Source organism: Ranitomeya imitator, chromosome 4 (assembly GCF_032444005.1).
Source record: "Ranitomeya imitator isolate aRanImi1 chromosome 4, aRanImi1.pri, whole genome shotgun sequence".
Classification (NCBI taxonomy): domain Eukaryota; kingdom Metazoa; phylum Chordata; class Amphibia; order Anura; family Dendrobatidae; genus Ranitomeya; species Ranitomeya imitator.
The window spans coordinates 367,464,526-367,608,704 of record NC_091285.1 but is presented as its reverse complement, the minus strand read 5'-3'; the positions used below and the strand labels follow the sequence as shown (position 1 = coordinate 367,608,704).

The window sequence follows — 144,179 nt, the reverse complement described above, 5'->3', positions numbered from 1 at the left end:
GACCTTGCTACAAAGCCATAGGCAGCAAGGGACTGATAAAGGAAGGAAGGCGCTAGAAGGAAGGCTTTTAACTCCACATGATAAAGCTGGACTCTGAACTCGCTTACAAGCCGGCCAGACCCTGCCTGTACCTGTAATCTGATGCCCTGTACTGTGGCTACCTGCTACCATCAGTAAACCAGGTAAAAAGACTGCACAACTGTGTCCTTCCTTCTTAACTGCACCACTCACCATCCTCCATCTATTTACCGGGAGCCCTGGGGACCTACTTTACTTGTGGGAAGTTATACATCCGGCTGCCATAACATCACCCCAGAGGATCCCTTTAAGCAGCATTGGTCACCCCTGACCGAATACCATAGGTGGCGTCACGAACATTCATTTATTTCAAAAACCTCTTTAAAGACTATCACTTTAACATGGGCGTCCAGGGCCACGGACCAGGTCATTGCCACCGTGACACATCCTTTTAAGTACCGGGCCCGGTACCGAGAACCCCACGGCCCTGCGGGGCGACTCATCATAGTTAAGTATCATCTGCAAATATCGATATTTTACGGTGTAAGCCTTCTACCAGATTGTTAATAAATATGTTGACAAGAATAGGTCCCAACACTGACCCCTGCGACCCAGTTAGAGAGTATATCATTTATAGCCACCCTCTGCTTTCTATCACTAATCCAGTTACTTACCCATTTACACACATTTTCCCCCAGACCCAGCATTCTCATTTTGTGTACCAACCTCTTTTGTGGCACGGTATCAAACGCTTTGGAAAAATCAAGATATACCACATCCAATGACTCACCTTGGTCCAGTCTATAGCTTTACCTTTTCATAAAAAATGATTAGATTGGTTTGACAGGAGCGATTCCTCATAAACCCATGCTGATATGGAGTTAAACAGTTATTCTCATTTAGATAATCCAGAATAACATCCCCTCAGAAACCCTTCAAATATTTTACCAACAATAGAGGTTAGACTAACTGGCCTATAATTTCCAGGTTCACTTTTAGAGCCCTTTTTGAATATTGGTACCACATTTTCTATGCACCAGTCCTGTGGAACAGAAACCGTCGCTATAGAGTCCCCAAATGTAAGAAATAACGGTTTGCCTATTACATTACTTAGTTCTCTTAGTGCTCGTGGGTGTATTCCATCCGGACCCAGAGATTTATCTATTTTAATCTTATTTAGCCGGTTTCACGCCTTTTCTTGCTTTAGATTGGTGACCTTTAATACAGGGTTTTCTTTGTCTCTCTGCATTTCACCTAGCATTTCATTTTCCACCGTGAATACCGTGGAGAAGAAGGTGTTTAATATATTAGCATTTTCCTCGTCATCTACAACCATTCTTTCATCACAATTTTTTAAGGGGCCTACACTTTCACTTTTGATTCTTTTACTATTGATATAGTTGAAGAACAGTTTGGGATTAGTTTTATTCTCTGTAGCAATGTGCATCTCTGTTTCCTTTTTGGCAGCTTTAATTAGTTTTTTAGTTAAAGTACTTTTCTCCCTATAGTTTCTTAGAGCTTCAACAGTTCCATGCTGCTTTAGTAGTTTAAGGCCATGTTCACACGTTGCGGTTTTTACCGCGGAACCGCAGCGATTTTGCCGCTGCGGGTCAGCTGCAGTTTCCATTGCGTTTACATTTACATGTAAACCAATGGAAACCGCAAACCGCTGTGCACATGCTGCGGGAAAAACCGTGCAGAAACGCAGCGGTTAAAAACCCGCAGCATGTCACTTCTTTGTGCAGAATCGCAGCGATTCTGCACCCATAGAAATGCATTGATCCGCTCACTTCCTGCATGGGGCTGTGCCCACCTTGCAGGAAGTAAGCGGATAATGTGCAGGTTATACCCGGGGTGGAGGAGAGGAGACTCTCCTCCAGGCCCCGGGAACCATATTTGACTAAAAAAAAAAAAGAATTAAAATAAAAAAGAATGCTATACTCACCTCTGAAGTCTCAGCGCTGCACGCGGCCGTCCGGTCTCAGGTTTGCTATGCGACCAGGACCTGCGTTGACGTCGCGGTCACATGACCGTGACGTCACGAAGGTCCTGGTCGCACAGCATCTTTGGAACCGGACCGCCGCCTGCAGTGCCGAGGAGATCGGGACGTCAGAGGGTGAGTATATCATGATTTTATTATTTTTAACATTACTATTGATGCTGCATATTGCTGCATATGCAGCATCAATAGTTGGGGTAAAATCCCACAGCGGAACCCGCAGGACAAACCGTGATAAATCTGCAGGGATAACCGCAGCGGGTTTGCCCTGCAGATTTATCAAATCCGCTGCGGGAAAACTCGCAGGGACAGGACGCAACGTGTGGACTTAATGCTTTATATTTTTTATTGTTAATTGCCCCTCTTACGTCTTTGTTTAGCCACATTGCCTTTTTCCTATTTCTTGTCCTTTTATTCCCACAAGGTATAAACAGCTTACAGCGCCTATTTAGGATGTTCTTAAACATTTCCCATTTATTATCTGTATTCATATTTCTGAGGACATTGTCCAAGTCAACCAGATTAACCCCTTAAGCCCCGAGGGTGGTTTGCACGTTAATGACTGGGCCAATTTTTACAATTCTGACCACTGTCCGTTTATGAGGTTATAACTCTGGAACGCTTCAACGAATCTTGGCGATTCTGACAATGTTTTCTCGTGAGATATTGTACTTCATGTTAGTGGTAAAATTTGTTTGATATATCTTGTGTTTATTTGAGAAAAAAACAGAAATTTGGCAAAAATTTTGAAAATTTTGCAATTTTCCAACTTTGAATTTTTATGCCCTTAAATCACAGAGATATGTCATGCAAAATACTTAATAAGTAACATTTCCCACATGTTTACTTTACATCAGCACAATTTTGGAACCAAAATTTTTTTTTGTTAGGGAGTTATAAGGGTTAAAATTTGACCAGCAATTTCTCATTTTTACAACACCATTTTTTTTAGGGACCACATCTCATTTGAAGTCATTTTGAGGGGTCTACATGATAGAAAATACCTAAGTGTGACACCATTCTAAAAACTGCACCCCTCAAGGTGCTCAAAACCACATTCAAGAAGTTTATTAACCCTTCAGATGTTTTACATGAATTTTTGGAATGTTTAAATAAAAATTTACATTTAACTTTTTTTCACACAAAATTTATTTCAGCTCCAATTTGTTTTAAATTAATAAGGGTAGCAGGAGAAAATGGACCCCGAAAGTTGTTGTGCAATTTGTCCTGAGTACGTTGATACCCCATATGTGGGGGTAAACCACTGTTTGGGCGCATGGCAGAGCTCGGAAGGAAAGGAGCGCCATTTGACTTTTCAATGCAAAATTGACTGGAATTGAGATGGGACACCATGTTGTGTTTGGAGAGCCCCTGATGTGCCTAAAAATTGAAACCCCCCACAAGTGACACCTGTTATGAAAGGCAATTCAGTACCACAATGGACATAGCGGTCAGAGCACATACAGTGATCTGACAATAACCCAAAATCATAGAACGAGCTCTGAGACGTGGGAACTCTGCAGACCGCAATCCCTAATCCTCTCCAAACAACACTAGAGGCAGCCGTGGATTGCGCCTAACTCTGCCTATGCAACTCGGCACAGCCTGAGAAACTAACTAGCCTGAAGATAGAAAATAAGCCTACCTTGCCTCAGAGAAATACCCCAAAGGAAAAGGCAGCCCCCCACATATAATGACTGTGAGTTAAGATGAAAAGACAAACGTAGAGATGAAATAGATTCAGCAAAGTGAGGCCCGACTTTCTTAACAGAGCGAGGATAGAAAAGGTAACTTTGCGGTCTACACAAAACCCTAAAGAAAACCACGCAAAGGGGGCAAAAAGACCCTCCGTACCGAACTAACGGCACGGAGGTACACCCTTTGCGTCCCAGAGCTTCCAGCAACAAAATAGACAAGCTGGACAGAAAAAATAGCAAACAAATAGCAAAGAAGAACTTAGCTATGCAGAGCAGCAGGCCACAGGAATGATCCAGGGAAAAGCAAGTACAACACTGGAACATTGACAGGAAGCCAGGATCAAAGCATTAGGTGGAGTTAAGTAGAGAAGCACCTAACGACCTCACCAGATCACCTGAGGGAGGAAACTCAGAAGCCGCAGTACCACTTCCCTCCACCAACAGAAGCTCACAGAGAGAATCAGCCGAAGTACCACTTGTGACCACAGGAGGGAGCTCTGCCACAGAATTCACAACAGTACCCCCCTCTTGAGGAGGGGTCACCGAACCCTCACCAGAGTCCCCAGGCCGACCAGGATGAGCCACATGAAAGGCACGAACAAGATCGGGAGCATGGACATCAGAGGCAAAAACCCAGGAATTATCTTCCTGAGCATAACCCTTCCATTTAACCAGATACTGGAGTTTCCGTCTAGAAACACGAGAATCCAAAATCTTCACAATATACTCCAATTCCCCCTCCACCAAAACCGGGGCAGGAGGATCAACAGATGGAACCATAGGTGCCACGTATCTCCGCAACAATGACCTATGGAATACGTTATGTATGGAAAAAGAATCTGGAAAGGTCAGACGAAAAGACACAGGATTAAGAACCTCAGAAATCCTATACGGACCAATGAAACGAGGTTTAAACTTAGGAGAGGAAACCTTCATAGGAATATGACGAGAAGATAACCAAACCAGATCCCCAACACGAAGTCGGGGACCCACACGGCGTCTGCGATTAGCGAAACGTTGAGCCTTCTCCTGGGACAAGGTCAAATTGTCCACTACATGAGTCCAAATCTGCTGCAACCTGTCCACCACAGTATCCACACCAGGACAGTCCGAAGACTCAACCTGTCCTGAAGAGAAACGAGGATGGAACCCAGAATTGCAGAAAAATGGCGAAACCAAGGTAGCCGAGCTGGCCCGATTATTAAGGGCGCACTCAGCCAAAGGCAAAAAGGACACCCAGTCATCCTGATCGGCAGAAACAAAGCATCTCAGATATGTTTCCAAGGTCTGATTGGTTCGTTCGGTCTGGCCATTAGTCTGAGGATGGAAAGCCGAGGAAAAAGACAAATCAATGCCCATTATACCACAAAAGGCTCGCCAAAACCTTGAAACAAACTGGGAACCTCTGTCAGAAACGATATTCTCTGGAATGCCATGTAAACGAACCACATGCTGGAAGAACAATGGCACCAAATCAGAGGAGGAAGGCAATTTAGACAAGGGTACCAGATGGACCATCTTAGAAAAGCGATCACAGACCACCCAAATGACTGACATCGTTTGAGAAACGGGAAGATCAGAAATAAAATCCATAGAGATATGTGTCCAAGGCCTCTTCGGGACCGGCAAGGGCAAAAGCAACCCACTGGCACGAGAACAGCAGGGCTTAGCCCGAGCACAAATCCCACAGGACTGCACAAAAGCACGCACATCCCGCGACAGAGACGGCCACCAAAAGGATCTAGCCACTAACTCTCTGGTACCAAAGATTCCAGGATGACCAGCCAACACCGAACAATGAACCTCAGAGATAACTTTATTGGTCCACCTATCAGGGACAAACAGTCTCTCCGCTGGACAACGATCAGGTTTATTAGCCTGAAATTTTTGCAGCACCCGCCGCAAATCAGTGGAGATGGCAGACACAATTACTCCTTCCTTGAGGATACCCGCCGGCTCAGACAAACCCGGAGAGTCGGGCACAAAACTCCTAGACAGAGCATCCGCCTTCACATTTTTAGAGCCCGGAAGGTACAAAATCACAAAGTCAAAACGGGCAAAAAACAGCGACCAACGAGCCTGTCTAGGATTCAATCGCTTAGCAGACTCAAGATAAGTCAAGTTCTTATGATCAGTCAATACCACCACGCGATGCTTAGCTCCTTCAAGCCAATGACGCCACTCCTCGAATGCCCACTTCATGGCCAGCAACTCTCGGTTGCCCACATCATAATTTCGCTCAGCAGGCGAAAACTTCCTGGAAAAAAAAGCGCATGGTTTCATCACTGAGCAATCAGAACCTCTCTGCGACAAAACAGCCCCTGCTCCAATCTCAGAAGCATCAACCTCGACCTGGAACGGAAGAGAAACATCTGGTTGACACAACACAGGGGCAGAAGAAAAACGACGCTTCAACTCTTGAAAAGCTTCCACAGCAGCAGAAGACCAATTGACCAAATCAGCACCCTTCTTTGTCAAATCGGTCAATGGTTTGGCAATACTAGAAAAATTGCAGATGAAGCGACGATAAAAATTAGCAAAGCCCAGGAACTTTTGCAGACTTTTCAGAGATGTTGGCTGAGTCCAATCATGGATGGCTTGGACCTTAACAGGATCCATCTCGATAGTAGAAGGGGAAAAGATGAACCCCAAAAATGAAACCTTCTGCACACCAAAAAGACACTTTGATCCCTTCACAAACAAAAAATTAGCACGCAGGACCTGAAAAACTGTTCTGACCTGCTTCACATGAGACTCCCTATCATCCGAGAAGATCAAAATGTCATCCAAGTACACAATCAGGAATTTATCCAGGTACTCTCGGAAGATGTCATGCATAAAGGACTGAAACACTGATGGAGCATTGGCAAGTCCTAATGGCATCACAAGATACTCAAAATGACCCTCGGGCGTATTAAATGCAGTTTTCCTTTCATCTCCTCGCCTGATTTGCACCAGATTATACGCACCACGAAGATCTATCTTGGTGAACCAACTAGCCCCCTTAATCCGAGCAAACAAATCAGATAACAATGGCAAGGGGTACTGAAATTTAACCGTGATCTTATTTAGAAGGCGGTAATCTATACAAGGTCTCAGCGAACCATCCTTCTTGGCTACAAAAAAGAACCCTGCTCCTAATGGTGACGATGACGGGCGAATATGCCCCTTCTCCAGGGATTCCTTCACATAACTGCGCATAGCGGCGTGCTCAGGCACGGATAAATTAAACAGTCGACCTTTTGGGAATTTACTACCAGGAATCAAATTGATAGCACAATCACAATCCCTATGCGGAGGTAGGGCATCGGACTTGGGCTCATCAAATACATCCCGGTAATCAGACAAGAACTCTGGAACCTCAGAAGGGGTGGATGACGAAATTGACAGAAATGGAACATCACCATGTACCCCCTGACAACCCCAGCTGGACACCGACATGGATTTCCAATCTAATACTGGATTATGGGCTTGTAGCCATGGCAACCCCAACACGACCACATCATGCAGATTATGCAACACCAGAAAGCGAATATCCTCCTGATGTGCAGGAGCCATGCACATGGTCAGCTGGGTCCAGTATTGAGGCTTATTCTTGGCCAAAGGCGTGGCATCAATTCCTCTCAATGGAATAGGACACTGCAAGGGCTCTAAGAGAATCCCACAACGCTTAGCATTCTCCAAGTCCATCAAATTCAGGGCAGCGCCTGAATCCACAAATGCCATGACAGAATACGATGACAAAAAACAGATCAAGGTAACGGACAGAAGAAATTTTGACTGTACCGTACCAATGGTGGCAGACCTAGCGAACCGCTTAGTACGCTTAGGACAATCAGAGATAGCATGAGTGGAATCACCACAGTAGAAACACAGCCCATTCAGACGTCTGTGTTCTTGCCGTTCAACTCTGGTCAAAGTCCTATCGCACTGCATAGGCTCAGGTTTAAGCTCAGGTAATACCGCCAAATGGTGCACAGATTTACGCTCACGCAAGCGTCGACCGATCTGAATGGCCAAAGACATAGACTCATTCAAACCAGCAGGCATAGGAAATCCCACCATGACATCCTTAAGGGCTTCAGAGAGACCCTTTCTGAACATAGCTGCCAGCGCAGATTCATTCCATTGAGTGAGCAGGGACCACTTTCTAAATTTCTGACAATATACCTCTATCTCATCCTGACCCTGACAAAGAGCCAGCAAATTTTTCTCTGCCTGATCCACTGAATTAGGTTCATCGTACAGCAATCCGAGTGCCAGGAAAAATGCATCGATATTACTCAATGCAGGATCTCCTGGCGCAAGAGAAAATGCCCAGTCCTGAGGGTCGCCGCGCAAAAAAGAAATAACAATCAAAACCTGTTGAACTGGATCACCAGAGGAGCGAGGTTTCAAGGCCAGAAATAATTTACAATTATTTTTGAAACTCAGAAACTAAGTTCTATCTCCAAAAAACAAATCAGGAATAGGAATTCTTGGTTCTAACATAGATTTCTGATCAATAGTGTCTTGAATCTTTTGTACTCTTGCCGAGAGCTGATCCACAAATGAAGACAGACTTCTAATGTCCATCGCTACACCTGTGTACTGAACTACCCAAATGTCTAGGGGAAAAAAAAGGCAAATCACAGTGCAAAGAAAAAAAAATGGTCTCAGAACTTCTCCTTTCCCTCTATTGAGAATCATTAGTACTTTTGGCTTCCTGTACTGTTATGAAAGGCAATTCAGTACCACAATGGACATAGCGGTCAGAGCACATACAGTGATCTGACAATAACCCAAAATCATAGAACGAGCTCTGAGACGTGGGAACTCTGCAGACCGCAATCCCTAATCCTCTCCAAACAACACTAGAGGCAGCCGTGGATTGCGCCTAACTCTGCCTATGCAACTCGGCACAGCCTGAGAAACTAACTAGCCTGAAGATAGAAAATAAGCCTACCTTGCCTCAGAGAAATACCCCAAAGGAAAAGGCAGCCCCCCACATATAATGACTGTGAGTTAAGATGAAAAGACAAACGTAGAGATGAAATAGATTCAGCAAAGTGAGGCCCGACTTTCTTAACAGAGCGAGGATAGAAAAGGTAACTTTGCGGTCTACACAAAACCCTAAAGAAAACCATGCAAAGGGGGCAAAAAGACCCTCCGTACCGAACTAACGTCACGGAGGTACACCCTTTGCGTCCCAGAGCTTCCAGCAACAAAATAGACAAGCTGGACAGAAAAAATAGCAAACAAATAGCAAAGAAGAACTTAGCTATGCAGAGCAGCAGGCCACAGGAATGATCCAGGGAAAAGCAAGTACAACACTGGAACATTGACAGGAAGCCAGGATCAAAGCATTAGGTGGAGTTAAGTAGAGAAGCACCTAACGACCTCACCAGATCACCTGAGGGAGGAAACTCAGAAGCCGCAGTACCACTTCCCTCCACCAACAGAAGCTCACAGAGAGAATCAGCCGAAGTACCACTTGTGACCACAGGAGGGAGCTCTGCCACAGAATTCACAACAGACACCATTTTGGAAAGTAGACCCCTTAAGGAACTTATCTAGATGTGTGGTGAGCACTTTGACCCACCAAGTGCTTCATAGAAGTTTATAATACAGAGCCGTACAAAAATAATCTTTTCGCCACCAATTTTTTATTTTCCCAAGGGTAAGAGAAGAAATTAGACCACAAAAGTTGTTGTGCAATTTGTCCTGAGTACGCTGATACCCCATATGTGGGTGTAAACCATTGTTTGGGCGCATGGCAGAGCTCGGAAGGGGAGGAGCGCCGTTTGACTTTTCAATGCAAAATTGACTGGAATTGAGATGGGACGCCATGTTGCGTTTGGAGAGCCCCTGATGTGCCTAAACATTGAAACCCCCCACAAGTGACACCATTTTGGAAAGTAGACCCCTTGAGGAACTTATCTAGATGTGTGGTGAGCACTTTGACCCACCAAGTGCTTCATAGAAGTTTATAATACAGAGCCGTAAAAATATAAAATCATATTTTTTCACAAAAATTATATTTTTGCCCACAATTTTTTATTTTCACAAGGGTAAGAGAAGAAATTAGACCACAAACGTTGTTGTGCAATTTGTCCTGAGTACGCTGATACCCCATATGTGGGTGTAAACCATTGTTTGGGCGCATGGCAGAGCTCGGAAGGGAAGGAGCGCCGTTTGACTTTTCAATGCAAAATTGACTGGAATTGAGATGGGACGCCATGTTGCGTTTGGAGAGCCCCTGATGTGCCAAAACATTGAAACCCCCCACAAGTGACACCATTTTGGAAAGTAGACCCCTTGAGAAACTTATCTAGATGTGTGGTGAGCACTTTGACCCAAAAAGTGCTTCATAGAAGTTTATAATGCAGAGCCGTAAAAATAAAAAATCATATTTTTTCACAAAAATTATATTTTTTGCCCCCAATTTTTTATTTTCCCAAGGGTAAGAGAAGAAATTAGACCACAAACGTTGTTGTGCAATTTGTCCTGAGTACGCTGACATCCCATATGTGGGTGTAAACCATTGTTTGGGCGCATGGCACAGCTCGGAAGGGAAGGAGCGCCATTTGACTTTTCAATGCAAAATTGACTAGAATTGAGATGGGATGCCATGTTGCGTTTGGAGAGCCCCTGATGTGCCTAAACATTGAAACCCCCCACAAGTGACACCATTTTGGAAAGCAGACCCCCTAAGGAACTTATCTAGATGTGTTTTGAGAGCTTTAAACCCCCAAGTGTTTCACAACAGTTTATAACGCAGAGCCGTGAAAATAAAAATTCTTTTTTTCACAAAAATGATTTTTTAGTCCCCAGTTTTGTATTTTCACAAGGGTAACAGGATAAATTGGACCCCAAAAGTTGTTGTCCAATTTGTCCTGAGTACGCTGATACCCCATATGTGGGGGGAACCACTGTTTGGGCGCATGGCAGAGCTCGGAAGGGAAGGAGCACCATTTGGAATACAGACTTAGATGGATTGGTCTGCAGGCGTCACGTTGCATTTGCAGAGCCCCTGATGTACCCAAACAGTACAAACCCCCCACAAGTGACCCCATATTGGAAACTAGACCTCCCAAGGAACTTATCTAGATGTGTTGTGAGAACTTTGAACCCCCAAGTGTTTCACTACAGTTTATAACGCAGAGCCGTGAAAATAAAAATTCTTTTTTTTTCACAATAATGATTTTTTAGCCCCCAGTTTTGTATTTCACAAGGGTAACAGGATAAATTGGACCCCAAAAGTTTTTGTCCAATTTGTCCTAAGTACGCTGATACCCCATATGTGGGAGGGAACCACTGTTTGGGCGCATGGCAGAGCTTGGAAGGGAAGGAGCGCCATTTGGAATACAGACGTAGATGGATTGGTCTGCAGGCATCACATTGCATTTGCAGAGCCCCTGATGTACCCAAACAGTAGAACCCCCCAAGTGACCCCATATTGGAAACTAGACCTCCCAAGGAACTTATCTAGATGTGTTGTGAGAACTTTGAACCCCCAAGTCTTTCACTGCAGTTTACAACGCAGAGCCGTGAAAATAAAAAAATCTTATTTTTCCCACAAAAATGATTTTTAGCCCCCAAAATTTTTATTTTCCCAAGGATAACAAGAGAACTTGGACCCCAAAGGTTGTTGTCCAATTTGTCCCGAGTATGCTGATACCCCATATGTTGGAGTAAACCCCTGTTTGGGCGCACCGGAGAGCTCGGAAGGGAAGGAGCACTGTTTTACTTTTTCAACACAGAATTGGCTGGAATTGAAATCGGACGCCATGTCGCGTTTGGAGAGCCCCTGATGTGCCTGAACATTGGAAACTCCCCAATTCTACCTGAAACCCTAATCCAACAACACCCCTAACCCTAATCCCAACGGTAACCCTAACCACACCCCTAACCCTGACACACCCCTAATTCTAATCCCAACCCTAATCCCAACCGTAAATGTAATCCAAACCCTAACCCTAACTTTAGTCCCAACCCTAGCCCCAACACTATCCCTAGCCCTAACCCTAGCCCCAACCCTAACCCTAGCCCTAACCCTAGCCCTAACCCTAGCCCCAACCCTAGCCCTAACCCTAGCCCTAACCCTAGCCCCAACCCTAGCCCTAACCCTAGCCCTAACCCTAGCCCTAGCCCCAACCCTAGCCCCAACCTTAGCCCTAACCCTAACCCTAGCCATAACCCTAACCCTAGCCTTAACCCTAGCCCTAACCCTAACCCTAATGGGAAAATGGAAATAAATACATTTTTTTAATTTTATTATTTTTCCCTAACTAAGGGGGTGAAGAAGGGGGGGTTTGATTTACTTTTATAGCGGGTTTTTTAGCAGATTTTTATGATTGGCAGCTGTCACACACTAAAAGACGCTTTTTTATAGCAAAAAAGTTTTTGCGTCTCCACATTTTGAGACCTATAATTTTTCCATATTTTGGTCCAAAGAGTCATCTGAGGTCTGTTTTTTGCGGAACGAGTTGACGTTTTTATTGGTAACATTTTTGGACACGTGACAGTTTTTGATCACTTTTTATTACGATTTTTGTGAGGCAGAATGACCAAAAAACAGCTATTCATGAATTTCTTTTGGGGGCGGCGTTTATACCGTTCCGCGTTTGGTAAAATTGATAAAGCAGTTTTATTCGTCGGGTCAGTACGATTACAGTGATACCTCATTTATATCATTTTTTTTATGTTTTGGAGCTTTTATACGATAAAAACTATTTTATAGAAAAAATGATTATTTTGGCATCGCTTTATTCTGAGGACTACAACTTTTTTATTTTTCTGCTTATGATGCTTTGTCGTGGCTCGTTTTTTGCGGGACAAGATGACGTCTTCAGCGGTACCATGGTTATTTATATCCGTCTTTTTGATCTTGTGTTATTCCACTTTTTGTTTGGCGGTATGATAGTAAAGCGTTCTTTTTTGGCTCTTTTTTCTTTTCTTACGGTGTTCACTGAGGGGGTTAACTAGTGGGACAGTTTTATAGGTTGGGTCGCTACGGACGCGGCGATACTAAACATGTGTACTTTTATTGTTTTTTTGTTTTTTTTAAGATAAAGAAATGTATTTATGGGAATAATATTTTTTTTAAATTTATTTATTTAGTAATTTTTTTTTTTTTTACACATGTTGAATGTTTTTTTTTTACTTTTTTACTTTGTCCCAGGGGGGACATCACAGATCGCCGATCTTACAGTTTGCATAGCACTCTGTAAGATCGGCGATCTCACTCACATCGCTGCAGGCTTACCAGCACCTGCAGTCGACCCGGAAGTACTCCCTGCAGGACCCGGATGCAGCCCCGCGGCCATTTTGGATCCGGGGACTGCAGGGAGAAGACGCTCGGTACAAGGTGAGCACATCACCTTGTACCGATCGTCTCAGGGAAGACCGCGGGGAGCCCCCTCCCTGCGCGATGCTTCCCTGTACCGCCGGCACACTGCGATCATGTTTGATTGCGGTGTGCCAGGGGTTAATGTGCCGGGAGCGGTCCGTGACCGCTCCTGGCACATAGTGCCGGATGTCAGCTGCGATAGTCAGCTGACACCCGGCCGCGATTGGCCGCGCTCCCCCGTGAGCGCGGCCGATCGCTATGACGTATTATCCCGTCGGTGGGAATTAAGGCCCACCCCACCTCGACGGGATAATACGTCATATGGGATTAAGGGGTTAAGGACATCTCTAAGCTGGTCAAACTTTGCTTTCCTAAAGTTGAGTGCTTTTGTGACTCCCTGACAAGTCCCCCTACCGAAAGACAAGTGAAACTGTACAATATTGTGGTCACTATTTCCTAGATGTCTGACGACCTGCAGATTTGTTATTCTGTCAGGTCTATTAGATAGTATTAGGTCTAAAAGTGCTGTTCCTCTGGTTGGATTCTGCACCAATTGTGAAAGATAATATTCTTGGTTATTAGCAGAAACCTGTTACCTCTATGGGTTTCGCAGGTCTCTGTTTCCCAGTTTATTTCCGGGTAGTTAAAGTCCCCCTTAACAAGGACCTTATTATGGGTTGCAGCTTCATCTAACTTCATTAGCAGTAGACTTTCCATTATTTATGTTATATTTTGGGGGTTTGTAACAGACCCCAATGAGAATTTTGTTCTTATTTCTCTCTCCATGTATTTCGACCCATATGGACAAGTCACATCAAAGAAATTTTAACACTAATATGAAGTACCATATGTCACAAAAAAAAACCATTCTCAGAATCAGTGGGATCTGTTGAAGAGTTCCAGAATAATTACCTCATAAATTGACAGTGGTCAGAATTGTAAAAATTGGCCTGGTCATTAAGTACAAAATTGGCTCTATAATTAAGGGGTTAAATCCTACCTTTTTTGTGGTACATTTTAATCTGCCCTCCAGAAGTTCACTTTCTTATAACACTCTCAGAAACAATGTTATAAACGTAACTTTGTTTAACTCAACACTAATATCATAGTATATCCTATTAAGTACATTGAAATTCATATCTCCCAAGTCTTTGAGCTTACAGCTGGATATGTGGTTAAAGCGGTGTAATAAAGGAAACTATATGAAATCCAATGTTATACATATTTTCATGCACATATTTTCATGAAAGTAGTTATATAGATTTTTCTGGTTAACATGGTGTTAGGAGTCGAGTTTCCTCTGCTGCACAGGGGGAATCTCGATCCGTGTCTGCTGCGGTCTCCCATTCGGTATCGGCCGCAGTGGGCTCTGCTCAGCGGAGACGTCGCTCCCAGCGTTTCGCTGGGGCCGATTCGGTGCATAGGGTCACTACTGCCTTTTCTGGATTTCCTATGGTACCCTGCAATGATCTGCGGCGAGCGAGCCTCTCTGGGACTAAGTCCTTGTTTACTCACACTGAGCATGCCCAGGGCAGGGTCTCCCATTGGAGGTCGAGGGCCACATGTTCGGTCACATGCTCAGGTGCTGCAGTACATTCCATTGGTCCTTCTGGAAGGTCCTGAAAGGGCAAAACATGCTCAGGTACTGCAGCACTTTCCATTGGTCCTTCTGGAAGGTCCTGAAAGGGCAAAAACTTCAGTAGCAGCTTCCTGTGCTGCAACTATATAAACTGCGCATGACCGCACGGCCATGCGCTAGTATCGTTTCATGTTATATGCTTTGCGCCAATGTGGTCATGTGTTTGAATGTGTTCAGGGACCCGGCTGAAATAAGCCCCTAGAATGCTGGCACCTCCGGCGAGGAGATTGTGTTTAAGTGTGTTCAGGGACCCGGCTGAAATAAGCCCCTAGAATGCTGGCATCTCCGGCGAGGAGTTTTGTATGCATGCATGACCACTCACTGCTCACATTTGGGTAGTTGGCCTGTGCCTCTGTGAAAGTCTAACAGGGCACAGAGCTTTCCTCTCGCGGTTACTCTGTGAAGCTAACAGAGTTTGTATATACCGCCATATAGAGCCGCCATTATTTAGCAGCAGATGCTTTCCTGCACGGTGGATCCCGGGTTGCGAACGCACCAATTCCATTTAATAAATTATATATTTGGTGCGTTCCGCCAACCCTAACAGTATACTAGCTCCAGGATTTGGCTAAGTAATGGCGGATGAACAGCGATTGCAGGGGTACATCCAGCTGCTGGAGGGCCGGTTGGCGTCTGTTGAGCGTGCAACCTCGGCAGTGGATGTTACCTCAATAGCTGTTCAGGCTGCTAGCGTGGCTGCAGCAGCTTTACCCACTGCCACCTCTGTTCCGACCCTATCTCACCTTCCTTTGCCTGAGAGATACTCTGGGGACAGTAAGTCCTGTAGGGGTTTCGTGAGCCAATGTGGTATACACCTCGAGCTTCTGGCTGCACGTTTCCCTACTGAGCGGGCAAAGGTGGGATTCATAATCTCTCTCCTGTCGGACAGAGCATTGGAGTGGGCTACGCCGCTGTGGGAGCGCAACGATCATGTGGTGCGGAGTGTTCCTAGGTTTCTGGACACTCTGAAACAGGTCTTTTTAGGACCTCAAGTCACCCATGATACAGCGCTCCAACTGCTGACTTTGACTCAGGGTTCAACCATGGTCAGCCATTTTGCTGTTCACTTCCGGACATTAGCGTCTGAGTTGGAATGGCCAGATAAAACCCTCATTCCCGTATTTTGGAGGGGGCTGGCTGACCATGTGAAGGACGCTTTGGCCACTAGGGAGATTCCCGCCACACTGGAGGAGCTCATAGCCGTATCTACTCGTATTGACCTCCGTTTTAATGAGCGGAGGTTGGAGCGAGCCCAGTGTAGGCAGAGGTTTCGGCTGGCTCCCACCTTCGCCAAACCATTGGAATCTCCAGTCCAGGCATCCGAGTCACATGAGGCCTTAGAGGTGACACGAGCGGGATCCAAGTCTCAGTCTGCCCGTGCACATAAGGTCCGTCATGTTTGCCAGCAGTCAGGACACCTTGCCTCCAAGGGTCCTCAGCGGTCGGGGAAACGTCAGCGTCTAGTGGCAGTTGGAGGAGGTACACTAGACACGGCGACGTTTGCCTCAAAGTTGTCCTTCAAGGGGACAATTACCATAGGCCCATCGACTCTTATGGTCGAGCTATGCGTGGATTCTGGGGCAGAGGGTAACTTTATGTCTTCCGCTTTTGCCCAGCGTCACGCAATACCCTTGGTGATGCTCGCCAAGCCGGTAACCGTTCGAGTGGTAAATGGGTCAACACTACCTTCACAGATTACCCACCAAACCATTCCTTTCACGCTATCTGTGTCTCCATCACATCAGGAGATAATCTCCCTATTAGTCATTCCTGAGGGAATTGATGAGGTCCTGTTGGGGATACCATGGCTTCCCTACCATTCTCCTCATATTGAGTGGTCCTCTGGGAGAATTTTGGGTTGGAGTTAATCTTGCGAGGGTAGATGTCTGAGGGAGTGCGTTCAGGTTGCTACTACACAGGTACCCGCAGATCTTTCCTCTCTCCCCAAGCACTATTGGCCCTATGCAGACGTGTTCTCCAAAAGAGCTGCGGAGACCCTTCCGCCTCACCGCCCCTATGACTGTCCAATTAACCACTTGCCTGGTGCTGAGCCTCCCCGGGGTCGAGTCTATCCGTTATCTCTCCCGGAGACGGAGGCAATGTCCCAGTACATCCAGGAGAATCTGGCAAGAGGATTCATTAGGAAGTCAGTGTCACCGGCAGGGGCTGGGTTCTTCTTCGTACAGAAGAAGACTGGAGACTTACGTCCATGCATAGACTACAGGGGTCTTAACGCCATCACCGTTAAGAACAAGTACCCACTACCCCTGATATCTGAGCTGTTTGATAGGCTACGGGGAGCGAGGGTATTTACAAAGTTAGATCTGCGGGGTGCTTACAACCTGATTCGCATCCGTGAGGGGGATGAATGGAAGACGGCTTTTAACACCAGGGATGGGCACTATGAATATCTGGTGATGCCCTTCGGGCTCTGTAATGCCCCAGCCGTTTTCCAAGACTTTGTGAACGACATCTTCCGGGATATGCTCACCACCTCGGTCGTAGTCTATCTGGATGATATTCTCATCTTCTCTCCAGATATTGACTCCCATCGGAGAGATGTTCACAAAGTCTTTGACCTCTTACGGGCAAACTCCCTCTACGCCAAGTTGGAGAAGTGTGTGTTTGAGCAGGAGTCCTTGCCTTTCCTTGGTTATATCATCTCTGCCCAGGGTTTGGCTATGGATCCTGCCAAGCTACAGGCTGTAATGGACTGGCAGGAACCCCATTCTCTTAAAGCGGTGCAGCGCTTTATGGGGTTCATTAATTACTATCGCCAGTTCATTCCACACTTCTCAACTTTGGTAGCTCCCTTGGTTGCCCTCACCAAGAAGGGAGCAAATCCCAAGTTGTGGTCAGAGGAGGTCTCCAAAGCCTTCCTCTCGATTAAGTCACACTTCGCTAGAGCTCCCATCCTACATCGCCCCAATGTTGATAAGCCATTTATCTTGGAGGTGGATGCCTCATCCGTTGGTGCTGGAGCAGTCCTTTTCCAAAAGGATGCTCAAGGTCGGAAGCATCCTTGCTTCTTCTTCTCCAAGACCTTCACACCAGCGGAGAGGAATTATTCCATCGGGGACAGGGAGTTGCTGGCCATGAAGTTGGCTTTTTCAGAGTGGAGACATCTCTTGGAGGGAGCTCGCTTTCCCTTCCAAGTCTTCACTGACCACAAGAACTTGGTGTATCTGCAAACGGCCCAGCGGCTGAATTCTCGCCAGGCTAGATGGTCCCTGTTCTTCTCCCGGTTCCATTTTACTCTCCATTTCCTCTCCGGGGAGAAGAACGTTCGTGCTGACGCTCTCTCCCACTCCATGGTGTCATCGGAGGAGGAGGAGGAGGAGCCTCGGCTTATTGTCCCTTCTGAGAGCCTGAGAACTGTAGCTCCGGTTTCGCTAGAGTCTGTGCCCCCGGGCAAGACTTTCGTGCCAGCTAACTTGCGACCGGAGGTTCTCTCTTGGGCTCACTCCTCCAGAGTGGGTGGGCATTTTGGGACCAAGAGGACATCTGAGCTTCTGGCGAGAACATACTGGTGGCCGCATATGGCCCGAGATGTCAAGGACTATATTCAGGCGTGCGTTTCTTGCGCCCAGAATCGGTCTCCTCGGCAACTGCCTGCTGGGTTGCTTTACCCTCTACCGGTGGCAGACAGGCCCTGGGAGATGGTCGGGATGGACTTTGTGGTGGGTCTACCCAAGTCGCGTGGCTGCTCCATTATTTGGGTTGTCACCGACCATTTCTCCAAGATGGTGCATTTGGTGCCGCTTCCTCGGTTACCCTCAGCACGGGCCTTGGCGGTGTTGTTCATTAAACACGTTTTCCGTTTGCATGGTATGCCTGATAAGATTGTCAGCGATCGGGGTCCCCAGTTCGCATCTCGGTTTTGGAGAGAGCTCTGCCGTTTACTCAGCATAGAGTTAAACCTCTCCTCTGCATACCATCCCGAGACGAATGGGTTGGTGGAGAGAACCAACCAGACTCTGGTGACATATTTGCGACATTTCGTCTCTGCTAGGCAGGATGACTGGGCATCTTTGCTACCTTGGGCGGAATTTGCCCTGAACAACGCCGTAGCCGATTCCACTGGTCAAACTCCTTTTCTCCTTAATTATGGCCAGCATCCGCGTGTCCCTGTGCCCATGCCCGTGTCATCCACCGATTCTAGGGTGGCAGACTGGGCGGTGGAGGCACGTGACATCTGGGACCGCACACAGGATGCCATCCGGGCCTCCAAGGAGAGAATGAGGGTTTCGGCTGATACACACCGGCGCCCCGCTCCGGTCTTTGCTCCTGGCGACTTAGTGTGGCTCTCCGCCCGTAACATCAGGCTGCGAGTTGAGTCCACTAAGTCTGCTCCTCGCTACATTGGCCCATTTAAGGTTCTGGAACAGGTCAACCCTGTGGTCTACCGTTTGGCTATTCCTCCACGCCTTGGTATCACCGATACTTTCCACGTTTCCCTCTTAAAGCCCGTTCATTTGTCCCGGTTTTCCGAGTCATCTGCTGGGACATCGGGTTCATCCACGGATGAGTTTGAGGTGAATGCTATTGTGGGGTGCAAGGTGGTACGTGGCAAGAAATTTTATCTGGTGGACTGGAAGGGTCATGGCCCAGAGGATAGAACCTGGGAGCCTGTGGAGCACATTCGGGCTCCGCTGCTTATCGCAGCTTTTGAGCGTAGTGAGGCTCAAGGAGGGGGGGCCCTAGGAGGGGGGTAATGTTAGGAGTCGAGTTTCCTCTGCTGCACAGGGGGAATCTCGATCCATGTCTGCTGCGGTCTCCCATTCGGTATCGGCCGCAGTGGGCTCTGCTCAGTGGAGACGTCACTCCCAGCGTCTCGCTGGGGCTGATTCGGTGCATAGGGTCACTACTGCCTTTTCTGGCTTTCCTATGGTACCCTGCACTGATCTGCGGCGAGCGAGCCTCTCTGGGACTAAGTCCTTGTTTACTCACACTGAGCATGCCCAGGGCAGGGTCTCCCATTGGGGGTCGAGGGCCACATGTTCGGTCACATGCTCAGGTGCTGCAGTACATTCCATTGGTCCTTCTGGAAGGTCCTGAAAGGGCAAAACATGCTCAGGTACTGCAGCACTTTCCATTGGTCCTTCTGGAAGGTCCTGAAAGGGCAAAAACTTCAGTAGCAGCTTCCTGTGCTGCAACTATATAAACTGCGCATGACCGCACGGCCATGCGCTAGTATCGTCTCATGCTATATGCTTTGCGCCAATGTGGTCATGTGTTTGAATGTGTTCAGGGACCCGGCTGAAATAAGCCCCTAGAATGCTGGCACCTCCGGCGAGGAGATTGTGTTTAAGTGTGTTCAGGGACCCGGCTGAAATAAGCCCCTAGAATGCTGGCATCTCCGGCGAGGAGTTTTGTATGCATGCATGACCACTCACTGCTCACATCTGGGTAGTTGGCCTGTGCCTCTGTGAAAGTCTAACAGGGCACAGAGCTTTCCTCTCGCGGTTACTCTGTGAAGCTAACAGAGTTGGTATATACCGCCATATAGAGCCGACATTATTTAGCAGCAGGTGCTTTCCTGCACGGTGGATCCCGGGTTGCGAACGCACCAATTCCATTTAATAAATTATATATTTGGTGCGTTCCGCCAACCCTAACACATGGCAGCCCAATTTTTTTTATGTTGTACGTCATACATTTTTTTTAAAACACAAAGAAAAAAATTTTAAAGCAGTAAATAGGACAATACATTTGTCATTTAAATTCCATATAATTTTTTTTGCAGTGATGACAAACAAAGTCCCTTTGTAGTTTAAAATACAATCACACTAAAATATGGGAAAAAAACCTAAATAACAATACTCAATAAACTCGTTTAAAAAAGAGATTAAAAGCGGAGATAAGAGTGAAAATAATGGGGAAGATGGAAAAGTTGACCTCAGAAGTATCTAAATCTTTGCAAAGGTGGAATTGTAATAGACTAGTAATGGAAAAAAATAAATAATGCTGTCATCTAATAATAATATACAATAATAATTTTATTTCTATTGCACCTACATATTCTGTAGCACATTTTGGATGGATGCCATCTAGAAATGTCTCTATGGTTGTGCATATAAATGTAGCACAAACAGATCTATCATCCTGAGATCAGAGTTTAAGTTTAAAGGCAGAGACAAACGGTCGTATTACTCATGTGAGAATCGTGAACCTCATACTGGCTGTCGGCTTTCCTGACCTGAGCTTGACAGCTGCATAGAAATACATCATACTGTCTTGCTCAGGTCAGGACAGGTGCCGGGCCAGCCCGTGCAGTGCAATGCGATTCTTGCACAAGAAATATGTCAGTCTGACTCTGCCCTAAAGGGGGATATCTGGAACTTTACAAAAAACAAAAAATATACCTAAGCACTAACAGGCAGGTAATTGCTACTTACCTGCCAGTTGTGTCCTGCGCCGTTCTTCCCCAGCACACAGCGGTCAGAGACCGCTCCTGCTGAGGATTCAGAAGCCTCTGCTGATGTAACATCAGTAGTGTAGCATCCATATGTTTCGTCAAACTCAATCTGACAGGTGGACACGCCCCTATCAAAGTGTATCAAAGTGTGTAACCCCTCCCCTCCCCTTGTCTGACAGCTGGTAGCCAGCTGGCCCTCCTTGTTTGATCTCCCCCCTTTTGATATAGTTTGATATAGTTTTATATAGTTTTATATTAGCTTTTATATTAGCTTTTTGCTAATCCCCCTATTAGATTGCTGTGGTATATAATTATATCCTAGGATCTGTACGATTACATACTGCATTCGGTAATCAGGGCAGTGTGTTTTATTCATGTTTTTATAACACACCATGTTTGATATTGCTAATTTGATTCTGGGATAACACATGTTTATAATTATATCCTAGTCGTGTATTTATTTTACACGTGGTTTATAACACCTTTCTCATTATATGGGCACATTATGTATGTGGCCATATTACAACACACGCAAGTAAGAAGCGGTGTGTTTTATACGAATATAAAACCAAAGACACGATATTGTAAAAATTTAAAAAGATTTTATTGTTGCAAAATAAATACATCTCAAAGACATTTCAATACTATAAAAATTCTTACAGAATATAAAAAGTAAAAAACATTAATACATCTCAAAGACATTTCAATACTATAAAAATTCTTACAGATTATAAAAAGTAAAAACATTAAATAGTACAATGAACATACATCATTACACTTCTTACAAAATAATTAATATAGCGTTACAAGGTGAGTACAGCATTTATCCAGTACATTCTTTACATCGTGAGCCACATGGTTTGTAGCATCGGTAGAGACCTTTTTTTAGGTAGCAGAGTTCCGCGTGTGGTACCTAATGATGGGGAATGTAAAGATTGAATTGTACGGGGCGCCGTAGCTAACTTCAGCGGTGTAGATACAGAGCGTGTCTCACTGTTGGTAATTTTTAATTCATCTAAAAGCTTCCTAGTAGCTGTGTTGCCCACAACTGTAGACGGCATATTTAGCTCGGCCATAGCCTGCATAAATGAATCCCAACCCAGCGGTAAATTTCTACTGTTCAGAGCATGGCTCTGCGTTGTACTATGTACCAAATCCAGTAAGTTAGACCCTGGTATTACGGATCCTTTGAAAATAAATTCAGCATTATTATTCCATGCTGTAACATTTTTATTCTGCAGCAGCCTGTTTAGTAAAAATTCAGCATTCTTTTTATATCTTTGGTTTATATGGCTGACAATTTCAGCGATCTCATGATTTTTATCAGAGTCGGTATTTGGCAATTGTTGCTGACCAGGATCAGGAGTGCTAACGAGATTTAAAGCCGTTACTTCTTTTGAGCTGTGTCGTGTATGTACCAAGTAGCGTTGTAGCACAGAGCTATACATTTTAATTTTCACATCATCGGGAATGTCACGACGCTGTAAAATGTCGCTAATTTCACCATCAAGGCGTCGCATAACACTGTCGCGTATGTTATCTGTAGTACCGGGTCTTAGTTTGTCTAGCTCCTGTTTGGGGACTAGATACATTTTCGCTGCATGCTCCATTATCTTCCGGCGATCAGGCTTGTTATTATTGGAATTGCAAAAGCTAAAAGCAGGCCAGGGGTGTCTGTAGAGGTACTGCAGGACACATGCCACCACGTCGCCTCCTAGCGCATAGCGCCCGTCTAGCGCTGACCAGCAATTTTAGAGTCCTTTTTATAACGCTAGCCCTATTATACCTGGGTAGTGTTAGTTTAGGTGGTTTATGCATGCCGTAGCCGACCATATTTAGTCATAATGGGGTCGCTGTAGTTGTTATCTCGCCATCCAGTAGCAGGCTCCGGAGTGCGTATAGTTCGGCCTTATTAGCCTGTGTTGGGCTTTGTGTTGATAATAATTTTTCAAAAGTATCACAAAAAAACATTATTTTGGGGACCCAGAGTTTGTAGCGTAAGTAGCGGGCGAAGTGTTCCTGAAACACAAGCATTTCAGCGGGGCCCCAGCTGCGGGATTCATGCGGCAGATCTGTAGCTGGCGCATGAATCCGTGGCTTTTTACACACCTTAAGCTCTTTACACACCTTAACATCCGCTGGTAGCGACCTCTTTGGCCGTTTCTTAACATTAACAGAGTTAGATACACAGACACGAGATGGGCCGCCCAAATTAGAGGCTCCTGAGGGACCGGACCCAGAGGCATTAGTAGGTACAGTTAGCCATGTCGCTGCCAGTTGCATAGTGTGGGGCATACGTATAATGAGCGGTTCTACGGCTGATTGCTTACCATCAGCGAGCTGATCAATCTCGCGATCTTGCTCTTCACGAGTCATCGTGGCTGTGGCACCCACGGCGCAGGATGTGGTTGGTGGCTCTGTAATATGCTTTGTTTTTCGCTTATGTTTTCGGGGTGCCTCGACCACTTCTGGATATAGTAGCACGGGGTCATTCACACGGTTGGTCGATGGCTGTCCGGTACTTGAATGGAGTATTTCACGATGGTACGACGGTACAGGGTTTCCTGCGCCCTGCACCACGCAGATCGGTGATAGCGGAGATGTTCTAACAGCTCCATTAGCCGTCTGTATTGCCGGCCACACTGGTACTGCGCCATTCTCAGAGAGCTGTAGCAGCTGTAGACGTGCTGGAGGTGTTTTTCTCATGACTTTGCGTTTAGCTGCAGGAAAGATTATACATGTGTCAGATATGTGTGAGACCGCCGCAGGTCGCTGCGCTTAGCTGCAGGAAAGATTCTACATGTGTCAGATATGTGTGAGACCGCCGCAGGTCGCTGCGCTTAGCTGCAGGAAAGATTATACATGTGTTAGATATGTGTGAGACCGCCGCAGGTCGCTGCGCTTAGCTGCAGGAAAGATTATACATGTGTCAGATATGTGTGGGCCCTGGATCTCAATGGTGAAGCACGTGTATCATTGATTGTACAGAGACTGTGCATGTATATCAAAATATACACTTACGGGCTAGCGGTGTGTGCTGAATGATTGCCGTGGCGTCTTCTGTAGCTTCTGTGAGGCTCTCCATTAGCTGCGGTATATTCTCTTTTGTGAAAATTCTTCTAGGCTTCAGTTTACAAGCTATAAATAAAGATATAGGCCTTAGTAGAGGCGTGGTGGATTTTCTCAGAGCGGTTGTGCAAAAACTTTTCATATGATTGTCACCTTTTCCTATCTTGCCCTCCGGGTCGTGCTGTTTTTTAGGGGCTCTAGAAACAGGGCTGTTTCTCGGTGTGGGGGTCGGGTAAAACAGGGCTCAACAGACATCTGATTGTGCTCCGATGTGGTTGGTTCTGGAAACATGTCGACATCTGTAAAGAATTAATATATATATTTACACGTCTAAATACTTAAAAGCTATATACACACACACACACACACACATACACGCAGACACACAACGCACCTATGATGTCCTGAGTCAAATCCCACACAGCAGCGTCACCTGCATTAGTGTTACTATACTCAGCTCCAGGTGTATCACAGCCCAGAGCAGGTACGCTGAAGCTGTTTAAAAAATCATCGCTGATGTTCCTGATAAATTCATCTACAGCATCGGAGGTGTTCCTGGTAAATTCATCTACATTATCGGGGATGTCCCTGATAAATTCATCTTAAACAAGAAAGAATAAACAATATAAAGATAATATATTAAACAGTCCTTACTTAGAATGGGACACTAACAGATACATGTATATAAATCTTGAAACATACCTAATACCGAATCCTCAACTTGACTGGAAAAAGTCGAAAAATTTTGGGATTCGATCTAAAATAAATTATCTGTGTAAATTTTTTGTGCAATCTATATTAACCACACACCACCACTCGTCAAACTCATTTATATACTCCAACAAATAAAACTGCGCCCCGTGTACAAATATGCTTATACTAAGCAAATCATGGGTAATACGGATAAGTCTTTCTATATTAATTATGTACCACAAATATGGTTTATGCAGTAAAACTATATTATACAGCGCCACTAAACATGCCGCTACAGTATAAATATGACTATAAATATGTCTATGTTAAACAAAACATAGGTAGTAAGTAAGCGATGAATACGCTAGTTAGGCTGTATTATCAGTTATTAACTACTGTATTACACAAATTATGTTATAATAGTTGCCCGCGGATAAGTCTCTCTATATTAATTATGTACCACAAATATGGTTTATGCAGTAAAACTATATTATACAGCGCAACTAAATATGCAGCTAGCTTCCAGTATAACACTAACTTATTAAACAAATAACATCCTTAATTATGGTTTTAGAGATGCATAGTTAAATATAATTAAGCATTTGCGAATAATAAGACAACTGTCTTATATACTTACATTTAGAATAGTTCTGCTTTTAGTCTAGTCTGGCTTCTGGTGGCTGTCTGCTGTACTGTAGTGGTACAGCCAGCTGTATTTATCCTGAGTGTCAGAAAACAAGCCAGCTGTTAACACCCAGAAACACACCCAGTTACGCCCCACCACACGCCTTCTGTTAACACCTAGAACACAACCATACATGCAATTAATGCATGTATTAACTCACGCATGATATAGCCGGATTAAAACCGGAATTTTTATACAGCTGAATTTCTGAAAGAAGCAGGCTGTTGATTAACGAGCCACAATCATTTTAATCAATCATGACGTCTAAATCGTATGATGACATATTAGAAAAACAATATTTTACAACAAAGGCTCCCGGATCATTCTACGGAATTGACAAATTATTTAGAGCGACGAGAGAGCGCGGAATAAAGAAATCTGATGTGATTGCTTGGCTGAATAAGCAAGACGCCTACACGCTACACAAGCCTGCTAGAAAACGCTTTTTGACAAATAAAATTTACGTCTCGGACATTGATGCGCAGTGGCAGGCGGATCTCGTAAGTTTAATTGACTATTCAAGGGAAAATGATAATGTCAAATACATCCTGATGGTGATTGATGTTCTATCGAGATACGCATGGTGCGTGGCCTTGACAAACAAGACAGGCGCTAGTGTCGCCAGATCGTTCGAATTAATATTTCAAAATGATAAGCGCATACCGAAGAAACTGCAGACGTATCGCGGCAAAGAATTTATAAATTCACCACTCAAGCAACTATGTAATATGCATAATATTCATCACTTTTTTACAAACAATGATGTAAAAGCCGCTATGGTCGAGTGTTTTAATCGCACATTAAAAACCCGTATGTGGCGCTATCTTACGCAGCATAATACCTTTAGGTATATTGATATTTTACCGGATTTGCTGCATAGCTACAACCATACGTACCACTCAACGATTCGCTGTAGTCCCGCATCTGTGTCAGAGAGAAACGTGATGCAGATCTGGCGCAATATTTACAGTTCTACTATTACTAATAAACCGATTAAACCGTCTTTAAAGGTTGGGTCTCATGTCAGAATATCGCGCTATAAGGGGCCCTTCTGTAAGGGCTATGAGAAAACGTACAGCGAAGAGATTTTTTTAATTACCGCCGTCTCCAATAAATTTCATAAGCCCCTTTATAAAATCAGTGATTTAGCCGGCGAGGCTGTAGAGGGGTCATTTTATAAGGAAGAGCTGCAAAAAATACCTTTGGATGAGGATCGTGTCTACAGAATAGAAAAGATTTTGAGAAAAAAACGTGTCAGGGGTGTGAGTCACTGCTTTGTCAAATGGCTGGGCTACCCCGAAAAATTCAATAGTTGGATCCCGGCCTCGGAGTTGACAGATATATAACCATGGAAGCGGGCTCGTTTTTCGTGACATTACCCAGTAATACTTCAATTAAAATGTACCCCGAAAACACCATATCGGACTACAATACCAAGTTAGCGAGGGCCGTTCATCTTTCAGCAGATTATGAGGTGGCGTTAACGGAAATACAGTACCCCCATACGTGGAACACGTTTGATGCCTTTGAAGGGAGCTTCTACGCGGCTAAACACGACGAGCCGTTAGTACAGTATCACATAAAATCAGGATTTTACTCGACCATTCCTAAGCTAGTTGGCGCGGTCAATGCCCGAATAGAAGCGCTGTATTTATCTACGCCTGCCTACAGAATACGGTATGATGAGCTACGCCGAGAGGTGATCCTGCCCGACCCATCCTCTATACAGTTTGCTCTGGGTACTAAGCTAAAATTTATTTTCGGCCTGCAGACCGTCGACGACTCCCCCGTTGCTTTAATGCCGTGGAATCGCCGCTTTTACCCCGATTCAAAGGCTGGTTTTTATTCGCTTTTTGTATACACTGATATAATTCAACATCAGCTTGTAGGTGACAGTTACGTTCAACTGTTACGAACCGTAGAAGTTAGCGGCGATGATAATGATATTGTCACGGTGCGCTACTCACGGCCCGATTACATACCGCTGTGCAAGCAACACTTTGACTCCATAAACATTACAGTCATGTCGGACCAGGGCACGCCGGTTAAATTCAGATACGGCAAGTGTATAGTGCGATTACATTTTAGACCTCGACAGCATTGACACGATAAAATGGTGTCTCAAAGGGTGTATGGAGATCCTGCTGTTTATGCCCGCTACTATACTGACCAGTCGGGGCACGGGCTAGAGGGGTTCCGCGGGAGCGAGTACATGTATGGTTCTGGCCTGGCCGGGCTATTTAAAGGCTTATTTCGCCGCGCCGTGCCGCTTTTCAGAAAAGGCTTAGAATTGGTAAAACCACACGTTCGGACGGCTGCCCGGAACATCGCGGCAGATGCCGTGACATCAGCATCGACGGCCCTTATGAAAAGGATAAATACACCAACCCAGCAAGACGGCTCTGGGATAATCTATGTCGCTAAAAAAGCCCAAAAAAGAAAGAGGCGCGTTTGCCCGCCTTTACTGCCGATGCTCATAAATAAAACTACATCCATGAGACAACCCCGTCAGAAACTAGTAAGACGCTCTGCGGATGACATATTCTAATCAGTTATCATGGCTATCCTGCATGATGCTTCTGTAGAGTGACCAAAATCTGAACTGGATATTTTTGCCGTACCACCGACTCAAACAAGTATCGAGAAATCTCTATTTGTAGAAGTACAGCCGGTTGCGGCTCTGTCAGACAATGGCCCGTTGGAATTTTACATATCTGGTAGCGGCGATTATTATTATGATCTGAACAACACGCTGCTGTACATAAGCTGTCGCATTGTGAAGCAGGATAATACGGCCATCGCCGATGGTGCGCGTGTGGCGCTCATAAACTACCCTCTAGCCACTCTTTTTAACCAGGTCGATATTACTCTGGGAGACCGGCTTATCTCACAATCGGACAATCTCTACAGCTATAGAGCGTACATAGAGACCCTTTTAAATTACAGTTCACAGACGCTGGCATCACAATTTACAGCCGGTTTGTTCTATAAAGACACTGCGGGGCATCATAATGACAGGCGCCTGGATGGCGCAAATGCGGGATTTATCAAAAGAGCCAGTGCCGCTTCTCGCTCAAAACCCATCGACCTTTTGGGGCCCATTTTTGGGGATATATTTAACCAGCCAAAGTTAATATTGAACGGCCTTGACCTTAAGGTTAAGCTGTCAAGAAATAAGGATACTTTCTGCCTCATGTCCGCAGAAGCCGAGCCGCTGAAGGTGCAAATCTCACAGGCGGCTCTCTATGTGAAAAGAGTGCAGGTATCTCCGGCTGTCCGAATCGGCCACAGCCAGGCCCTCCTAGCCGCAACGGCCAAGTACGCTGTTGACCGAACATGCCTGAAAGTGTACAGCATCGCCGCAGGGACACGGATCACGAACCACGAGAACCTCTTCCTAGGACAGATACCAAAAACTGTTATATTGGGGTTTGTAGATAATGAGGCCTTCAGCGGTTCTTATACAAAAAACCCGCTGGACTTTCACCACTACCACGTCAACCACGCGGCATTATATCTGGATGGTCAGCAGATACCCGCGAGACCTTATAATCCTAATTTTAATGATGATTTAGCCATCAGAGAATATATGGCGCTTGCCCATATATCGGGCAAGCAAAAGGCTGATTGTGCCATGGCGATAGATCGTGAAGAATTTATGGCTGGATTCACGCTATTTGCTTTTGATTTATCGCCTGATCAAGAGCCTGGAGGCCATTTCTCGCTCATTAAAACAGGTAACCTGCGTGCTGAAGTCCGCTTTGCGCTAGCGACACCCCACACGATAAATATGATTGTCTTTGCAGTCAACCACACCATTCTGGAAATTAATAACAGGCGAGAGATCTTGTACGATTTTAATTAAGCAACGATGGACAGTCTGCAGCTTACAGTTGTAGCGCGGGCCGATAATTATACAGACCGCATATTCGCCGGTGTGTTTCCGTGTGATTTGCTTCCGGAAGAAAGAGTGACTCAGAGACCCGCGGCATATATTGTGAATACAGACCCGGCGAATCAAGCTGGACGCCACTGGATATTAATCGTACTCTGCGATGATAAGACGGGCATATTTTTTGACAGTTACGGCTTCCGTGCGGACAATATTATCTTTCCACGCGCTTTTGTGACATTCCTGAACAAGAATTGTTATTCTTATTGTTATCAGAGTGCGCAAATTCAAGATTTGTATAGCCGTGTATGCGGTCATTATTGCATATATGTATTATACCATTTAGCGCGAGGCTTTCCATTTAAGAAGGTTTTACAACATTTCACGTCTGACTTGCAGAATAATGATCGAATCGTATCAGATTTTGTGACATCAAGATTTTCAGGCTCAACCCTTTGTTCAGCGTGTTGTTATCAGATTCCGCAAAGATGCATTTGTCAGCATCATGCTGTTAGCTAACTTAAAGTGTGTGTTAGGAGTCGAGTTTCCTCTGCTGCACAGGGGGAATCTCGATCCGTCTCCGCTGCGGTCTCCCATTCTCCTCCAGCCGCAGTGGAGCCTGCTCAGCAGGGACGTCGATCCCAGCGTCTCGCTCAGTCTGACTCTGTGAGAAGAGTTACTGCTGCTTCTCCAGCTTCTGCCTGTAAAGCCTATACTGGTCAGCAGCGAGTGGACTTCTCTGGGACTAAGTCCTTGTCTGCGCACACTGAGCATGCCCAGGGCAAGATCTCCCGTTGGAGATCGAGGGTCATGTGCTCAGACTCTGCAGCGCATTCTATTGGTCCTCTTGGCAGGTCTTGGAAGGGCAAAGTTTCTGTGGCCGCTTCCTGTCCTGCAGCTATATAAACTGCGCATGACCGCACGGCCATGCGCCAGTGTACAATTTAATACGTGTGTTTGTTGTGAGTGCAAGTCGTTCTTTAAATACCCCTACCCTATTGTATGATTGTTCGCGTATGGAGTATGGCTGCTATCTAGCGCCCGACTTATCACTCAACGTGTCACACACGTGTCAGCGTCTACTGCTGTGACCGCCAGTGCGGTGCCACGCGCCAGTGTGCGCTTCCTGACCCACGTCTGGGTGCTTAGTGGTGCCTGCCAGCACGGCACAGTTCGCACTTCGGTGCCTTAATTATATAATTCCTTTCACACCCAGTAGCGGTGTAGTGCCAGCAAGGGTCTAATCGGACTACAATCCCTGTTGGGGTTTAGTTTGCTGACCACTTGCTCGCGCTCTATGTGCGGTACCGCGGTCCTGTGACGCAACAGGATCGCTTTCTTCACGCTGGGTGAGGTTTAACCCACGCGTGTATACTTTTGAATACCGCCATATTGTCTGTCATTTCCTAGCAGCAGGTTTCACCTGCACGGTGGACCCCGGACTGCGAACGCATCTATATCATCTCTCTTGGTGCGTTCCGCCAGTCCTAAGGGCTTGTTTTCACTTGCGAGGAACACGTCCGTGTCTCGCATGTGGAAACGAAGCTCTGGAGCCGGCACTCCAGAGCGGAGCGTGCAGCCACATAGGAACACATGCAGCCGCACGCTCCGCTCCGGAGTGCCGGCACCAGAGCTTAGTTTCCACATGCGAGACACGGACGTGTTCCTCGCAAGTGAAAACAAGCCCTAACAGTGTGTTTCCTTTTTTTTCTTTTTTCTGATTGTGTAAAATGAGTGCGGCTAGCTTAAAATGTGTTCTTTATTTCTAATTAGTTCTGCCAATAAAACATTTTAAGCTGATCTGTGTGTTTCCTAGGGTTTGCTTCACAGAACATAACACGCTGTACAGAATGCCGTATGTAATCGTACAGATCCTAGGATATAATTATATACCATAACACCTCCGGGCAGCTGACCCTCAGATAACACCTACAGGCACAAAGATCACCAAACAGCATGGATTTGTACAAAAATAAGCCAGTAGCAGTATAGTACTATCAGTAAACCATGTAAATAAATATGCATTATAAGCAAAAACACCCATAACACCTCCGGGCAGATGACCCTCAGATAACACCTACAGGCACAAAGAGAAAGCGAATACAAAAAGGGATCACCAAACATCCTGGATTTGTACAAAAATAAGCCAGTAGCAGTATAGTACTATCAGTAAACCATGTAAATAAATATGCATTATAAGCAAAAAAAACACCCATAACACCTCCGGGCAAATGACCCTCAGATAACATCTACAGGCACAAAGAGAAAGCGAATGTAGAACCAGGGCGCGTCCGGGTTAGTGGTTTAGATCTCTGAGACATTGCTAACTTGAAATGTGTTCTTTATTTCCAAATAACATGCTGCAGATACACTATCATTATGGCCTGTGTGACTGTTGTGGCTGTCAAATAAAATACATTGCTCTGATAACTGCAGTAAACTCATAACAACTTCATATAAAATGAGAATCTAATTGATATGATAGATGTGAGAATCGCTGTATCAAATACTCTGATAATATCAAACTGCAGCAAATTAAAGTATATCAAACTAGCAGTATAGTACTATCAGTAAACCATGTAAATAAATATGCATTATAAGCATAAAAACTATATCAAACTATATCAAACTATATCAAAAGGGGAAATCAAACAAGGAGGGACAGCTGGCTGCCAGCCGTCAGACAAGGGGAGGGGAGGGGTTACACACTTTGATACACTTTGATAGGGGCGGGGCACCTGTCAGATTGAGTTTGATGAAACATATGGATGCTACACTACTAACGTCTACAGAGCGGAGGCTTCTTTTCGACTGTGCTCTGTAGACGGAGCGGCACTTCACAAATCATTCTGATCGACTGCTGGATTCCCGCTGCCTAACTGGGGGATCCTGTTGTCAATCGGAATGACGTCGGAAGTCCTGCACTGTCACGTTAGCAGAGGCATCTGAATCCCTGGCATGAGCGGTCTGTGACGGCTTCGTACTGGGGAAGAATGGCGCCATGCACAACACTTCCTGAGGTAACTTCCAGTTCTAGGCGGCTCAAGCTGCCTGAGGAGGCAGAAACAACTGCTCCCAGCATAGTTTCCATGCCAGTCCACACTGGGGGGACATTTTTCTCATAATCTCCTCCACAAAGGAGTGACGCCTCATCCAGTTAGGAGAGATAAGCTGCATATGTACTCTCCTGCATGCTGGTTATCCTGTTTGCTTCTAGCCAGGACCGGATCCATGTGGTTGTCACACCACCGACTTTGTTTAACCTACCCCCTGCAAAAGTGAATGGTAGGCTCAAAACTGTGAGTACTTCCACATTTTAGTGTGTTTCCACAGAGAGCCAATCTGTGAAGGTCCCTCTATCAGTGTAATATTGCTTGGACTATGCATAGCATTTCCTCTAAGAGCAAGTGAAGAGAACTTGTGTCATGAGGAGAGAACCATTACTTTCATATGCTCAATGAACTTTGCCTTTAAGAGAGAGACTGTATGCCCATACCTCGTTCAGTAAAATTGTTATGTTTACAAGTTCACCTGCGTGTCTGGCTGCTTCAGATTGCACAAACACCAGGAGCGCTCCAAAACCTGCACCCAGACGCCAAAACTACAGGAGTACTCGTGGGGGGGTCCTATACCAACCACAGGTGCCACCTCCCACTATTGACAATTGTGGAAATGAGGGAAGTTTTGAGGGGTCCAGCGACGCACTTCATGTACCGTGACATCATTATCTGCTGCTAGTGGGACTACATGCCCCAGCTGGCCCTTCTGCAACATCTGACACCTCCCCAATGGCCCACCACACATTTTTTGTCCTGGATATACCCTTTCAGTCTACATCTAAGGCTACGTTCACATTAGCGTTTTGCGGGGCTGCGTCGGGCGCAGCAGTGGCGACGCATGCGTCATGCGCCCCTATATTTAACATGGGGGGCGCATGGACATGCGTTGTGCTGCGTTTTGCGACGCATGCGTTTTTTTGCCGCAAGCGTAGGGTGCAGAGGACGCAGCAAGTTACATTTTTTTTGCATCCAAAATTCGGCAAAAAAGGACGCATGCGTCGCAAAACGCTGCGTTTTAGCGTGCGTTTTGTTGCGTTTTTGTTTGCGTTGTGCGTTGCGTCTCCGACGCAACATCGCACAACGCAAATGTGAACGTAGCCTAAATGCAGGAAGAGAAACATAGAATGCAGTTCAGATTTTGTCTCCCATTGTGTAAACTGCAATATTTAGGTATATTTGAACAGACAATCATAAAAAACATTCTTTGGTAAACCTAATGTTCCATCTTATATAAAGAAAACCTGTTGATATTTGCTCTTTAAATGTGCTATCTATGCTGGTTATGTAGAAACTAATTATGTTTTGAACTTTATATCAACTCCTTTTTATCTATAATTACAGTGCAAATCAAGGTTAGTCCAATGTGACTTCAAAATGAGAGATCAGATAACGGATTAGCCTTTGACTTCTTTGATATGAAGCAAACCTGCGACAATACATAAGGTGTACTATAGTAACTCTGTTTAGGGCAGCTGCATTTTCTATAAAAGCATACACATTATATGTATCCATTCCTGACTGTTGAAAATAAAACATATGCCCTTTCAGATAAAGTTTGGCCACGTAGTAAAACAAAAAACAAGGGAGCGCTATGTCCAAAATTAATTAAAAAGATGTAAATTTATTAAACACATTATAAGTACAGTAACCTATATCCATCTACTATATAATTGTCTAAGGGTCACTTCTGTCTTTATGTCCTTCTGACTGTCACGGATATTCATTGGTCGAGGCCTCTGTCTGTCATGGAATCCAAGTCGCTGATTGGTCGTGGCAAAACTTCTTGACCCAGGGTCACCGGCAGACATCAGACAGGAGTCGTTCAGTTCCGGACATCTGACACGACCTACAAGCACCACCAGTCATCAGGCTCCAAGCAGCGGTCATCAGATTCCAGACTGCGGTCGTCAGGCTCCGGGCATCGGACCTAGGAAGGAACTCAAGCGTGATGGTGCAAGCACCACCGTACTGGATGTGGGCCACATGGGGTTAACACCGCAAGGTAGTCAGAGCACAGAGTAGTAGATGCTCAGCAGAAACACCGGTTACAAGAGACTCAAAGTCACAAGGTGTGAGGCTCCAGATGCAGAGGGATTCCAGGAACATAATAACAGCAAACACAGTTCAGACAGGTGCAGGTACAATGGGTACGCCCCCATTGAGGGAGCATTGTGTGAAATAGCGCTGTCGGGATGAGAGGACGCGGGAGCTGGATTACTTTGCACGCTGCACTTTATAGGTATTTCACCTTAACTTCATTTTATGCATACACTCACTTTAACATGCTTTGGATATAATTTGAATCACAGGCTTGTTCAAATTTATTTTGACCGTTCACAGTTGCACCATGCACTTTATGACATACTCATGCATGAATTGATATGAACTGTCCTCTAATAACCTTGGTCGCTCCTCTCTGCACCCGCTCTAGTTCAGGTATATCTTTCTTATACACTGGAAACCAGAACTGTGCACAGTATTCTAAGTGTGGTCGAACTAGTGACTTGTATAGAGGTAAAATTATGTTCTCCTCATGAGCATCTATGCCTCTTTAAATGCATCCCATTATTTTATTTGCCTTTGTAGCAGCTGCCTGACACTGGCCACTAAATGTGAGTTTGTCATCCACCCATACACCCAGGTCTTTTTCATTGACAGTTTTGCCCAGAGTTTTAGAATTAAGCACATAGTTATTCATCTTATTACTTCTACCCAAGTGCATGACCTTACATTTATCCCCATTAAAGCTCATTTGCTATTTATCTGCCCAAGCTTCTGGTTTACATAAATCATCCTGCAATATAAAATTGTCCTCCTCTGTATTGATTACCCTGCAGAGTTTAGTGTCATCTGCAAATATTGAAATTCTGCTCTGTATGCCCCCTACAAGGTCATTAATAAATATGTTAAAAAGAAGAGGGCCCAATATTGATCCTTGTGGTACCCCACTGCTAACCGCTACCCAGCCCGAGTGTGCTCCATCAATAACCACCCTTTGTTTCCTATCCCTGAGCCAGCTCTTAACCCACTTACACATATTTTCCCCTGTCCCCATTATTCTCATTTTATGTATCAACCTTTTGTGTGGCACCGTATCAAAAGCTTTTGAAAAGTCCATATACACTACATCCACTGGGTTCCCTTGGTCCAGTCTGGAACTTACCTCTTCATAGAAATTGATCAGATTAGTCTGACATGAACGGGAACTGTCTAGTTTTACAGGGAAAAAGTCTGTCCCTCTTACTCTGCAACCACCAAGCTCAATGCTTTCTAGAATTATAACCACCAAGCTCTGTGGTCAATATGGAACATGTTGAACAATGAAACAGAGAGTGGGTGTTTAAGTAACACAGTACAACATAAGAAAAAAAAATCGCAAGTCAACAAATTACCTGATACTGTGGTTATAGCTATAAAGTGTTTTTAGCATTAGTATAGTGAGCTTTTCAATGTAAATACAAAATGTGTTCACAAAAGTAGAATTGGAATTTGATTGTAAAGAAAGCAATGAACATGAGAACAATACTGTAAAAATTGTATCTGTATTTTTCCTAGTACTAAAACATATACAGTATGCAGCCGTATTAACTTCAGCTTTTCCTATCTCTTTTACTAATGGAATGTTTTTTTTCCTGTTGATCTAGTTGTAAAAAAAAAAAAAGTTAACACACACTCCAACTGCGCATAACAACAGGAAAGAAACAGAGCCTTATTGAAAATTATGCTCTAGAAACAGACCAGAAATAACAGCTAGTGTGCAGTAGTGTGGCACATTTCGTTCTTGCACCTTTGTTTGCCGCAAACGAGATTTAGAAAGAAGGAGGGGTTTTTTTGCTTCCCTGTTGGATTTGATTACGGTTTTAAGCAATTATGTGGTTATTCTTCCTTTTAAATAACATTATTATGTACCCCCACCCCTTGTGCATGTTTCACCTCCTACAGTATAGTAATTATGATGTATATTCAAGAAAAGATCTGGTTATCTGTTTTTTTTTACCTATTTTTCTCTATAACACCAAATACAATGTGTGACGAAATAAAGTAGATACTACATTAAGATTCTACAATGGTATTTGAATTAGTGAACGCGCTCCAAAGTGTACTTACAGACGAGTTTAGGTTCGGACTGGGCCACAGGAGAAGAGGTGTATTCCCCAGTGGGTCCCAATGCATGAGTTGAGTTGATCTCTTACCCTCTAACATAAGGAGGAGTTGGCACAGTATACTTGATTTACTATGTACAGGCAAAGGCAGCATCTCATCATTTATTCAACACGTGACTCAATTTACTACATAAATGTGTGAATGCAGGTAATGTAATATTTGCATGTATGTGAACAGTGCTCCCCCTTAAAGTCAATGTTACTGCTGGGTCCTTACCGCAATACGTCCCGCACACGTGCACACGGAGAACAGTGTGCACTCTCTTCCGTGTGCACGTACCGCCCGCAGGAGAGACAGCACTACAGTAAGCGCTGTCCCCCTGCGTGTAGTGCTGAAGCCGGCATTCATTCCTTCTCCCCAGCAGCGTTCGCTGGAGAGAAGGAATGAAAAATCAAGCTTTTTTTTTTTCTTAATAATAAAGTTTGTGGGTCACCTCCCGCCTCCCATCCCCTGTGCTTCCGCCTGCTTGCTGAGAAATACTCACCCAGCTCCTGCAATGTATGCTCTCAGCGCCGGCAGTAGGTCCTGTGTGAGCGCATATTCATCACTGTAATGAGCGGTACCACATGACCGCTCACACAGGACCTGCTGCCGGCGCTGAGAGCATACATTGCAGGAGCTGGTTGAGTATTTCTCGGCAAGCGGGCAGGCGCACAGGGGATGGGAGGCGGGAGGTGACCCACAAACTTTATTTTTAAGGAAAAAAAAAAAGCTTGATTTTTCATTCCTTCTCTCCAGCGAACGCTGCTGGGGAGAAGGAATGAATGCCGGCTTCAGCACCAAAAGCAGGGGACAGCGCTTAACTGTAGCGCTGTCTCCTGCACGGTCCATATGGTCCTCAGTCGGCACACGGGCGGCACACGGCTGCCGCACATGTGCCACACTGATGTGCTACGTGAGCACACGGACACAGATAACTCCGGTACCGATTTCTCCGGTACCGGAATTATCTGGACGTGTGAAAGAGGACAGGTTTCTGTCTGTGTAACAATTTTAATTCTATACTGATTAGCTCTGTAGATAAAAGATACACAATTTGGTAATTACGGTAGTTAAAAATGTATATATAATAACATTTTCTTTCTTTAACTTTATATTTTCCTGGAGAACATCTTTAACATTTTAATGACAACATTTGTACAATGGCGAAAAACACTATACAGATAGCTTGGTTAGCAAAATTCTAAATATGTCATGTTTCAAGAAATCTTTGTGGGTGTGCCATATGTTATATAAATGTATATTTACTTATATACTATATGTATTATAACTTTCAGCTACATTGAGAGTTACAAAGGATATTGGTCAAAGGCATTTATTAATTTTCTCATTTTTATGTTTTTTTTATTTCTAGTTTTTTTTCTAGTTTTTTAATGCTGTAACGTCTCATTCACATGTCCTCATGTTTCAGAAACTGGAAATAACAGTACCGGCATTATTCGTGTCTGTGTGTCATCTGCGTGCACCATTCGTGTGACACATACTGGAATGAAATGCAGAAGAGAAATGACAGCTGTTTAGCTGTTAGATGTGCAAATACAGAGAATAGATTATAGATACAGTAGATGTCTGTGAGATATATAATTAGTGCCTTGTGTATGTAGTTTAGTGTTCATGTGTTTAGCTAATATGAGGTACACAAAAAAGAATTATTTTCAGTAGGTAAGTAGTGTTGAGCATTCTGATACTGCAAATATGAGGTATCGGCCAATATTCGCGGTATCGGAATTCCGATACTGAGTTCTGATACTTTTGCAATATCGGATACCGGAATCAGAAGTTCCCATAATGCTATGAGCCAGTTTGATTTAATTCAGACAATGAGGAATCCTAAGAAGTGTGGGCACATCCTGTTATGCATGTTAGGCATGTAGCTACTGGCATGGCTGTGATTGGCTGCTGAAATGATGTCATGATGCACTATAAAAGCCGCCGCCATTTTGGGTTCACTCTGCTGTGAATTCAGTTAGGGACAGGACGCTGCTGTTCTGACTAAGGGACAGTTTCAGATAGCGATTTGCTTCATTGTGCTTTACCCAGGCTACTCTAGCAACCGCTGTGTGAGAACCTTTTTTGTGTCCTGAAGACCCCCTGACGAAGGACAATTGCTTCCGAAATGCGCGTCGGGTGTGCGCAGGTACGGGATCCAGCTTACCCCCCCAGGTATATGAAACTATATTGCTGTGCTGTCTTACACCATATATATATATATATATATATATATATATATATATATATATATATCTTCAGCATGTGCTCACACACTGGTCAAACCTGTTGACAGGTCTTTTCACTCTGGCACTTTATATAATTAGCTCATATTTAATTATCTTTATACACCTAAATTATATATTTTTTTATGTGTATTGCACTTAGTCACTTTTTTGCAATCATATTTTTGCACTATTTTTTATAATATGCACAGATTGATATGCACAGCATAAACAAAACAATCCTGGTATCTTGTAGTGGTGGGGATTCTGCTGGGAATTATATACTATACATTTTATTATCCTGCGTTTGCGCAATTTATGTATTAATGCAATTTTAATTTTAATATTATGTAATCATTGCCACTTCCATTAATAAAGGCATATTTTAAATTATTCCAATGCTTATATAGTTTCTGGTTTAGTCTTTGTGGTGTATTGCTTTAGTTTTAGTCTTTCTTCTGCAGTGATCTTCACTCCTGGTTTGCACAGCGCACCCTGGTGGTCTATATTTTTTTATTATTGTTTTTATATTGGTCTATGATATAGTGGATCTCTGAATTCTGGGTGTACTGTGACATATCTAATCTGAAAATGTACAAGGCCTGGATCTCGCAGGAATTTGCCACTCCTCTTCCAGTTTAAATAATTGGTTGGCAACAGTATCCAGGTCTCCTGTTGTGTTCATGCTTCTACCACCTGAACTGTAATCCCTGGGCTCCAACACCGCCAGTTGCTGCTCAGAAGTGCTGTCTGCACAGTCAATACTTGCTGCCATGTTATTGGGGTTTAGTAACGTCATCTGATCCCCTGCTGTGTATCCGGCAATTTCTCCTGCTCCATCCACTCTCACACTACAACAGATATTAAACTGCCTCGAGTGTAGGCCTCAGCCTACACTCTGTTTCTAGCATTGACCCTGGGCTGCAACACCGCCAGTTGCTGCTCAAAAGTGCTGTCTGCACAGTCAACACTTGCTGCCGTGTTATTGGGGTTCTGTAACATCAGCTGCTCCCCTGTTGTGTATCCGGCAATTTCTCCAGCTCCGTCCACTCTCACACTACAACAGATATTAAACTGCCTCGAGTGTAGACCTCAGCCTACACTCTGTTTCTAGCATTGACCCTGGGCTGCAACACCGCCAGTTGCTGCTCAGAAGTGCCGTCTGCACAGTCATCACTTGCTGCCGTGATATTGGGGTTCAGTAATGTAAGCTGCTTCCCTGCTGTGTATCTCGCAATTTCTCCTGCTCCATCCACTCTCACACTACAACAGATATTAAACTGCTTTGAGTGTAGAACTCAGCCTACACTCTGTTTCTAGCATTGACCCTGGGCTCCAACACTGCCAGTTGCTGCTCCGAAGTGCCATCTGCACAGTCAACACTTTCTGCCATGTTATTGGGGTTCAGTAAGTCAGCTGCTCCCCTGCTGTGTATTCGGCAATGTCTCCTGCTCCGTCCATACTCACACTACTACAGATATTAAACCTGTCACCCCCCAGGCGTTTGTAAGTAAAAAAGCCACCTTGTGCAGCACTAATGCTGCATTTGGACAAGGTGGCTCTTTTAGTTATGCTCCTTGCACACGCTGAACTAAACACTTAAAAAATGTGCCCCCTCATACCGTTAAACCGCCCCAGAGGCAGGACTTTCCTTCCTAATCAGATGCAGCACAGCCGTCATTCATACCCCCTTGGCATCGGCGCCACCTCCTCAGCGTTGTTTGAATCTGTCCCGGAGCCTGCGCTGTTATGTTATCCCTTGGCCATGCGCAGTTAGCGCTGCCTGACTTCTGACATCATTTGATGTCAGGCTGACTGCGCCTGTGCGGCCGCGCTGCCCGAGATCCTGCCCCGCAGTGTCTTCTGATTTATTCCCACTGCGGGGCTGGGATTCATGGGCATGGGCAGTGCATATCTTTGCCTCTCACTAAGCGCATGCCACGGCAATTAGGGATCAGCTGATGCCGCACAGTCTGAAGAAGGCGGAGGGAGATGAGTGAGAGGCGAATATACCGAATGCTGTAGATAAGCCCCTAATGGCGTTGGCCGCGGTTTATATACGAAAAAGTAGGTAACAGATTCCTTTTAAAAAATAAGCCGATAAATGAATATAATCACTCAAGTTGATAAATATAAAGAATGTATTATATATATTACATGATATGCACAAAGTATATCTCAATATCTGTTATAAAGTATACAAACACATTACATTTTAATCTAAATTGTAAAATGTCTTGATGTTAACATACAGCCGTATTGCATAATGCACTAAAAGACATTTCAAACATGATGTACAAATATAATATTTGTATTATTCATAGCTATATTCTTAGTACAGATATAAAGAAACACAGCAGCACATGTATATGAATCTAGGCCATGTGAAAACACAGACAAATATTCGATATGAATCATACTACTGAAAAATATTTTTTCATAAAAAAAATTTTTCAAAACATTTTTTTTCATAAAACTTACAGTTATAGATAAAATGAAGATTCTTAGCGCATAAATTGGCCAATTCATGTGTGCCCATCAACCACGGCAAGGTGATCTCCCTCTGATGGGTCCTAACTACTGTACATGCCACTCTTGGGCCACCAGCCTACAACTTAGGACAAACATGTCACTCTGGGCTAAACCTACAATTTATGGGCAAGTAGAGATGATTACCGCCACCTGTAAGTTTTATGAAAAAAATTTTTTTGAAAAATTTTTTTTATGATAAAATATTTTTCAGTAGTATGATTCATATCGAATATTTGTCTGTGTTTTCACATGGCCTAGATTCATATACATGTGCTGCTGTGTTTCTTTATATCTATATGATGCAGCTTGCAGCTTGCATGTGTTCACATTGGGAGTGCTGGTTGGTTTTTTTTCTCTTTGTTTAGTGTATGGATGTGGCTGCATCCAGACTGATCTTGCACTCCTCCCATTGACCTTGCAGGTGGCGGTAATCATCTCTACTTGCCCATAAATTGTAGGTTTAGCCCAGAGTGACATGTTTGTCCTAAGTTGTAGGCTGGTGGCCCAAGAGTGGCATGTACAGTAGAGTTAGGACCCATCAGAGGGAGATCACCTTGCCGTGGTTGATGGGCACACATGAATTGGCCAATTTATGCGCTAAGAATCTTCATTTTATCTATAACTGTAAGTTTTATGAAAAAAAAATTTTTGAAAAAATTTTTTTATGAAAAAATATTTTTCAGTAGTATGATTCATATTGAATATTTGTCTGTGTTTTCACATGGCCTAGATTCATATACATGTGCTGCTGTGTTTCTTTATATCTATATGATGCAGCTTGCAGCTTGCATGTGTTCACATTGGGAGTGCTGGTTGGTTTTTTTTCTCTTTGTTTAGTGTATGGATGTGGCTGCATCCAGACTGATCTTGCACTCCTCCCATTGACCTTGCAGGTGGCGGTAATCATCTCTACTTGCCCATAAATTGTAGGTTTAGCCCAGAGTGACATGTTTGTCCTAAGTTGTAGGCTGGTGGCCCAAGAGTGGCATGTACAGTAGAGTTAGGACCCATCAGAGGGAGATCACCTTGCCGTGGTTGATGGGCACACATGAATTGGCCAATTTATGCGCTAAGAATCTTCATTTTATCTATAACTGTAAGTTTTATGAAAAAAAAATTTTTGAAAATTTTTTTTTATGAAAAAATATTTTTCAGTAGTATGATTCATATCGAATATTTGTCTGTGTTTTCACATGGCCTAGATTCATATACATGTGCTGCTGTGTTTCTTTATATCTATATGATGCAGCTTGCATGTGTTCACATTGGGAGTGCTGGTTGGTTTTTTTTCTCTTTTTTTTCTCTTTATATTCTTAGTACAGCTACAAAACAACACATTGCAATATAATACACAGTTATCATACTTGTCCCTTTTATTCACTAGACCATATATAAATATACACTGTGTGCAGAATTATTGGGCAAGTTGTATTTTGATCACATGATACTTTTTATACATGTTGTCCTACTCCAAGCTGCTCAGGCTTGAGAGCCAACTACCAATTAAGTAAATCAGGTGATGTGCATCTCTGTAATGAGGAGGGGTGTTGTCTAATGACATCAAAACCCTATATGAGGTGTGCTTAATTATTAGGCAACTTCCTTTCCTTTGGCAAAATGGGTCAGAAGAAAGATTTGATGGGCTCTGAAAAGTCCAAAATTGTGAGATGTCTTGCAGAGGGATGCAGCAGTCTTGAATTTGCCAAACTTTTGAAGCGTGTTCACTGAACAATCAAGCGTTTCATGGCAAATAGCCAACAGAGTCGCAAAAAGCGTGTTGGGCAAAAAAGGCGCAAAATAACCGCCCATGAATTGAGGAAAATCAAGCGTGAAGCTGCCAAGATGCCATTTGCCATCAGTTGTGCCATATTTCAGAGCTGCAACATTACTGGAGTAACAAAAATCACAAGGTGTGCGATACTCAGGGACATGGCCAAGGTAAGCGACCACCTTTGAACAAGAAACATAAGATAAAACGTCAAGACTGGGCCAAGAAATATCTTAAGACTGACTTTTCAAAGGTTTTATGGACTGTTGAAATGAAAGTGACTTTTGATGGGCCAGAGGCTGGATCAGTAAAGGGCAGAGAGACCCACTCCGACTCAGACGCCAGCAAGGTGGAGGTGGGGTACTGGTATGGGCTGGTATTATCAAAGATGAATTTGTGGAACCTTTTCGAGTTGAGGATGGAGTGAAGCTCAACTCCCAGACCTACAGCGCTTCTGAAAGACAACTTCTTCAAGCAGTGGTACAGGAAGAAGTCGGTATCGTTCAAGAAAAACATGATTTTCATGCAGGACAATTCTCCATCACATGCCTCCAACTACTCCACAGCGTGGCTGGCCAGTAAAGGTCTCAAAGAAGAAAAAATAATGACATGGACCACTTGTTCACCTGATCTGAACCCTATAGGGAACCTGTGGTTCCTCATAAAATGTGAGATCTACAGGGATGGAAAACAGTACACCTCTCGGAACAGTGTCTGGGAGGCTGTGGTGGCTGCTGCACGCAATGTTGATCGTCAACAGATCATGCAACTGACAGAATCTATGGATGAAAGGCTGCTGAGTGTCATCATAAAGAAAGGTGGCTATATTGGTCACTAATTTTTGGGGGTTTTGTTTTTGCATGTCAGAAATGTTTATTTCTAAATTTTGTACAGTGATATTGGTTTACCTGGTGAAAATAAACATGTGAGATGGGAATATATTTGGTTTTTATTAAGTTGCCTAATAATTCTGCACAGTAATAGGTACCTGCACAAACAGATATCTCCTAAGATAGCCAAATCTAAAAAAAACCACTCCAACTTCCAAAAATATTAAGCTTTGATATTTATGAGTCTTTGGGGTTGATTGAGAACATAGTTGTTAATCAATAATAAAACTAATTCTCTAAAATACAACTTGCCTAATAATTCTGCACACAGTGTATATCTTGAACATATATTGACTTGTGTATGGTTGATATATTTTCATTTTGATATTTTGAGACTATAAATGTTATGGTGGAGTAGCTTATTTTTTCTTTTTTTTCTTCATTTCTTCTATTAACATTTATCTGCTGGGAATTTTCTCTCAGGTTTCTGTCATATCAGCAGTTATGAGACTTGTTTACACTTTCCTGAAGAAAAAAAGAAAAAGCATTTAGTATGAACACCTTAAAGGAGATGCCAGGTGAGTATAATTTATCACCTATCCAAAGGATAGGTGATAACTTAGAGATTGGTGGGGGTCTGACCATTGGGACCTGCACCGATCAGCAGAACGTGTACCTTTTACTCCAGGTACAATGGAATGGCAGTATGCAAGCTTGACCATCTTTCCATTTAATCTCTATAGGGCAGTCAGATAATGCTGAGCAAAATAGAAAATAAATGAAGTTGTAGTCGGGCCTCTATCAGACTCCAAACTAGCTCTAAATTATCTTTTGGATAGGTGATAATGATAAACTTATCCCATCAAAGTTGTTATCCTCCTAATATATTGCAATCATCATATTATATATCAATGTGTACTTAAAATTGCTCATTTTGCCTGTCTATCCAGCTAATTATTCTCTTTGATCTATGTAGCAACAGGAAGTCTGTTTTCCTTCATGTATTATTCGCCTCTTCAAGCAAGCTGTTCCCACCTCCCCCTTGACAAGGATTTTTTCATTGACTTATGACTCAGAGGCAAAATTGACTTCCTGTTTTTACATAGACAGAAGGATTCAGCTAGTCAGTTTTCAATCACGTGATGTCATAGACCTAATGGAAAAAGGGAAGAATTAACTGGGTAGAAGGGCAAAATGAGCAATTGTAGGTACACAGTGCTGTATAATATGATGACTGCAATATATTAAGAGAATAACAATTTTGATGGGAGGAGTGCTTCTTTAAATTTTAAAAACAGAAAGAGCATTTTATCTGCACTGTAACATTAAATACAGATACAATATGCAAAGTGTGAAAGCTATATTTGGCCCAAGAGCCTATTCTGTGCTTGAGGGACAGGCATAATGTATCAGCCTTATATTGCCTCTAAATATATTATTCCGGAGAAGATATTTGGCAAAATAGGAGAAAATTTGTTACTATAGAGATTATATCAGTTACAACTATTATGCCAACATTTTCCTGTAGAAAACTCAGGAACATTACATTCACACCACACCTACTGAAATGGTCTACTGAATGTAAGCAGCTGATATATGATTGCATTCAGCTACCCATACATATGTCCTCATTTACTTTTCTGGCCCATATCTAATTAAGTACATTTTAAGACCATGTTAGACTTATACTTCAGTAGTCTATAACTTTGTATACTCCAAAGGAGGTGAGAACCTAGTCTGTACTTAACAAGTTAAAATTTTTGTCTAAAAAGGTAATTTTTTTACCTTGTAATGTATGTTGTAAAAAAATATTGGAAAGAATCCACATGGACAGGGTTCTGTCCTGGGCCCTGTATTGTTCAACATCTTTATACATGATTTAGATGAAGGAATTAAGGGTACACTGATTAAATTTGCTAATGACACAAAGCTAGGAGGGATAGTTAATACTAGAGAAGAGAGAGGATTAAAAAAAAAAAATAAACTGGAGCAGTGGGCAGCAACTAACAGAATGGTTTTTAACCCCTTCATGATCCCAGCTTTTTTAATTTTTGCGTTTTCGTTTTTCGCTCCCCTCCTTCCCAGAGCCATAACATTTTTATTTTTCCCTCAATTTGGCCATGTGAGGGATTATTTTTTTTCAGGGATTCAAGCTTGAGGAGGCTAATTTGCATATTCCAGGTGCCTTCTGGGAAAAGCGAAGAGTCTCCCTAAGCTAGAAGATCGTTGGGTACAGCCGGGACCAGCTGCTTGGAAAGAATCACCAAACCAGGGATTCAAGCTTGAGGAGGCTAATTTGCATATTCCAGGTGCCTTCTGGGAAAAGCGAAGAGTCTCCCTAAGCTAGAAGATCGTTGGGTACAGCCGGGACCAGCTGCTTGGAAAGAATCACCAAACCAGGGATTCAAGCTTGAGGAGGCTAGTTTGCATATTCCAGGTGCCTTCTGGGAAAAGCGAAGAGTCTCCCTAAGCTAGAAGATCGTTGGGTACAGCCGGGACCAGCTGCTTGGAAAGAATCACCAAACCAGGGATTCAAGCTTGAGGAGGCTAATTTGCATATTCCAGGTGCCTTCTGGGAAAAGCGAAGAGTCTCCCTAAGCTAGAAGATCGTTGGGTACAGCCGGGACCAGCTGCTTGGAAAGAATCACCAAACCAGGGATTCAAGCTTGAGGAGGCTAATTTGCATATTCCAGGTGCCTTCTGGGAAAAGCGAAGAGTCTCCCTAAGCTAGAAGATCGTTGGGTACAGCCGGGACCAGCTGCTTGGAAAGAATCACCAAACCAGGGATTCAAGCTTGAGGAGGCTAATTTGCATATTCCAGGTGCCTTCTGGGAAAAGCGAAGAGTCTCCCTAAGCTAGAAGATCGTTGGGTACAGCCGGGACCAGCTGCTTGGAAAGAATCACCAAACCAGGGATTCAAGCTTCAGGAGGCTAATTTGCATATTCCAGGTGCCTTCTGGGAAAAGCGAAGAGTCTCCCTAAGCTAGAAGATCGTTGGGTACAGCCGGGACCAGCTGCTTGGAAAGAATCACCAAACCAGGGATTCAAGCTTGAGGAGGCTAATTTGCATATTCCAGGTGCCTTCTGGGAAAAGCGAAGAGTCTCCCTAAGCTAGAAGATCGTTGGGTACAGCCGGGACCAGCTGCTTGGAAAGAATCACCAAACCAGGGATTCAAGCTTGAGGAGGCTAATTTGCATATTCCAGGTGCCTTCTGGGAAAAGCGAAGAGTCTCCCTAAGCTAGAAGATCGTTGGGTACAGCCGGGACCAGCTGCTTGGAAAGAATCACCAAACCAGGGATTCAAGCTTGAGGAGGCTAATTTGCATATTCCAGGTGCCTTCTGGGAAAAGCGAAGAGTCTCCCTAAGCTAGAAGATCGTTGGGTACAGCCGGGACCAGCTGCTTGGAAAGAATCACCAAACCAGGGATTCAAGCTTGAGGAGGCTAATTTGCATATTCCAGGTGCCTTCTGGGAAAAGCGAAGAGTCTCCCTAAGCTAGAAGATCGTTGGGTACAGCCGGGACCAGCTGCTTGGAAAGAATCACCAAACCAGGGATTCAAGCTTGAGGAGGCTAATTTGCATATTCCAGGTGCCTTCTGGGAAAAGCGAAGAGTCTCCCTAAGCTAGAAGATCGTTGGGTACAGCCGGGACCAGCTGCTTGGAAAGAATCACCAAACCGCGCGCCTTACGGTGCGCGAATTTTTGCCTGTAGGACATTATTGCAAGAGAGCTTGGCTGAGTAGATTACACAAGAAGGAAAACACACAGCAAGTCAGCAGGATCTAGGAGCAACATGGCAGATGTGACAACCTACATGGTGAGCTGCAGCATGTGCTACATGTTCACAGATCGACCAGAAGAAGAATCCAATTTCACCTGTCAGAAGTGTAGACTAGTGGCCCTTTTAGAAGAAAAGGTGCGGGGTCTGGAAGAAAGAATAGCAACTTTGAAACTCATCAAAGAGAATGAAGACTTTCTAGACAGAACAGAAGCATATCTACTGTTCACAGAAGGTGAAAAAAGTGTCAGAGAACCTCCAAAAGCAGATGAGTGGAAGTATGTGACCAAAAGAAGCAAGAAGACCATGGAGAAATCACCAACCACACAACTGAAGAACCGATATCAAATCTTTGTAGAGGATGAAGATGGCACACCTAAGGATGAAGCAATACCAGCAAGCAAAAAAGAAAAGGGCACACAGCAACAAGTGACAGCAAAAAGTACAGCCAAGAAGCAACGAAGAGTGGTGGTGGTGGGAGACTCACTACTGAGAGGCACAGAAGCAGCCATCTGCAGACCGGACATAACTGCAAGAGAAGTATGCTGCCTTCCAGGTGCGATGATCAAGGATGTGACCGATAGGATACCAAAGCTCTTCAACTCCAAGGATGTCCACCCATTTCTTCTGATACATGTTGGCACCAATGACACGGCAAGGAAGGACCTACCGACAATCTGCAAAGACTTTGAAGAGTTGGGGAAGAAAGTAAAGGAACTGGATGCACAGGTAGTTTTTTCTTCTATCCTTCCAGTAGACGGGCATGGCACCAGGAGATGGAACAGGATCCTTGATGCAAACAACTGGCTAAGACGATGGTGCAGACAACAAGGATTCGGATTCCTGGACCACGGTGTGAATTACTTGTACGATGGACTCCTCGCCAGAGACGGACTACACCTCAACAAACCTGGGAAACACACATTCGCCAGAAGACTCGCTACACTCATCAGGAGGGCGTTAAACTAGAAGAAGAGGGGACGGGAAGAAAAACATTAGACTTGAACAAAGAAGATCCAGGAAAACATACTCAGAAGGGAGGTAAGAACATTTCTAAAACAATCCACAGCGAGGAGATTGGAACAAAACAAAATCCTCTAAACTGCATGCTCGCAAACGCCAGAAGCCTGACAAACAAGATGGAAGAACTAGAAGCAGAAATATCTACAGGTAACTTTGACATAGTGGGAATAACCGAGACATGGTTAGATGAAAGCTATGACTGGGCAGTTAACTTACAGGGTTACAGTCTGTTTAGAAAGGATCGTAAAAATCGGAGAGGAGGAGGGGTTTGTCTCTATGTAAAGTCTTGTCTAAAGTCCACTTTAAGGGAGGATATTAGCGAAGGAAATGAGGATGTCGAGTCCATATGGGTGGAAATTCATGGAGGGAAAAATGGTAAAATTCTCATTGGGGTCTGTTACAAACCCCCAAATATAACAGAAACCATGGAAAGTCTACTTCTAAAGCAGATAGATGAAGCTGCAACCCATAATGAGGTCCTGGTTATGGGGGACTTTAACTACCCGGATATTAACTGGGAAACAGAAACCTGTGAAACCCATAAAGGCAACAGGTTTCTGCTAATAACCAAGAAAAATTATCTTTCACAATTGGTGCAGAATCCAACCAGAGGAGCAGCACTTTTAGACCTAATACTATCTAATAGACCTGACAGAATAACAAATCTGCAGGTGGTCGGGCATCTAGGAAATAGCGACCACAATATTGTACAGTTTCACCTGTCTTTCACTAGGGGGACTTGTCAGGGAGTCACAAAAACACTGAACTTTAGGAAGGCAAAGTTTGACCAGCTTAGAGATGCCCTTAATCTGGTAGACTGGGACAATATCCTCAGAAATAAGAATACAGATAATAAATGGGAAATGTTTAAGAACATCCTAAATAGGCAGTGTAAGCGGTTTATACCTTGTGGGAATAAAAGGACTAGAAATAGGAAAAACCCAATGTGGCTAAACAAAGAAGTAAGACAGGCAATTAACAGTAAAAAGAAAGCATTTGCACTACTAAAGCAGGATGGCACCATTGAAGCTCTAAAAAACTATAGGGAGAAAAATACTTTATCTAAAAAACTAATTAAAGCTGCCAAAAAGGAAACAGAGAAGCACATTGCTAAGGAGAGTAAAACTAATCCCAAACTGTTCTTCAACTATATCAATAGTAAAAGAATAAAAACTGAAAATGTAGGCCCCTTAAAAAATAGTGAGGAAAGAATGGTTGTAGATGACGAGGAAAAAGCTAACATATTAAACACCTTCTTCTCCACGGTATTCACGGTGGAAAATGAAATGCTAGGTGAAATCCCAAGAAACAATGAAAACCCTATATTAAGGGTCACCAATCTAACCCAAGAAGAGGTGCGAAACCGGCTAAATAAGATTAAAATAGATAAATCTCCGGGTCCGGATGGCATACACCCACGAGTACTAAGAGAACTAAGTAATGTAATAGATAAACCATTATTTCTTATTTTTAGGGACTCTATAGCGACAGGGTCTGTTCCGCAGGATTGGCGCATAGCAAATGTGGTACCAATATTCAAAAAGGGCTCTAAAAGTGAACCTGGAAATTATAGGCCAGTAAGTCTAACCTCTATTGTTGGTAAAATATTTGAAGGGTTTCTGAGGGATGTTATTCTGGATTATCTCAATGAGAATAACTGTTTAACTCCATATCAGCATGGGTTTATGAGAAATCGCTCCTGTCAAACCAATCTAATCAGTTTTTATGAAGAGGTAAGCTATAGGCTGGACCACGGTGAGTCATTGGACGTGGTATATCTCGATTTTTCCAAAGCGTTTGATACCGTGCCGCACAAGAGGTTGGTACACAAAATGAGAATGCTTGGTCTTGGGGAAATTGTGTGTAAATGGGTTAGTAACTGGCTTAGTGATAGAAAGCAGAGGGTGGCTATAAATGGTATAGTCTCTAACTGGGTCGCTGTGACCAGTGGGGTACCGCAGGGGTCAGTATTGGGACCTGTTCTCTTCAACATATTCATTAATGATCTGGTAGAAGGTTTACACAGTAAAATATCGATATTTGCAGATGATACAAAACTATGTAAAGCAGTTAATACAAGAGAAGATAGTATTCTGCTACAGATGGATCTGGATAAGTTGGAAACCTGGGCTGAAAGGTGGCAGATGAGGTTTAACAATGATAAATGTAAGGTTATACACATGGGAAGAAGGAATCAATGTCACCATTACACACTGAATGGGAAACCACTGGGTAAATCTGACAGGGAGAAGGACTTGGGGATCCTAGTTAATGATAAACTTACCTGGAGCAGCCAGTGCCAGGCAGCAGCTGCCAAGGCAAACAGGATCATGGGGTGCATTAAAAGAGGTCTGGATACACATGATGAGAGCATTATACTGCCTCTGTACAAATCCCTAGTTAGACCGCACATGGAGTACTGTGTCCAGTTTTGGGCACCGGTGCTCAGGAAGGATATAATGGAACTAGAGAGAGTACAAAGGAGGGCAACAAAATTAATAAAGGGGATGGGAGAACTACAATACCCAGATAGATTAGCAAAATTAGGATTATTTAGTCTAGAAAAAAGACGACTGAGGGGCGATCTAATAACCATGTATAAGTATATAAGGGGACAATACAAATATCTCGCTGAGGATCTGTTTATACCAAGGAAGGTGACGGGCACAAGGGGGCATTCTTTGCGTCTGGAGGAGAGAAGGTTTTTCCACCAACATAGAAGAGGATTCTTTACTGTTAGGGCAGTGAGAATCTGGAATTGCTTGCCTGAGGAGGTGGTGATGGCGAACTCAGTCGAGGGGTTCAAGAGAGGCCTGGATGTCTTCCTGGAGCAGAACAATATTGTATCATACAATTAGGTTCTGTAGAAGGACGTAGATCTGGGGATTTATTATGATGGAATATAGGCTGAACTGGATGGACAAATGTCTTTTTTCGGCCTTACTAACTATGTTACTATGTTACTATGTTAGGACAAGTTGTACTTTTGAACAACATCATTGGTTTTAGCATGTCGTGTACTAGAAACCGGGAAAAAAATTCCAAAAGCGGTGAAATGGCAAAAAAAGTGCAATCCCACACTTATTTTTTCGTTTGGCTTTTTTGCTAGGTTCACTAAATGTTAAAACTGACTGAAAAAAATTAAAAATTGCGCAATTTTCCAATACGTGTAGCGTCTCCATTTTTCGTGATCTGGGGTTGGGTGAGGGCTTATTTTTTGTGTGCCAAGCTGTGGCTTTTAATGATGACATTTTGATGCAGATACATTCTTTTGATCGCCCATTATTGCATTTTAATGCAATGTCGTGGCGACCAAAAAAACGTAATTCTGGTGTTTCGAATTTTTTCTTGCTACGCCGTATAGCGATCAGGTTAATCCTTTTTTTTATTGATAGATCGGCAATTCTGAATGCGGAGATACCAAATATGTGTATGTTTGATTTTTTTTATTGTTTTAATTTGAATGGGGCAAAAGGGGGGTGATTTAAACTTTTATATTTTTTTTATTTTTTTCATATTTTTTAAAACTTTTTTACTTTTGCCATGCTTCAATAGCCTCCTTGGGAGGCTAGAAGCTGGCACAACTAAATCGGCTCTGCTACATAGGAGCGATGCATAGATCGCTCCTTTGTAGTAGATTTACTGCATTGCTATGAGCGCAGACCACAAGGTCTTCAATAGACCTCTGGTTGTCATGCCAACGCATCGCTGACCTCGATCACGTGACGGGGTCAGCAATGCGCTCATTTCCGGCCCGATGGCCGAAAGTGATAGTTAAATGCCGCTGTCAGCATTTGACAGCAGCATTTAACTAGTTAATAGCGACGGGTGGATCGCGATTCTACCCACCGCTATTGCGGGCACATGTCAGCTGTACAAAACAGCTGACATGTCCCAGCTTTGATGTGGGCTCACCGATGGATTTTCTTTTATTGCACAGGTGATAATTTAGTTGTACCTTGTGCAACCTTGTGCAATGCGAAGGAAATCTTGAAAATACGCAAGGTCTGAGGCCCTTGAGGAATGCAATTTGAGACCCCTGGTCTAGATCACGCGAAGTCATTATTGCCCTCTACTCCTCTTTGGTCAGACCTCATCTGGAATACTGTGTCCAGTTTTGGGAACCACATTTTAAAAAAGACATCAACAAACTGGAGCAAGTTCAGAGAAGAGTGACCAGAATGGTGACCAGTCTGCAAACCATGTCCTATGAGGAACGGTTACAGGATCTGGGAATGTTTAGCTTGCAAAAAAGAAGACTGAGAGGAGACATAATAGTGGTCTACAAATATCTCAAGGGCTGTCACGTTGTAGAAGGATCATCTTTATTCTCATTTGCACAAGGAAAGACTAGAAGCAATGGGATGAAACTGAATGGGAGGAGACACAGATTAGATATTAGAAAAAACTTTTTGACAGTTAGGGTGATCAATGAGTGGAAGAGGCTGCCACAAGAGGTGGTGAGTTCTCCTTCCATGGAAGAACTTAAACAGAGACTGGATAGACATCTGTCTGGGATGATTTAGTGAATCCTGCTTCAAGCAGGGGGTTGAACCAGATGACCCAGGAGGTCCCTTCCAACTCTACTCTTCTATGATTCTATGAAATTTTGGTGGGGATTTTCTAAATAAAAGCCCGAGCTTGCGCAATGCATTGGTGAGCGATGCTTGTGTATTGTCAACCGGGGGCTGCACCTGTGCTGTGATGAACAGCTCTCCGCCCTGCACTGTGACAAGTGACTCCAGCCGCGTAGTCAGTTAAGCTGGGGCACTTGCATAAGGAGCCACTCATCACGACACATGTGTGGCTCTGAATGATATGAATTTTAGACTTGAATAACCCCTCTCTGCAGTGGCCAGTTTCCGATTTTGTGTTTTCGTTTTCCTCCCCATCTTCCAAGAGCCATATTTTTTTTAACTCTTCTGTCCACTAGTTTTGAGGGATTTTATTTGATGGTGTACATTGCGTGGCCAAAAATTATCTGGCATTATTATTCTCCTGATCAGTATGATTACGGCGATAATAATGTGTTAGGACTGGCGGAACGCACCAAGTTAAAGATGTAATAGTACTAGGTGCGTTCGCAGTCCGAGGTCCACCGTGCAGGTGAAAACCCTGCTGCTAGTAGAGACGGACGATATGGTGGTACAATGAGAATACACACACGGGTTAACTTCACCCAGTGTGAAGGTAGCAAACCCTGTTGAGTCACAGGGCCGCAGTACCGCACGTAACAAAAATAATAAAATAGCACGAGAGTGCGAACTGTGCCGTACTGACGGAAGCCACTAACCACCCTGACTTGGGTTAAACAAGCGCTCTATTGGCGCATGGCACCGTACTGGCGGTCACAGCGCTAGGCGCTGTTTCATGTGTAAACACTGTGAGTTCAGCCGGGCGCTAGGTTGCAGCCATACACCTTCCGTGAACAGTCATACAAAAGGATGGGTTTTTTAAGGAACGACTTGCATTCATCAACACACACACGATTACATTTGTCAATACTAGCGCATGGCCGTGCGGCCATGCGAGCCTTAAATAGTTGCAGCACGTTTAGGACCTTCAAAGAAGGACCAATGGAGTTGCTGCAGTATCTGAGCATGTGACCCCAGATCTCCACTGAGAGATCTTGCCCTGGGCATGCTCAGAGTGCAAAGCAAGACTTAGTCCTAGCACCTATAAGGACCTTCCAAGAAGGACCAATGACCTAGCTGCAGTATCTGATCATGTGACCCTCGATCTCCACTGAGAAATCTTACTCTGGGCATGCTCAGAACGTAAAAAACAAAATGTAGCAGATATGTGACCAAGGTCTGGTTGCCTCTCTCTACCAACCCATTCGTCTCGGGATGATAGGCAGGAGAGAGATTTAACTCAATCCTGAGAAGATGACAAAGCTCTCTCCAGAACCGAGATGCAAACTGGGGACCCCAGTCACTGACAATTTTGTCCGGCATACCGTGAAGGTGGAAGATATGTCTAATAAACAACGTTGCCAAGGCCCTTGCAGAAGGTAGCCGAGGAAGCTGCACCATTTTAGAAAAATGGTCGGTGATTACCCATATGATGGTACAGCCATGAGACTTTGGCAAACCCACCACAAAGTCTATCCCGACCATCTCCCAGGGCCTGTCTGCCACCGGCAGAGGGTATAACAAACCAGCTGGCCGTTGTCGAGGAGACTTATTTTTGGCGCAGGAGACACACGCCAGAACGTAATCTCTGACATCTCGGAGCATATGCGGCCACCAGTACGTCCTCGCCAGCAGCTCAGATGTCCTTTTTGTCCCAAAGTGTCCACCCACCCTGGAGGAATGAGCCCAAGAGAGAACCTCCGGTCGCAGATTGATGGGAACAAAAGTCTTGCCCAAAGGCACTGACTCTAGCGAAACCAGAGCTACGGTTCTCAGACTCTCCGAAGGGACAATAAGCCGAGGCTCCTCTTCCTCCTCCTCAGTTGACACTAGGGAGCGAGAGAGAGCATCAGCACGAATATTCTTCTCCTCGGCGAGATAATGGAGAGTGAAATGGAAGTGGGAGAAGAATAAGGACCATCTGGCCTGACGAGAATTCAGCCGCTGGGCTGTATGCAAATAGACCAAATTTTTGGAAGGGAAACCGAGCACCTTCCAGAAGATGTCTCCACTCAGAAAAGGCCAACTTCATTGCTAGCAACTCCCTATCTCCGATGGAGTAATTTCTCTCCGCTGGTGTGAAGGTCTTTGTGAGGAAAATGTATAATATCAGTAATAGTTTCTCTGCCTTTTAGCACCATAGCTGAGGGAATTTTGCACTTCTAACCATGGTGCAGAAAAACACATGGTAGCTGTAAAACCCCCCTCTCTTTCCCCTTCCTGAATACCACCAACCAGCCCTAGGGCACACACTGGGTAACTCGAAGCTTGTGTGTGAGCAGGGTGTGGCTTTAACCTGCAGGGGACCAATCATGCAAAGCCACCTGTGGTCCCTCCCTTCTTAGTCAGGAATGTCTTTGTCTGGAGAGTCTCAAAACGTAAATATCTCAGAGACCTCAGTGAATATCATTAGTGATGTCCCAAGGCTGGAGTATATAAGCCCCCACACTTAACCCAGCCGGCAGTTGGAGTTTTGTTGCTTGAGGACTCGATCTGTACTATGCATTGGGACATCTGGGCTGTGCATGCCGCATTGTTTTTTTGCCTGAACTGATATGAACAGAGAACATGTGAGTTGTACCTTTTCTTATTTAATCCCTGTTTATTTCATAATTATCTTGTACATATTTTCAATTGTCTCATATTGTAACATCTTTTTATAAACACTGCCTGAAACTTTTGATGGGGTATATTATTTAATACTAGTTCGTTCATCCTGTTCTAAAACGTACCCTAAGTCTCCTGAAGGGAATTACGCTACTGTGTTGGGTTAGCTTCGGACCCGTTTAATCGAAGCTGGTGGCAGTGATAGTGTGCAGGCTTTTGGGTGATGTTGTAGCGACTGCGGCGTTAATAATTATTGTGCCTGCCTGAGTGGGAGTAGTTTATCGTATCGCTGCAGCGTGCCCAATAGCCAGTACATAGCAGGCAGCCTGTCTGGCGACTAATTACCCAGGGTGCAGTACCTAATCTGACCTGAGAGTAAGGGGGGCGCCAGAGAGCTGCAAGTGTTAAGTGGAACTGTAAGTGGGATATACATAAATCCCTGCAGTTCGTGGTATAGTGAAGAGCAGTGGGATACCTAGAATAAGCCCCTGCTGTAAACTAAGAGGTCAATAGCCTTGTGTGTGTTGTTTCATCACATTGTTAGCAGTGGAGGGATAACTAAGATAAGCCCCCTGCACATGTGATAGCCGTCTGTTGGCCTAAAGTCACCCCGATCCGTGACGTAGGGGTGACGGTCACGGTGTGAATCGTGACAGTCTTTGAGAAGAAGAAGCATGGATGCTTCCGACCTTGAGCATCCTTTTGATAGAGGACTGCTCCAGCACCAACAGATGAGGCATCCACCTCCATTAGGAATGGCTTATCCACATCGGGATGATGTAAGATGAGAGCACTAGCAAAATGAGACTTTATAGAAGTGAAGGCCTTGGAGACCTCTTCCGACCACAACTTGGGATTCGCTCCCTTCTTGGTGAGGGCTACCAAGGGAGCTACCAGAGTTGAGAAGTGGGGAATGAACTGGCAGTAATAATTAATGAACCCCATAAAGCGCTGCACCGCCTTAAGAGAATGGGGCTCTTGCCAGTCCATCACAGCCTGTAGTTTGGCAGGATCCATAGCCAATCCCTGGGCGGAGATGATATAGCCCAGGAAAGGTAAAGACTCCTGCTCAAACATACACTTCTCCAACTTTGCGTAAAGAGAGTTTGCCCGTAGGAGGTCGAAGACTCTGCCAACATCTCTCCGGTGGGAGTCAATATCAGGAGAAAAGATGAGAATATCATCCAGATAGACTACGGCCGAGGTGGAAAGCACATCCGAGAAGATGTTGTTGACAAAGTCTTGGAAAACGGCTGGGGCATTACAGAGCCCGAAGGGCATCATCAGATACTCATAGTGCCCGACTCTGGTGTTAAACGCCGTTTTCCATTTGTCCCCCTCACGGATGCGAATCAGGTTGTAAGCACCCCGCAGATCTAGTTTAGTAAACACCCTTGCTCCCCGAAGCCTATCGAAGAGCTCAGATATCAAGGGCAAAGGATACTTATTCTTAACGTTGATAGCGTGAAGACCCCTGTATTCTATGCATTGACGTAGTTCCCCATTCTTCTTCTGCACGAAAAAGAACCCTGCCCCAGCAGGTGACACTGACTTCCTGATGAACCCTCTTGCCAGATTCTATTGAATGTACTGAGACATTGCCTCCGTCTCCGGGAGAGATAACGGATAGACTCGACCCTGGGGAGGCTCAGCACCAGGCAAGAGATCAATAGGACAGTCATAGGGGCGATGAGGCGGAAGGGTCTCCGCTGCCTTTTTGGAGAACACATCTGCATAAGACCTTTATTGCTTGGGGAGAGAGGATAGATCTGCGGGTACTTCTGTAGTAGCAACCTGAATGCACTCCCTCTTACACCTACCCCCACAAGATTCACCCCATCCCAGAATTCTGCCTGAGGACCACTCGATGTGAGGAGAGTGGTACCGTAGCCAAGGTATCCCCAACAGGACCTCATCAATTCCCTCAGGAATGATGAGCAGAGATATAATCTCCTGATGGGATGGCGACATGGACAGAGTAAAAGGGATGGTTTGGTGTGTTATCTGTGAGGGCAGTGTCGACCCATTCACTACTCGTACCGTTACTGGTTGAGGTAGCATAACCAGGGGTATTGCGTGACGTTGGGCGAAGGCAGAAGACATAAAATTGCCCTCCGCCCCAGAATCCACGCAGAGCTCTACCGAGTGGGAGGATGAGCCTAACGTTATTGTCCCCTTAAAGGACAATTTGGAGGCAAACGTCGCCGTGTCTAGTGTACCTCCACCTACTACCACTAGACGCTGACATTTGCTCAACCACTGGGGACATCTGGTGGCAAGATGTCCTGACTGCTGGCAAACATGACAAACCTGGAGTGCACGAGCGGTCCGGGACTTAGATCCCGCTCGTGACACTTCCATGGCCTCATGTGACTCAGGAGCCTGGACTGGAGATTCCAAAGGTTTGGCGAAGGTGGGAGCCAGCCGAAACCATTGCCTACACTGGGCTCGCTCTAACCTCCACTCGTGAAAATGGAGGTCAATATGAGTGGATACAGCTATTAATTCCTCCAGTGTGGCGGGAATCTCCCTAGTGGCCAGGGCGTCCTTAACATGGTCAGCCAGCCCCCTCCAAAATATAGGAATAAGGGCTTTATCTGACCACTCCAGCTCAGATGCTAGGGTGTGGAAGTGGATGGCAAAATGGCTTACCAAGGACGAGCCCTGAGTCAATGCCAACAGTTGGAGCGCCGTATCATGGGTGACACGAGGTCCTAAAAAGACCTGTTTCAGAGTACTCAGGAATAACGGAGCACTCTGCACCACATGATCGCCACGCTCCCACAGCGGCGTAGCCCACTCCAACGCCCTGTCCGACAGGAGAGACACGATAAACCCCACCTTTGCCCGCTCTGTAGGGAAACTAGAGGCCAGAAGCTCGAGATGTATAGAGCACTGACTCACGAAACCCCTACAAGACTTACTATCACCAGAAAATTTTTCTGGCAGCGGGAGGCGAGATAGAGTCGGTACAGGGATGGCAGTGGACAAGGTAGCTGCAGCCACGCTAGCAGCCTGAACAGCGACAGCAGTGACATCCACAGCTGAGGTTGAACGCTCAAGAGCCGCCAACCTTCCCTCCAGCTGCTGGATGTACTGCTGTAAACGCTGATCGTCCGCCATTTACTAGCCAGACCTTGGCGCTAGTATTATGTTAGGACTGGTGGAACGCACCAAGTTAAAGATGTAATAGTACTAGGTGAGTTCGCAGTCCGAGGTCCACCGTGCAGGTGAAAACCCTGCTGCTGGTACAGACGTACGATATGGCGGTACAATGAGAATACACACACGGGTTAACTTCACCCAGTGTGAAGGAAGCGAACCCTGTTGAGTCACAGGGCCGCAGTACCGCACGTAACAAAAATAATAAAATAGCACGAGAGTGCGAACTGTGCCGTACTGACGGAAGCCACTAACCACCCTGACTTGGGTTAAACAAGCGCTCTATTGGCGCATGGCACCGTACTGGCGGTCACAGCGGTAGGCGCTGTTTCGTGTGTAAACACTGTGAGTTCAGCCGGGCGCTAGGTTGCAGCCATACACCTTCCGTGAACAGTCATACAAAAGGATGGGTTTTTTAAGGAACGACTTGCATTCATCAACACACACACGATTACATTTGTCAATACTAGCGCATGGCGAACAGTCATACAAAAGGGATGGGTTTTTTAACCCCTTCGTGACATGCGCCGTACTAGTACTGCGCTGCCGGCACTGCATTAGTGCCAGCAGCAGTACTAGTACGGCGCACCGATCACCGCGGTCTCGCGCTGAGCGCCGCGGTGATCGGGTGCGGGTGTCAGCTGTATATGACAGCTGACACCCCGCAGCAATGCCCACGATCGGCGCTATCGCCGATCGCGGGCATTTAACCCCTCTGATGCCGCTGTCAGTAGTGACAGCGGCATAGAGGGGGATCGCGCAGGGACGGGGGCTCCCTGCGCTATCCCACCGGAGCAACGCAATGAGATCGCGTTGCTCCGGTGACCCGGAAGGAGTCCCCAGATCCAAGATGGCCGCCGGACTCCTTCCGGGTCATGAAGTGACCTGGCTAGCCGGCGCCTGCTGAGAGCAGGCGCCAGAAAGCCACCTAAACTGCCTGTCAGATCGTTGATCTGACAGTGTGCTATGCACAGTGTCAGATCAACGATCTGATCTAATACAGAGATGTCCCACCCTGGGACAATGTTAGAAAGTAAAAAAAAAAAAAATAGAATGTGTAAAAAAAAAAAAAAAAAAAATCCCCAAATTAAAAAAAAAAAAAACATTTCCCAATAAATCCATTTATTTATGTAAAAAAAAACAAACAATAAATGTACACATATTTGGTATCGCCGCGTCCGTAACAACCCGCTCTATAAAACTATCCCACTAGTTAACCCCTTCAGTGAACACCGCAAAAAAAAAGAAAAAAAACAAGGCAAAAAACAACGCTTTATTATCATACAGGCGACCAAAAAGTGGAATAACACGCGATCAAAACGACGGATATAAATAACCATGGTACCGCTTAAAACGTCATCTTGTCCCGCAAAAAATAAGCCACCATACAGCATCATCAGCAGAAAAATAAAAAAGTTATAGCTCTCAGAATAATGCGATGCAAAAACAATTATTTTTTTATATAAAATAGTTTTTATTGTGTAAAAGCACCAAAACATAAAAAAAATTACATAAATGAGGTATCGCTGTAATCGTACTGACCCGAAGAATAAAACTGCTTTATCCATTTTACCACACGTGGAACGGTATAAACGCCTCCCCCAAAAGAAGTTCATGAATAGCTGGTTTTTGTTCATTCCGCCTCCCAAAAATTGGAATAAAAAGCGATCAAAAAATGTCATCTGCCCGAAAATGTTACCAATAAAAACGTCAACTCGTCCCGCAAAAAACAAGACCTCATATGACTCTGTGGGCCAAAATATGGATAAATTATAGCTCTCAAAATGTGGTGATGCAAAAACTATTTTTTGCAATAAAAAGCGTCTTTTAGTGTGTGACGGCTGCCAATCATAAAAATCCACTAAAAAACACGCTATAAAAGTAAATCAAACCCCCCTTCATCACCCCCTTAGTTAGGGAAAAATAATAAAATGTAAAAAAAAGTATTTATTTCCATTTTCCCATTAGGGCTAGGGTTAGGGCTAGGGTTAGGGCTAGGGTTAGGGCTAGGGTTAGGGCTAGGGCTAGGGTTAGGGTTAGGGCTAGGGTTAGGGTTGGGGTTAGGGTTTCAGTTATAATTGGGGGTTTCCACTGTTTAGGCACATCAGGGGCTCTCCAAACGTGACATGGCGTCCGATCTCAATTCCAGCCAATTCTGCTTTGAAAAAGTAAAACAGGGCTCCTTCCCTTCCGAGTTCTCCTGTGTGCCCAAACAGTGGTTCCCCCCAACATATGGGGTATCAGCGTTCTCAGGACAAGTTGGACAACAACTTTTGGGGTGCAATTTGTCCTGTTACCCTTGGGAAAATAAAAACATAGAAGATAAAATATCATTTTCGCGGAAAAAAAAAAATTTTTAGTTTCACGGCTCTGCGTTATAAACTGTAGTGAAACACTTGTTGGTTCAAAGCTCTCACAACACATCTAGATAAGTTCCTTGGGGGGTCTAGTTTCCAATATGGGGTCACTTGTGGTGGGTTTCTACTGTTTAGGTACATCAGGGGCTCTGCAAATGCAACATGACGCCTGCAGACCAATCCATCTAAGTCTGCATTTCAAATGGCGCTCCTTCCCTTCCGAGCTCTGCCATGCGCCCAAACAGTGGTTCCCCCCAACATATGGGGTATCAGCGTTCTCAGGACAAGTTGGACAACAACTTTTGGGGTCCAATTTGTCCTGTTACCCTTGGGAAAATAAAAACATAGGGGATAAAATATCATTTTCGTGGAAAAAAAAATATTTTTTATTTTCACGGCTCTGCGTTATAAACTGTAGTGAAACACTTGTTGGTTCAAAGCTCTCACAACACATCTAGATAAGTTCCTTGGGGGGTCTAGTTTCCAATATGGGGTCACTTGTGGTGGGTTTCTACTGTTTAGGTACATCAGGGGCTCTGCAAATGCAACATGACACCTGCAGTCCATTCCATCTAAGTCTGCATTTCAAACGGTGCTCCTTCCCTTCCGAGCTCTGCCATGCACTCAAACGGTGGTTCCCCCCCACATGTGGGGTATCAGCGTACTCAGGACAAATTGGACAATAACATTTGTGGTCCAATTTCTCCTGTTACCCTTGGGGAAAAAAAATTGCGGGCTAAAACATCATTTTGTGGAAAGAAAAAATGATTTTTTAATTTTCACAATGCTACATTCTAAACTTTAGTGAAACAATTGGGGGTTAAAAGTGCTCACCACACATCTAGATAAGTTCCTTAGGGGGTCTTCTTTCCAAAATGGGGTCACTTGTGGGGGGTTTCCACTGTTAAGGCACGTCAGGGGCTCTCCAAATGCGACATGGCGTCCGATCTCAATTCCAGCCAATTTTGCATTGAAAAGTCAAATGGCACTCCTTCCCTTCCGAGCTCTGCCATGCGCTCAAACAGTGGTTTATCCCCATATATGAAGTATCGATGTACTCAGGACAAATTGCACAACAACTTTTGGGGTCCAATTTATCCTTTTACCCTTGGGAAAATAAAAAATTTGGGGCAAAAAGATCATTTTTTGTGAAAATATAAATTTCTTTTTACGGCTCTACATTATAAACTTCTGTGAAGCACTTGGAGGTTCAAAGTGCTCACCACACATCTAGATTAGTTCCTTAGGGGGTCTACTTTCCAAAATGGTGTCACTTGTGGGGGTTTCCACTGTTTAGGCACATCAGGGGGCTCTCCAATCGTGACATGGGCTCCGATCTCAATTCCAGCAAATCTTGCATTGAAAAGTCAAATGGCGCTCCTTCCCTTCCGAGCTCTGCCATGTGCCCAAACAGTGGTTTACCCCCACATATGGGGTATCAGCGTACTCAGGACAAATTGTACAACGACTTTTGTGGTCCAATTTCTCCTGTTACCCTTGGTAAAATGAAACAAATAGGACCTGAAGTAAAAATTTTGTGAAAAAAAAGTTAAATGTTCAATTTTTTTAAACATTCAAAAAATTCCTGTGAAGCACCTGAAGGGTTAAAAAACTTTTTGAATGTGGTTTTGAGTACCTTGAGGGGTGCAGTTTTTAGAATGGTGTCACTTTTGGGCATTTTCTGTCATATAGACCCCTCAAAGTCACTTCAAGTGTGAGGTGGTCCGTAAAAAAATGGTTTTGCAAATTTTGTTGCAAAAATGAGAAATCGCTGGTCAACTTTTAACCCTTATAACGTCCTAACAAAAAAAAATTATGTTTCCAAAATTGTGCTGATGTAAAGCATACATGTGGGAAATGTTGTTTATTAACTATATTATGTGATATAACTCTCTAATTTAAGGGCATAAAAACTAAGAGTTTGAAAATTGCTAAATTTTCATAATTTCCGACAAATTTTAGTTTTTTTCACAAATAAATGCAAGTCATATCGAAGAAGTTTTACCACTATCATGAAGTACAATATGTCACGAGAAAACAATGTCAGAATCACCAGGATCCGTTGAAGCGTTTCAGAGTTATGACCTCATAAAGTGACAGTGGTCAGAATTGTAAAAATTGGCCCTGTCACTTAGGTGAAAACAGGCTTTGGGGTGAAGGGGTTAAGGAACGACTTGCACTCATCAACACACACACGATTACATTTGTCAATACTAGTAACATAGTAACATAGTAACATAGTTAGTAAGGCCGAAAAAAGACATTTGTCCATCCAGTTCAGCCTATATTCCATCATAATAAATCCCCAGATCTACGTCATTCTACAGAACCTAATAATTGTATGATACAATATTGTTCTGCTCCAGGAAGACATCCAGGCCTCTCTTGAACCCCTCGACTGAGTTCGCCATCACCACCTCCTCAGGCAAGCAATTCCAGATTCTCACTGCCCTAACAGTAAAGAATCCTCTTCTATGTTGGTGGAAAAACCTTCTCTCCTCCAAACGCAAAGAATGCCCCCTTGTGCCCGTCACCTTCCTTGGTATAAACAGATCCTCAGCGAGATATTTGTATTGTCCCCTTATATACTTATACATGGTTATTAGATCGCCCCTCAGTCATCTTTTTTCTAGACTAAATAATCCTAATTTCGCTAATCTATCTGGGTATTGTAGTTCTCCCATCCCCTTTATTAATTTTGTTGCCCTCCTTTGTACTCTCTCTAGTTCCATTATATCCTTCCTGAGCACCGGTGCCCAAAACTGGACACAGTACTCCATGTGCGGTCTAACTAGGGATTTGTACAGAGGCAGTATAATGCTCTCATCATGTGTATCCAGACCTCTTTTAATGCACCCCATGATCCTGTTTGCCTTGGCAGCTGCTGCCTGGCACTGGCTGCTCCAGGTAAGTTTATCATTAACTAGGATCCCCAAGTCCTTCTCCCTGTCAGATTTACCCAGTGGTTTCCCATTCAGTGTGTAATGGTGATATTGATTCCTTCTTCCCATGTGTATAACCTTACATTTATCATTGTTAAACCTCATCTGCCACCTTTCAGCCCAAGTTTCCAACTTATCCAGATCCATCTGTAGCAGAATACTATCTTCTCTTGTATTAACTGCTTTACATAGTTTTGTATCATCTGCAAATATCGATATTTTACTGTGTAAACCTTCTACCAGATCATTAATGAATATGTTGAAGAGAACAGGTCCCAATACTGACCCCTGCGGTACACCACTGGTCACAGCGACCCAGTTAGAGACTATACCATTTATAACCACCCTCTGCTTTCTATCACTAAGCCAGTTACTAACCCATTTACACACATTTTCCCCCAGACCAAGCATTCTCATTTTGTGTACCAACCTCTTGTGTGGCACGGTATCAAACGCTTTGGAAAAATCGAGATATACCACGTCCAATGACTCACCGTGGTCCAGCCTATAGCTTACCTCTTCATAAAAACTGATTAGATTGGTTTGACAGGAGCGATTTCTCATAAACTCATGCTGATATGGAGTTAAACAGCGCATTGCCGTGCGGCCATACGAGCCTTAAATAGTTGCAGCACGTTTAGGACCTTCAAAGAAGGACCAATGGAGTTGCTGCAGTACCTGAGCATGTGACCCCAGATCTCCACTGAGAGATCTTGCCCTGGGCATGCTCAGAGTGCAAAGCAAGACTTAGTCCTAGCACCTACAAGGACCTTCCAAGAAGGACCAATGACCTAGCTGCAGTTTCTGATCATGTTACCCTCGATCTCCACTGAGAGATCTTACTCTGGGCATGCTCAGAACATAAAAAGCAGGACTTAGTCTTAGAAGCGTCTGCTCGCCGCTTCCCAGCACTGACTTCAATGACAGAAGCAGGAAATGCAGCAGTAACTCTTAGCACAGAGTCAGACTGAGCGAGACGCCGGGATCAACGTCTCCGCTGAGCAGGCTCCACTGTGGCAGGCGAAGAATGGGAGACCGCAGCGGAGATGGCCTGATATTCCCCCTGTGCAGAGGCAGGAACTCGACCCCTAACACAATGTTGTACATTTTTTAAATTATTTTAGTGGTGAAAAAAATCTGAAGATTCTAAAAAAAAAAAAAAAAAGGTTTTTGTTCGTGTTGCCATTTTCCAAGACCCATAACATTTGAAGGCTTATTTTTGTAGATCGGGACAATGTTTTTATTCATACCATGTTGGGATAGATATGACATTTTGATCACCACTTACAGCAATTTTTATGGTATTGTAGTGATTAAAAAAATGCAATTTTGGCATTTTTTTTCTGTTTATGGTATTTACTAATTAGGTTAATTATTTTTATATTTTGACAGATTGGACCACATACAGTATGTGTATTCTTTTTATTTTTATCACATTTTTTGTAATGGGAGAGATGGGTGATGATTTGAACGTTTTTTAAATATTTTTGCAAACTTTTTTTTTTACATTTTACTGTATTTTTTATTCCCATTAGGAAACTTGAACCTGCGATCATCTGATCACTTGTACAATACACAGCATTACCACAGTATTGCTGCATATAGTAACAATCTCTTTTGAAGATTAGCTATAGGCCAGGTTTCCAAGGTCCTCCATGATAAGTGCAGGTCTTCAACAGCTCATAGCAATGCATTGGTGCCCTGTAATCACGTTACAGAATGACAAACCCCAGTTCTGGTGCACTGTTAATGTTGCTGTCACGCTGTTAGAAAGTGGCATTTAACAGGTTAAGAATCACGGGCTCCGCTCCTCTCCACCTTCGGCTGCTAGAAGCAGGTCCATGCCATGAGTCACAGCCATTATCTGCTGGGTGTTGGTCGGGATGACCACGTTAGCCCACTACATACACCTGCTATTGATTTGCGCTGCACATGGCAGGCAGCGGTTAAAAATCAGTGTTCTGTGTAACAGGACTTGTGATGCCGAGAACAATAGCAGCCTATTTATACTCTAGAATCTTAGCAGGCTATTAAATGACTGCTGATCGGTAAAAGTTTAGCGATGGTGGTCTTTTAGTGCCACTATTTGGTTCACAACATGGACCCTTAAGGCCCCTTCACATTTAGCGACACTGCAGCGATACCGACAACGACCCGGATCGCTGCAGCGTCGCTGTTTGGTCGCTGGAGAGCTGTCACACAGACCGCTCTCCAGCGACCAACGATGCCGGTAACCAGGGTAAACATCGGGTAACTAAGAACAGGGCCGCGCTTAGTAACCCGATGTTTACCCTGGTTACCATGCTAAAAGTAAAAAAAAACAAACAGTACATACTTACCTACCGCTGTCTGTCCTCCAGCGCTGCGCTCTGCTTCTCTGCTCTCCTCCTGTACTGTCTGGGAGCCGGAAAGCAGAGCGGTGACGTCACCGCTCTGCTTTCCGGCTCACAGCCAGTACAGGAGGAGTGCAGAGCACAGCGCTGGAGGACAGACAGCGGTAGGTAAGTATCTAGTGTTTGTTTTTTTTTACTTTTAGCATGGTAACCAGGGTAAACATCGGGTTACTAAGCGCGGCCCTGCGCTTAGTTACCCGATGTTTACCCTGGTTACCAGTGAAGACATCGCTGGATCGGTGTCACACACGCCGATCCAGCGATGTCTCCAGGGAGTCCAGCGACGAAATAAAGTTCTGGACTTTATTCAGCGACCAACGATCTCCCAGCAGGGGCCTGATCGTTGGTCGCTGTCACACATAACGATTTCATTAACGATATCGTTGCTACGTCACAAATAGCAACGATATCGTTAACAATATCGTTATGTGTGAAGGTACCTTTAGGATTAGCTATTTTGACCATAGAGAAGCAGAGAAAATACCCTTCTTTTGTCACAATGTTATCCATCCTGACCCCACAAGAGCAGCTGGTTACACCTCCTAAATCAATTTGTGTTTGGAATCATTATTATTACAATCAAGACAAATTTGTAAGAATGTAGCATAACTTTATACTCACTTTCCGCTACTGCTTTTGACACAAAGTGTTATGGAGCAGGCAAGGAATATCACTCCCCCAAGGCATAGAAATAAAATCTGTACAATCTTTAAGGCATTCATTGGAGTAGCTACTTTGGATTTAAATGTATTTGCCGTATCGTCACCAATCATGGCAGTCTGGAAGAAAACAAAGCAGAGACATATTCCTGTAGTGAATTTTAGACAACTCTACACAACTGAAATGTACTTTTTTTTTTTACAGTAGATAGATAGATAAGAGACTGATAAGACATAGCATAGATAAAGAGATAATAGATAGATAGATATGTGATTGCATAGACAGATAACAGATATAATAGATACATAAGGCTTAGCTAGATAGACATAGGTAGATAGATAGATAGATAGATAGATAGATAGATAGATAGATAGATAAAGTAGATAGAACAATAGAGAGATATGTCAGTATGTAGCAATTGAAAGTCACAATTCAAAGGAAATATTTTTTTTGCAATGAATGAAATATCTTGAAATATTACAGTTTTCATCTGCCCACTTAAGCAGGCACACCAGGCTAATACTTCGTGTTCTCTATAAACTTCTCTGTACATACAGACACACGATGAGGAGCATCATCATAAATATTAGAGGTTGGGTGAGTTAACAACAACTTTATTGTATTGCTTGAGAACCAGATAAGGTAAGATAGCAACACTATAAACTATATACCCAGATAAGACTATGCATGCAACTCCCTGGCCTCTGGAGGAGGGGCTGTACACGATCACTTCGTGAAGACTCTAAAAATCTATTACATTTCTCTGATAATGGACTCCCTGTCATTTCAGCTGCTCCAAGGCACTCAATCCCTGGTGTACGGCTTATACTGGAAATATAGGAAGAATGTGTGGGACATCCAATGTGGGAAGTTTTTTTTCAGCAAAGAATAAGCAGCACCACGTAAAAAAGTCAAACATTATTTAGTGCCAGTTTACTTAAATCCAACTTTTTAATTACGTGTAACCTGAACCACTCCATTGAAGAAAAGGGTATCCTCTTTTGTTTTGCACTGAATAGCAAGAATCCAGGACACACTCTTAGCATGGAACAAAAACACGGCTAGATTCATTGTAATAGAGCTGTAAGGCTACTTTCACACTAGCGTCGGAATCTCCCCGTCGCATTGCGTTGGGCAGAGATTCCGACGCTAGCGTTTGATGCACTGCACAACGGGTGCAGCGGATGCATTTCTCCGGCACATCTGCTGCCCCATTGTGAGGTACTTCCTTCCTCTGAGGAAGGAAGTTGTTATACTTCCGAAACGCGCGTCGGGGAGGGCGGGAGTGCCTCTATGTGACCCTGCTGTACTTACAGGTATGTGATGTGGGACATGCTCATGGTGCAGGATGCTCTGCTTACATGTACATCTATGATTTTATGCTGTCTCTCAGGTGTTTTCACATATGGCCCTGTCTCCGCCTATTCTTGAATGTGGGAAGATCTGTTATCCTTTTATTCGTTGCCTTGTCTTGTGGTCTGTTTTATGTATTTAATAAACTTTTTGTATTGTGACCTGAATAATAGTTTGTGGACATTTGTACACTGATTTTTTTGGTGGTGCTTGATCTATGGACGTCAGTGTGTCCGTATATGTCCAATAATATACTATGGGTTATTTCCGATAAACATCATATTAACATGTGTTCCCATAGTTTGATGTGGTTTCCGGTTTATTATCCCATTGTGAGGTGCGGGGAGGTGGGGGCGGAGTTCCGGCCGCGCATGCGCGGTCGGAAAAAGCGGTCCGTCAGGAGCAAAAAACGTTACATTTAAAGTTTTTTGCTCCCGGCGGTCCGCCACAACACGGCGCAACCGTCGCATGACGGTTGCGACGTGTGGCAAAGCGTCGCAATGCATCGCTAATGTTAATCTATGGGGCAACAACTTTGCAGAATGCGTTTTTTGCCATAAACGACACATTGCGACGTCTGGCAAAAACCACCAGTGTGAAAGTAGCCTAATGCACTTTCCTGCATAGCAAATGATTGGAAACAACGCTGGGTAGGAAAAATGGGGAATGGTCCCCCATCTCTTTGATCTCTCAATGAGGTTAGGCCCCCACGAGTCACAGTGTTCTGGCTTATGCTATAAAAATGTCACCACACTTAATAATGTGCATACCCTTAAAAATGTTCCTCAATAAAATTTGATTAACCCCTTAATCCCATATGACGTACTATCCCGTCCAGGTGACCTGGGACTTAATTCCCATGGACGGGATAGTACGTCATATGCGATCGGCCGCGCTCACGGGGGGAGTGCGGCCGATCGCGGCCGGGTGTCAGCTGCCTATCGCAGCTGACATCCGGCACTATGTGCCAGGAGCGGTCACGGACCGCTCCCGGCACATTGACCCCCGGCACACCGCGATCAAAGATGATCGCGGTGTGCCGGCGGTGCAGGGAAGCACCGCGCAGGGAGGGGGCTCCCTGCGGGCTTCCCTGAGACGATCGGTACACGGTGATGTGCTCACCGTGTACCGAGCGTCTTCTCCCTGCAGTCCCCGGATCCAAAATGGCCGCCGGGCTGCATCCGGGTCCTGCAGGGAGCACTTCCGGGTCAGGATCAGGCTGCAGCTGCAGCTCTAATCCTGCCCGGCTGTATGTCAGATCACCGATCTAACAGAGTGCTGTGCACACTGTCAGATCGGTGATCTGTGATGTCCCCCCCTGGGACAAAGTGAAAAAGTAAAAAAAAAAATTTCCACACTTGTAAAAAAAAAAATAAAAAAAAAATTCCTAAATAAAGCAGAAAAAAAAAATATTATTCCCATAAATACATTTCTTTACATAAAAAAAAAACAAAAAAACAATAAAAGTACACATATTTAGTATCGCCGCGTCCGTAACGACCCGACCTATAAAACTGGCCCACTAGTTAACCCCTTCAGTGAACACCGTAAGAAAAAAAAAAAAAAAACGAGCCAAAAAACAACGCTTTATTATCATAACGCTGAACAAAGAGTGGAATAACACGCGATTAAAAAGACGGATATAAATAACCATGTTACCTCTGAAAACGTCATCTTGTCCCGCAAAAAACGAGCTGCCATATAGCATCATAACCAAAAAAATAAAAAAGTTATAGTCCTCTGAATAAAGCGATGCCAAAATAATTATTTTTTCTATAAAATAGCTTTTATCGTATAAAAGCGCCAAAACATAAAAAAAATGATATAAATGAGGTGTCGCTGTAATCGTACTGACCCGAAGAATAAAACTGCTTCATCAATTTTACCAAACGCGGAACGGTATAAACGCCTCCCCCAAAAGAAATTCATGAATAGCTGGTTTTTGGTCATTCTGCCTCACAAAAAAATCGGAATAAAAAGCGATCAAAAACTGTCACGTGTCCGAAAATGTAACCGATAAAAACGTCAACTCGTCCCGCAAAAAACAAGACCTCACATGACTCTGTGGACCAAAATATGGAAAAATTATAGGTCTCAAAATGTGGAGACGCAAAAACTTTTTTGCTATAAAAAGCGTCTTTTAGTGTGTGACGGCTGCCAATCATAAAAATCCGCTAAAAAACTCGCTATAAAAGTAAATCAAACCCCCCTTCATCACCCCCTTAGTTAGGCTAGGTTCACATTGCGTTAATGGGTTAACGCTAACGGACAGCGTTGCACGGCGAAAATGTCACAATTAACGCCGTGCAACGGGTCCGTTAGCACAACCATTGACAGCAATGTGATTTTCAGGTGTAGCGCATCGCTAGAGCGTGCCATTTTCGGCTCGCGCTAGCAAGGTGCCATTCTTTTGTGGCGCGCCTCAGACGCTGCTTGCAGCGTCCGCGGCGCGCCCGAGGTCCGATCCCCGATCTTCCAGAGCGGGGACGTTAACGCGACCACTAAACACGACACCTAAAAAGACATTGTGTTAGCGCAATCCGCTAGTGCTAAACGGATTTCCCTAACGCAATGTGAACCTAGCCTTAGGGAAAAATAATAAAATTAAAAAAAATGTATTTATTTCCATTTTCCAGTTAGGGTTAGGGTTAGGGTTAGGGCTAGGGTTGGGGCTAGGGTTAGGGTTTGGATTACATTTACGGTTGGGATTAGGGTTGGGATTAGAATTAGGGGTGTGTCTGGGTTAGGTGTGTGGTTAGGGTTACAGTTGGGATTAGGGTTAGTGGTGCGTTTGGATTAGGGTTTCATTTATAATTGGGGGGTTTCCACTGTTTAGACACATCAGGGGCTCTCCAAACGCGACATGGCGTCCGATCTCAATTCCAGCCAATTCTGCATTGAAAAAGTAAAACAGTGCTCCTTCACTTCCGAGCTCTCCCGTGCGCCCAAACAGGGGTTTACCCCAACATATGGGGTATCAGCGTACTCGAGACAAATTGGACAACAACTTTTTGGGTCCAAGTTCTCTTGTTATCCTTGGGAAAATAAAAATTTGGGGGGCTAAAAATCATTTTTGTGGGAAAAAAAAGGATTTTTATTTTCACGGCTCTGCGTTGTAAACTGTAGTGAAACACTTGGGGGTTCAAAGTTTTCACAACACATCTAGATAAGTTCCATGGGAGGTCTAGTTTCCAATATGGGGTCACTTGTGGGTGGTTTCTACTGTTTGGGTACATCAGGGGCTCTGCAAATGCAACGTGACGCCTGCAGACCAATCCATCTAAGTCTGCATTCCAAATGGCGCTCCTTCCCTTCCGAGCTCTGCCATGAGCCCAAACAGTGGTTCCCCCCCACATATGGGGTATCAGCGTACTCAGGACAAATTGAACAACAACTTTTGGGGTCCAATTTATTCTGTTACCCTTGTAAAAATACAAAGCTGGGGGCTAAAAAATCATTTTTGTGAAAAAAAAAAGAATTTTTATTTTCACGGGTCTGCGTTATAAACTGTAGTGAAACACTTAGGGGTTCAAAGTTCTCACAACACATCTAGATAAGTTCCATGGGAGGTCTAGTTTCTAATATGGGGTCACTTGTGGGGGGTTTGTACTGTTTGGGTACATCAGGGGCTCTGCAAATGCAACGTGACTCCTGCAGACCAATCCATCTAAGTCTGCATTCCAAATGGCGCTCCTTCCCTTCCGAGCTCTGCCATGCGCCCAAACAGTGGTTCCCCCCCACATATGGGGTATCAGCGTACTCAGGACAAATTGGACAACAACTTTTGGGGTCCAATTTATTATGTTACCCTTGTGAAAATACAAAACTGGGGGCTAAAAAATTTTTGCGAAAAAAAAATAAATTTATTTTAACGGCTCTGCGTTATAAACTGTAGTGAAACACTTGGGGGTTCAAAGCTCTCAAAACACATCTAGATAAGTTCCTTAGAGGGTCTAGTTTCCAAAATGGTGTCACTTGTGGGGGTTTTTAATGTTTAGGCACATCAGGGGCTCTCCAAACCAACATGGCGTCCCATCTTAATTCCAGTCAATTTTGCATTGAAAAGTCAAATGGCGCTCCTTCCCTTCCGAGCTCTGCTATGCACCCAAAAAGTGGTTTACCCCCACATATGGGGTATCGTCGCACTCAGGACAAATTGCACAACAACTTTTGTGGTCTAATTTCTTCTCTTACCCTTGGGAAAATAAAAAATTGGGGGCGAAAAGATCATTTTTGTGAAAAAATAAGATTTTTTATTTTTACGGCTCTGCATTATAAACTTCTGTGAAGCACTTCTTGGGTCAAAGTGCTCACCACACATCTAGATAAGTTCCTTAAGGGGTCTACTTTTCAAAATGGTGTCACTTGTGAGGGGTTCCAATGTTTAGGCACATCAGGGGCTCTCCAAACGCAACATGGCGTCCCATCTCAATTCCAGTCAATTTTGCATTGAAAAGTCAAATGGCGCTCCTTTCCTTCCGAGCTCTGCCATGCGCCCAAACAGTGGTTTACCCCCACATATGGGGTATCGTCGCACTCAGGACAAATTGCACAACAACTTTTGTGGTCTAATTTCTTCTCTTACCCTTGGGAAAATAAAAAATTGGTGGCGAAAAGATTATTTTTGTGAAAAAATATGATTTTTTATTTTTACGGCTCTGCATTATAAACTTCTGTGAAGCACTTGTTGGGTCAAAGTGCTCACCACACCTCTAGATAAGTTCCTTAAGGGGTCTACTTTCCAAAATGGTGTCACTTGTGGGGATTTCAATGTTTAGGCACATCAGGGGCTCTCCAAACGCAACATGGCATCCCATCTCAATTCCAGTCAATTTTGCATTGAAAAGTAAAATGGCGCTCCTTCCCTTCCGAGCTCTGCCATACGCCCAAACAATGGTTTACACCCATATACGGGGTATCAGCGTACTCAGGACAAATTGGCCAACAATTTTTGAGGTTCAATTTCTTCTCTTACTCTTGGGAAAATAAAAAATTGGGGGCGAAAAGATCATTTTTGTGAAAAAATATGATTTTTTATTTTTACGGCTCTGCATTATAAACTTCTGTGAAGCAATTGGTGGGTCAAAGTGGTCACCACACATCTAGATAAGTTCCTTAGGGTGTCTACTTTCCAAAATGGTGTCACTTGTGGGGGGTTTCAATGTTTAGGCACATCAGTGGCTCTCCAAACGCAACATGGTGTCCCATCTCAATTCCTGTCAATTTTGCATTTAAAAGTCAAATGGCGCTCCTTCCCTTCCGAGCTCTGCCATGCGCCCAAACAGTGGTTTACCCCCACATATGGGGTATCAGCGTACTCAGTACAGATTGTACAACAATGTTTGGCATCCATTTTATCCTGTTACCCTTGGTAAAATAAAACAAATTGGAGCTGAAATAAATTTTGTGTGAAAAAAAGTTAAATATTCATTTTTATTTAAACATTCCAAAAATTCCTGTGAAACCCCTGAAGGGTTAATAAACTTCTTGAATGTGGTTTTGAGCACCTTGAGGGGTGCAGTTTTTAGAATGGTGTCACACTTGGCTATTTTCTATCATATAGACCCCTCAAAATGACATCAAATGAGATGTGGTCCCTAAAAAAAAATGGTGTTGTAAAAATGAGAAATTGCTGGTCAACTTTGAACCCTTATAACTCCCTAACAAAAAAAAATTTTGGTTCCAAAATTGTGCTGATGTAAAGGAGACATGTGGGAAATGTTACTTATTAAGTATTTTGCGTGACATATCTCTGTGATTTAAGGGCATAAAAATTTAAAGTTGGAAAATTGCGAAATTTTCAAAATTTTCGCCAAATTTCCGTTTTTTTCACAAATAAACGCAAGTTATATCGAATAAATGTTACTACTAAAATGAAGTACAATATGTCACGAGAAAACAATGTCAGAATCGCCAAGATCCGTTGAAGCGTTCCAGAGTTATAACCTCATAAAGGGACAGTGGTCAGAATTGTAAAAATTGGCCCGGTCATTAACGTGCAAACCACCCTCGGGGCTTAAGGGGTTAAAATTAAGTTGCTTCGTAAGGGCGCTATATATATGAGATTAAAATCAACCAAATAATGATATTGGCAGCAGTGGCCGACCATTTAATGTGTATGGGGGACTTTTCATTTGGTCAGTTGAAATTGAAAAGTCCTAATCTTTTGCTTTCTTGGGAGATAACCTGATGACCATGATGACTAGCAGTAGTTCTCTTCCCTCTTTTTGTATGTGGGGTTGTCAAGAGAGAGCACCAGCTTTAGATATAACCTTGTGTGGAAGGGCTGCTGACAACCAACATTTCTGTTCCCATAGGGCTTATTTTTCAGCTTTCATAAGCCTCCCACACACCTTAGATAGATGTAAGCTGAATAATGGTTTCATACCCAGGAGAACTTGCTCTGCTGAGAGCTCCTGTGTTCTCTTTGATCCACCCACTGCCAGACATCTCTGATAGCGACTTATTTCTAGAGCTCAAAAGGATCGCTATTCATCTGTTGGTGGCTCCCTACATGTTAGTCTGTCGTCTGGGTTCCGACGACGTTAATCCAATGTGTATGGTTGCAATTAGAAGTAGTAAAATAATTCCTCATCCAACTGCTACACAGATAGGCAGCTTTACCATATTAGTTTTCCTCCAGGATTTCTAGAACTATACAAAGACATAAAACTTGGCTGCATAGAATTTTTACTACGTTTTTTTTTCAAGGGTGAGGATTATTTAGACGTTTAGAAATAAATGCACTAGGCAATTTTTTTCCAAGTAGAAAGTCTTCACATGCTTACCTCATTTAACCACACTACAGGAAACACAAATTCTGACTGAAGGTTTGCCAGAATGCTGAAATGTGAAAGGCGGAAAAAGTAATTAGGAATGGAAGCAATTCTATATCACATGAAATAAAGCAGATATTAGAAAGACATGTATAAATGATAATATTTACATTTATAAAAAACTAGCTGGTGGCCCGATTCTAACGCATCGGGTATTTTAGAATATGTATGTATGTATGTACCTCGCGCTTAGCACAGCCACATAGTCTATAACACAGCCACGTAGTATATAGCACAGCCATGTAGTATATAGCACAGGCACATAATATATAGCACAGCCACGTAGTATATAGCAGCCACATAGTATATAGCACAGCCCATGTAACACAGACAGCCATGTAGTATATAGCACAGCCATGTAGTATATTACACAGCCACATAGTATATAGCAGCCACCTAGTATATAACACAGCCCACATAACAGACAGCCACGTAGTATATAGCACAGCCATGTAGTATATAGCAGCCACGTAGTATATAACACAGCCCACGTAATATATAGCACAGGCCACGTAGTATATAACACAGCCACATAGTATATAGCAACCACATAGTATATAGCAGCCACATAGTATATAACACAGCCCACATAATATATAGCACAGCCCACGTAATATATAGCACAGCCCATGCAGTATATAACACAGGCCACATAGTATATAGCACAGCCACGCAGTATATAACACTGCCCACATAGTATATAGCACAGGCCACGCAGTATATAACACAGCCACGTAGCATCTAGCAGTGTGGGCACCATATCCCTGTTAAAAAATGTAAATTAAATATAGTTATATACTCACCCTCTGGCGTCCACCGAAGCTGTCCCGATGCGCGTGATGCTGCCGCCAACTTCTGTTCCCAGTGATGCATTGTGAAATTACCCACATGACTTAGCGGTCTCGCGAGTCTCTCCAGAGAGAGGGACTACTGCGCTCAGGGAAGCCATGTGCTCAGCAGCAGCCAGGGAGTGAAGTACTCCATCCTGGGAGCACGAGCCACGCGCAGGTCAGCGTCCGTCATCTCCCACCACCAGCCGTGGGGGCCAGAGAGAAGGAGACATGCAGTGTGAGCCCAGTGACTACCAGAGAACAAGCCGCTGTACCGCCCGTATCCATGAGTACAGCGCACGTGCCACATAAGAGTGACCGGGAACGGGACAGACACCTGTGTCCTGACGTTGCCAGTAAATATTTGCCCAGACACTTGAGCCCTGACTTTGCTAGTGTATATTTGCAGAGCCATGTTGAGCTCTTACAGTGCGGTGGCACACACCCTTGTCAGCCACTGCAGCATATGGACTAGGGGTAGCGGAAGATACCGGAGACCGACCACTGCCACCAGAAGACGGGGTATTGTTGCCCACAGGACCTCATTGGAAAAGACACAGCACCAGCCGTTGTCAGTGCTATTCACTTTATGGACTTAGGAACCACTGACTTACATCAGAACTGCTGTTATCTGAACCGTTGTTCTTCTACTCACAATATCGTTTGCCATTTGAACTGTTTAATCCCCTGCTTAACCATGCAAATCCCTGCAAGGAGTTAAGCCCCTGTTACATTAAAACTGTTATAATTGTTAACCCTTGCTCTGCCTCCTGTCTGTCACTGCATACGGTATATACACTCTCATCCTTTACCAGTCGTGACTTCTATTGTTTAATATTACTGTACTCGTTTGAATTATGGAAACCCCTTTTGACATGTAAAGTGCCATGGAATAAATGGCACTATAATAATAAATAATAATAATAATGTACCGTTCAATACATCTATTAGAATTGTATTATAATATGGAAATATGATTCCTTATTGTGATATATTGTTTTTATAAATTCTGGGTGTATACCCTTGTATTTTTGTATACCCATTTGTTGCCTTCCTGATTTTCTATAAAGTACAATTATACTTTAATACATTTTTTATTGGTCTGTTTACTTGTTGTCCTTTTTCCAAACAAAAATATACAGTTGAGTCAACCTAATGGAGAAAGTGTTGTTTTACTTCAGCACAAGCCACTTCATCAAGTTCTGACTGGACATTCCCTAATGACAATGAGGTCTTCCAGATCTGTATCAATCTCCATCCAATCACTTTAAAGCTAACACAACGTTAGTAATATCAAAATTACCTCATCATAGAAACAGCTGGCAACCTGGTAGTAACCAACAGTCTACTTAATAACACAGTAGAATTTTTAAAATTAAACAAAGGAAAAAACTACTCTCTCTTAGTCATTTGTGATCAAACAGATCATTCTATGTGCAGAACACGAACTCAAACTGATGGTGACGCTGTTAGAGGTAAAATCATCTCTGCAGTAAACAATCCACAATACGTTCCCCTTTGAGTGACAGCTGTAATAGATGGATCCTACTGCCATCATACAAAAGCAGATTGGAGAGGTTGTGGATCACTTACCACAGGGAGCCTGAGTACTTTTGTATTAGGGAACACCTGAAGAGCAATGTGTGCTAGGTAAAATAAAGGTCATTTTCTTGTCTATGCTGGTGCTTAAACTCCATATTTACAGATCTCCTTTCTAGATTTGTCAGAGTCCAATTCTCCTGTAGTTACAAATCGCAAAATTGATTAGTATCCTGCCAAAAGTAAGTGCTATATTGTGCACAGAGACCGGAATTCAGTCAGCTTCCTTCTTCCTGCATTCAGGTCATTGTCATGGACATCATGGGCCTCATTATGACGTCTTAGGATTTCAGCTGTCACAGAGGAGGAAGGAGCATGCGGAGAGGTTATGATCAATGTCCTCACAGCATTTCTTTACATGCAGTTACGGTAACTGTTAAGGGGCAATTTACAAAGCAAGACCATCGAGAACAAGTGTTCCCAGGCATGCGGTTTTAACAATAATCTTGCAGTCTAAGCAGGCTGCCAATCACCTGATGAATGAGCAAAACACTCACTGCTGCACAAAAGATAATCGCTCTCCACAGCACATTATTCTATGAAAACAGGACTTGTGCTGCCAAGAAAAACTGTTTATTCAAGGTGCATAATTTACTGACTATAAAATGGCCACTTATAAAGGTACCCAGGGCCGGCTCCAGGTTTTTGAGGGCCCCGGGCGAAAGAGTCTCAGTGGGCCCCCCCTTTAACACATACCCCGATTCATGATCGCATATAAACACAGCCATGTAGTATATAACACTGCCCACGTAGTATATAGCAGCCCATGTAGTATATAGCAGCCCACGTAGCATATAGCAGCCCACGTAGTATATAGCAGCGCAGCCCACATAGTGTATAGCAGCGCCACTCACTCATGCACTGGTAGGACTAGGAGCTCCTCCTGAATCTGCCTCATAAGTAGTGCAGCACAGCAGCCAGCCAGGGGCGGAGATCAGAGCAGAGAACGTGCTCTCTCCCCCCACAAACAATGTCACGCTGGCTGCCTTCTCTTAACCCCTATGTGTGCCTGCCTGGCTGCACTCACTGAGTGATAAGATGCTTGTGTCAGAGCTGGCACATAGGGGTTAAGAGAACGCAGCCAGCAGTGACTTTGTAGGCGGAGAGAGCATGTTATCTCCTGCTCTGCTCTCCCAGCTGTATCTATCACAGCATGAGTGGGCCCCCCTCTCTCCCCAGGGCCCCGGCATTTGCCCGCTGTGCCGGGTGCTGACGCCGGCCCTGAAGGTACCTTCACACATAACGATATCGTTAACGATATCGTTGCTATTTGTGACGTAGCAACGATATCGTTAATAAAATCGTTATGTGTGACAGCGACCAACGATCAGGCCCCTGCTGGGAGATCGTTGGTCGCTGAATAAAGTCCAGAACTTTATTTCGTCGCTGGATCTCCTGTGGACATCGCTGGATCGGTGTGTGTGACACCGATCCAGCGATGTCTTCACTGGTAACCAGGGTAAACATCGGGTAACTAAGCGCAGGGCCGCGCTTAGTAACCCGATGTTTACCCTGGTTACCATGCTAAAAGTAAAAAAAAACAAACAGTACATACTTACCTACCGCTGTCTGTGCTCCAGCGCTGCGCTCTGCACTCCTCCTGTACTGGCTGTGAGCCGGAAAGCAGAGCTCTGCTTTCCGGCTCCCAGACAGTACAGGAGGAGAGCAGAGAAGCAGAGCACAGCGCTGGAGGACAGACAGCTGTAGGTAAGTATGTACTGTTTGTTTTTTTTTACTTTTAGCATGGTAACCAGGGTAAACATCGGGTTACTAAGCGCGGCCCTGCGCTTAGTTACCCGATGTTTACCCTGGTTACCGGCATCGTTGGTCGCTGGAGAGCGGTCTGTGTGACAGCTCTCCAGCGACCAAACAGCGACGCTGCAGCGATCCGGATCGTTGTCGGTATCGCTGCAGCGTCGCTTAATGTGAAGGGGCCTTAAGCAAGCAAGTTGCTTATCTGCAGTTGTTTAGTGCCCTTGGTCAGCTTGTGTAAATGAATAGCAATGGTCAACAAGCATTAGATTATTATCTACTGTGATCCATATACAAAAGAATGCTATGGTAAGATTATATTATCTCAGCTTTTCCTAGTCCCAGATAAAAAGAAAGGAAAAAACATGCAAAAATGAATAAAATAATAACAATAATAAACATAAAAAATCTTACAGAATATAAAATCTAACTTCAATCCACTAGCACCACCTGGAACTAACCTTTTGTGAGAGTGGTGCATTTTACACCAGGGTCATAAACCCAAATAATAATAATAATAAATAATAATAATAATAATTTTTATTTATATAGCGCCAACAAATTCCGCAGCACTTTACAATTAAGCGGGGACATGTACAGACAATAAATTCAGTACAAGTTAAGACAATTTAAACAGTGACATTAGGGGTGAGGTCCCTGCTTGCAAGCTTACAATCTACAAGGAAATGGGGGGACACAATAGGTGAAAAGTGCTTGTTATTTCAGGTCTGGCAATTATAATAAATAGGGATTTTCATATAAAGCTGCATGATCCGGTTTATCAGCCCGTGTGTTTAACCCTGCTGTTGTGTTCGGGTCATAGTGACCCGAACAGACTTTTTGCGGCCCTGTAGATTTTTTTCTGTAAGTCTCTAAAACTTGAGACTCCTTGACTTTTCCTCATTTGGGGGGACCTACCTATGAGTATTTTTTTTTTTTCGTTTACTTTTTGCTACACGCAAAAGGTTACACTTGTTGTGTTCGGGTCATAGTGACCCAACATCGTTTTTTACAGCTGTGAGGCCATATTTTCAGTGAAATAAAGGAGTTATAACCTCAGTTGGGTCTATTTATTGCATCTACTATTGTATATCAATTGATTTATTTCCTAAATTATTTCAATGGGGTCGTACACGCGCTCTACCGGGGGTATGCATTGAGATCTGCAGTCTATTCTAAAATGTAGAGTGCATCCGGAAAGATCACTAGGTGTGCACTACACGTGTATATTATGCGCAGAATGACTGCTCAGAACGCGTTGTCTAAGACGTTTTTTTTTTGTAAAGCTGAGCTGTAAAGTCTTGCAAATATTTTTTTTTTGCTAAGTAAGTCTGTCTTCCTGGCTTATCTGCTTGTTTTCAGAAGGGTTCTTATCTTCTCTGCTCTTATCAGTACACATATGCTAGCCCAGACATGTTACCTTTCAGTTTCTTTGGAGAGCAGCTGTGTGCTTCTACCCCCATGGCCTCTTCCGGCATCAAAAGAAAAAGATGCAGCTATTGCCCTTCTACTTGTGACAACAAGACGAGTATAACATGTTCTGGCTGTAAAACATTTCTATGCAAAAATCATGTGTATTGTTTTTCATGCAAGAATCCGTAAATTTATATGATCATGTAAATATGTTCACATTGTAATGTTTATTATCTTTAATTTTTTATCACAAAATGTTTGATTTGATTGTTTTGTTTTTTGTTTTTTTTACAAAATATGTGTAGTTTTCTATTTTCGTTTTGCTCATTGGATGGATCTGTTTTTTCAGAATAAAAACAAACAAAAAAGATTTCTAGTTCATTTTTCTTTTTTTTTTTTACTACCAAACATGTTCACAAACAGTCTAGTAAGCAAAAAGTATAAAAAAATGGAGTTAGAGTGTCTAAAATCAAGGTTTAATAAGCCGGGTCATAGTGACCCGGAACACTACAAGTGTATAGTAAATGCGAACAAAACAGCAGGGTTAAGTGCAATAGTCAAGTATCAAGTGCAGTTATCATGTGCATGGAGGGTGTGGAGACAGATGAATAGTAGGGTGCAGATTCACATGCAGATAATATTTGGAAGGAGGGAACAGGACAAAGTTAGTTTACTGAGTAGTTGATGTGGTAGGCTTGTTTGATTATAATCATATCGCATAATATAGGAAGTAAAGGAAAAAATAGTGACCTTTATTCTTGGGATTAATAGTGCTGAGGCAAGTTGGGTAAAATCACAATTTGCTATTGTTATACAGGGGAAAGTATAAGGTTAATTTTTTTAGATAAAGATGTCTGGGTAAATTAATTACATAACAGATTGTTCTTTGCAAATTTTTTCCCTGTTTATATCTTAAAGAATTACGCTCATGAACTTTTTCCCCTAAACCTGTGTATATATGTGGCTCCCCTGAGGCTCCAGTCACCACAGATGTACTGCACCTCAGCCAGAGGTACATGGTACTCCACTCTCAGGTGTTGTGAATTCTGTGGCTGAATTCACTCCTGTGGTCACAAGTGGTACTGCAGCTTCTGAGCTTCCTCCCTCAGGTGTTCTGGTGAGCTCGTTAACTGCTTCATTACTTAACTCCGCCTGATGCTGCTATCCTTGCTCCTTGTCAATGTTTCAGTGTTGGATCTGAGCTTCTCCTGATTGTTCCTGTGACCTGCTGCTCTGTATAGCTAAGTGCTTTTTGCTTTTTTGTTGCTTTTTTTCTGTCCAGCTTGTCTTTTGTTTTGCTGGAAGCTCTGAGACGCAAAGGGTGTACCGCCGTGCTGTTAGTTCGGCACGGTGGGTTTTTTTTGCCCCCTTTGTGTGGTTTTGCTTTAGGGTTTTTTGTAGACTGCAAAGTTCGCTTTACTGTCCTCGCTCTGTCCTAGAATATCGGGCCCCACTTTGCTGAATCTATTTCATCCCTACGTTTTGTCCTTTCATCTTACTCACAGTCATTATATGTGGGGGGCTGCCTTTTCCTTTGGGAAATTTCTCTGGGGCAAGTCAGGCCTATTTTTCTATCTTCAGGCTAGCTAGTTTCTTAGGCTGTGCCGAGTTGCCTAGGTAGTTGTTAGGCGCAATCCACAGCCGCTTTTAGTTGTGTTTAGGATAGGATCAGGTGTGCAGTCTACAGAGTTTCCACGTCTCAGAGCTCGTTCTTGTATTTTTGGGTATTTGTCAGATCACTGTGTGCGCTCTGATCGCTAAGCACACTGTGTTTCTGGATTGCCTTCATAACACCTGTCATTAGCAAACATAACAGTACAAGGAGCCTAACTAATGATTCTCAATAGAGGGAAAGAAAAAGTTCTGACATCATTTTTTTTTTTTCTGCTCCGTGTTCACTTTTTTTTTTTTCCCCTAGACATTTGGGTGATTCTGGACACAGGTGTGGACATGGATATTCAGGGTCTGTGCTCTTCAATGGATAATCTCGTTATAAATGTACAAAAAATTCAAGATACTATTGATCAGAAATCTATGTTAGAACCAAGAATTCCTATTCCTGATTTGTTTTTTGGAGATGGAACTAAGTTTCTAAGTTTCAAAAATAATTGTAAGCTATTTCTGGCCTTGAAACCTCATTCTTCTGGTAATCCTATTCAACAGGTTTTGATTATTATTTCTTTTTTGCGCGGCGACCCTCAAGACTGGGCATTTTCTCTTGCGCCAGGAGACCCTGCATTGAGTAGTGTCGATGCGTTTTTCCTGGCGCTCGGATTGCTGTACGATGAGCCTAATTCAGTGGATCAGGCTGAGAAAAATTTGCTGGCTTTGTGCCAGGGTCAGGATGATATAGAAGTATATTGTCAGAAATTTAGGAAATGGTCAGTACTCACTCAGTGGAATGAATCTGCGCTGGCAGCTTTGTTCAGAAAGGGTCTCTCTGAGGCTCTTAAGGATGTCATGGTGGGATTTCCTATGCCTGCTGGTTTGAATGAGTCTTTGTCTTTGGCCATTCAGATCGGTCGACGCTTGCGCGAGCGTAAATCTGTGCACCATTTGGCGGTACTGCCTGAGGTTAAACCTGAGCCTATGCAGTGCGATAGGACTATGACTAGAGTTGAACGGCAGGAATACAGACGTCTGAATGGTCTGTGTTTCTACTGTGGTGATTCTACTCATGCTATTTCTGATTGTCCTAAGCGCACTAAGCGGTCCGCTAGGTCTGCCGTAATTGGTACTGTACAGTCCAAATTCCTTCTGTCCATTACCTTGATATGCTCTTTGTCGTCGTTTTCTGTCATGGCATTTGTGGATTCGGGCGCTGCCCTGAATCTGATGGATTTGGATTATGCTAAACGTTGTGGGTTTTTCTTGGAGCCTTTGCGGTGTCCTATTCCATTGAGAGGAATTGATGCTACACCTTTGGCCAAGAATAAACCTCAATACTGGGCCCAGCTGACCATGTGCATGGCTCCTGCACATCAGGAAGTTATTCGCTTTCTGGTGTTGCATAATCTGCATGATGTGGTCGTGTTGGGGTTGCCATGGCTACAAACCCATAATCCAGTATTGGATTGGAATTCCATGTCGGTATCCAGCTGGGGTTGTCAGGGGGTACATGGTGATGTTCCATTTTTGTCGATTTCATCATCCACCCCTTCTGAGGTCCCAGAGTTCTTGTCTGATTATCAGGATGTATTTGAAGAGCCCAAGTCCGATGCTCTACCTCCGCATAGGGATTGTGATTGTGCTAGCAATTTGATTCCTGGTAGTAAATTCCCTAAAGGTCGATTATTTAATTTATCCGTGCCCGAACACGCCGCTATGCGCAGTTATGTGAAGGAATCCCTGGAGAAGGGACATATTCGCCCATCGTCATCACCACTGGGAGCAGGGTTCTTCTTTGTAGCCAAGAAGGATGGTTCGCTGAGACCGTGTATTGATTACCGCCTTCTTAATAAGATCACTGTTAAATTTCAGTATCCCTTGCCATTGTTATCTGACTTGTTTGCTCGGATTAAGGGGGCTAGTTGGTTCACTAAGATAGATCTTCGTGGTGCGTATAATCTGGTGAGAATCAGGCAAGGAGATGAATGGAAAACTGCATTCAATACGCCCGAGGGTCATTTTGAGTATCTAGTGATGCCGTTCGGACTTGCCAATGCTCCATCTGTGTTTCAGTCTTTTATGCATGACATCTTCCGTGAGTATCTGGATAAATTCCTGATTGTTTACTTGGATGACATTTTGATCTTCTCAGATGATTGGGAGTCTCATGTGAAGCAGGTCAGAATGGTTTTTCAGGTTCTGCGTGCTAACTCTTTGTTTGTGAAGGGATCAAAGTGTCTCTTCGGTGTGCAGAAAGTTTCATTTTTGGGGTTCATCTTTACCCCTTCTACTATCGAGATGGATCCAGTTAAGGTCCAAGCCATCCAGGATTGGATTCAGCCGACATCTCTGAAAAGTCTGCAAAAGTTCCTGGGCTTTGCTAATTTTTATCGTCGCTTCATCTGTAATTTTTCTAGCATTGCCAAACCATTGACCGATTTGACCAAGAAGGGTGCTGATTTGGTTAATTGGTCTTCTGCTGCTGTGGAAGCTTTTCAGGAGTTGAAGCGTCGTTTTTGTTCTGCCCCTGTGTTGTGTCAGCCAGATGTTTCTCTTCCGTTCCAGGTCGAGGTTGATGCTTCTGAGATTGGAGCAGGGGCGGTTTTGTCACAGAGAGGTTCTGATTGCTCAGTGATGAAACCATGTGCTTTCTTTTCCAGGAAGTTTTCGCCCGCTGAGCGTAATTATGATGTGGGCAATCGAGAGTTGCTGGCCATGAAGTGGGCATTCGAGGAGTGGCGTCATTGGCTTGAAGGAGCTAAGGATCACGTGGTGGTATTGACTGATCATAAGAACTTGACTTATCTCGAGTCTGCCAAGCGCTTGAATCCTAGACAGGCCCGTTGGTCGTTATTTTTTGCCCGCTTCGACTTTGTGATTTCGTACCTTCCGGGCTCTAAAAATGTGAAGGCGGATGCTCTGTCTAGGAGTTTTGTGCCCGACTCTCCGGGTTTATCTGAGCCAGCGGGTATCCTCAAGGAAGGAGTCATTGTGTCTGCCATCTCCCCTGATTTGCGGCGGGTACTGCAAAAATTTCAGGCGAATAAACCTGATCGTTGTCCAGCAGAGAAACTGTTCGTCCCTGATAGGTGGACTAATAAACTTATCTCTGAACTTCATTGTTCGGTGTTGGCTGGTCATCCTGGAATCTTTGGTACCAGAGAGTTAGTGGCTAGATCCTTCTGGTGGCCATCTGTGTCACGGGATGTACGTACTTTTGTGCAGTCCTGTGGGATTTGTGCTAGGGCTAAGCCCTGCTGTTCTCGTGCCAGTGGGTTGCTTTTGCCCTTGCCGGTCCCAAAGAGGCCTTGGACACATATTTCGATGGATTTCATTTCTGACCTTCCCGTTTCTCAAAAGATGTCAGTCATTTGGGTGGTCTGTGATCGCTTTTCTAAAATGGTCCATCTGGTGCCCTTGGCTAAATTGCCTTCCTCCTCTGATTTGGTACCTTTGTTCTTTCAGCATGTGGTTCGGTTGCATGGCATTCCTGAGAATATTGTTTCTGACAGAGGTTCCCAGTTTGTTTCAAGGTTTTGGCGAGCCTTTTGTGGTAGGATGGGCATTGACCTATCCTTTTCCTCGGCTTTCCATCCTCAGACTAATGGTCAGACCGAACGAACCAATCAGACCTTGGAAACATATCTGAGATGTTTTGTTTCTGCAGACCAGGATGATTGGGTGTCCTTTTTGCCGTTGGCTGAGTTCGCCCTTAATAATCGGGCCAGCTCGGCTACCTTGGTTTCTCCATTTTTTTGCAATTCTGGGTTCCATCCTCGTTTCTCTTCAGGACAGGTTGAGTCTTCGGACTGTCCTGGTGTGGATTCTGTGGTGGATAGGTTGCAGCAGATCTGGACTCAGGTAGTGGACAATTTGATCTTGTCCCAGGAGAAAGCTCAACTTTTCGCTAATCGCAGACGCCGTGTGGGTCCCTGACTTCGTGTTGGGGATCTGGTTTGGTTATCTTCTCGTCATATTCCTATGAAGGTTTCCTCTCCTAAATTTAAACCTCGTTTTATTGGTCCGTATAGGATTTCTGAGGTTCTCAATCCTGTGTCTTTTCGTTTGACCCTCCCAGACTCCTTTTCCATACATAATGTATTCCATAGGTCGTTGTTGCGGAGATACGTGGCACCTATGGTTCCATCTGTTGAGCCTCCTGCCCCGGTTTTGGTGGAGGGGGAATTGGAGTATATTGTGGAGAAGATTTTGGATTCTCGTTTTTCTAGACGGAAACTCCAGTATCTGGTTAAATGGAAGGGTTATGCTCAGGAAGATAATTCCTGGGTTTTTGCCTCTGATGTTCATGCTTCCGATCTTGTTCGTGCCTTTCATGCGGCTCATCCTGGTCGGCCTGGGGGCTCTGGTGAGGGTTCGGTGACCCCTCCTCAAGGGGGGGGTACTGTTGTGAATTCTGTGGCTGAATTCACTCCTGTAGGTCACAAGTGGTACTGCAGCTTCTGAGCTTCCTCCCTCAGGTGTTCTGGTGAGCTCGTTAACTGCTTCATTACTTAACTCCGCCTGATGCTGCTATCCTTGCTCCTTGTCAATGTTTCAGTGTTGGATCTGAGCTTCTCCTGATTGTTCCTGTGACCTGCTGCTCTGTATAGCTAAGTGCTTTTTTGTTGCTTTTTTTCTGTCCAGCTTGTCTTTTGTTTTGCTGGAAGCTCTGAGACGCAAAGGGTGTACCGCCGTACCGTTAGTTCGGCACGGTGGGTTTTTTTTGCCCCCTTTGCGTGGTTTTGCTTTAGGGTTTTTTGTAGACTGCAAAGTTCGCTTTACTGTCCTCGCTCTGTCCTAGAATATCGGGCCCCACTTTGCTGAATCTATTTCATCCCTACGTTTTGTCTTTTCATCTTACTCACAGTCATTATATGTGGGGGGCTGCCTTTTCCTTTGGGGAATTTCTCTGGGGCAAGTCAGGCCTATTTTTCTATCTTCAGGCTAGCTAGTTTCTTAGGCTGTGCCGAGTTGCCTAGGTAGTTGTTAGGCGCAATCCACAGCCGCTTTTAGTTGTGTTTAGGATAGGATCAGGTGTGCAGTCTACAGAGTTTCCACGTCTCAGAGCTCGTTCTTGTATTTTTGGGTATTTGTCAGATCACTGTGTGCGCTCTGATCGCTAAGCACACTGTGTTTCTGGATTGCCTTCATAACACCTGTCATTAGCAAACATAACACTCAGGTAAGGAGGGAACACTACCCATTAGCCACACACAAGCATCCAACACTAGACCTCTCCAGGCCAGGGAGGGACTAGGTAGAAGGTGTGGGTGGAGAGAGTGGCAGTTGTGAGGAGCTGTCAGGGAAACAAGAGGGAGGAGTTAGTCAGTCAGTGACAAGAGGAGTGAACAGTGAGAGGCAGAGACAGTTGGAGCTGGGGACTTGAGCAGTGAGGAGCTCATCCCAGCAACAGAGGACAGAGAGAGAAGTTCCAGAGAGTGGGAGAAAAAGAATGGGTCCTAGGGACACAGGTAGTGAGGAATCCACCGGTGGGGCCCAAATCCATGCCGACTGTAGTTGGGTGGAGATGGCCAGGGAAGGAACATAAGAAGGGGGTTCTGGCAAAGTGGACCCCAAATTACCTGAGAGCTGGCTGGACCACAGACTCGGAGGACACAGCACCCAGCTGGGACTGCATTTAAGAACTGTGAATAAAAGTGTGGAAACTGCAACCTGCTGTGTCCTCTGAATTATTACTGCATCATCCACCCTGTGCTGCAACCATTACCAGCTCTACCTGTGGAGAGCCCTTACAACACTGTTACATCACCAGCAGCCCCAGTGGTTCCCTTAAGCAGCGTCGGCCACTCATTGACGAACACCACGGATGGTATCACGAACAAACCCCTTATAAACTTTAATCCCCTTTAATTTAATTTACTTCTATTGGATGCCCATGGCCACGGACCGGGTCACTGCAGCTGTGACCACCCCCTTAAGAACCATCAAATCTGGCCCGAGTACCCCACGGCCTAACGGGCGCTCCATTTACTCTGTCTGCATAGTTATTAGGTGAGTATTTGACCATATCATTTTTATGCATATTTTCAAAATACAAGCTTGAAATTGCTAAGAAATAGGGTCATGATCACAGAACCATCCAAAGATATGAAGCAAATAGTCAACAGGGTGACAAAAAACATGTTGCAAAAAATAGATGCACATTAACTGCAGAGATTTGAGAAAAGTCAAATATGAGGATACCAGGAGGCTATTATCCTCCAATTCTGTAAATTTCCAAAACTTTAACTTCTCTTGAGTGGCAAGAAGTACAAGGTGTTCAGTGTTTAGAGACATGACCAAGGTAGGGAAGGTTGAAACCCGACCACCACTGAACAAGACATATAAGTTATAATGTCCGGACTGTCTGTCTAAAGACAGATTTTTCAAAGGATTTATGAGACAAGAGTGACTCTTGATGGTGATGAACCACATCGATGGGCCCATGACTAGATCAGTAATGGGCACAGACAGCAGTAACTCAGATGGCAGTAAAGTAAAAGTGGAGTACTGCTATGGGCAAGTATTATTAAAGATGAGCTGTGTGTCTCATATCAGATGCCTTGTTGCTGAGAAATTTTCTTTTATCACTTTATGTAAGTGACTTCTTCCAGGCTCTGGGGTGAACACTGCCTGGAAGATAACTGCATCCAGAGATTATTTTACATGAAGGGGGAGTTACTAGTGTGTGACAAGTAACTAACACAGAGCAAGAGAAATTAAATTTGTCTTCTTGCAAACACATTTTTTGCTTCTCTCTCAGCTCTGCTCTATTGCAACAATAGTGCAATCCTGTCTGCCTGTGAGCTGGAAGCTGAAGCTGAGAGGAACCTGCAGATGTGTCAGGTATAATAACACACAGCTCTGCTGTGAGTACAGGAGATCAGAGAGCGGCCACTACACATCACACTGGTAACACTGGTAACCACTACACATCACACAGGTAACACTGGTAACCATCACAAATCACACAGGTAACCATTACACATCACACAGGTAAAACAGGTAATAATTAAACATCACACTGTAACTCCCCCATAATGTAAAATAAGCTCTGGAGGCAGAGTTATCTTCCAGGCACCATCCGCCCCAGAGCCTGAAATAGGTCATTTATATAAAGTGATAAAGTAAGATTTCTCAGCAATAACAAGGCATCTGATATGAGGCATACAGGAACCACTCTACTTAGCAGTCTATAATCTGCATTCTCATACTATAAGTTTAGATAGATCAAATGTGGTGACAGATTCCCTTCAAATTCAACTTTCAAACCTACTGCCAGATTTTAAAAGACATTATCTTCCAGCAGTAGTACAAAAAAATACTGCATTCTCTCAAGAACTTTGTTTATGATTTTTATGCAGGGCAATGCTTCATTACATACATCAAAGTACTCCACTGCTTGACAGTAAAATCCTTAAATATGAAAGAATAATGACAGCCCCCTCCTCATCTGATCTAAACCCTACTGAGGACTTGTGGGCCCTTTTTATATGGGAGATTTATGGTGAAGGCAAACAGTACACCTCTCTGAACAGTCTGAGAGGCTTTGGTTGGTGATGCCCAAAAAGTTGATCACTAAGGCTGGTTTCACACTTGACTTGTGCAGAGCTGGGGAGGGCTGTGTACTTCCTCGTACTTCCTCCATTAAGCCCCTCCCACTGCCACACCTCTTCCATTCAGCTCCACTTATGATGGCATGCGTCCTGTGTATCTATCTTTAACATGCGTCGAATGCAACATTGTTGCATTTTGTTGCGGTCGGCGCAGCATCAAAATGACACATGCTGAGGCATCCGCATACATTCGCATGGCCTGCTGTTATGATGTGGTGGTTTAGGAGCAACATGGAACGAGCTCTGAAGGAAGTGGTATCTGTACTGACCGCAGTCCCTAAGCTAAACACAACACTAGAAGTAGCCGTGGGATGCTCCTAACTCTCCCTAGGCACCTCATCACAGCCTAAGAGCTAACTACCCCTAAAGAAAGAAGCAGGAAAAATATCTTGCCTCAGAGAAAATCCCCAAAGGATAGATCAGCCCCCCACAAATAATGACTGTGAGTGGAGAGGGAAAAGACATACACAGAATGAAACCAGAATGAGCACAGGAGGCCAGTCTAGCTAGATAGATAGGACAGGATGGAATACTGTGCGGTCAGTATAAAACACTTCAAAAATCCACGCAGAGTTTACAAAAATCTCCACACCTGACTAAAGGTGTGGAGGGTAAATCTGCTTCCCAGAGCTTCCAGCAAGACAGAATTAATTCATACTGATAAGCTGGACAAACATAGAAAACACAGAACAGATAAGTCCGCAATCTGTGGACAGAAAAGAGCAAGCAAGAACTTAGCTTTGCTGAACTGGTCAGGATAACAGGGAAATCCAAAGAGATGTGAATCCAACCAGAAACGATTTACAAGTGGCACTGGCTGAAGGAAAGAGCTAGGCATAAATAGCCGAGCAGAAAAGACGATCAGTGGAAGCAGCTGAAGACAGCTAACTCCAAGGAGCAGCCATACCACTTGAAACCACAAGAGGGAGCCCAAGAGCAGAACTCACAAAAGTGCCACTTACAACCACCGGAGGGAGCCCAAGAGCGGAATTCACATCAGCCTGCATACCCAATGTTAAAGATAGGTACGCAGGACGCATGCCGATGTAGGAGGAGCTGAATAGAAGAGGTGCGGCAGTGGGCGGGTTTTAACGGAGGAAGTACGAGGAAGTACACAGCCCTCCGCAGCTCTGCACAACACAAGTGTGAAACCAGCCTAACAGATTAAGAAACTGACAGACTTAATGGATTATAACTGTCATTGAAAAATAGGGTGGCTATATTGATCACTGATTTATTTTTTTTTGAATGTCAGAAATATAATTTTATACATTTTGACTTGTCTGATTATTATTCTTATTTTAAAAGATGAAAATAAAACAGTTAAGATGGAAAAGTTTATGTTATTCTTTTAGTTGCATCATTATTTGGCACCTTAATAGTTGCCAAAAATTCTGCACACAAATATTATTCTCCTAAAAAAAGAGAAAACCTCACTTTTACTTCCTTAAATATTTAGGTTTCGGGTTAATTAACCTTTTGGATTGACCGACAGTGCAGTAGTTCAATAATAAAATTGGTCATCAAAAATACAGTTGTGTACACGGTTTGTGTATGCACGGTTTGTGTATACACGGTTTGTGTATGTTTGTGTGAGAGTATTAAAATACTCACCTATCACCGTATTCCATGGCATCAAGTGGCATTCTGGTCTTTTTCTGAGTGACATCACCACTCTGCAGACTCCGGATCATACAGTGCTTTGCGTGATCCAGAAGTGGCTTTAAAACTATAGTGCTATGGAGTGTCAGAACAATGCTCCATAAGCTTAATTTGTGAAAAACCCTTCCAGCTAACATATAGAGCATAGAGTTATTTGGATAATGTAAATTGCCATCATATGACCCAGAAGAGGACCAGAACGGTGCTGGTGAAGCCAGTGATGGGTGACTATATTAACACACTGACTACACAGGATTAGGTGGAAAAAAAAGTTCCACGGGAGCGCTTCACTAAGCAATTAATATATACTGTTTGTAGTGCAACATTAAAGATCTTCTGTGCTACAAGCAAAAAAGTGCCAAAAGTATAGAATTATAATAATGAAATTCACTCCAACATGAAGTAGACTGTAGGTATACTTACTCGATTTGACTTGTGCGGTTAAAAAAAATATTGACTTGCAATCTCTTTGCGAAATGCATAGTAAATCCTGTAATCTGAAATAGAGGAAAACAGATTCAAACTAATAAGGAAATACAAATAATCAAGTACTGGACAACTCTTTTACTTAAAAGAAGTCTGTCATCCCCGAAATGCAAACTAAACCACTTATACGTATGTAGGGGACTTAGCCCCCATAAAAATCACCCCATAGTCTAGATCGTAGCAGTTTAGTTAGCATAAAATTTTTTTGTATCTATCTGAGACCGATGATTCCGTGCACCATTATGCCCATTCAATGTGCATTCTGAGCACTGTCATACCTTGATTGAACTGAACTTTGCAGTGGCCCTTGCTGTCCCGAGAGGGATGTCAAACAAGGCTGAGTGGGCATGCTATCAGTGAGGAGGCCAACACTAGTCCCCGCTGCAACACCACCCAACCCTTTTAGTACCTCTGCAAAGGTATATGTTCTATGGTATTCTATCTGTGGAGTCTTTTGCTCAGAAGTTCACTTAAAGCACTCATAAGTATTCTTTATTATTCATATTGATATCATGTTATTACATACAGTATTTTTTATATTCTATAGCTTTTATTATTTTAGCTACTAATTCTATTTTTCTACTTTAGAATACCATTCATTAGAGCACAAGCTATTTTTAAAGTGAGAATGTGCAGTGAAAATGAAGCATAGAAATTCAACTTACTGGTTCCACATCTACAAAAGTCTTATGTTCTTCCACATTACGATTTATACCATCAAGGGATTCCAATATGAAGTCACTTGCAAATAGGAAATGAGGTAAGGAAAGGAATACAGGTTTTTCTAAAATAAAGGAAGTTAATGGTTTATTACATCTATTTGCAAAATCAGCACCATTTTACAGTTTCAGCAATATAATAAAAGGCTGAGATTTTCCAGAAAATGAACTGCAGATTTCACCCTTATCAATGTAGAGGTTAGAAATGCAAAACAAATCTGCAGGCAGATTTTATGGTGTTTTTGCAATGAAAAAGTTCATCCCATGTGCACCTATTCTTAGGGCGTATCAAGATGTCTAATCTGTTGCAGAAAACTTCTGCGGTAAGGGCTCACATGAGGGTAAAACTTGGCTGAGCGCTATTCAATGTGTTATCGGATGGCACTCGACCCAATGTTATATTACTGGGCAGTGCAGATTTTAATTTTTTTTCTCATGCTGATTTGACATGAGACAAAAATTGCAGCATGCTGTGTGTGGCTCCACAAATCGGATCACGCGCACCCATACAAGTCTATGGGTGCGTGAAAAACATTGGACTGCACTGAGATAACTTCAAGTGCAGTACGATTTACATGGACACAGACAATGGAAAAGATGGAGAAATTAAGTTCTCCGTCTTCTCCACGCTTGTACTGTAATTCTCTCATCCGAGAAAATCGGATCACATTGAGATAACGCTCGGCTTAAAATCTGATCAGATTTGAGCAGAGCGTTATTACCATAATCGATCCGAAAGAAACGTTGCTCGTGTGAGCCCTAAATCTGAGTAAAGCAGCTAAAAAAGGCGCGGAAGAAATCTATACCAAAATGTGCTGATTGGTGCAGATTTTCCTGCAGATACTGGAAAGAAGCAAAAAGAAATCTGTGGGTTTAAAATCTGCATTCATACATGTTATTGCATATTTATACCTTAGCATTGTAGTCAATGGGGAAAATCTACTATATAAAGCTGAATGTGTGTATGTGTGTGTGTATGTGTGTATGTATGTCCGGGATTGGCATCTGCACCGTCGCAGCTACAGCCACAAAATTTTGCACAGTCACACGTCTGGACCCCGAGAGCGTCATAGGCTATATTTTGAGGCGAAATTTTAACCCCGCGCGTTCCAATTCACCAAACAATTTTGCCCCTATCTACATAATGGGGAAAAAAGTGAAAGGAAAAGTGTTGGAAGCGTCGCAGCTACAGCAACAAAATTTTGCACAGTCACACGTCTGGACCCTGAGAGCGTCATAGGCTACGTTGTGAGGTGAAATTTTAACCCCGCGCATTCCAATTCACCAAACAATTTTGCCCCTATCTACATAATGGGGAAAAAAGTGAAAGGAAAAGTGTTGGAAGCGTCGCAGCTACAGCAACAAAATTTTGTACAGTCACACGTCTGGACCCCGAGAGCGTCATAGGCTATATTGTGAGGCGAAATTTTAACCCCGCGCGTTCCAATTCACCAAACAATTTTGGCCTTATCTACATAATGGGGAAAAAAGTGAAAGGAAAAGTGTTGGAAGCGTCGCAGCTACAGCAACAAAATTTTGCACAGTCACACGTCTGGACCCTGAGAGCATCATAGGCTACGTTGTGAGGTGAAATTTTAACCCCGCGCTTTCCAATTCACCAAACAATTTTGCCCCTATCTACATAATGGGGAAAAGTGAAATGAAAAGTGTTGGAGGCGTCGCAGCTACAGCCACAAAATTTTGCACAGTCACACGTCTGGACCCTGAGAGCGTCATAAGCTATGTTGTGAGGTGAAATTTTAACCCCGCGCTTTAGGAGATGACATACAGGTATATACTATATACAGGAGGAGATGACACGCAGGTATATACTATATACAGGAGCAGATTACCTACAGGTATATACTATATACAGGAGGAGATGACATACAGGTATATACTATATACAGGAGGAGATGACATACAGGTATATGCTATATATAGAAGATGACATGCAGGTATATACTATATACAGGAGGAGATGACACACAGGTATATACTATATACAGGAGCAGATGACTTACAGGTATATACTATATACAGGAGGAGATGACATACAGGTATATGCTATATATAGAAGATGACATGCAGGTATATACTATATACAGGAGGAGATGACACACAGATATATACTATATACAGGAAAGATGACACACAGGTATATACTATATACAGGAGGAGATGACATACAGGTATATACTATATATAGAAGGAGATGACATTCAGGTATATACTATATATAGGGGAGATGACACACAGCAGGTATATACTATATACAGGGTAGATGACATACAGGTATATACTATATCAGGAGATGACATACAGATGTATACTATATATAAGGGAGATGACAAACATGTATATACTGAGGTGATGAGGTGAAAATGAGAGGTGTGAGGTGAAAATGAAAAGGTGTGAGTGCAAAATGAGAGGAGTGAGGAAAAATAGTGGAGTGATCAGAAAATGACAGATGTGATGTTGAAATGACAAGTGTTAGGGGGGAATGAGAGGAGTGAGGGAGAAAATGAGAGGTGTGAGGGAGAAAATGAGAGATGTGAGGGGGAAAATGAAAGATGTGATTGGGAAAATGAGATGCGTGATGGGAAAATAAGAGACGTGAGGTGCTATAATTAACCACAGATATTTACTATGCCCAGGCAACGCCGGGCTCTTCAGCTAGTCTAATATATAAAGCTGAATGTGTGTGTGTATATGTGTGTGTATGTCCGGGATTGGCATCTGCACCGTCGCAGCTACAGCCACAAAATTTTGCATAGTCACACGTCTGGACCCCGAGAGCGTCATAGGCTATGTTGTGAGGCAAAATTTTAACCCCTGCACGTTCCAATTCACCAAACAATTTTGCCCCTATCTACATAATGGGGAAAAAGTGAAAGGAAAAGTGTTGGAGGCAAATTGACAGCTACCAGATGGGAACAAGGGGGACTTAAAGAGTATATACCATATAGTTGCTAAGGTGGGGCCCCGACGTGGGATACTCACCACACACGGGGATATGAACACACACAAAATGCACCACACACTACCACGTGCTTGAACACATATACCACCCTCAGCATACATTTCACCACACATACACCAACCTCGCCACAAAAAAGTCGAAACACAAAAGTCGTCGCTCAAAACACGCCATGTGCAAAACACGCCACGTGCAAAACTAGGCTCACACAAGACTCGCCACACGTGCAAAACTCACTTCATGGAAAACTCGCCACACACGGAAAAATGGCCATGTGCACAAAAGTTGCAAGACATGCAAAAGTTGCCTCAAACAAAACTTGCACATACTCAAAACGCACTACACAAAAAACTCGCCACGTGCAAAACTCGCCATGCGCAAAACTTGCTGCACACAACTTGCTACTCTAACCTGTCAAATGCAACTTGACACAAAAAGTTGCTACACGCATGTCGCCACACAAAACTCATCTCACAAAAGTCGCTACATGCATGTCGCCACACGCAACTCAACACACACAACTTGACACATAAAACTCACCCTAAAACACACACAAGTCTGGTATTATCCTTCAAAAATAAAAATCTGAATAATAAGCAGACAAACTACAAGAGCAACAACTGTACCATATAGGAAATACGGCAGCTGTCAGTCACATGACCTGTCTATTACGTGTATATGTGAGCTAATATATACTGCCAGGGGGGAGGGCTTCCTGTTGGCTGGGGATTTATCATGCTGCCAATTTAGCTTACAAATACTGAGGTAAAAATACTGAGCAAATAACGTGTGAACGAGGTCTAACACAGGAGGAGATGACACACAGATATATACTATATACAGGAGGAGATGACACACACATATATACTATATACAGGGGAGATGACACACACATATATACTATATACAGGGGAGATGACACAGGTATATACTATATACAGGAGGAGATGACATACAGGTATATACTATATACAGGAGGAGATGACACACACATATATACTATATACAGGAGCAGATGACACACAGGTATATACTATATACAGGAGAGATGACACACACAGGTATATACTATATACAGGAGGAGATGACACACAGGTAAATACTATATACAGGAACAGATGACACACAGGTATATACTATATACAGGAGGAGATGGCATACAGGTATATACTATATAAAAGATGAGATGACACATAGGTATATAGAGGAGGAGATGACATGCAGCAGGTATATACTATATACAGGGGAGATGACATACAGGTATATACTATATACAGGAGATGACATACAGGTATATACTATATATAGGAGGAGATGACATACAGGTATATAGTATATACAGAAGAGATGACATACAGGTATATACTATATACAGGAGGAGATGACACATAGGTATATACAATATACAGGAGGAGATGACATACAGCAGGTATATACTATTTACAGGGGAGATGACACAAGTATATGCTATATACAGGAGCTGACATACAGGTGTATACTATATATAAGGGAGATGACAAACATGTATATACTGAGGGGAAAATGAGGTGTGAGGTGAAAATGAGGGGTGTGAGGTGAAAATGAAAAGGTGTGAGTGCAAAATGAAAGGAGTGAGGGAAAATAGTGGAGTGATCAGAAAATGACAGATATGAGGTTGAAATGACAAGTGTTAGGGGGGAATGAGAGGAATGAGGGGGAAAATAGGAGGAGTGAGGGGGAAAATGAGAGGTGTAAGGGAGAAAATGATAGATGTGAGGGGGAAAATGAGAGGCGTGATGGGAAAATAAGAGAAGTGAAGTGCTATAACTAACCACAGATATTTACTATGCCCAGGCAACGCTGGGCTCTTCAGCTAGTCTGCAATAAACCTGCGACCAAGTGAATACCAACTGACTGAAACAGTAACCTTCGTTCTGCAGCCTTGCTACCCAAACATAATAATTTTGAAATTTTCTGGACATGTTACCAGTTGTTTTGACAGTTCACAGCATATTTTATCACGACACTTACGATTTTGGCACGCTCGAAGATCCAACACACCAGAAGCATTACAGTTTCTAGAAATAACTTTATCTGTGCAATAACAATGGTTGTCCGGATTGTCGTATGGAGAGGCGAGAGCTGTCGCTGGCACTACAAATCGATACAGCTTAATTCCCTTCAGCGTATATTCCTTTTCAAATTCACCATATATGGATCTGTTAACGTTACAAAACATATGATTTAGAAATATTTATATCTGATAAAGTTCATCTAGAAAGACAATGTCTCCATAATAATGCCTTAAAGGTTCTATTAGCATAAGGCCGAAACTTAATACATGACAGTATTACAGCCCTTCAAGGCTTTGTATACAGTGATAGTTGATAAGCTTTTGCTTGTAGAGTTCGATACTTGTACTTCTGTATCTTCAACCACAACCCTGTGGCAATGACAAGACACTAAGAAAAGTGCTTTTTAACCCTTGTGATGATGTAATCAGTAGTGATTATAGGGTATGTTTTAGGTATGTTTTGTACAAAGGAGAGGGACCCACATTTACGCATCCAGGGCCCAAGTCTACTCTCAAAATCTGGAGATTGTACTGTTTATTTACCTTACATCTGTTTTATGCACTTTTTGTGAAAGCTTTTAATCTTTTATGTGCTTTGTGTGTATACGGAGCCAAGTGACTGTTCTGCTCAATAGGTAAACCCTCTTCTATGTCTATATACAGTACAGAGCAAATGTTTGGACAAACCTTCTCATTTAAAGAATTTTCTGTATTTTCATGACAATAAAAACTGTAAATTCACACGGAAGGCATCAAAACTATGAATTAACATATGTGGAATTATATACTTAACAAAAAAGTGTGAAACAACTGAAATTATGTCTTATATTCTAGGTTCTTCAAAGTAGCCACCTTTTTCTTTGATGAGTGTTTTGAACACTATTGGCATTCTCTTGATGAGCTTCAAGAGGTAGTCACTGGAAATGGTCTTCCAACAATCTTGAAGGAGTTCCCAGAGATGCTTATAATAATAATAATAATTTTTATTTATATAGCGCCAACATATTCCGCAGCGCTTTACAAATTATAGAGGGGACTTGTACAGACAATAGACATTACAGCATAACAGAAATACAGTTCAAAACAGATACCAGGAGGAATGAGAGCCCTGCTCGCAAGCTTACAAACTATGAGGAAAAGGGGAGACACGAGAGGTGGATGGTAACAATTGCTTTAGTTATTCGGACCGGCCATAGTGTAAGGCTCGGGTGTTCATGTAAAGCTGCATGAACCAGTTAACTGCCTAAGTATGTAACAGTACAGACACAGAGGGCTATTAACTGCATAAAGTGAATGAGAACATGATGCGAGGAACCTGATTGTGTTTTTTTTTTTTTTTATAAATAGGCCACACAGGGATCGTTAGGTTAATGCATTGAGGCGGTAGGCTTAGCACTTGTTGGCCCTTTTGCCTTCACTCTGCGGTCCAGTTCACCCCAAACCATCTCGATTGGGTTCAGGTCTGGTGACTGTGGAGGCCAGGTCATCTGGTGTAGCACCCCATCACTCTCCTTCTTGATCAAATAGCCCTTACACAGCCTGGAGGTGTGTCCTGTTGAAAAATAAATGATGGTCCAACTAAACGCAATCCGGATGGAATAGCATGCCGCTGCAAGATGCTGTGGTAGCCATGCTGGTTCAGTATGCCTTCAATTTTGAATAAATCCCCAACAGTGTCACCAGCAAAGCACCCCCACACCATCACACCTCCTCCTCCATGCTTCACGGTGGGAATCAGGCATGTAGAGTCCATCCGTTCACCTTTTCTGCGTCACACAAAAACACGGTGGTTGAAACCAAAGATTTCAAATTTGGACTCATCAGACCAAAGCACAGATTTCCACTGGTCTAATGTCCATTCCTTGTGTTCTTTAGCTCAAACAAGTCTCTTCTGCTTGTTGCCTGTCCTTAGCAGTGGTTTCCTAGCAGTTATTTTACCATGAAGACCTGCTGCACAAAGTCTCCTCTTAACAGTTGTTGTAGAGGTGTGTCTGCTGCTAGAACTCTGTGTGGCATTGACCTGGTCTCTAATCTGAGCTGCTGTTAACCTGCGATTTCTGAGTCTGGTGACTCGGATAAACTTATCCTCAGAAGCAGAGGTGACTCTTGGCCTTCCTTTCCTGGGGCGGTCCTCATGTGAGCCAGCTTCTTTGTAGCGCTTGATGGCTTTTGCAACTGCACTTGGGGACACTTTCAAAGTTTTCCCAATTTTTCGGACTGACTGACCTTCATTTCTTAAAGTAATGATGGCCACTCGTTTATCTTTACTTATCTGCTTTTTTCTTGCCATAGTACAAATTCTAACAGTCTATTCAGTAGGACTATCAGCTGTGTATCCTCCAGACTTCTGCTCAACACAACTGATGGTCCCAACCCCATTTATAAGGCAAGAAATCCCACTTATTAAACCTGACAGGGCACACCTGTGAAGTGAAAACCATTTCCGGTGACTATCTCTTGAAGCTCATCAAGAGAATGCCAAAAGTGTGCAAAGCAGTCAACAAAGCAAAAGGTGGCTACTTTGAAGAACCTAGAATATATGACATATTTTCAGTTATTTCACACTTTTTTGTTAACTATATAATTCCACATGTGTTAATTCATAGTTTTGATGCCTTCAGTGTGAATGTACAATTTTCATAGTCATGAAAATACAGAAAAATCTTTAAATGAAAAGGTGTGTCCAAACTTTTCCTTTGTACTGTACATATATATACACATACACATATACCCAGCATGCATGGAACAGCTGTAGTCACTGCTTACAGCATGCCCGGTGCTTTGATTTATAGCTCTCTCTACACAGATGGTCATGCTAACAGCTTCCTCTCACAGTATAGTGAGTGCTGCTGTGAACAGTGACTCTAACCGCTTCACCATGCATGCTCAGTTGACTGAAAGCCAGCTTTTACTGGAAGGAAAATTTTCTACTAGTAGCCGTACTTTTAAGGTAGCAGGATATCTTTACAATGGTATTTATCTGCAAATTAACCCTATATCTGCAGGTAATTAGAGTTTACCGAGGTGCAAGTTCCCTTTAGCAAATCCTTTACCTCCCCAGGCAGTTTACCTGCCTCACCCAGCTTCTATATAGCTTGACTGATAGCTCACGCTCTGATTTCCAAGCCTAAATGCCGCCGTCCACTAGCAGTATTTGGTCAGTATTTTACATCAGTATTTGTAAGCCAAAACCAGGAGTGGGTGATAAATGCAGAAATGGTGACGTGTTTCTATTATACTTTTCCTCTAATTGTTCCACTCCTGGTTTTGGCTTACAAATACTGATGTAAAACACTGACCAAATACTGCTAGTGTAATGGCAGCCAGACAGTGAGTTATCAATTAAGTTAAATAGGCTGGTGTTGGACAGGGAAACAAGCTGGGGAGGCTCAGAATCCTTAAGTGCTACGCCACGCCCAGAGTACTTAATAAATAATTTGGATGTGAAGAAAAAGGCTAATTTCTTGGGATTGCAGAAACAGATAGAAGACGTAAAAGTGATGATGGATTTATATTTCAAAGACCTGCATGTTCATATATGACATTTGGGGTTGGGTAGACTGAGCTTATCAACAGATTCCCTTTTGACAAAGAAGCCCATCCTTCTTAAGGTACCATCACACATAACGATATTGTTAACGATATCGTTGCTTTTTGTGACGTAGCAACGATATCGTTAACGAAATCGTTATGCGTGACAGCGACCAACGATCAGGCCCATGCTGGGAGATCGTTGGTTGCTGGGGAAAGATCAGAACTTTATTTTGACGCTGATCTCCCGCTGGCATCGCTGAATCGGCGTGTGTGACGCCGATTCAGCGATGTCTTCACTGGTAACCAGGGTAAATATCGGGTTACTAAGCGCAGGCCACGCTTAGTAACCCGATGTTTACCCTGGTTACCAGCGTAAACGTAAAAAAACAAACACTACATACTTACATTCCCGGTGTCTGGTCACGTCCCTCGCCTTCAGCTTCCCGCACTGACTGAGCGCCGGCCGGCCGTAAAGCACGCTGTGCAGCGGTGACGTCACCGCTGTGCTTTCCGGCCAGCGCTCAGTCAGTGCGGGAAGCTGAAGGCGAGGGACGTGACCAGACACCGGGAATGTAAGTATGTAGTGTTTGTTTTTTTACGTTTACGCTGGTAACCAGGGTAAACATCGGGTTACTAAGCACGGCCCTGCGCTTAGTAACCCAATGTTTACCCTGGTTACCAGGGGACCTCGGGATCGTTGGTCGCTGGAGAGCTGTCTGTGTGACTGCTCTCAGGCGACCAAACAGCGACGCTGCAGCGATCGACATCGTTGTCGGTATCGCTGCAGCGTCGCTTAGTGTGACGGTACCTTTAAAGACATAATTTACATTTTATAAATGCAAATTATTCATCTGAATCGTTGATGTATGCCACTATGTTTTCCATGCAACAGTCTATACATGGAAAATGCATAGCTTGTTATATCTTCAGCAAATGGGTTCTGTGTCAAAGATCCCCTTAAAAAATATCAAGGTACATTCTATTTCTTACCTGCAGATTTCTGATGAAAAGAAATATAGCCGAAGATTTTTGTCCACAAATGGAGGAAAAGAAGCTGCATCTGTTTCATGAAAATGTACACATTAAATACAGCAAATGCTATCAAAAAGGTTCCTTCTGTTCATCATGAGGCTTTCAATCTAAGCTATTTACAAATAATTTTGTTTTCTTCTAAAATTTATTTTTAATTTTTCATAAAAAAGGTAATCTACGGTAGATCTCTTAACAGGTAATTGCTTAAAAATCAAAAGCATATGTTAAATTGTCATCAAAATTTCTCAGCTTAATCCAATGTTTGATGGTTTTAATTCTCAATGAATGTAATGCTTTCCTTAACAGACATTGATTTCTATAAACTTGGGATGTAAAAGCTTTACCAATAACTGTACAAAGATATATGTACTAGCAAAGCCTAGACCCCTGACTCTCTTCTGCCAGTAAATCCTAGACCCCTGACTCTCTTGTTCTAGTAAAGCCTAGACCCCTGATTCTCTTGTGCTAGTAAATCCTAGACCCCTGATTCTCTTGTGCTAGTAAATCCTAGACCCCTGACTCTCTTGTTCTAGTAAAGCCTAGACCCCTGATTCTCTTGTGCTAGTAAATCCTAGACCCCTGATTCTCTTGTGCTAGTAAATCCTAGACTCCTGACTCTCTTGTTCTAGTAAAGCCTAGACCCCTGATTCTCTTGTGCTAGTAAATCCTAGACCCCTGACTCTCTTGTTCTAGTAAAGCCTAGACCCCTGATTCTCTTGTGCTAGTAAATCCTAGACCCCTGATTCTCTTGTTCTAGTAAATCCTAGACCCCTGACTCTCTTGTTCTAGTAAAGCCTATATCATGCACTCAGCTGCAGGTTCGGTCTCTGCTGTGAAGGAAGACCGGCACCTTTCACATAGCTCCACTGGTACTACTCACCCTGTCCGTGGCTCCAGACGATCAGCGGCTCCTTTCTCTGCTAAGAACCTGCATCCTCTTGGCTGGTCTCCTGGAAATGCTCTTAGGAGGCGCGCCCCGCTTCCTGCACATACTTAAAACAGCAGAACACCTGTTCTCTATTAAGGCTCTCTGTGCTATGATGCTCTGTGCATAAAAGGCATCCTCCCATTATGGGAGGTGCCTAGACAATGTGTTCATTCTATTGTTTATGGCCCTCTGCTCAGTCCACACTCTGCTGTGCTCTGCTCTGCAAAGTGTGGTTTACTTTTGGTTTTCTAATCCCTCTGCCTCCTCAGTATCCTCCGCTGGCAGTTCCCTATTCTGGATCCTTCTGGACTCCCCGGTTTCCACTCCAGGCTGACTGAGCTGCTCCTCGCAGAACTATCCTGATATTGCTACCGGCTGGATCAGCCTTTCCGAAACTACACAGAGCTTCCAGGATCCTCTTCACTGATAGAGCTTGAATTCCACCATCTTGTTTGTATGGTCTGTACGGGTCGTCCCTCTGGTCCGGGTACTGCGGCATTTAGACCATCTGGTGTTGTGACGGGGGAATCCCTGTATAGGGGTACACCTTGCCCGGTGCTCCACTACGTGGTTCAGTGTTGTGGTCCAGAGGGTTCTTCTCTCAGGCACCTCTTTCTGTTTGTTTAAAACTTCATTTAATTAAATACCTTTGCATTTTGAAGCCATTCTCCTGTCTCTTGTGTACCGGGTATACAGCTGCCACTGCTCCATCAGTGGTCTAGTGAGTCCACTATATTTCCCCATGCCCTGTGGGCGTAACAGCCTAGACCCCTGATTCTCTTGTTCTAGTGAAGCCTAGACCCCTGATTCTCTTGTTCTAGTAAATCCTAGACCCCTGACTCTCTTGTTCTAGTAAAGCCTAGACCCCTGATTCTCTTGTTCTAGTAAAGCCTAGACCCCTGATTCTCTTGTTCTAGTAAAGCCTAGACCCCTGATTCTCTTGTGCTAGTAAAGCCTGGACCCCGACTCTCTTGTGCTAGTAAAGCCTAGACCCCTGGCTCTCTTGTATTAGTAAAGCCTAGACCCCTGACTCTCATGTACGTGTAAAGCCCCACAGTGGGACTCTTGCTAATAGGGGATTAGCAAGAGTGTAATACTACTAGAAGGACTTCACTCTTTAAACAACTCATGTCTGCAAGAAAAGCAAAGACCTAAAAAACAAAAGCGTGAATCACATTTTTTAGGAAAAGTGATGTCTTAATCCCATCAAATCACCCCAAAGTGCTGATCATAGCAGATCTGTTTCTAAGAGGAGAGATGCCAAGACAGACTAAAGGGTGTATATCATTACTCCTCTCCACTATCTAAACTGTCCTCCTTAGGTGCTTTTGTTGTTTTGTCACTAAATTTAGATGTCAAGATTTTGAGTTCAATATTACACATACCTGTACCATTTAACATATCACAATAGTCATCTTTCCAGTAGGAGAGTGTGCTGAAAAATATCAGTTTGAGTCAGATTAGTAGCCATAAACCTTTACAATGGAAAACACTTTTATATACATAGCTATATACTAGCAAAACCAGTCCAAAACATTAGTAACGTCATCTAGGCTTTACTATTATTTATACCACAAGAGAGCATGTCCTAGATGCCTGGTAATATAACGCATTTTATTGGTTTCCAATAAATAGGCACTGTGAGCATTGACATTGTTTTCAATAAATGAGCAAACAAAACTGCCGGTACTATATAGTATATGCTAGGGTTATCAGGAAGTGTTTTCTGCATGCCGTACAACATGAACGACACCCCACATACTTAGTAATACGTTTGCTAGTGCTCATTGTCTACATTATAGCATATGCTACTAGTTATGAGTAAGTGGCCTCTGAATATACCATGAGAAGCCAGGAAGTGTACATCTACTTAGGAAGTTACAGAATGGTCACAGAACATAGAGAACCGTTGTTGTCTTCATATTATTCAAGAAGAGGGACTCATGCCTGATGGTTGCAGACATTCAAAGTGGTGCAATAAGTTTGAGGGTTGCAGAATAAACATAAAGAGTAACTGTCGTTCTAATTTTTATTTCATAAATCAATGGTACACATGAAAATAAGCAACTTTGTAATATATCTTATCAGAGAAGCCTGCTTCTTTCTCCTCCAGGATCGATCATTGCTTATCAAAAGTCTCAATTCTGAGGTAAAATCTGTATTCAGTGAAGACAGACTGTCCCATTACTGAGAGAGGAGATGGCAGCTTCTACCGCTAAGGTTCTATGTAGATGGGAGGGGGAGCTCTTCCTCTAGCTCCTCCCTCCTCCTATCTCCATAGAAGTGTATCCATAGCAGCTGTCAACTCCTCTCTCAGTAATGGGACAGTTTGTCTTCACTGAATACAGATTTTACCTCAGAATTAAGAATTTTGATAAGGAATGATCGATCCTAGCAGAGAAAAAGCAGATTTCTCTAAAATATACCACAAAATTGCTTGTTTTTAATGTGTACTATTGATTTATGAAATAAACTTAAAATGACGGTTACTCTTCAGATGTAATCTGCAACTCTCATGCTTTAAAGCCAAAGTATTTGAATAATGACCATCTTAACCTTGCAGTTCTCTTTTGCCTGTTTTCAAGGACTGTTTAGTTCTGGTCTGATCAACCACAAGGCGGTTACACCAAGACTGTCTGAGAGTGACTGACAGATTTTAATGGTTAACCCCGTCACTATCTCAAACTTTGGATTCATTATGGTTTCCCACAATTCTAAAAGTTTCACACAACTCTCACTCTTTTCCACTCAGGACTAAACTAATTACACAGTCCACGTACCTGTATCTCTCACATTTAACCTCACTTAAGCCCAACACAGTGCATGACTAGACAGGACCCTCCCATCGGCCCGCTCACCAGTTCTGGAATGATACCTAGGTTTCGTTACGCCATCATTAACTCTTGGTCAATGCAAGAATTTCAGTTTACCCACCTAGAACCTTCCATCATGTATACTACCAATCCACTGATTTTTTTTCCCTCAGTTTACAAGCTCAGACCTACTCCTTCTCTTAGCCAACACCAGGTCTCATCGGTGCCTCATAAAGTTGCAGCGCAGACGTTCACTCTTGCACCAAACGTTGCCAGTAAATCATTTCCCGCTTGTCTGCTTCTACAAGTGCTGCAGTGATTCATAGGCACAATGATCACTCCTACACGAGCATCAGGTTTTTCTTTTGCTTAAACATTTTTGCTGATGCTGCAAATTGTACCTGCAGGATGGCAGCCAGGAAAATATTACTTTTACGGCCAGGTACTCTGTCAAGCATAGCAGTATTTTTGACAATGCAAATCGGAAGATACCACAACCAGAACACACGGTTCTCAGACAATAAAGCAGTAAACACGTAACATATTACAACTTATACGCATATTTACATTCACATCAGCATAGCCACCGAGTTCAGTGATTGGCTACAGCGGTGATGTGCAGCCAAACCACAAACACCAGAGTGGCGGTGTAGAGCCAGCGCTGGACCCAGGGAGGGGTACCTGCTGCATTTATTATTTTGCATGTACAAAGCATTTGGACAACCAGTTTTGTTAAAGTGGAAAACCCCTTTAAAGGGGCGTACAGAGGCAAATAACATGTATCACCTTTACACTTTCTCAGGATCTGCCCTTGGCACCTCACTTCTTCATTCTTTTTACTCTCACTCAGAAATGGCCTGAATATGACACTGATTACTAGGAAGCAGACCTCCTAGGTACAACTGGCTACTGGGGACTATGCTTATATACCTTAGTACATATTTTGGACATTAGGAATAAGACAATGTATTCTGGTCATGAGAGTATTACCAGTATAGTAATAATAGTAAAATAATATTATTTACTGTATTTTAACAAAATACAACAAATCAGTTATAATACCTTTGTCCTTTGTATCTGGTAATTAAAGCAACTTTGCTGATGTCATCCTTTCCATTATTAACGACATAAGGGCCATCTGCAGTTCCATTGTACTGTGTATTTGAATATATATATATATATTACATCAGTGTTATGAACTGCACATTAATACTTGCACACAAAACATACAAATTCATAATGATACTTGTTTTACTGAATATAGACAAGAAATATTAACGCAGTTTATAAGCATCTTTTAAGGTAAGTTCACACGGCATGTTTTTGCTGTTTTTTATGCTAATTTTCAGCTGCTTTTTACAGTACCAGCAAAGCCTATGAGATTTCAGAAATCTCATGCACACACATTGGGTTTTTGTTTGATCAGTATTTTGTGCTTTGCAGCATTTTTTTTTTACGTAGGGCATGTCACTTCTTTCAGCATTTTTCCAGCGTTTTTCGACCCATTGACTTGAATAGATGGTGAAAAAATGCTGCAAATACACTGTTAGGACTGGCGGAACGCACCAAGAGAGATGTAATGGATGCGTTCGCAGTCCGGGGTCCACCGTGCAGGTGAAACCTGCTGCTAGGACATGACAGACGATATGGCGGTACTCATAAGTATACACGCGTGGGTTAAACCTCACCCAGCGTGAAGAAAGCGATCCTGTTGCGTCACAGAATCGCGGTACCGCACATAGAGCGCGAGCAAGTGGTCAGCGAACTAGACCCCAACAGGGATAGTAGTCCGATTAGACCCTTGCTGGCACTACACCACAACTGGGTGTGAAAAGTATATACAATAGAGGCACCGAAGTGCAAACTGTGCCGTGCTGGCAGGCACCACTAAGTACCCAGACATGGGTCAGGAAGCGCACACAGGCGCGTGGCGCCGCACTGGCGGTCACAGCAGAGGACGCTGACACGTGTGTGACACGTTGAGTGTTAAGTCGGGCGCTAGATAGCAGCCATACACCATACGCGAACAATCATACAGTAGGGTAGGGGTATTTAAAGGACGACTTGCACTCACAACAAACACACGTATAAAGTTGTACACTAGCGCATGGCCGTGCGGTCATGCGCAGTTTATATAGCTGCAGGACAGGAAGCGGCCACAGAAACTTTGCCCTTCCAAGACCTGCCAAGAGGACCAATAGAATGCGCTGCAGAGTCTGAGCACATGACCCTCGATCTCCAACGGGAGATCTTGCCCTGGGCATGCTCAGTGTGCGCAGACAAGAACTTAGTCCCAGAGAAGTCCACTCGCTGCTGACCAGTATTGGCTTTAAAGGCAGAAGCTGGAGAAGCAGCAGTAACTCTTCTCACAGAATCAGACTGAGCGAGACGCTGGAATCGACGTCCCTGCTGAGCAGGCTCCACTGCGGCTGGAGGAGAATGGGAGACCGCAGCGGAGACGGATCGAGATTCCCCCTGTGCAGCAGAGGAAACTCGACTCCTAACATTACCCCCCCTCCTAGGGCCCCCCCCTCCTTGGGCCTCGCTACATTCGAAGGCAGCAATGAGCTGTGGGGCCCGAATGTTTTCAGCAGGCTCCCATGACCTGTTCTCTGGACCATAACCCTTCCAATCCACCAGATAGAACTTTTTGCCGCGTACCACCTTACACCCCAAAATAGCGTTCACCTCGTAATCGTCCGTAGACGAACCCGATGTCCCGACAGATGACTCGGAAAACCGGGACATGTATACGGGTTTCAAGAGGGACACATGAAAGGTGTCGGTGATACCCAAGCGTGGAGGAAGAGCCAGGCGGTAGACCACAGGATTAACCTGTTCGAGAACCTTGAAGGGACCCAAGTAGCGAGGAGCAAACTTAGTGGACTCAACTCGCAGCCTGATGTTACGGGCGGAGAGCCACACCAAGTCGCCAGGGACAAAAGTCGGAGCAGGGCGCCGATGAACATCGGCGGAGGACCTCATTCTCTCCTTGGAGGCCCGAATGGCATCCTGCGTGCGATCCCAAATGTCCCGTGCCTCCACAGCCCAGTCTGCCACCCTGGGATCAGCGGAAGACACAGGCATGGGCACTGGAACACGCGGATGCTGGCCGTAATTTAAGAGGAATGGAGTCTGACCGGTGGAGTCGGCTACGGCATTGTTAAGTGCAAACTCTGCCCACGGTAGCAAGGATGCCCAGTCATCCTGTCTGGCAGAAACAAAATGTCGCAGATATGTGACCAAGGTCTGGTTGGCCCTTTCTACCAACCCATTCGTCTCGGGATGATATGCCGAAGAGAGATTTAACTCAATACTGAGTAAACGACATAGCTCCCTCCAGAATCGAGACGCAAACTGGGGACCCCGGTCACTAACAATTTTGTCTGGCATACCGTGTAAGTGAAAGATATGCTTGATAAACAAGACAGCCAACGCCCATGCAGATGGTAGCCGTGGAAGAGGCACCAAATGCACTATTTTGGAGAAATGGTCGGTGATCACCCAGATAATGGTGCAATTACGAGACTTGGGTAAGCCCACCACAAAGTCCATCCCGACCATCTCCCAGGGCCTGTCAGCCACGGGCAGAGGGTAAAGCAAACCAGCTGGCCGTTGCCGAGGAGTTTTGTTCCTGGCGCAAGAGACACACGCCCGAACGTACTCCGCGACATCACGAGCCATATGCGGCCACCAGTATGTCCTCGCCAGTAACTCAGATGTCCTTTTAGTACCAAAATGTCCACCCACCCTGGACGAGTGCGCCCAAGAGAGAACCTCCGGCCGCAAACTAGATGGAACAAAAGTCTTGCCCGGGGGCACAGACTCCAGCGAAACTGGGGCCACGGTTCTCAAACTCTCGGTGGGGACAATAAGCCGAGGCTCCTCCTCCTCCTCCTCCGATGACACAACGGAGCGAGAGAGAGCATCGGCCCGAATGTTCTTCTCCCCAGAAAGGAAATGGAGGGTGAAATGAAACCGGGAGAAGAACAAGGACCATCTGGCCTGGCGAGAATTCAACCGCTGAGCTGTCTGCAGATACACCAAATTTTTGTGATCTGTGAAGACTTGGAAGGGAAAACGTCCTCCCTCCAAGAGATGTCTCCACTCCGAGAAAGCCAACTTCATGGCTAGCAACTCCCTGTCCCCGATGGAATAATTCCTCTCTGCTGGTGCGAAGGTCTTGGAGAAAAAGAAGCAAGGATGCTTCCGACCTTGAGCATCCTTTTGGAAGAGGACTGCTCCAGCACCAACAGAAGAGGCATCCACCTCCATGATAAATGGCTTATCAACATCGGGGCGATGAAGTATGGGAGCGCTAGCGAAGTGTGACTTTATAGAGATAAAGGCCTTGGAGACCTCCTCAGACCACAATTTAGGATTTGCCCCCTTCTTGGTGAGGGCAACCAAGGGAGCTACCAAAGTTGAGAAATGCGGGATGAACTGGCGATAATAATTGATGAACCCCATAAAGCGCTGCACCGCTTTAAGAGAATGAGGTTCCTGCCAGTCCATCACAGCCTGTAGTTTGGCAGGATCCATAGCCAATCCCTGGGCTGAGATGATGTAGCCTAGGAAAGGTAAGGACTCCTGCTCAAACATGCACTTCTCCAACTTGGCATAGAGGGAGTTTGCCCGTAGGAGGTCGAAGACTTTGCAAACATCTCTCCGGTGGGAGTCAATATCTGGAGAGTAGATGAGAATATCATCCAGATAGACTACGACCGAGGTGGAAAGCATATCCCGGAAGATATCGTTCACAAAGTCTTGGAAAATGGCTGGGGCATTACAGAGCCCAAAGGGCATCACGAGATATTCATAGTGCCCATCCCTGGTGTTAAAAGCCGTCTTCCATTCGTCCCCCTCACGGATGCGAATCAGGTTGTAAGCACCCCGCAGATCTAATTTAGTAAATACCCTTGCTCCCCGAAGCCTATCGAACAGTTCAGATATCAAAGGCAAAGGGTATTTATTCTTAACGGTGATGGCGTTAAGACCCCTGTAGTCTATGCATGGACGCAATTCCCCACTCTTCTTCTGCACGAAGAAGAATCCTGCCCCAGCAGGTGACACTGACTTCCTGATGAACCCTCTTGCCAGATTTTCCTGTATGTACTGTGACATTGCCTCCGTCTCCGGGAGAGATAGCGGATAGACTCGACCCCGGGGAGGCTCAGCACCAGGCAAGAGGTCAATAGGACAGTCATAGGGGCGATGGGGCGGAAGGGTCTCCGCCGCCTTTTTGGAGAATACGTCTGCATATGACCAATACTGCTTGGGGAGAGAGGATAGATCTGCGGATACCTCAGTAGTAGCAACCTGAACGCACTCCCTCTGACACCTACCCCCACAAGATTCACCCCAACCCAGAATTCTGCCTGAGGACCACTCGATATGAGGAGAGTGGTACCGTAGCCAAGGTATTCCCAACAGGATCTCATCAATTCCTTCCGGAATGACGAGCAGAGAAATTATCTCCTGATGAGATGGCGACATGGACAGAGTAAAAGGGATGGTCTGGTGTGTTATCTGTGAGGGCAATGTCGACCCATTCACCACTCGCACCGTTACTGGTTGAGCAAGCATAACCAAGGGTATTGCGTGACGTTGAGCGAAGGCAGAAGACATAAAGTTGCCCTCCGCCCCAGAATCCACGCAGAGCTCTACCGAGTGGGAAAATGAGCCAATAGTAATTGTCCCCTTAAAGGACAACTTAGAGGCAAACGTCGCCGTGTCTAGTGTACCTCCACCAACTACCACTAGACGCTGACGTTTCCTCGACCGCTGAGGACATCTGGTGGCTAGATGTCCTGACTGCTGGCAAACATGACAGACCCTGAGTGCACAAGCGGTCCGGGACTTAGATCCTGCTTGTGACACCTCCCTGGCCTCATGTGACTCAGGAACCAGGACTGGAAATTCAAGAGGTTTGGCAAAAGTAGGAGCCAGCCGAAACCTCTGCCTACACTGGGCTCGCTCTAACCTCCGCTCGTTAAAACGGAGGTCAATTCGAGTGGAGACAGTTATTAACTCCTCCAGTGTGGCAGGAATCTCCCTAGTGGCCAGAGCGTCCTTTACGTGGTCAGCCAAACCCCTCCAAAATATGGGGATAAGAGCTTTATCCGACCAATCCAGCTCAGATGCTAAGGTGCGGAATTGGACGGCAAAATGACTGACCAAGGACTCACCCTGAGTTAATGCCAGCAATTGGAGCGCAGTATCATGGGTGACTTGAGGTCCTAAAAAGACCTGTTTCAGAGCGCTCAGAAACAGCGGAGCACTCTGCACCACATGATCGCCACGCTCCCACAGCGGCGTAGCCCATTCCAACGCCCTGTCCGACAATAGAGACAAAATAAATCCCACCTTAGCCCGCTCTGTGGGAAAACGTGTAGCCAGGAGCTCGAGATGAATAGAGCACTGACTCACAAATCCCCTACAAAACTTGCTATCACCAGAAAATTTTTCTGGCAGCGGGAGGTGAGATAATGTCGGAACAGGGGTGGCAATGGACATAGTAGCTGCAGCCACGCTGGCAGCCTGTACAGCTACTGCAGTAACATCCACAGCTGAGGTCGCGCTCTCGAGAGCCGCCAACCTACCCTCCAGCTGCTGGATATGCCGCAGAGATTGCTGTATGTCTGTCATCACTAGCCAGACCCTGGCGCTAGTGTAATGTTAGGACTGGCGGAACGCACCAAGAGAGATGTAATGGATGCGTTCGCAGTCCGGGGTCCACCGTGCAGGTGAAACCTGCTGCTAGGACATGACAGACGATATGGCGGTACTCATAAGTATACACGCGTGGGTTAAACCTCACCCAGCGTGAAGAAAGCGATCCTGTTGCGTCACAGAATCGCGGTACCGCACATAGAGCGCGAGCAAGTGGTCAGCGAACTAGACCCCAACAGGGATAGTAGTCCGATTAGACCCTTGCTGGCACTACACCACAACTGGGTGTGAAAAGTATATACAATAGAGGCACCGAAGTGCAAACTGTGCCGTGCTGGCAGGCACCACTAAGTACCCAGACATGGGTCAGGAAGCGCACACAGGCGCGTGGCGCCGCACTGGCGGTCACAGCAGAGGACGCTGACACGTGTGTGACACGTTGAGTGTTAAGTCGGGCGCTAGATAGCAGCCATACACCATACGCGAACAATCATACAGTAGGGTAGGGGTATTTAAAGGACGACTTGCACTCACAACAAACACACGTATAAAGTTGTACACTAGCGCATGGCCGTGCGGTCATGCGCAGTTTATATAGCTGCAGGACAGGAAGCGGCCACAGAAACTTTGCCCTTCCAAGACCTGCCAAGAGGACCAATAGAATGCGCTGCAGAGTCTGAGCACATGACCCTCGATCTCCAACGGGAGATCTTGCCCTGGGCATGCTCAGTGTGCGCAGACAAGAACTTAGTCCCAGAGAAGTCCATTCGCTGCTGACCAGTATTGGCTTTAAAGGCAGAAGCTGGAGAAGCAGCAGTAACTCTTCTCACAGAGTCAGACTGAGCGAGACGCTGGAATCGACGTCCCTGCTGAGCAGGCTCCACTGCGGCTGGAGGAGAATGGGAGACCGCAGCGGAGACGGATCGAGATTCCCCCTGTGCAGCAGAGGAAACTCGACTCCTAACATACACAAGGTTGAATTTTCTTTCAGCGAATTTGCTGCAGAATAGTCAATGAGAGCCGGATGTGACATCACACTCGGCTCTGCTACATCTAGATCGCAGGCTGCATGATGAGTTCATGCAGCCTGTCATCCAGCAGAGCGAACCCGATCCCCATTCACTTGAATGGGGGGTCCGACATTACAGTGTTTGCCACACTGTCATATGTATGACAGCGTGGCAAACACATCTTCTGATCGGCAGGGAAATCCTCTCCTCCGGTCAGATAGCTGTGCTTCCCACGCTGTCAGAAGACAGCGGGGAGCGCTCAGCTGTGATCGGAGGTGTAATCTTCACCTCTGATCACTGGTGTCAGCTGATGGGACTGCTGCTCCCATCATCTGATACCTGCTAATGCTAATTACAGTGAGAGCAGGAGCGACAGATGGGAGTTTTCATCTGCCGCTCCTGCGCTATAAATAAATAAATTTAAAAAAACGGCGTGGGTTCCCCCCTAATTTTGATAACCAGCCAGACAAAATTCACAGCTGGGGGCTGTAACCCCCTACTGTCAGCTTCAGCAAGGCTAGTTATCAAGAATAGAGGGGTCTTCGTGCTTTTCAAAAATGATTTAAATAAATAATTTAAAAAAACGGCGTGGCCCCCCCATTTTTGACAACCAGCCTTGCTAAAGCTCACAGCTGGGGGCTGGTATTCTCAGGCTGGTAAGGGGCCATTGATATAGGCCACCCAGCCTAAAAATAGCAGCTCACAGCTGCTCAGAAAAGGAGCATCTGTTAGATGTGCCAATTCTGGCGCTTTGCTCGCCTCTTCCCATTTACCTGTAGTGGTGGCAATTGGGGTAATAAGGGGTTAATGTCACCTTGTTATTGCAAGGTGACATTAAGCCAGCTTATTAATGGAGAGGTGTCAATAAGACACCTATCCATTACTAATCCTATAGCGGTTAAATAAACACACACACATGCAGAAAAAAGTATTTTAATGAAATAAAACAACACAGAGTGTTGACCATCTTTTTATTGTTCTGCCATGCCAAAGTGAAGCCATCGGTCTTCTGTAATAAAAATAAAATAAAAAAGCAAAAGTATACTCCCTGATCCGTCGTAGTCCGAAATAACGAGTGTCCCACGCAGAATCCGGGGGAGATAATTCTTACAACTGGGAGCGCTGCTAATGCGACCACTCCCGGCTGTAAGCTACTGGGGAAAGAATAAGCTACTGGGGAATGAATGAGACGGAGCAGACGCAGGCTCAGTAACTAGTAGTGACGTCACCGAGCCTGCGCCCGCTCACTGCCTGACCGGAGGTTACCTCTACACCGTGGGAAAATGCCGGGGAGGGTACCGCAGGTAATCTATCTATTATATCAATCTATCTATTCTATCCACCTATCTATTCATTCTATGTATTCTATCAATCTTTCTATTCTATCTATTCATTCTATCTATCTACAGGAAGTTGGGTTTTTCTGTGTGCACTCAACTTTATTGGCATGCACAAAGAGAAAAAAAAAACACATGAAAAAACGCACCTAAATGCGGCAAAAACACCACAAAAAACGCACCAAAAATGCACCTAAACCTGCGTTTTTGGCGCAGCTTCTTTCCTGCCAAGATGATTAGGTTTTGCTGCGGAAAAAAAATGCAGCAAAAAGGCCCTGTGTGAACTTACCCTTAAGGTGCATAAATAATGTAATTCCATTTCCAGTCCATAAAGGTTACTATTAGTGTTGAGTAGTGTTGAGCGATACCGTCCGATACTTGAAAGTATCGGTATCGGATAGTATCGGCCGATACCCGAAAAGTATCGGATATCGCCGATACCGATATCCGATACCAATACAAGTCAATGGGACACCAAGTATCGGAAGGTATCCTAATGGTTCCCAGGGTCTGAAGGAGAGGGAACTCTCCTTCAGGCCCTGGGATCCACATAAATGTGTAAAATAAAGAATTAAAATAAAAAATATTGATATATTCACCTCTCCGGCGGCCCCTGGACATCATAGCGTGTAACCGGCAGGCTTCTTTGTTTGAAATGAGCGCGTTTAGGACCTGCGAATGACGTCGCGGCTTCTGATTGGTCGCGTGCCGCTCATGTGACCGCCACGTGACCAATCAGAAGCCGCGACGTCATTCGCAGGTCCTAAATTCCTAGATTGAGGAGTTTAGTGCCTGCGAATGACGTCGTGGCTTGTGATTGGTCGCGTGGCGGTCACATGAGCGGCACGCGACCAATCAGAAGCCGCGACGTCATTCTCAGGTCCTAAACGCGCTCATTTCAAACAAAGAAGCCTGCCGGTTACCAGCGGTGGATACCACATTGATGTTCTCCTTCGGTCCACGTTATTTCGCTCCTTCTCCCAAGTTATCCTTTTCTTATATTTCCTGTGGAAGAGAACTGATATCATCTTGTTCGGCTATATGCCGCCATCTTTTAGGTCCTACTGGATTTAAACATAGGACCCCTCAGTCATACACATACAAGTGCCGTTTACACTTCAACATAACAGCAGTCGGTTTACTGAAGAAGGTCTTAATGTTTGACCGAAACGTTTATTTTGCTGGACTGCTACTCTAAGTAATAAATTTTGATTTTCTTGACTACCACTATCCACCAAGTTGAGTGCCAAGTTATTTATTTTACTATATTTACTGGTGTGGGAAACCTCTCTTGAGCACCGACACAGCTGTGCCACGTTATACTTCACTACTGCCGGTTACCAGCTGTGATGTCCAGGGGCCGCCGGAGAGGTGAATATATCAATATTTTTTATTTTAATTCTTTATTTTACACATTTATGTGGATCCGATACCGATACCCGATACCACAAAAGTATCGGATCTCGGTATCGGAATTCCGATACCGCAAGTATCGGCCGATACCCGATACTTGCGGTATCGGAATGCTCAACACTAGTTACTATTTTTGTAATAAAAAAATTATTCGATTTTTCAAACATATTTTTTGTATCAATTTCTCCCAGCTTTAAGTAACTTGATGCAAATTATGGAACCACATGCAAATGGGGTTTTAAAGAATCCATTCACATGTATTGTATGATGAAATGTTCTTTTGTCTCTCTTTTTATATAGCGCTAACATATTCCGCAGCGCTTTACAGTTTGCAAACATTATCCTCACTGTCCCCCATGGGGCACACAGAGTACCAGGAGAAAACCCACACAAACACGGACAGAACATACAAGCCCCTTGCAGATGTTGTCCTTGGTGGGGCTTGAACCCAGGACTCCAGCGCTGCAAGGCTGCAGTGCTAAACACTGAGCCACTGTGCTGCCCTAATGTTGTGAATTTGCTGCTTGGATTCTGCACCCCAGATCCACAGCTAGTCCACTATGTGAAAACATGGTCATAAATGCAGGGAAAAAGTAGTTCTCCTAATAAAGAACACTCATATTACAATATAATATTGCTAATATTACAAATGAAATTAAAGATGTAATGCATAAATATATCTGCCCATGGCTGTTTATTACTATTACTTTATTATTAAATATAATAGTAACGCCAATTTAAAATATTTTGCCATTTCAATACAGTATATCGCACCTCATGCATCTTTTTGTTCCAAACAATTTTATTGGATTTTTCAACTGAAATAGGGTAATTATGAGGGGTGGGTAATCATGCATCTTTTTAATGCTTTATTTTATCTTCTGGCTAACATTGCATTTTGCATTATAGGTAGATTTTTACAACCCAAGTCTAATTAATTCATACATACCGGATAGAATACTCCTGTTTTTTTATCCGCTATAATAGCATTTGGTATTTGTTCCAAGAAAGGATCTATGTAGCCCCATAGGATCTCTTTGACACTTCTTGTTTGAAACAATGATGAATTTGATTGTTTAATAAATCCATTCACAAGTCGCAGCATACCTGGAAACATATTAGGTGCAGCCTAAAACATATTAAGTGTATTAGTACTTTACTTAACTGTACATGTGATCATAATATACACTGTGTGCAGAATTATTAGGCAAGTTGTATTTTAGAGGATTATTTTTATTATTGATCAACAACTATGTTCTCAATCAACCCAAAAGACTCAAAAATATCAAGGCTTAATATTTTTGGAACTTGGAGTGGGGTTTTTCTAGATTTGACTATCTTAGGAGGATATCTGTTTGTGCAGGTAACTATTACTGTGCAGAATTATTAGGCAACTTACTAAAAACCAAATATATTCCCATCTCTCTTGTTTATTTTCACCAGGTAAACCAATATCACTGCACATAATTTAGAAATAAACATTTCTGACATGCAACAACAACCCCCCCTTCCAAAAAAAAGTGACCAATATAGCCACCCTTCTTTATGATGACACTCAACAGCCTTCCATTCATAGATTCTGTCAGTTTCTTGATCTGTTTATGATCAACATTGCGTGCAGCAGCCACCACAGCCTCCCAGACACTGTTCCGAGAGGTGGACTGTTTTCCCTCCCTGTAGATCTCACATTTTATGAGGGACCACAGGTTCTCTATGGGGTTCAGATCAGGTGAACAAGGGGGCCATGTCATAATTTTTTCTTCTTTGAGACCTTTACTAGCCAGCCATGCTGTGGGGTAGTTGGAGGCATGTGATGGAGCATTGTCCTGCATGAAAATCATGTTTTTCTTGAACGATGCCGGCTTCTTTCTGTACCACTGCTTGATGAAGTTGTCTTCAGAAACTGGCAGTAGGTCTGGAAGTTGAGCTTCACGCCATCCTCAACCCAAAAAGGTCCCACAAGTTCATCTTTGATGATACCAGCCCATACCAGTACCCCACCGCCACCTTGCTGGCGTCTGAGTCGGAGTGGGTCTCTCTGCCCTTTACTGATCCAGCCTCTGGCCCATCCATCTGGCCCATCAACAGTCACTCTCATTTCATCAGTCCATAATCCTTTGAAAAGTCTGTCTTAAGATATTTCTTGTCCCAGTCTTGACGTTTTATCTTATGTTTTTTGTTCAAAGGTGGTCGTTTTTCAGCCTTCCTTACCTTGGCCATGTCCCTGAGTATCACACACCTTGTGCTTTTTGTTACTCTAGCAACGATGCAGCTCTGAAACATGGCAAAACTGGTGGCAAATGGCATCTTGGTAGCTTCACACTTGATTTCCCTTAATTCATGGGCAGTTATTTTGCGCCTTTTTTGCCCAACACTCTTCTTGTGACCCTGTTGGCTATTTGCCATAAAATGCTTGATTTTTTGGTGATCACGCTTCAACAGTTTGGCAATTTCAAGACTGCTGCATCCCTCTGCAAGACATCTCACAATTTTGGACTTTTCAGAGCCTGTCAAATATCTCTTCTGACCCATTTTGCCAAAGGAAAGGAAGTTGCCTAACAATTACGCACACCATATATAGGGTTTTGATGTCATTAGTCAACACCCCTCCTCATTACAGAGATGCACATCACCTGATTTACTTAATTGGTAGTTGGCTCTCAAGCCTGAACAACTTGGAGGAGGACAACATGTATAAAAAGTATCATGTGATCAAAATACAACTTGCCTAATAATTTTGCACACAGTGTATGTTCAGGGTTGCATACAACAGGAGTGGAGAAAGAGACGCGATTAGATGGAGAGCATAGATGAAAGTAAACCTCGATGATGAGATTGTGCAACAGAAATTGGCTGGAGAATTATATTGAAGTGATGAGGCAAGAAGGATACTGCTATGGGCAAGAAAGGGACGCATGACAAAGGCAAAATTGTAATTGCATGTTCACACGGTCAGGATTCACAGTTAGAATTTAGGTGTGGATTTGTCACATAAATCTTAATAGAATATACCAACATTTAGCAGCTAATGCAAGATCACATGCAGAAGAAAAAAGTATGGACTAATGAAAACACTACAGACATTAGGATCCACAATTTGGATCAGTCATGGATTAGTTCCATTGACTTACACAAGGGCTAAACCATGGGCAAATAACTGGCATATCTGTGGCCGAAATCTGTCCCATTTTCATCTTTTCTGCCACATACACATTAACATAGTTTATGGGTATTATATAGAGATGATCGAATCAATAACCTATGAATCTCCGGAACAACACAGTTCCGGGCAAATTGAAATAAAGTAAAAAAGCAAAATGCTGACGAAATTTCCAACTTTCTTGAAGATTGCATCAGAACAGTGAGCAGGCTCACATTGATATAGGTGCGACCATGCCAATCAGTGAACTCCCTGGCACTGTAAAAGATGTCTCCAAGAAAACCACCAGCAATTTTAGGGTTTTACAGCCTAGAGATAGGAAGTCACCACCCACAGCATTCCACATAGGGATGGCAGAGCCTAAATCACAGTATGGCGTAAAACAGCAGCACTGAAGAACATAGAAAATATGAGTGGTGGTATCATTCTGTGAATAATACATATATTCAAGTGATAGGGAGGTGCTGCACCTGCAGAGTTAGACTGTGAGTTGATGTAATCCACGATATACTGCAGTACAGCACCTTAATAACACAATTTTTTTTTTTGCATTCTTGATGCAGTACAAAAAATAAAGGACAGGTAAGTTCTTTCAGCCCTAATATTCTAATGAAGAAAAATTCTAAAACCAAGGCTTGTCTGTCATAGAAGGCATGTTTCCATAAGCAACATAAGCCATAAGCAACATCATTTTTTGCATTTCCTTGCATTTTTTTTTGCTTGTAAAGGCAAAAGAACAGTCTTCACAATCCAGAAATTTTAGTACAGCTGTCTACCTTGCAAAGAATGCTAGTTTTAATTTAAAATTTTTAAGTCAATTGTTATAATAGTTAAATATTACACCTGTACACGCCACTTGTATATAGTGGCCTGCTGAAGGAGCTTGCTTTTGTAACGTGCTTAGCTTCTCTTGTCACTTCCTTTTGGTCAAGGGGGTGTGAATTCATTTTTTTTAATCTTTTTAAAAAAGGACACATTTTAATTTTTGCATATCTGTTTCACTTATCAATTGTACTTTCACTACAATACTGTTGATTGTTGCAGCATCTTCCTTTCTATTCTATCTAGCAATGTATTTTTTTAGGATTACTTAAGTTTTGGGGTTGAGAGGAAAAAATTCAAATGAAAAAAATATACGTCTAAAAAAACAAAAAACAAGGCTTTTGACATTTTGCATACCTGTTTTACTAGCCCATTTGGCAACCATACACTCCACAACTATACTGTGGGTTGTTGTCACATTTTAAATCTGTGCACCTAAGTCCTAGGAATTGCTGTTACCTTGTCCATTTTGGGTATAAGTAATTAATCTGAAAAGAAGCTATTACACTAAATTGAGACAATTAATTTTTCAGGTCTGTATTTGCACTTTTGTTTAAGTTGTCAAATTGGAGACAAGCCACATGGATATTATGGCCAGGTTGTTGTTGCATAAGCCTTTTTTGGCTGTCATGTGTACCATAACCTTTTGGTTGATTCCATATTTTTCCAGAGTTGGATCAGTGTGGTTAAAAAATGTTGTGAGCGCTAGACGAAAATCGATAGTTGGGTCGTCTGCACTGTTGATGGAAAACCAAAAAAATGGTCCAGTAAGCAAAGTAGACTTGCAATGTTTATTATCAATGTGTTTTGAAGTCTTCAGACTTCTTCATCAGGATATAAACACATGCATACATTTTGGGCATGGTTATATCCTGATGAAGAAGTCTGGAGATTTTGAAACGCGTTGATAATAAAACCGCATCAAGTCTACTTTGCTTCCTGAACCATTTTTTCACAGATAGCACTCATGCCTATGATAGTCTAGACTAGAGAGTATACAAAAAAAGGGTTGCTCTCTATCATGCCAAAGCATGTCGAATAAGAAATACATGAAATATAGATAGCAAAATGGCTTTTTGAACATTAGGAAAAATATTTATGAGACACTTTGCCCAGAATTTGGCCAAATAGTGTGAGCCCATCAACCATCGTCAAGGTGGCCTCATTAATCTGATGGGTCCCTGACCTCCCTGTCCAAATGTGAACACTTACCTAAGGCTAATGTCTGTATGTGTGAGTGAATGTGGACACCTCTCTCAGTAAAGTTTTGTATTTAATTTTCCTACATCATACAGTATTAGGGCTTCTAATTTTATTAGGAGCATGTTTAGTGCTGTATTAGCATGGAGTAAAGCCACTTTTACCTGGTTTACGGTAGATAGCAAATAGGACTGACAGACTCCTTATGCATCATATTTTAGACTCTTTAGTTTGTTAAATGTATTTCAAAAAATCAGCAAATTGGTTGAACCACTATGTGGTATTTTTTATAGTTGCATCTCTGTGTTTCTTATCAGTTCATTATCTAACTATGTTTTAGTGTTTTTGTAGATTCTGTCTATGATTATGAAATGTAATTTTCCTGATAATTTTGAATTTGGCCAAGAAATTTGATTTGTATTGAATTTATTCAAAGCCAATAAAATTGCTGATACAAGCTGTATATTGTGCTTAGAAATCTATCCAGACCCCAGAGTATAATAAATGGTGGGGTTAGAAAAAAAATATTATATTTACCTCGCCCCTCACCTGTCCTTGTGCTGCAGCTCTCTGCCCGTACACTAATAGATTACTTTGTCCCTCTGCTGCTTGTCTTTTCTTTCATCTTCATTCTATCTCATTCATCAGCACTTACCAGGCATCAAGCAATATCATTAAAGGGAAGGTACCGCATTTGTAGATCATTAATAAATCACTGTAATGTAGCATAACATGCTGCTATAACCAAGTTTTGATTACATTTTAAACATAATTCATGTGTTATAGGAGTTTAAAGAAGGCACTGGAGGCTGACATCTTGCATTCACAGTAGCAGCACGACTCTTTCAGTGTCATAATACGGCATCCCATGGTCATAGGAGATAACAGACAGACGCCGACCCTATCTATTGTAATAGAACTGTGAACTGGGCATGCCTCTGTGGGCTACACAATTTACAGTAGTGGGAGTGTTCTGCTGCCATATTCATAGAGCACTGGGATCTACTAGCATGAGCAGTACTGCTTCCAGCAGAACAGATCCTAGATTGATGGCTGATGGGAGTAAAATGCAGGAGAAAAGCCGGGGCAGAGTGTCAGAGACTGCAATGACATCAAGGAGGAACAGTGTACCAGTAGCATTTTTGGAGCAGCAGCTGTCAGCTGCTCGGCAGGAGTTGTGATTTATCCTTTTGTAAGAAAAGAAGGAGCTGCAGGTTTGCAGTGAATGATCAGATATTGTGGAGGGGGGTGAGAGAATCATGTAATCTGGGTGAGAGAGACTGACGGGAGAAAGAGAGACAGTAACTGCTGGTGATAGCAGATCACAGGGCAGTCACCATCAAAATGGTACTGCCCTGTGATGCTACTCTTCATTCTGCCCCAGGGATACTAGAATACCCAAAAGGGGAGGGAAATGGTGATGTCAACAGTTACTGCCCCAATTTTCTAGCTAACAGTAAAGCTGGTAATTTTTACTATAGCTGCTTGAGGTCTAAAATGGAAAATACTCCCCCTAGTAGTAATTATATATATTTGTAAGAAAATATATAATATTTTTTATATAGAAAAGTTTGCAAACAGTGCAAACATTGCATTAATACATTTTAATTACTATTTTAAGCTTAATTTAACAAAAAAGAAACTATAAGAAAACTGGTGGCACGTTCCCTTTAAGTGTGTCACCCAGCGAATTATGACATATCATGAGGTTAACACTGAAGAGTGAAAAGATTAAACGCGAAAGAGAAGACTAGAGCCGCTGAGAGGAAGCGAGACAATGAAGGACCAGATTGTGAGCTGCAGTACCTATACAGGTGAGTGATGAGGTGAGTATAATATTTTCATGTTTTAACCTCTTCCTGGCCCTAAAGTAAATCAAGCAAAATATCACCAGCAGGTCGTAGCTTTGCCTGATTCAATGAATTGAAAAAAAATCTGCTTCTGGGAAATGGCAATTTTTTGTGAAATTTGAAATTTGATTTTCCTTGAATCGATTCGATCATCTCTATAAACCACAGTTCTTCCTGTTCAAAGCACTTCATGAAGAAATTATCTCATTTCTGTGGGGCATGAATGAAATAAAGCTGTCTAAAGCTGTGAAACTGAGATGGAAGGGCAAGATTTGTTCAGAGCTGGAGTAGCTATTGCACCACTGGCATTTACAGGCTTCAATGTTTTTAAAGGAAATTGCTTACTTACAGCAACAGCAAGATTCAGAATTGTATACACATCGTCATCAGATCCAATAGATTTATCTCGCTGAAATATGGCCTCATTTGGCTGATAAAAAGTCACCGTGTTGTTATTGTTCTGTGTCACATTAGACTTTGGTACATGACGGAGCCTTTGAAAAAATTGTAAAAATTAAAAAAAAAACAATTTTCACACTAGAGCATTATCAGCAGTAGATTATATGTCAAACATATTCTGAACTTGAAATGTGGAAAATGCATGAAAAGGTAGAATTTCTAATGGCTTGTTTACATGTAGAACCTCATTATGGATTTCTGAGGAGAATTATACAGGGTGATTTTCAAAAACAGTTTTTAAAAGAATAAAAAGAATTCTGCATGAGTTTACAAGTGTACTTACAAATATGTGTATGGACCTTTTTGCTGTAATTGAGGTTTTCCTCCAGTTAGGACTTTATCTGGGTTTAAAACGTGAAAAATCCAAAACTGCCTATAAACAGGACTTCCGGGCACTATCCAGTTGTCATAGGCAATGGTTCCCTCTTCAATGACTGCTTCCTGTAAAAAACAAAGAAATACTTTATACTCTTTAATAATCATGGGTAGAGTAGACATTTTATTTCAACACTGAAGCTCTGTTCACACATTGTGGGCACATCATAGTTGTTGCAACAGAAAACAGTCCAGGGGTTGGCAGCTCTGTCACAAACGTGTGGTCAGTCTAACGTCCAGTGGAAGTGAAAGTGGACTTTATATGAAGTATGACAGTTCATGCAAAATTATAAAACTTTGCAATATACATTATAGGGATAAAGACGCAACTTCAGCACCTTTCAGCAGCATGTATATTTGTTTTCAATGCCTCCAGTTTCTCTATATTATAGTTCCGAAAACCTCCCTCCTAGTCTCCAGGAAGTTCATCTACAATAATCCAGTAAATGGCGAGAGAGGAGGAGGCCACACTTCATATCTAATAGATTGCAAGCTTGCAAGCAGGGCCCTCATTCCTCTTGGTATCTGTTGTTTATGTGATTATTTGTTTGCTGTAATCTCTTTTAGAGTCCGTACAAGTTCCCTCTAAAACATAAAGTGCTGTAGAATATGTTGGCACTAAAGAAATAAAGTTATTATTATTATTATATCTATCTTTATCTCGGTGTTGCAGTAAAGAGTGCTGAGCGTGGTAGTATGGAAAATGTGGGCAGCAGGACAAACACAGAAACCTGAGGTAGACTTTAGTTTCTGGTCTCTCATATCACACAGGAATACAATGCAAAAAATAAAAAAAGAAGAAAATGCTCTCTCAGGAAGGTTAGATAGAAGGTAGATGCACTCAGGAAGGTAGATGCACTCACCGATAGTGCAATGGTTTTTAGTTGAGCTGAGCAAATTTAGATGTGTGGAATTGAATGCGCCTTGAATTTTACAGAAATTCATATTTTCACGAATACAGATTTTTTTGCAACTTGGTTCTGGCACATTCAGCAAAATAATGGCAACCTTTTTGCTGAACCATAGGAGGCTGGCAAAAGCTTAAATAAGATAAAACTCTCCTCACAGCTCACCTATTCTACCATCCCCTATGGACCACCATCTTGTCCTATGCTCCTCCTCTATTTTCCTTCCCCGTCGCACGCATTCTCTTCCACCTTCTTCATTCTAGGCCGCGTATTTCAGTGCAAGCATCTGAGTAGACTTATGATGTCCCTGCAATATAAGCCACCAAGGTGCATGTAACGATATCCTGCTGGCGCTAAGCCTCAGGCGATGAGACGGCACATCGTACAGTGACCTCAGAGGCTTACTCACGCCAAAAGCCCTGCCCTGAGTGAAGAAGGCAGAAGAGGATGTGCGACTACAGGGGAAGGCAAAAAGAAGAGGAGCAGAGGACCAGAAGACAGGTTGCAGGTGTGGCGAGATAATTGAGCAGTGAGATGAGTGGTGGAGTATTTTTTTTATATCCTACGTTTATTTAGCTCAGGGGTCTGGAGAGACCCTAAAGCCTAATATGGAATATTCAATTTGCATTGAATAACTAGGATAATAAATTTGAGAGATTTGCTTCTCTGAATCTCTGCAAACAGAATCCTCGCTAGTATTTAGACAGATACATATATCGCTTTACAGTGTTCGAGTTCTGCCTCTGATCCATGTTGGTCTATGTGTGCCTGGACAAGCTTAACTAGATAAGAAAGAGACAATTGAAAAACAGATGATGACTCTGAGGCGCTATCATTAGACATGCAACAAAGGGTAGCTGCAATAATAATCCTTTGTTCACTTTACATGTGTTACAATAATATATTTGAGTCCCAAACCTGGACTTTTATTAAAAAAAACACAGACAATGTTCTGCTGAAAGCAATAAACTGATGATGGTCAAAGTCTAGAACTAAAATTTGGTATCCTAACACATGAAAAATGAATACAAGATAAAGTTTATTGTAATTACCGTTTAATTTTTGATGGTGGAGCGCCAGAAGCATCCTTGTCTTTGCAATTTATCAATATATCATTACTTAACTATTCTCACCATAGCGGTCCTTGTCCAACTACCATGGCATTAAGTTCTGCCATGCTCACATCACTGATATATTTTACGAATCATATCCAATTTGGAATGAAATAATTAGTAAGAAGAGTTTCACTGAAGTCTGCCATGAAAAATGTATGCAGTATTGCACTCATCATGTGGTGCCACTTTTACAGTGTAAAGGCTTTGTGCTTACTGCTCTTTGCTGTTATTAATATTATAGTTTCTACATTACAGCATTACAAGACTGAACTAAAACAAGTTTTACACCTACTTCTAATCTCTTCCACATGTGCTCCTCTTTTACTTAAAAACATTTCATTAAAGTTTTTTTTTATAATTGTGAGTTACAAGCTTGTCCTCAGCAACTTAGCTTTGGGTAGCACTAACTTCGCACAGCTTTTTTGGGTGAAAAATTCCATTTCGGTTTCCTGATGCAGCTCTTTGAGCCAAATCCAGAGGTGTATTCAAAAGGAAAGTAAAATCACTCTTCTCAATTTTTCTACATTCATGTCTGACTTTAGCTAAATAAAAATTGCACGAAAAACTACAATGGCATATTTCAAACATTATATGTGAATTTTCATAAAACAGGGAAACTGGGGTTAAAACTCTGACACTGAAGTGGTGACAGTCGACATGTTTCTCAATACAATGCCGCACATTTGACAAGGTAAGGATTGCTACGGATTCTGTACTGATTTTGGAGTGGAATATATGCATATATCTCGGGACAGCATACACAACACGTGAACATATCCTCAAATTGGTGACTTATGAAAGTTCTCAGCCTATTGCCTCCAAAAAGGTGAAAGCTGATGAACTAAGCATGCTACTGTACCTGTTATATTAGAATCAATGAAAAAAGTCTGGCTTTGATTTTTAGAAGAAACATCACTGTCTTCCAGGAGTAATGTTTGGTGTCATAGCACATCCACATTCAGGTTGAGCAGACATTAACCCTTGAGTAAAGATTGCACTTTTTCATGGAGAAAAAAAACTTATTTTACCAATTCTGAAGCTAAATCCACTTGAACATATAAAAAAATTGTCAAATTTTCATCGAAAAATAATGGATGCTTCATCCCTGTATGCCATGCATATGTCTGCTTCTTATATCTGTATTGTTAGCATTATGGCATCAGTTTTTTTACTTCAGTTAATAGACCAAATACAGTTTTCTGTTCTAAAAATTGGATGAAATACTGATGATCCATATGGGATCCAATTTTGTTTGCACGTTCATAGACTGGAATAGGCGAGTCTCATCCGAAATACAGAAGAAAATAGCATATGGTACAATTTTATCCACACAGACATTTGGTCCGTCTATGAAAACCATCATTTGAGGAGACTAATTGGATATTTTTGGTCACAGTGCGAGGTTATTTATTTTTTTTACGGACAGCATTCGGATAGAGGTGTGCATGTACTCAAATAGATACGATTTAAATAAAACAAAGGAAGACTGCAATCCATTAGAATGGGAATAATCTGCCAATAAAGCAAATACAGGGGTAATAAAGCAAAAATGTAACAAATCTGTATAACAGGAGGCTAATACCACAATGATAAATCAGTAATAAAGCTCAGTTAATCATGTAACGGGATTTCCTGCTGCAATATCCCAGTAAAATAACAGGCACTACATCAGCTACCTGACAAGCACAATTATAGCCAGTTGGGTCCATGAGGGTCTGTCTATGTTCGTCATGTAATGGATCAGTCCCTTGCATGAATTTTTTTGTTTTTCTACTTCTATAATAGAACAGAAAAATGGTATTGATAATGCAGAGGTGCATGTAGCCTACCCATGATAGAAGCCCACTGATTGGTTCCCTTTATTAAAAAAAAATCTGACCTGATAAGGATAGGGAAATGAACAGACCCCGACTTCCCCCTTTGCAAATAACCTTTTTTTCCTATTCACCACTGGTTTTAACTAAAAAAAATTTTCAAAAAATCATGAATGAATACAACCAAAAATCTAAATTCCCTAAAGGAGACTATCTGAAAAATTGAAAAAGCACAGACAAGAAATTACCAGGATACTACACCAACAACTATCAGCTCGGGAAGTCAATGGCAAATATATTTACTTCTCTACAGAAAACTGTTCTATGTAATACATTGTATACTTGTCAGGATTGTGTTAGTGGGACTTGACTAATTTAATGGCTTATACATTTTATATAAGGCATGCTATTTTATTTCAGCTCCCACAAAATAATATAATCACCAAAAATCAGGATTTAGCAGAAACAGTATTGATATTAAGGAAAATAATTAAAGATTCATTATGCCAGACGGAGTTATTGTACCTTGTCTATTTCTCCTTTAATAATTATATCTCCAACAGGGAACAGGATCCCTCCAAGAATAGCCAGCAGTCCCCCGATCACAGATCCCGCTATTAGCCAGCATTTTGCGTTGCAGCACATTGTGCTTTGTTGTAGGGGAGAATCCAGACAATGCTGTGGGATAATTTTAAAGCCATCGGTTCCTTATATAGTGTTTCTTTGCACTTTGACTAATAATTATAGAATTACCATTAACTTTAGCGATAACAGAAAATCCTATCCAGCGTTAGAGATCAAAGTTCAAGAAACTGCAAGTTTAAGATTAGATAATACCCCTCCATTACATTTTAAAGGAGCAGTTTCCTGATAGGGGACTGAATGAGAAAAAGGTGGCATTGTCCATAGGAACCACTCACATTTTAGCTTTCATTTTTGACACTGGAGTAAGGACAGGATATCATTGGATGTTTAGCATCAAAAGACATTTTTGCTTGGAGTTGTCATTGGCTTTTAATAGTTGCAGTATTTACAGTAACATGCACAATGTGGACACCTACACAATATTCCTACAGAAGATTTTATGATAACTCATTCTTTATCCAAAGGCATTAAAATGGAGATGCTGCCACCTCCACCACACCATTTTGCAGCTATCACAGCTTCCACTCTTCTTGGAAGATTTTCTGGAAATTTTGGTGTTTGTTGAAATTTTTGACTGTTCCCCAGAAGAGCATTTGTGAGGTGTGCCACTGATGTTGGACAAGAGGGTCTGTGATGGGGTTGTGTCAGCTCTCTGTGTAGGCCTGTCAAGTTTCTCCACAACAAACTCGCCCAACCATGCCTTTATAGATCATGTGCTGGCATGTTGAAGCTTTAAAGAGAACCTGTCAGGTCCCCTTGTGCCCTTAGAACCACTAGCAGTCGTGTTTGCATATGTAAGTACCCTGCCTAACAGTTCCTTTATTATATTACAAACATAAGCAGATCTTTAGAAAAAGTATTTCTAAAGTCTGTTTATGATATGCAAATGAAGTTATTGACTGGTCAATAGTGAGTTAGTTTCACAGCTTAGCATGTTATCACGCACCTGTGTCATCGCCAGTGTTATACATACCTTGCGCGTGCTCACTGTCATGATCCAGTTCTGAGATTATGTTCAGCACTCCTGTCTCTGGACTGGTCATGTGGGAGTTAATCCTTTCTGCCTCACTCTGAAGCTGGCTGAGCTATTTAAGTCCTCTGCAGTCGGTGGGCCAGTGTCAGCGATAGTTCATGCTGCACTGTTTGAGCTCCTGACCTGATCCCTGTAATAGTGTACCTGTTTGCCTCTGACTGCCTGCACCCGTTTATGACTTGTTCTGACCCCTGGCCTGTACCCCGACTCCCTCTTACATCTCACGTTTTGGTTACCACGTTCTCGGTAGGTTCTGACGTCTTGCTTGTCCCCGATAATTCTCTGCTCGCCCCTTCTGTACCGTGCTGCTATCTCTGTTTATGACCTTGGCTTGTCTCACATCTCTTTCATTACCTGTGACACCTGTGTTTTTGTTCAGTGTTGCTGCGCTGTGTATACAACCTCTTTCTCTTAACCAGCACCCCATGGTGGAGGTTGCTCTATACTGCACTGCAGCAGCACATTACACTCACGGCCTCTTTCCTTCACTACATTGATCCTCAGAAGTCAGATGTACATGTTCTGGATTCATAGAGGTATGTATAGCGCTAGCAATAACTCCGGTACTTGTAAGTTATGTAATCACACCCACAAGCTAACATGCTAAGTGGGCCGACTAGCCTGGGGACACTAAAGCCCCATCAACTAGTCAAAGACCTCTTTTACATATCATAAATGGACATTTGTCATGATCCCAATGGCAGGGGATCACAAAAGGACAAGCACAAAAACAAAACAAGCTCTAGGGTGATGGAACCTGAGCTGACCGCGATCCTGAACCTAAACACACAACTAGCAGTAGCCGGGGAACGTGCCTACGATGATTCCTAGACGTCTCGCGCCAGCCGAAGGATTAACTTCCCCTATTAGAAGAAACACAGACCTCACTTGCCTCCAGAGAAACACCCCACAGAAATAGCAGCCCCCCACATGTAATAACGGTGAAATGAGAGGAAAGCACATACGTAGTTATGAAAATAGAATCAGCAAAAATGAGGCCCGCTAAAGCTAGATAGCAGAGGATACAAAAGTGAACTGCGCGGTCAGCGAAAAACCCTTCAAAAAACCATCCTGAAATTACTTGAACTCATGTGCCAACTCATGGAACATGAGGAGTAATTTCAGCCCACTAGAGCAACCAGCGGCAAGGAATCACATATCTGCAAGCTGGACTAAGACAAAAATTAAGCAAAATGTGGAACAGGAAAATCAAAACTTAGCTTGTCCTGAAGATAACAGACGCAGGGAGCAGAGGAAAAAAGACATGCTGATTACATTGATAGCCGGCGAGGAAATGACAAAAAAGCCAGGTTAAATAGGAAACTCCCATAACCTGATGGAACAGGTGGACACCAGAGACCGCAGAGAACACAAGTCACCCAGTACCATCAGTAACCACCAGAGGGAGCCCAAAAACAGAACTCATAACAGTACCCCCCCCTTGAGGAGGGGTCACCGAACCCTCACGAGAACCACCAGGGCGACCAGGATGAGCCCTATGAAAAGCACGGACCAAATCGGCAGCATGAACATCAGAGGCAATCACCCAAGAATTATCCTCCTGACCATAACCCTTCCACTTGACCAAATACTGGAGTTTCCGTCTGGAAACACGAGAATCCAAGATCTTCTCCACAACATACTCCAATTCACCCTCCACCAGCACCGGAGCAGGAGGCTCAAGCGAAGGAACAACAGGTACCTCATACTTCCGCAACAACGACCGATGGAACACATTATGAATAGCAAACGATGCCGGAAGATCCAAACGAAACGACACAGGGTTAAGAATTTCCAAGATCCTATAGGGTCCGATGAACCGAGGCTTGAACTTAGGAGAAGAGACCTTCATAGGAACAAAACGAGAAGACAACCACACCAAGTCCCCAACAAGAAGTCGAGGACCCACGCGGCGACGGCGATTAGCAAACTGCTGAGCCCTCTCCTGGGACAACTTCAAATTGTTCACCACATGACTCCAAATCCGATGCAACCTATCCACCACCATGTCCACTCCAGGACAATCAGAAGGCTCCACCTGACCAGAGGAAAAGCGAGGATGAAACCCCGAATTACAAAAGAAAGGAGAAACCAAAGTAGCAGAACTAGCCTGATTATTAAGGGCAAACTCGGCAAGCGGCAAAAAGGAAACCCAGTCATCTTGATCAGCAGAAACAAAACACCTTAAATAAGTTTCTAAAGTCTGATTAGTTCGTTCCGTCTGGCCATTCGTCTGGGGATGGAATGCAGACGAAAAGGACAAATCAATGCCCATCTTAGCACAGAACGTCCGCCAAAATCTAGACACAAACTGGGATCCCCTGTCAGAAACGATGTTCTCCGGAATGCCATGCAAACGGACCACGTTTTGAAAAAACAGAGGGACCAACTCAGAGGAGGAAGGTATCTTAGGCAAGGGTACCAGATGAACCATCTTAGAAAAGCGGTCACACACAACCCATATGACGGACATTTTTTGAGAGACAGGGAGATCCGAAATAAAGTCCATGGAAATGTGCGTCCAAGGCCTCTTCAGGATAGGCAAAGGTGACAACAATCCACTGGCCCGAGAACAGCAAGGCTTAGCCCGAGCGCAAACTCCACAAGACTGCACGAAAGAACGCACATCCCTCGACAAGGAAGGCCACCAAAAAGACCTGGCCACCAAGTCTCTAGTACCAAATATTCCAGGATGACCTGCCAACACAGAAGAATGGACCTCGGAGATGACTCTACTGGTCCAATTATCCGGAACAAACAGTCTTTCCGGCGGACAACGATCAGGTTTATCCGCCTGAAACTCCTGCAAAGCACGTCGCAAGTCTGGGGAGACAGCCGACAAAATCACCCCATCCCTAAGAATACCAGTGGGCTCAGAATTTCCAGGGGAGTCAGGCACAAAGCTCCTAGAAAGAGCATCCGCCTTCACATTCTTTGAACCTGGCAGGTATGAAACCACAAAATTGAAACGGGAGAAAAACAGTGACCAACGAGCCTGTCTAGGATTCAGACGCTTGGCAGACTCAAGGTACATCAGATTTTTGTGATCAGTCAAGACCAACACACGATGTCTAGCACCCTCAAGCCAATGACGCCACTCCTCAAATGCCCACTTCATGGCCAAAAGCTCCCGATTACCAACATCATAATTCCGTTCAGCGGGCGAAAATTTTCTAGAAAAGAACGCACATGGCTTCATCACTGAGCCATCGGAGCTTCTCTGTGACAAAACCGCCCCCGCTCCGATCTCGGAAGCATCAACCTCAACCTGAAAAGGAAGCGACGTATCTGGCTGACGCAACACAGGAGCAGAAGAAAACCGGCGCTTAAGTTCCTGAAAGGTCTCCACAGCCGCAGGAGACCAATCAGTAACATCAGCACCCTTTTTAGTCAAATCCGTCAAAGGCTTAACAACACTAGAAAAATTAGTTATGAAGCGACGATAAAAATTAGCAAAGCCTAAGAACTTCTGTAGACTCTTAAGAGATGTAGGCTGCGTCCAGTCACAAATAGCCTGAACCTTGACGGGATCCATCTCAATAGTAGAAGGGGAAAAAATATACCCCAAAAAAGAAATCTTCTGGACTCCAAAGAGACATTTAGAACCTTTTACAAACAAAGAATTGGCCCGCAGGACCTGAAACACCTTCCTGACCTGCTGAACATGAGACTCCCAGTCATCAGAAAAAACCAAAACATCATCCAAATACACGATAATAAATTTATCCAGATATTCACGGAAAATATCGTGCATAAAAGACTGGAAGACAGAAGGAGCATTAGAAAGTCCAAAAGGCATCACAAAATACTCGAAATGGCCCTCAGGCGTATTAAATGCGGTTTTCCACTCATCACCCTGCCTTATCCGCACAAGATTATACGCACCCCGAAGATCAATCTTAGTGAACCATTTAGCCCCCTTAATGCGAGCGAACAAATCAGTCAACAATGGCAAAGGATACTGATATTTGACTGTAATCTTATTCAAAAGACGATAATCTATGCAAGGCCTCAAGGAACCATCTTTTTTGGCCACAAAAAAAAACCTGCTCCCAAAGGGGACGAAGATGGACGGATATGTCCCTTTTCCAAGGACTCCTTAACATAATTCCGCATAGCAGTATGCTCTGGCACTGACAGATTGAACAAACGACCTTTAGGGAATTTACTGCCAGGAATCAAATCTATAGCACAATCGCAATCCCTGTGAGGAGGAAGCGAACTGAGCTTAGGCTCCTCAAAAACCTCCCGATAATCAGACAAAAATACCGGAACCTCAGAAGGAGTAGATGAAGCGATAGAAATCGGAGATGCATCATCATGAACCCCCTGACATCCCCAGCTTAACACAGACATTGTTTTCCAGTCCAGGACTGGGTTATGAGTTTGTAACCATGGCAGACCAAGCACTAAGACATCATGTAAATTATACAGTACCAGGAAGCGAATCACCTCCTGATGAACGGGAGTCATACGCATGGTCACTTGTGTCCAGTACTGAGGTTTATTCATAGCCAAAGGTGTAGAGTCAATTCCTTTCAAAGGAATAGGAACTTCCAGAGGTTCCAGACTAAACCCACAGCGATTGGCAAATTACCAATCCATAAGACTCAGGGCAGCGCCTGAATCCACATAGGCATCGACGGAAATGGATGATAATGAACAAATCAGCGTCACAGACAGAATGAACTTAGACTGTAAAGTACCAATGGCAACAGACTTATCAACTTTTTTTGTGCGTTTAGAGCATGCTGATATAACATGAGCTGAATCACCACAATAAAAACACAATCCATTTTTCCGCCTATAATTTTGCCGTTCACTTCTGGACTGAATTCTATCACATTGCATTATCTCAGGTGCCTGTTCAGAAGACACCGCCAAATGGTGCACAGGTTTGCGCTCCCGTAAACGCCGATCAATCTGAATAGCCATAGTCATGGACTCATTCAGACCTGTAGGCGCCGGGAACCCCACCATAACATCTTTAATGGCCTCAGAAAGGCCATCTCTGAATTTTGCAGCCAGAGCGCACTCATTCCACTGAGTAAGCACCGACCATTTCCGAAATTTCTGACAATATATTTCTGCTTCATCTTGCCCCTGAGAGAGAACCAATAAAGCTTTTTCAGCCTGAATCTCTAGGTTAGGTTCCTCATAGAGCAAACCCAATGCCAGAAAAAACGCATCCACATTGAGCAACGCAGGATCCCCTGGTGCCAATGCAAATGCCCAATTCTGAGGGTCACCCCGCAGGAAAGATATAACAATCTTGACCTGCTGAGCAGGGTCTCCAGAGGAGCGAGATTTCAAGGAAAGAAACAACTTGCAATTGTTCCTAAAATTCAGAAAACTAGATCTATCTCCAGAAAAAAAACTATGGGATAGGAATTCTAGGTTCAGACATAGGCGTATGTACAACAAAATCTTGTATATTTTGAACCTTAGCAGCAAGATTATTCAGGCTGGAAGCCAAACTCTGGACGTCCATGATAAACAGCTGAGGTCAGAGCCATTCAAGGATTAAGAGGAGGAAAGAAGCAGCCAAGCTGCAATTAAGGCTAGGCAGCAAACACTGAGGAGGGGGAAAAAAAAAAAAAAAAACTTCCTCAGACTACTTTTCCTCCTACTTCAGCCAAAACGATGACCAATTTTTTTTTCAGGCCGGCTATATTGTCATGATCCCAATGGCAGGGGATCACAAAAGGACAAGCACAAAAACAAAACAAGCTCTAGGGTGATGGAACCTGAGCTGACCGCGATCCTGAACCTAAACACACAACTAGCAGTAGCCGGGGAACGTGCCTACGATGATTCCTAGACGTCTCGCGCCAGCCGAAGGATTAACTTCCCCTATTAGAAGAAACACAGACCTCACTTGCCTCCAGAGAAACACCCCACAGAAATAGCAGCCCCCCACATGTAATAACGGTGAAATGAGAGGAAAGCACATACGTAGTTATGAAAATAGAATCAGCAAAAATGAGGCCCGCTAAAGCTAGATAGCAGAGGATACAAAAGTGAACTGCGCGGTCAGCGAAAAACCCTTCAAAAAACCATCCTGAAATTACTTGAACTCATGTGCCAACTCATGGAACATGAGGAGTAATTTCAGCCCACTAGAGCAACCAGCGGCAAGGAATCACATACCTGCAAGCTGGACTAAGACAAAAATTAAGCAAAACGTGGAACAGGAAAATCAAAACTTAGCTTGTCCTGAAGATAACAGACGCAGGGAGCAGAGGAAAAAAGACACGCTGATTACATTGATAGCCGGCGAGGAAATGACAAAAAAGCCTGGTTAAATAGGAAACTCCCATAACCTGATGGAACAGGTGGACACCAGAGACCGCAGAGAACACAAGTCACCCAGTACCATCAGTAACCACCAGAGGGAGCCCAAAAACAGAACTCATAACAGACATTAGAAATACATTGTCTAAAGATCTGTTTATGTGTGTAATGCAATAGAGGGACTGTTAAGCAGGGTGTTTACATATGCAGACTCAACTGCTGGTGGTGCTGGGGGGCACGGAGACCTGACAGGTTCCTTTTAAGATTTCCTTTTACTGGAACTAAAGGACCAAGACCAACCATTGAAAAACATTCTCATAGCAATATTTTCCCATCATATAGCTTTACAGTTAGCACAATTCAAAAAGGTAGATAATGTTGTTCTTGCATTTGCCAAACCCGGACTCCCTGAACACACTTTTTGTGCTGATGATATTGTCAGAGGAGGTAATTTTCTGGATTTGTTTTCTCATTTTGACTCTCATAGTTGTGTTCTACCTACACTATCAATTACAGGCCTCTCTAATCTTTTTAAGTGGGAGAACTTTCACAATTGGTCACTGACTAAACACCTTTTTTCCCCCTGTAAAAGGAAAGATGGCAATTCATCTGCCGTGTAGGGTAAAATCACAGCAGGAGCCAACAGGATAGAAGAGATGGATTACATACAGTAAATACATATAGAATAGATAGATATATAGATGTCAGTGACAAACACAATTAGTGTACTGTGTGTGCAAATTACTGTGATGACTGGTGGGGTTGATGTCACCTTTGTATTGTCAGGTGACATCAAGCCCAGAGGTTAGAAATTGAGAGGCATCAATATGACACCCCCATTACTAACCCCATAGTCACATTGTATGAAAACACAGACACCCAGAAAAAAATTCTTTAATTGAAAGAATGACACAAACTCCTTTAATAATCTTAATTCAAGCATACTTATGACCTCTCCCATTCCTCCAATGCCCTCGTCATCTGCAAAAGAGTTAAAAGAAAACAAACAACAATATTCCTCACCTTCCCGCAGAGATACTGCTAATCCATTTGTATTGTAAAATGCAGGGGAAGCCACCCAGGTTTTTTTTTAATTATTTATTTACAGCATAGGAGCCAGCTAATGAATCCACAGCTCCTGCTCTCACTGTTATTAGCGGCAGACGGTGTCGGATGATGGGAGCTGTAGTCCCTTCAGCTGACACCAGTGACCAGAGGTAAACTTTATACCTCCAATCACAGCTGAGCACTCATGCTGACGCTGATAGCATGGGAATCACGACTTTCTGACTGGCAGGGATGATTTCACCGCCGATCAGACGCGAGGGAAACACTGGCTTTTGTGCTATGTATGTTTGGCTATATTCGGCTATTAAATCAACAATTAAATTGGCGAATTTTGCAAATTCGGCAATCGTGAGCTGAACCGAATATTGAAATATTCACTCATATCTAGTCACTACAATGGCAGTTTGCAATTTTTACTCAACAGCATTGAAATATAGACACATATTTGGTTTCGCTGAATTCAGAGTCGCCCGATCTATGAAGCTATCAAAATAATTAATCCGATTGGCGGTAAAAAGTGTAGAGAAAAAAGTCAAAAAGCCAGAATTACTTTTTTTGGTCGCTGCAATATTGCATTAAAATGCAAAAACGAGCGATCAAAAGATCATATCTACATCAAAATGGTAACATCAGTTCGGCATGCAAAGACTAAGCCCTCAACCAGCCCCAGATCACGAAAAATGGAGACCCTACGGGTCTTGGAAAATTACACAATTTTTTTTTATCAAACTTTGGATTTTTTTTTCACCATTTAAATAAAAAACAACTTATACGTGTTTGGTATTTATGAACTCATAATGACCTGGAGAATCATAATGGCAGGTCAGTTTTAGCATTTGTGAACATAGTAAAAAAAAATCCAAAAAACAGTTGTGGAATTGCACTTTTTTTGCAATTTCACCGCACTTGGAATATTTTTTCCCATTTTTGAGTACACAACATGGAAAAAGAAATGGTTTAGTTCAAAAGCACAACTCATCCTGCAAAAAACAAGCCTTTACATGGCTATATTGACTGAAAACTAAAAAAGTTATGGCTCTGGGAAGAAGGGGAGCGAAAAACAGAAACGCAAAAACGAAAAAGGGCTGCGGCATTAAGGGCTTAATGGATTACAGACTTCAATGTTACAAAAAAGTATATCATTAGAATGCAGAGAAAATATACAGAAAAATATTTATAAGCATGAATAGCTTCAATAAATACAGAACAAATCTGTTTTTCCAGTTTAGCCCATCAGGTATCCTGGTGCTCAGATTTAAAATCTAGGTTGCTTCTCTTTTATGAACAAGTTTTACCCTGTCTACTCCTCTTATCAGTATAAAGATCCTTTTGATGCCATAAAAGGTATAAAACTGTCGGTCCCTGTTATAAACATCGATAAAATGTTTGGCAGCTTCTGAGACACCAGTAGTTTATTTAAGGCATCATACACCTGCTCAGCAACTTGTGTTTGATACAATCCGCGGCATTTAATACATTCTATAACCCAAACAACACGTGTCATTTGAAAATTAATAAAACCTTTTATTGCACTTTTTTATGATTGTCTGTAAAGATATTCTTTTGTTTAACTGCATATTTCCAAACATTACATCTTGCCACATGTAAAAAAAACACACTTTGTGAAAGCCATGTTCTATTGGGTTTCTTTTCTTATAATATAGTAGTTTGTCTCCTTAGTGACTTACATTTTTCTGGCAACACATTTCAATTCACTTGTGAATATTCATTGTAGTGATTGATCCTGGTTCAGAAGAGGTAAATATTTAACGATCATGTACATTGCTTTTAAGTTTCTATCATTAGCAGTCGAAAAAAAACTAAGATACTTTTATTTTTTCTATTTCTATTCCTTTTTTCCCCCCCGGTTTTTGCTTTGTAAAAACTTTTCTGCATTATGTAGCATCAATTCATGTTATCCACGTTTGCAAACTCTTGTCATTATTAATAGTCCTGCATTGTTGTGAGGAAACTACTGAGTCTAAAAACAGGCTCTTTTGGTTCTCGAGTATTCACCTAACTGATAATATTGCGATGATGACCATATGCACTACTCAATTGTATACAGATGTTTATCTGAGCCACCATGGTCCCTTGGTCCAGTGGTGACCAGGGCTTAGGATGTCCTCTTCTCTACCTATGCTTATTTCAGAGTACATGGTGCTGGACAGTATATTGTTCCTACAAAGGCTTCGAATGAAGGTTCTGTTATACACAGCTGACATCTAGTGGTTTACTAAACTCTGGCATTTTCTATTCAATGTAGCAAAGATAGGAAAAGGCTAAAAACTGCAACTGTTGCAACATGTCAAGAAAGGCCGTACTGGGGGCCCACGGCACGTAAAGGGAGGCCGCCATGACGGGGTTACGTGGGACCTGGGGAGCTGGAGCAGTTAGAAGGGATACGGTGGTAAGGGGTTAACTGGGAACTTGAGGGGTGGCTTTAGGGGCATTTTTTGAAAATAAGGGGTGGAACTAGGGGACTGTGGGGAGGGGGCACATAAAAAGGGGCACGCTCCTCACGCAGGCATCCATTTTAGGTGCCTGCGTGACAAGTGAGGAATCTCTGTCACACTTACCAGAATGGACGTGGAAGCGATCCTCCAGCGTCTCCGGACGGCAGCCAGCTCCCAGGGGACAGATTGGCTGAATGCATCCGTTAACAGCCTTCTCCAGGGGACATCGGGAGCACCATCGCAGGCACCGCAGGACGGGCGCCGGCCGCGGAGGACTAGGCCTCCGGCGCGCCTAAGCCCGGACATCATCCCCAGGGCCCGGCGCCGAAATAGGAGCCCCTCTGCGGACCCTCCGGTAAGCAGCGCTGTTCCCTCCACCTCACAGCGCGGCGCCGGGAGGAATCCTCCAGTGCGGCGGGGCCTACAACGGGGGGTGGATCCTTCCTCCCCTCCTTCAGTGTCCGGGCGACGTGGGGCGGCAGGAGCAGGAGCCGGTACGGCGGCCGCCAGCATGCCCGCTGGCGCCGCTCAGCGTGGGAGGCAGCGACAGCCGAGGAGACGGGGGTCAGGTGCGGTGGCCCCTCAGCGCCGAGGATTATGCGGGCGGCAGTCGGCTGGCCCTGGCATCAGCGTGCGGCCTTCTGCAGTGCACAGCTCTGGAGTCTTCAACGCAGCAGCGCCCTCTGCTGGTGGTGGCCTGGATATTGCAAGTTCTGCGCCCTCTGCTGGTGTTGGCCGGGATTTTCCTGCAGCTGCGCCCTCTGCTGGTGATGGCCGGGATTTTCCTGGATCTGCGCCCTCTGCTGGTGATGGCCGGAACTTTCCTGGATCTGCGTCCTCTGCTGGTGGTGGCGGAAATTTTCCGGATTCCGGCAGGCGACATTCCGTCGCTTCGGTACGCAGTGCCGGGGACGTATCCGTGGCAAGGAGCTGCACATCTTCCATCGGGCGGCAGGATGCTGGCTCGGCCTTTTCCCTTTCCGCAGCACCAGGGCAGTCGACGGCATCACCGAGTCGCCAGGACACGGATACGGCCGCCAGGAGTTCGGCGGGCAACATCGCGGATCAAGCCGGTCGGGATGCAGGACACCTTCGGCTGGGAGCTGGATCTTCGGCTGCTGGGCTCACAGCACCCAGGCAGCTAGGTGAGAACATTTTCCCTATCTTTAATTTGCCAGGCATAGTTTCCCCTGAAGCTAGGAATAGTGACATTACTTCGGGAGTTGCTAGCGGGGGTATGGGTTTAATCCTTAGAGGTTTAGGGGAGCTAGCGGGCTTGTGGGGGTCCGGTCTTAGCAGGGGGTCTTTGCCGTCAGCTGCTTGGTTGGGAAATACGGGGTCGTTTGAGGGGTCTAGACAGTTGTCTGAAGTTACGGGTACATCCAGCAGTGCGGGTCCTGCGGCAGACACGGGGAGCTCATCAAGGACGGAACAGCACCAGGGCCTGGTTCAGGAATTGATGCACCAGGTGAGGGAGCTTTGCAGGATAAGGAAAAGGAGGATGTACCGCAACTAGACGATGCGGCTAGGGGGGAGGTCTATGTCTGCTTCGAGGGCCCGTTAGGGGCACATTTAAAACAAGAGGTTAGGGAAAAAATCTGGAAAGGGGAGTACATAGAAATATTTTCTCTTTTACCCCTAGAGAGATTTAATTTGGATAGACCTAGAAGGGAGGACTCTAAAAAAGAAGATGAGGAGAAACGGAGATATAGGCTGATTCCCAGATCATTTTCAAATTGGCTGCAAGCTTTCGCTATTATGGCTAGCGTAATCGGGGAGAAGGCCCCGGAAAATTGCTCGGCATTATTTTGTTACTTAGATGCCATAGGGGAGGCTTACAGGACCTATGGGGGACAGGGTTGGTTACGCTATGACGAACAGTTTCGTCAGCGTAAGGCTTTTAGGCCAAGTATCAGGTGGGATCACAAGGACATAGCGTTGTGGATGAGAGTTATGGTCCCGTCCCGTTTAGGTCAGACTAGCCAGCCTTTTCACGGGGGCGCCGGGAGTTCAGGGCAGTCAGGACACTCGGCGGCTTTGCAGAAGGGACTGTGTTTCGCCTTCAATGATGGCATATGCAGATTCGGGAGCAAGTGTAAATATAGGCACGAGTGTTCAACCTGCGGGGGGGTGCATAGCGCTTCAAAATGTTTCAGGGGTAACAGGCAAAAAGTTGGAGATTCAGCTGACAAAAGGGGTGACTCCGGTGCAGTGGGTCGTGATGGAGGCCTTTCTAAGTAGATACCCTGATAGGTCAGCTGCAGTTTTATTGCGCGACGGTTTTAAGGAGGGTTTCAAAATCCCTTATGTTGAGCAGGATGTTAGTTTAAAAAGAAAAAATTTGAAATCGGCGTTACAATTCCCGGAGGTCGTGTCGGAGAAGTTGAATAAGGAAGTTGCTCTGGGAAGAATGGCAGGCCCGTTTGTCGCCCCTCCGATTGCAAATCTGAGGGTGTCACCTCTTGGCGTGGTCCCTAAGAAAGAACCTAATAAATTTAGGTTAATCCATCACCTGTCATTTCCGAAGGGATCTTCGGTTAATGATGGTATTGATCCCGAGTTGAGTTCGGTGTCGTACTTATCATTCGATTCAGCGATGGAGTGGGTTAGAGCATGTGGAAAGGGGGCTAAGCTGGCTAAGACCGACATCGAAGCGGCCTTTCGTTTGTTGCCAATTCATCCTGACAGTTTGCATTTATTGGGTTGTTTTTGGGATGGCGGCTTCTTTGTTGATCGTTGTCTTCCCATGGGTTGCTCGATTTCATGTGCTTACTTTGAGGCCTTCAGCACGTTCCTAGAATGGGTGGTGAAAGATGTGTCTGGGATACGCTCATGTTCGCACTATCTGGATGACTTTCTGTTTATAGGGCCAGCGGAATCAGCAGATTGTTCGATTTTGTTGCATACAATGGAGAGTGTGACAAAAAACTTCGGGGTGCCTTTGGCGGAGGATAAAACAGTTGGTCCGGTGACAGTGTTGAGCTTCCTAGGCATTGAAATCGACACGGTAGCAATGGAATGTAGGCTACCTGCAGACAAGGTTACCGCGTTGCGCCAAGATGTGGTTAATACGATTGGTTTGAAGAAGATAAATTTGCGCAGTTTGCAATCGTTGTTAGGGAAACTGAACTTTGCATGTAGGATCATGCCGATGGGTCGAGCGTTCTGCCGCCGCCTATCCTTGGCAACAGTAGGGGTAAAGTCCCCTTTGCATTTCATCAGGATAAAGAAAGAGTTTCGGGACGATTTGAAGATGTGGGCGGATTTTCTGGACGAGTACAATGGCAGATCTCTGTGGATTCAGCCGGTGGCAGATGCTATCTCCTTGGGCATTTTGGTGCATGTCGTTGAAATGAGTGGCTTTGGTCTTTTCTTTCATGGTAGCTGGTCAGCAGCGGCTTGGCCGGAAGAATGGAAGGAGGAGGGGTTAACAAACAACCGGCTACTGTTGCATTTGTTCCCCAGGGTAGTTGCGTTGGCCCTGTGGGGTGACAAATTGAGGAATTTGAAGATTTCTTTTCATTGTGAGCATGTTGGAACGGTGACGGCGGTAAACTCGTTGTCAGCGGCTACGCCTGCAGTAGTGAAGGTCTTGCAGCACTTGGTTTTCCTGGGTCTTAAGTTTAACTTATGGATTGTATCTGAAGTTAGCTTGTCAGCGCCTGATCCAATAGTTGTTGCTCTTTCTCAATTTCAATGGCAGCTTTTCCGGGATTTGGCACCACAGGCGGAGAGCGCGGGCCGGGATTGTCCAGTGGAGTTGTGGAACCT

The 144,179-nt window shown here is 43.7% G+C and overlaps 1 protein-coding gene across 1 annotated transcript; it reads right to left on the bottom strand.

The window, feature by feature from the left end:
• Positions 1–44,380: 44,380 nt before the first annotated feature.
• CD36 (CD36 molecule (CD36 blood group)) lies at positions 44,381–129,591 on the bottom strand. Its single transcript, XM_069765147.1, has 13 exons — positions 129,438–129,591; positions 124,984–125,141; positions 124,591–124,735; positions 118,159–118,338; positions 107,840–107,931; positions 105,350–105,399; positions 102,995–103,064; positions 98,428–98,615; positions 93,384–93,502; positions 92,656–92,729; positions 75,705–75,759; positions 67,525–67,682; positions 44,381–44,532 (listed from the first exon to the last, which is right to left on the bottom strand). Exons 1-13 carry the CDS (start codon positions 129,555–129,557, stop codon positions 44,523–44,525), a joined length of 1,419 nt encoding a protein of 472 aa, XP_069621248.1. The 5' UTR covers positions 129,558–129,591; the 3' UTR covers positions 44,381–44,522.
• Between the last annotated feature and the right edge of the window lie 14,588 nt (positions 129,592–144,179).

What these genes read in the sequence shown, in the direction of transcription:
- CD36 (XM_069765147.1), bottom strand. Translation starts at nt 129,557, where the DNA reads ATGTGCTGCAACGCAAAATGCTGGCTAATAGCGGGATCTGTGATCGGG. An exon ending in AAAGGTCCATACACATATTT is followed by an intron (nt 124,736 to 124,983) that starts GTAAGTACACTT and finishes ATTTTTTCAAAG; the next exon opens with GCTCCGTCATGTACCAAAGT. An exon ending in TTCTGAATCTTGCTGTTGCT is followed by an intron (nt 118,339 to 124,590) that starts GTAAGTAAGCAA and finishes AATATGTTTTAG; the next exon opens with GCTGCACCTAATATGTTTCC.